Source organism: Sorex fumeus, unplaced genomic scaffold (genome assembly GCF_029834395.1).
Source record: "Sorex fumeus unplaced genomic scaffold, SorFum_2.1 ptg000024l, whole genome shotgun sequence".
In the NCBI taxonomy this organism is placed as follows: Eukaryota; Metazoa; Chordata; class Mammalia; order Eulipotyphla; family Soricidae; genus Sorex; species Sorex fumeus.
In genome coordinates, this window is record NW_026606081.1 from 21027287 (window position 1) to 21168095 (window position 140809).

At 57.4% G+C, this 140809-nt stretch overlaps 1 protein-coding gene across 11 annotated transcripts; it reads left to right on the top strand.

Moving 5' to 3' along the window:
• The first annotated feature begins 18794 nt into the window (after nt 1–18794).
• Nucleotides 18795–80478, top strand: MBNL1 (muscleblind like splicing regulator 1). 11 transcript variants are annotated; one of them, XM_056113872.1, is made up of 10 exons: nt 18795–19307; nt 57482–57664; nt 63984–64184; nt 67698–67955; nt 68445–68498; nt 69253–69406; nt 72888–72923; nt 73580–73674; nt 76122–76196; nt 77116–80478. In XM_056113872.1, the coding sequence occupies exons 1-9, from the start codon at nt 19134–19136 to the stop codon at nt 76176–76178; spliced, it is 1212 nt and encodes a 403-aa protein (XP_055969847.1). In that variant the 5' UTR covers nt 18795–19133; the 3' UTR covers nt 76179–76196; nt 77116–80478. The 11 variants fall into 11 exon arrangements, with proteins under 11 accessions (XP_055969847.1, XP_055969848.1, XP_055969849.1 ...); XM_056113873.1 differs by having other exon boundaries at nt 57482–57652; XM_056113874.1 differs by lacking the exon at nt 72888–72923.
• The last annotated feature ends 60331 nt before the right edge of the window (nt 80479–140809 follow it).

The following is a 140809-nucleotide window of genomic DNA, read 5'->3' on the forward strand; positions in this document are numbered from 1 at the left end:
CCAGACACAGCAGTCCAACATCATGAGGCCTCAGTGAGGAGCAACTCCTAGGAAAAACAGCCGGCTCGGAATGCACAATCCAATTAATGTTGACCCAGTCTGTATGACACCTGAGGGGTGATACTGTTTATAAAATATCCTCACATTTGTGTGATTTACATATTAAGTGGTAGATGTGGATGCAGTGCATTGTATATTGAGTCACTTAACACACACACACTACATCATAGAAGTACGCGACTCACACATTCCAGATCCAATCTTGAAGACTACTTGGCTTGATAAACATGCATGTCCTTGAGGGCAAACCTCAATAATCCTCTCTGAGTGTTTATTCGGAATCTTGAATGCAGTCTCAGAAGTTCCTGTTCTGGACAGGGTGCAAATACACACACTCAGGCCGCTTCTGTTGAGGGATTCTCCACCCAAGAATATTCCCATCGACTGTAGTAAAATGGGCTGATGGGCAAGGGTGTGGGTCTGCCTTGGACACTCCCTTGGATCAGCTGGTGTTTCATCTTGGGAGAAAGAGAAGCGACCTAGCGGCCGTTGAGGCGGTTTCATTGCCACTCTGAAAGAAGCCACTCTCCCGGGGTGTTTCCTCTGGGGTGATTTTTGATCAGAGAAGGTAGTTGCACTTGTGATGACTGACTGTGCTCTGAAGTGCAAGCCGGAGATGCCATGTATTCACACATGCACACACACATGTATGCTTACACACCTGCAAGCATAGACACGCACACATGGTACAGGCACACACACACACAAACACACACAGAGCTGCCTTATGCTTCCGGGGGACAGGTCCATGTCACCACCTCCTTTATCTGTGCCACCAGCAGGTCAGGCGGTTGACGGCTAGCGTCTCTGACAATCTCCTGAAGTCCCTTCTGGAACTCCCTGGTGAGACTTGAAGGGCCTCAAGCATCTCAGGAATCTGCCATGGACAGTCTCTCTTTATCACACCTGGGGATGTTCTGGCTTGTGGTGCTCTGAGGTGGGGTGTAGGATGCTCTCTTGGTACCCAGAGGCAACAGACGGGGACTCACTAGCTGGCTACAGGCTGACGGGGACCTCCCTGATTACTCCTCCTGTGAGTTTGGAAACCATCTGTGTGGGAATGTGATGGTGAAGCTCCTGGTTCATCGTCTCCAGCCCGAGTTATGTCCTGGTGCTGCCAGGCCTCAAGGCTGTCCGGCTGCCCCAGGCCACACTCGAGTTTCATGCCACTCTGAATTGCAACTCACTTTTGAATCCTGGATAGATCATGGGCCCCACGAACTTCCGGAACCTCCCCATCTTAGTTGCTCTCAGGAAAACAGCATTTTCCTTTCTGGGCCTCTTGCTGGCTGGTTGCCTCCATGGCCCACTTCACTATCTGGGGCTCAGGAACGAGGTCCCAGAACCTCCCTGCGTGGTGCCCCTGGTGCTGGGCACTGCAGGGCACTCACAGCCCCCTGCAGCCCCGGGCTGTGACCTAAGCTGGACAGAAAGCTCCCCCCCTGAGTGAGCACTGCCCGGCTCCGCCTCTGCCCACGTTGTCATGGAGAAGCGCAGGCCAGAGCCGGCGGGCAGGGCAGAGCAAACAAGCCGCTGTGGGCCCAGCTCCGCCCTTCCTCATTCCCGTGAGTCATCAGCCGGGCCCAGACCCGGCACCCTGTGCACAGGCTCCAACACGCAGGCCCGGGACGCCTGCCCCCGGCCGCCCTCCCGCCAGGAAAGTTGGGAGTGCAGGACAGGCCTCCTCTCCTGCCCTTCCCGCCCGGGGCTCCCGCCGGGACAGACACACACACACAGACACGCTGCCCAGGCCTCCCTCCCCATGGGTCGGCCGCCAGCTCTTAAGTCTGAGGGTGTAGGACCTACACCCCTTCATGGCACTTGCCCAGGCTCCGCAGGCCGTCCAGATAGGGCTGCCGGACTGACTGGTTTATGTCTTTCTGTCCCCTCTCTGCTTGCCCCCCCCCCCACCCTCACAACGGGTTGGGGGACCGTCCTGCGCCCTGCCCTGGCAGCTGTGCCACCCTGCCACCGCCGCAGGCCCTCCTAGTGGCCAAGTCCTTTGAGAAGGGCTCCCTGGGGCAGTCTACTGCCCCGCCCGAGAGAGAGAGAGAGAGAGAGAGAGAGAGAGAGAGAGAGAGAGAGAGAGAGAGGGAGGGGGGGGGGCACAGGCAGCTGCGGGACCGCGCTGGGCAGCCTGGGGCTGGGCGTGGGGGTCCGCCGGCCTGACCTTCGAACTCCCCCACCCTAGACAACCCCAGCCCCAGCCCCGAGTGTATGCGCCCTGGAGAGGGGCGCGCGGAGCCCCGCCTGGACCCGGGGCCCCGTTCCCAGGGCCTCTCGGAGCCGGGCCCTGTCCGCTCCCGGGGCCGGGGCCGTGACCGGGCGCTCGGGCGACCGTCCCGGTGCGCGGGTGCCGCCGGCGGTGCCCGGGCGCGCGCGGGGCCGGGGCGCGGGGGGCGCGGTGGGGCGCGCGGGGCGGCGCGCGCGGGGCCGGGGCGCGGGGGCGCGGTGGGGCGCGCGGGGCGGCGCGCGCGGGGACCCGCGCGGGAGCGGCCGGCGCCGAGTCCGCCCCGGGCTTCCTGGAGGGGCCGGGCGCGGGGAGGGGCCGCGGAAACCCGAGCCGCGATAAGAGGCTGCGGCGCGGCCGGGCCGGGCTTGGCACTGCAGCTGCCCGCGTGCAGGCGCGACCATGCGCCCGTGACCCGCGCCGCGGCCGGCCCCGCCGGACCCCCACGCCCGGGCCCCGCCGAGGACATGGGCGAGGTGAGTGGCCGGCCGGCCGCGGCCTCCTGCGGCCGGGCGCGCGGGGCGGGAGGCGCGCGGGCGCGGGGCCTGCGTGCGTCACGCGCAAACTAGGAAAGAAAGTGGACGCGGCGCGGGCCGCAGTGCGGGGTGGCGCGGGGACGGCCCGGCCCGGCCCGTCCTGCCCGGCCCCGGCCCCGCCGGCTCCAGCCTGCCCCGGCCTCGCCGGCCCTGGCCCCGGCCCCCGCCGCGCCGGCCCTGCCAGCGCCGCGGACGGCGCGCCTGGCCGGACGCCGTGCCTGTTTACGCCGAAGGGCAGCGCGTCCTCGCGGCCACTCCCGCCGGCCGGCCGGCCGCGGCGTCCCCGGGAGGCGGAGGCCGGGCCCGCGGCGCCCCGAGGTGCCTTTGTGCCGGGGGCCCCGGCCCACGTGCGCGCGCCCGAACCCCCACGGCTCCCGGGCCGGACGGGACGCAGCACAGCGGCGTGACCGTGGCGGAGAGTGACCGGGCCCCGGGGCCCCCGCCCGGGCAGCGGCGCGGCCCGCAGTGCGCCGCGGCCTGGTGGAAACACGCGGCCGGGAAGGCCCGGGCGCCCGGGCGGCGGCAGCAGGAAGCGGCCTGGACCCCTCCCGGGAGGGGCGGGGGGGGGGCGGGACCCGGGGCGGGCAGTGGGCCCGGGGGCTGCCGGCCGCGGGATCGGCCGTGCCATGTGGGACGCTGCGTCCCGGCGCGGGCACCACGTGGCCAGCGCAGGAGGGTCCGCCCCGAATGAGGGGCTGTGGGTCTCTCCAGGGGACCCCCACGGCCCCGGCCGGGCCCCGTGCGAAGCCTTGACCCCTGTCCAGTCTCTCCTTCCTCTCCTGCGCTTCTGGGGTCACTAGCAGAAAGTTTAAAAGAAGCCCGCTTCCTTCTGAAGCGAGGGGCAGCCTGGGGGTGCGGGCCTCTGCGGGGGAGTGGACCTTTATTTTCGCAGTCCCGGCCTCTGGCTTGCTCGCAGAAGTGCCTGTCTTTCTTAGCCGTTGTAACCCAAATTTGCAAAAACACGCCACCTAACATCTATTTTTATTTCCTCAAAACTGCTCTTTAGTTTGGAGATTTAATGGCAAGGTAGTAATAACAGAGAAAAGGGTTGTAATTAGGGATGAGTCTTAACACCTCTCAAAGGCCAGAATAGAGATGATTGCTACTTGGGGACTTGGTGGAGACGCCCTGGTTATCACTGTCCTGAAGTTACCAGCACTGACATTTATTTTAAAATAGAGTTTTCAGTAAACAGCAATTATCTTCAAATGCTTAATGCGTGTTTTCCTTCACAAGGACTTTCCTTCCTTAGAAAACAAAAACACTGAGTGAATCCACTCGCACTGGGGCCTGGCTCGTGGGCAGTGCCGGGCTGGTGTGGCCGTGGGCCCCTCTGCTGAGCGGGGCTCTGCTTTCCTTGTGGCCTTGTGGGGCGCGGTGCTGGCCCCAGCTTCCTCCTGCTCTGGAGGAGCCTTCTGGAGAGGCCCAGGGCGTGGCTCCCTGAGCGCGTGTGGGGCCAGGGTGGCGGGATCCCCACTAACTGACCTGGTGGTTTTGATGAGTCACGCCTGGTCTGTAACGGCTGGCTGGTCGGTCGGCGGGTTAGCAGGGCCCTGAGCCACAAGGCGGAGAACTTTCCACGTGGGGGCGGTAGGCCCTGCCTGTGTGTCCCTGGGCGCGAGGCTTGCTGATGGGAGCGGGTGTTGGACCCCGAGACCAGCACCCCAGACGTGTGAGTCTGGGGCTGCACGCTGACCCGTCCTTTAAGAGAGCGAGTGTCCCCAGAGGCATTTGGGCAGGAGCCGTCGCGGCTGGGTCCTGACATCTCTGGAGGGTGGGTGTCTCACACGGGACCTCCCGCACCCTCTCGGTGCCCGGTCTAGCCTTGGTGACCACCTTTGGCCACACCGCTCTGGACACTGCATGGGAGGGAGTGTCAGGCTATAAAAACGAGGGGCTGGAGCAGTCGCACAGCAGGGAGGGCCTTTGCCTCACACGTGGCCAGCCTGAGTTTGATCCCCGGCACTGCATATGGTCCCCTGAGTGCTACCAGAAGTGATCCCTGAGCACTGAGCCAGGAGTGAGTGCTGAGCAACTTGCTAGGTGTGACCCCAAACCAGGACAACAGAACCCCAAGCCAGCAAGATCGTGGAGAGTGTCAGGGGCAGATAATTCCCAGTCCACACGTCTGCCGGGATGCTGGGAGGGAGGGACGGGATGCCGGGATGCTGGGAGGGAGGGACGGGGCCTCAGCTTTCCGTGGGCTCTCTCTCGGCGGGGGGTTGGGGGGCGGGGGTGAGTCCAGAAGGCCTGGCAGAGCACCCCTCCCCCAAAACCTCCCCCTTCTGGGCCTTTGGAGGCGAATCTCCCACGTATAGGGAGAACCATGGGAGGTGCAGTGTGATGTTCTGGTAGAGAGCAGCCTCCAGGGTGATAGCGGCCTCCCATGCTGAGGACAAGCCCGCCTCCCCCCCACCTCCACCTCACTGTCCTGGGCGTCTTCCTCCAGCCAGAGACTGGGGAAGCCCACAGTTGGCAGACAGCACACGCCCCCGACTCTTTTGTCAGGGAGCCCCTGACTCGGGAAGCTGTTTATACAACCTGCTGGGTTCTTGGGGGCCAGGGCCCACCACGGCGTGGCCATGGGACCTCACAGAGGTAAGACTGCTGTGCCGTGGCACAGCTGGCGGGGGTTGTGCAGGAGCAGCTGAGGGTCTGAAGCTGCAGTTCGGGTCCCCGTTGGGGATTGAGTGTCCTGGGGACGCTGGTCTCCTCACCTGAGAGGACGGACAGCAGCGGTCACTAGCTGTCCTGTGTTTCCTGTGGCATCTCGGCTTTTGAGCCCCCAGCTCCTTTCTGTTAGGACAGAGGAACGTTCTTTCAAACAGAAAATCTGTGAGGGAAAAGCACTTAAAATTAGGAATCGGGGCCGGAGAGGTCGTTCAGCAGGGCAGCGCTTGCCCGGTACGCAGGTGACCCAGGTGGGATCCCCGGTACCTCATGTGGTCCCCTGAGCCCCACCAGGAGTGATCCCAAGTGCAGAGCCAGGAGTAACTCCCAAGCACCACCAGGAGTGACTCCTGAGTTCAGAGCCAGGAGTAAACCTCAAGCACCAAAACAGACCAAGAAAAATGTAGGTCTTGTCGGGTCTGCACTGCCGTTTCAGACACTCGTTAAATTCTTCAGCTGATCCATCCCTGTGCCAAGCTCATTCCGACTCAGGATGTAACGGCTAAATTCTTTACCCCAACTTGGAAATTCTGAGTCAGCAGTGTTTCTCCCATGAGGATGTGGCGTAGCCTGCGGGGTCCTCTCCTGGTGCCAGCTCCGTGGCAGCGCGTGGTGAGGACGTGGCGTGGTCCTTCGGGGTGCTGTCCCCGTCGGCCCGGGGGCAGTGCATGGGGAGGACGTGGCCTGTCTGCCCGGTGCTGTCCCAGTCGGCCCTGAGGCAGCGAGGTGGTGCCCAAGTGTCAGGATGCTGAGGGGGCACTCTCCTCGACCTGCTGCTTTAGGGCAGCACCCGTACTGCCCAGGATTCTCTTCCTGGAAACAAAACATCGTCATGGTCCTGGTGCAAACGAGCCTCATCACGGGCTGCAGGTGAGCGGCGAGGAAGCGTTCACCAAAGCCCTCACAGACCTCCTGAGGGTCTTCTGTGCTTTGACAAGTTGAAGTGTAGCTCAGCAGAGGTAGAAGACACCAGAGCAAGGGTCAGGCTGACCGTGGTGATCATACACAGACAGATTCCCATGAAAGCAGCGCGATTTCAACAGAAAGTCTCAGAAATATTTGTCACCAGTTTATTGAGATGTCCTCTATCCACACACAGAGCACTGTGGATGTGTCCACACTGGACAGTGAGGCACGCTGAGAGAATAACGCCCTGAAGTGCTTTATCTCACTTTCTGTCTGTGTGATACATTCTGTTTTCAGTCATTTCCCCCCCCCCCCCCCCCCATGTTTTATATTTGCCTTGTGCTGGTGGAGTCTCTTGTTGTATCAGGTAAGGTAAAGGTAAAGTTCGTCGATTTGCTCGAGCGGGCCCAGTAACGTCTCCATTGGAGATTTTGTTGTTACTGTGTTTGGCATATCGAATACATCACGGGTGACTTGCCAGGCTCTGCCGGGTGGGCGAGATACTCTCGGTAGCTTGCAGGCTCTCCGAGAGGGGCGGAGGAATCGAACTCGGGTCGGCCATATTGGCTGCGTGCAAGGCAAACGCCCTACCGCTGTGCTATCGCTCCAGCCCTTAGAAAAGACGTTTTAAGTAACGAAGATCTGGAAGTGTTAGTTGGAGGGATTCTCTGTTGCTCACTCACTGGGCTCATGATAACTGGACAACTTTACTTCTGACTCTGAAATCTCACTGCTGGGTGCTTCAGGCTCAGCCCTACCTTCAGCGTGGTGGGGCTCAGTTAGGGGTTTGGAGTAAGGCCCCACTAAGGGAGTGTGAGCGTGTGAGCTGGGAGGAGACCACGTTGCTGGCTTGGCTAGAAAGCAGCCTCACCTCAGAGGGGGCTGGACCCACCCACGGTCATCAGAAACATCCACAGCCACCCTCAGAGATGATCCACACACACAGTCCCACTCATCCACTCACACACGGTCACACACACTCACATTCACACATTTACGCACATATTCACACACATACTCACACACACTCACACCCCTTAACATTCACTGACGCACACATACACTTATACACTCATACATTCACTCACACACATTCACACACATCCATATACTCACACAGATTCACTTAGCTGTCACTCACAACACACACATTTACACTCAACATTGCACCCTTCCACACACTCACATTCACTCACTCATATCATACTCACACACACACACACACACACAGACACACACCATGCCGATGTAACACCTGGTGTTGGTTGGGGGGCTGTTTGTTGGAGATGTCACATGGGGAATGATGGTCAGGGGAACGGCTCTGAGGGTCCGAAGACTCGGGGTTACCCGGGGCCGGCTCAGAGGGCGACGTGCACAGCGTGGGGGCTGCCGGGGTTGTCGGGAGGTCTGTGGACACCAGCCATAGACAGAGGCACAGGCCGTGCCCCTCTGCATGACTGTCTGGTGCGGGTCCCACTGAGCTTTGGCTTTGGGGGACAGCGGCACAGACTTTGACAAAGGCCCGTCGCCTTAGTTCATGGACTAACCCAAACTGAGCACGCTGGCTTCCACTCCTATGTGTGCTGCTTTTAGCTGTGCGTGTTTGCATGTGCACATACATGTATGCTTGTGAGTACAAGTGTGCATGTGTGTCTGAGTGCCTGTGAGAGCATGAGCGTGTATGTAGTATGTGTGTAGCTTAGTAGGTGCCGAGAAGTTGAAGTCCTAGGACTCTGAAGCCTTCTGCGGTCTGGTGTGAGAGGTCGAAAGTGGACAGTGAACTAGGGTCTGTGGAGAAGGCACTGCATGAAGCCACACTGTGTGCACTGCATGAGGTCACGTACTGTGTGAAACCAGGCACTGCATAAAGTCATGCACTGCATGAGGTCACGTACTGTGCGGAACCAGGCACTGCATGAAGTCACACTGCGTGCACTGCATGAGGTTACGTACCATGTGGAACCGGGCACTGCATAAAGTCATGCACTGCATGAGGTCACGTACTGTGTGAAACCAGGCACTGCATAAAGTCATGCACTGCATGAGGTCACGTACTGTGCGGAACCAGGCACTGCATGAAGTCACACTGCGTCACTGCATGAGGTCATTGTACTATGTGGAACCGGGCACTGCATGAAGACACGTTGCATGGAGACATACTGCGTGGAGGGACACACACACACACACACACACACACACACACACACACACACTGCAGGAGATATGGGCCTTGACACAGGCAGAGCTGACCTCTGATGCTCCCTGCCACAGGACCATGAACAGGGGCGGGGTAGCCGCAGACCTCAGACTCCTGCGCTGTTTTGCTCGGCAGGGAGCGGTGGTCCCGACTTGGAGCACCTCCGTCAGAGACACAGACTTTGTGTCCAGCTGTGGACGGCCACCCTTCACCTTTCATGGCTGCTTTAGCGCCACAGGCTGCTTGGTATGATTCGGACGAAGGTTTCCAGGAGAAACTCAGGACAGAACTTGGCTTTCCTTCAGTTTGGGTGTGAAGGAAAAGTTGTGCGCCTCTGTGACACCATGAAAACGCTCTAATGCTGCACGGGTGTAGCCGCTTGTACCGGGCAGGGGCTGTGCTTGTGTGGGCAGTGGCTGTGCCCCTACTGGGCAGGCCGGGGAGCAGGGATGTATCAAATGCCCTAATCTGCCTGGGTGCTTTGCCAGGTATTAGTTCTACCACACCTAATACCCTCTGTCCCAGCACTCGTCAAGATCAGCAAAATCTACTTTTAGACACAAAATCTCCCCACCTGTGTGGTGTCTGGTGTCCCGGCTGATGACACAGCACTGGGTCCTGGGATCGGCTTCAGCAGTGCTCTCAGAACCGGCTGGGCCCACAGCCTCGCGGCTGTGTCGAGGGCACAGTGTTTCTGTCATTTCTCTGAGCGTCACTGGAAAATACTTGTCGAGGTAGCCCGGCAGGCTAGGGACTGACAGTTCTGCACACTGACCTCAGTTTCCCCAACTCTGCATGGGAGAAGCCGAGTGTGGGTCTGTGTGTGTGCTATAACCAGGACCCTGCGCTCGGGCCACGGTCACGGCGGCTTTGCCCTGACTGACTCTGTCCCCCATGGCTGTCACCTCGTCCAGGCGCCTACCCCAAGTGGGAGGTAGAGGAGCCTTTTCGGGGTCGCCGCGTGGCTCACAGCGGGATGGCGCTTGCTTGACTCGGGTCTGAAGGCCCGATTCCTGCTGCTCTTCTGCTCAGCGTTTACCTGCTGACCCTCAAGAGTGTGCGGTTTGCTAGTGACCGGATGTTAATGCCCCTGAGTGGGACAGGAATTCTCATTCCTTTCATACTTTCCCCAGAGATGTGCTCCTTGGAACGTGCTCCTTTTTTGGGCAAGAAAATGAAGCAGCTATTTTTCAGTTTAGTAGATCTGTGATCAATATAATATTAAATATGCATCCCTGTCCAACTCGCCCCTGCCCCTTTCACCCCTGCCTGACCCTCCCCGACCCTCTCCTTGCAGTCCTGCCCAACCCGTCCCTCTGCCTCTTTCTCTGCAGCCGTGCCCATCCCTGACCCCATCCCTCCCCCTGAACTCCTGCCCGACCCGTCCCTGACTCTCTCCCCACACCCCTGCCCATCCCTGACTTTGTTCCTCTCCCCACAGCCCTGCCCGAACCATTCCTGACCCTCTCCCCGCATCTCTGCCCATCCCTGACCTCATTTCTCTCCCTGCACCCCCTGCCCGGCCCGTTGCCCCCTGCAGCCCGGCCCTCACTCCCTTCACATCTGCCACGGCCTTGGAGTCGCTGCATTCTCCCTCGCCACGCTGCTCATGTGCTCCCCGTCAGCCCTCTGTGTGGGGGGGGGGTCCTCCAGCCGTGGTGACCTTCAGAGCCGGGCTCAAGGCCGGTCTCTGGCCGGGCCCGGGGTGTCCTCCCGCACCACTGCCTTGCTTGGCGCTTCCTGTCCTGTCTGCTCCGCTCGCTGCTGACCCGTTTCTAGGACACGGTGTGTGGGAGCCCCCAAGCCCCTTGCGGGAACCGTTTCCCTCCTGTCCAGGGGCCGGGGTGGGGGAGGACGCGTTTGGCTCCCAGAAAGTATGTCTGGGCATGACAGATGTCCCAGGCCGGATTCTGGTGCACTGGAGCCGGATGGTGGTTTTTCTTGGCTATTTTGACTTTGTAATACGAAAGCAAAGACGAGTAATTAGCTTCTCGGCTGCCGGAAGGTGCCCGGTCGGCTGGAGAACAGTGAGTGCTCGGGCAGAAGGAAGGAGGCTGGTTCCGCGAGGCTCGTCCCGGCTTCTTCATCCTGCAACCTCTGTCCCCTCTCCTACTGGCCACACTAGCCAGGCGCTGCTGGGCTTTCCCGGGGAACTGTGGACGCCTCCAGAGCAGAGGGCGCTCAGAGCTGGTCCTCCGTCAGAGCGGACGGCTCAGGGGCAGGGCTGGCTGCAGTCTGTGCTGCCCTGCCTGTCCCCAGCAGTGTCTTGTGTCCTCCCCCCTTCCATGCCTCCTCTGCACCCCGTTCCTGCCCTGGTGCACAGCGGCTTCTCCTGCAGGCTGTGTATCAGCAGCACGAGTTGGGAGTGAAACCCAGCTCTGGCACCAGGAGTCTCAAACCCGGGTCTTCCTTAGGGAATGGGGGCCTTGTCTTGTGTGTGTCTCTGGATGCCGCCGTTTCTGTGGCAGGGCTGGAAGGACGGTGTGTCCACGTAGGCCGGCTGGTGGGATGCGTGCGCGCCACCAGAGGCTCCTTGTTCTGCCTATCTCCCTGGTGGAGCTCGCGGTGCAGAGAAGGTTCTGTGCAGACAGCAGGGGAGCTGCTGTGTAGGTGGGGCTGGGGTAGATGGGCTGGGGTGGATGGGGGAGGGGGGTGGTGGACAGGATCGGGGTGGACGGGCCGGGGTGGATGGGGGTGTGTGGACGGGCCGGGGTGGGTGGTGGATGGGGGGGTGTGGACAGGCCAGGGATGGACAGGGTGGGTGGGTGATACGGGGGTGGATCGGCCGGGGAGGACGGTGGACCAGGTGGGGTGGACGGGCCGGGGTGGACGGGCCGGGGTAGACAAGCCCAGGGTGGTTTCTCAGAGTCAGTCACTCTTCCGGGCGGCAGCATTTGGAGTTTTCGCAAAAACAAATGGGCCTGGCTGGAGCGATGGTGCAGTGGGCAGGGCTGACCCGGGCTCGGCACCTGGCACCCCACGGGACCCTTCCCCCCTTTTCCCCCTAGTCCTGCCGGGAGTGGTCCCTGAGTACCACAGACTACGGCCACTCGGAGAACATCCACCACACTATGGATGGTAATTTCCACCACCATGCATCAGAGAAAGGAGGGACAGGTGCAGAAGGTGTCAAAGCGGGTCCTGATTGCCACGACACCTTCGGCTCCCAGAAGTGGGTGCCTGTGTTGCCCGTACTGTTATTCGTCGATTGCCTTGAGCAGGCCCCAGTAACGTCTCCTTCGTCTTAGCCCTGAGATTTTTTTTAAAAAGTGCCATTTTCAAGGCTCTTTCAGAGTTAGGAGAATGAGACCCTTCATTGTTACTGGTATTTGGCATATTGGGTACGCCAGGGGGAGTTTGCCAGACTCTGCCGTGTGGGCAGGTTACATTCGGTAGCCTGCCAGTTTGTCCACAGTAGGAATGAGATGATAAGATGTTGCACGGCCACGAATGAGATCTCCAAGCCTACTTGGATCGGGGCTAAGCCTGTACTGAGACTCCTGAAATCCAGACGTTGGTTCAGATTTAGGACTCCTGTTCTTTGGCAAAGGATTATGAAGGACCAGTACTGTAATTGTTCCAGGGAGGGGAATCCACTTTTCCCTACAACAGAAGTGAAAACAGATTTTACAAAATTACCTGCATTTATTGACTAATGGTAGAAAATATCTAGCACAATACAAATACAAGGGTTGAAGTTCTGTTTGTAGAGAAAAAAGTCACATCTATACAATAGAAATGTACAGTCTAGACTCACAGATACTGTGTTTCAGGGTAGGCTTAGTTAACTTGCATGGCCTAAAGCACATTATACATCTTTGTGGACGTGTATATTGTTTAACATTTCCTCGAGAGAAGCTTGTTCTAGCTCAGTGACTATCTACACGCTCTCATGTTAAGAATTTGCATTATCAAAGCCTCCCATTTAAGGACGCTTTGTACATACAATTCCAGCTTAGTGAAGCCTTTAGCTCTGGGATCCACAGGAGGGTACCACTTGTGAGGAACCCGAGTGTGTGATCCTGAGACACCTCAGCAGGTGACCCAGAGACCAGGACCAGGCCTCCAGGGCCCTTTCTCAGTCCTCACCCTGCGTCGGAGATTCCAGAGAGCCAAGACCCAGATGGCCCACATCAGGATGCCCCTCAGTCCTCGTGAGCCCTCTAAGTGCACCTGCCTGTCTCCATGAAGGAGCCCACCCATGCGGAGCTGAGCTTGGTACAGAGAGCTCAGTTGCTCTTCCATGGAGCATTAGACAGTCATTCGGCAGTCACTGCAGTGATGTCAGCTCTGGAGCTAAGACAGTCACTGCCATGATGTCAGCTCTGGGGCTTTCGACAGTCACTGCAGTGATGTCAGTTCTGGAGCATTCGGTAGTCACTGCAGTGGTGTCAGTTTTGGAGCATTCCACAGTCACTGCAGTGTTGTCAGTTTTGGAGCATTCCACAGTTACTGCAGTGATGTCAGTTTTGGAGCATTCCACCGTCACTGCAGTGATGTCAGCTCTGGAGCTAAGACAGTCACTGCAGTGATGGCAGTTCTGGAGCATTCCACAGTCACTGCAGTGATGTCAGTTCTGGAGCATTCGGTAGTCACTGCAGTGATGTCAGTTTTGGAGCATTCCACAGTCACTGCAGTGATGTCAGCTCTGGAGCCTTCGACAGTCACTGCAGTGATGTCAGCTCTGGAGCCTTCCACAGTCACTGCAGTGATGTCAGCTCTGGAGCATTCGGTAGTCACTGCAGTGATGTCAGTTTTGGAGCATTCCACAGTCACTGCAGTGATGTCAGCTCTGGAGCCTTCCACAGTCACTGCAGTGATGTCAGCTCTGGAGCCTTCCACAGTCGCTGCAGTGATGTCAGCTCTGGAACCTTCCACAGTCACTGCAGTGATGTCTGTACTTGGGGCTCTGTGTCCCAGACCTGGTTCTCTAACTGAGTCAATGGAATCATGCCCAGGTACTCGGGATCTGGGGGTGGTAAATAATGAATTTGAAACTCTATCTTTTCCCTTTGAATCAGGAAGAGGCATCTGTATCCTGACCCTCTCCTTGGATATCCACTTTTTATTCCCACTAAGCATATGTGAATTTGTGATTCATATTTTCAAGAGAGCAAATTGCTGTGAAGAAATTTTAGTGGTTTTTTTTTTTTTTGGTCACAAGAATAGGCTCTGTTGATGTGGGACTTCTGTCAAGAGAGTGTTTGAAAGAGATGCTTAAAGTCAACGCTGTAAGTCAGTGGAAGTTTGGTGGCAGCTAGGTGTCACTTTGGTGGCTGAATGTCACTCTTGTCTGTGGTACCACACTTTGGGGACATACAGGAACTTTTGCAGATTGAACAGAGGGAGGGAATGTGTGTGTTTGTGTATTTCACGAGTTTGTGATATGTGGCCAGGGTGAATTTTAGCACTGCAGACCTCTGCATGATTCGCAATGGATTCCACATCCTTTTCTCATCATGACGGGCGAGGATTTGGCCTTATATTGACTCATCTTGAATAGAAATAAATAAGATTAGATTTTTTGGCATCGAGGTGACTATTATGATGTGTTTCATTTGTTTTGACTTTTTGGCTATTCACAGTGGTGCTTGGGGCTGACTCTTGGCTCTGTGCTCAGGGATCACTCCTGGTGCTGCTGAGGGACCCGCTTGTGGCTCAGAGATTGAACCTGGGCGGGCGAGTGCACGTGGGTGTGTCACTGCCGGTGCTATACTTCGGCTTTCTGTTGACTTTCACTTCCTTCCTTGTTTGTGGGCTATACAGTGCTCAGTACTCCTGACTCTGTGCTCAGGGGTCACTCCTGGTGGGGCTCGGGGATCACAGGTGGTGTCCCTGGTGGCTTCTTGCTGGACGGACGGGTGATCCAGGGAGCACCCCCATACGACCTCCCCAGCCCTCTTATGTTGGGTTCTAAATCAGATGTTTGGAAATTCAAGATTTACCTGTTAAGATTGAGCTTTTGGACTCAAATGCCCCTAAATTTCTGGAAGTTCTGTAAAATGAGATGACCAAGGCCTGGTCCCACCAGAAGCATGCTTTGGGATTGGGCCAGTTCTGAAAAGTGTCTGAGTGGTCTGGCCCCTCTGATGGAGCCTGGAGGCTGGACAGATGCAGGTGCTGTGGAGACTGGTATGAGGACTCCAGGGTGGTGGTGTGGAGGTACCCCTGGGAGGGCAGCTGGAGGGTGACCATGGGCATCCACGGCCCGAGGTCTCAGAGCCGTGCCACTGGGCCTATGGCCACGTCAAGGGGAGCTCAGAGGTGGGGCTGCTGCCCCCAGAATTCCCGGCCTTCCCTGCAGGCCCCGCAGGGAGCCGGCACATGGGGACACCACCTCCTGGCTGGGGCTGAGTTTGGCCAGGAAGTCCTAGAGCACGTGCCCGCACTGCGGACTCTGCTGTGAAGTAAGGGGGAGCTGGCCGGGCAGAGCTGGGCCACTGTGGCCTGAGGGGTGAGCGGCCAGGGCCCCCGGCTCCTGCAGAACAGAGGACTGTGTGGTCATGCCTTCCTGTGTGTGCTCAGAGCATGCAGGATGCTGTGCTGGGATGGGCTCAGCAGGTGGGTCCGGGCTTCATGCCCGCACACGGCCCTCCACAAGGCCCTCCTCCTCATAGGGCTGATGGGCCCCGGACGGACAGTCCCCAGCTGGCAAGGAGGAGTGGCCTGTGACCCGATGGATAGTCCCCAGGGCAGGGGAAGGGGACTCGTGTGCTGGGACTGCAGGTGGCTGCCTGGGTGGTGGCCCCTGGGGTGGCCTGGAGGCCGAGGCTCCCAGGGCCATGTGCTGCTCCTGCGGTGGCCACCTCAGTCCTCCTGTCGGCCTCCTGGCCTGTGGCGGAGGCTGGTCATGGTGTCTGGTGCCGGCCTGACCTGCCTGGGGGCTGGAAACGGGTGCAAGGCAGGTCCGGGCACCCGCAGAGCACAGCATCCCCTGAAGCTGCCTCTCCTCACTGCCCCTGGGGTCTGGGGCCCCGAGCTTGCTGGCACGGCCCGCCTGGCCACCCTCCTGCTTCTTTTCCTTCTGCTTTCCTCTGACTTTGCATTTTTGCCTTTTCTTTTCTCTTCTCCCCAGTATTTCTTTGGGGCCTCCAAAGCCATGCATGGAGTCCAGGCCATGCCCAGAGATACTCGGTCATCAGGGCTGCTGGTCAGTGTGTGGCTCTGAGGGACCGTGGTGCTGACTGGGGCCCACTGGGCGGCCTTGTCTGTCCCCTAGCCCCTCCACCAAGCAGCAGACAGGTGGGTTCTGAGGCTAAGTCTCCAGTGGTGGCCGAGGGCACCGTGCTCGGCTGAGATTTGGCCTGAAGAGAAAAGGGCCTCGTGGTTGCAGTTTTAAAGTTTGGTTCTTGCTATAGAATTCTTGCTAGTCCTTCTGTGCTTTTCAGAAGTTTATTATAATTATATATATATATATATATATATATATACATATATATATATAATTTGTCACAATGCCTGAGAGACAGCAGACCTGCTCAGGACAGCCTATCAGGTACAGGTAATCCCCTTCCACACTTACTTACAAACCTACAGATCTGAACAAGAATTTTCACTGTGGGATGTCACCTCACAGATTTTTGTTGGTCCCTAAGCACAGAAATTTGCCTGTTGGGAGTCTTACTTTGGGAATCAATATCCATCCAAGTCCTATAAAAGCTCTTTTCTTTATTTTGTTATTTTGGGGGCTAGTTTGGGGTCACACCGGCAGTGCCCAGAGGAGACTCTCTGGGAGGGAGCCTGGGTTGGCCACACATGAGGCAATGTCTTAGCCCTAGCACTGTTGCTCAGGCCCTGCCCAGACCCTCGTTCCTTGCAGTGGTACCTGGTGGGTGGGACACAGGACTGGCTGGGGGGGGGGGGGCGGGCACTTGCCGCCCATCAGTCTGTCTAGCACGGGGCTCCTGGTACCACCTGACTGACCCTACCTGTGTGCTGTGTGTTCCTCATACCCCCTAGACACTTGTCTCCCCCTGTGCGCATGTTTAAAGAAAATGAGTTTCTCTGACAGAATGGGGCCAGCCAGGACCGCGGGCCGCTAGTGAGCACCTTCCGTGGCCTCCTTCCTGGCTGCAGCCACCTCTCATGGTCTCCTTCCTGGGCTGCAGCCCCCTTCCGTGGCCTCCTTCCCGGGCTGCAGCCCCCTTTCGTGGCCTCCTTCCCGGGCTACAGCCCCCTTTCGTGGCCTCCTTCCTGGGCTGCAGCCCCCTTCCGTGGCCTCCTTCCTGGGCTGCAGCCCCCTTCTGTGACCTCCTTCCCAGGCTGCAGCCACCTTTCGTGGCCTCCTTCCTGGGCAGCAGTCACCTTCTGTGGTCTCCTTCCCGGACTCCAGCCATGGCTGTGGAATGTTTCCCCGGGGGACCAGGAACCAGGTTTCTCTGTGTCCTGCCTTTGGGGGGTGTCCAGCCCAGAGGGGCCTGGGCGAGGATTTGCCGGGGGTCTGTCCAGGCGACACTGCACGTGCAGATTCTGGAGGGGTGTCGGGGAGGGCCGGGGAGGGCCACGTGGGGCGCTGAGTCCCAAGCTTTGGGACGAGCTACTTCGGAGTCTGTGTCACAAGTCGTGGTCTTCCTAGAGAACGTGCCGAGCCTGTGGCTGGCGTGGGAGAGATCAGGAGGGCCGTGAGGCCTGTGAGCGCGACGTGTCCTGGCCACCGTGTGCTGGTGTCCTGCAGCCCCCCGGGAGGGAGGCTGGGGTGTTTTCAGGCGATAGATCGGGAGCTGCCTCTCCTTTGTTAGCAGCATTCCCGGGCGAGCCAGGTCAGGAGCCAGCGGGCCCGGCGGGTCTGGGTGCTGTGCTCGGCCGGCCCCGGGAGGCGGCTCTGGGCCCGGCCCGGCCAATCAGGCGCTCGGAACGCTCCACGTTGCTGCCCTGAGCCGGCTCCAGATCCGCGGCCGGCCACACTGAGCTCCTTCTTCGCAGCGTCTGCGCTCCGGGAGGGAGGGAGAAAGGGCGCTTTTGTCCCGGGCCGGCGGCTGCCACTATTGACAGCGTCTGCGGGTGGGACGGGAGGCCCGGCCGGCCGGCCGGCCCGAGGGAGGCCAGAGGAAGTGAATCGGCTAGGTCAGGAGAACGTACCATTCGTCTACACCCCTTCCTCTGCTCACGTGTCTGCGCGGGGCGGGAGGGGGTGGCCGCGGCGGGGCCCTGCCCGGAAGGCAGCTGCAGTTTCCAGCCCGGCCTGGGGGGGCCGGCCAGCAGCGGGGCGGCTGGGCCGCCGGGGCTCGGAGCCGGCCATGGTTCAGTCCACACGCTGCATGTCGGGTAAATTCAAAACCCACATGCTCGGCCCCCCGCGGCGGGGTCCGGCCCATCCGATGGACGTTTTCTGTGCCCTGGGCATAGTAATGAAGGTCTGACAGGCGCGACCTTTCATAAGACGGCCCCCTCGATTGGCTGGCTGCCCAGAATGTTGCTGCAACGCTCCTGGTGATTGGCTCCCTCTGCCATGCCTCGCTCCGCCACGGGAAGCGGCCCCTTTTTAATAAACCTACGATGGCTGGCAGCAATATGCCAGACCGTGAGTATTGTGTGTGTGTGTGTGTGTGTGTGTGTGTGTGTGTGTGTGTGTGTGTGCGTGTGTGCATGTGCGTGCGTGTGCGCCTGTGCGGTGCTGTTGCCATGAAGTGCTGCGTAGTAAACCGTGACCTATCTCTTCTCTCTACAGGTTGGTACTGAGAAGTGCCTTTTCCTGACGTCTCTGCTGCTTGGAACCGCTTCTAGAGCAGTCTCTGCTTTTGCCTTGCTTGCTGCCAGCTAGACCAAGGACAAGCCCAGCCGCCCGCCGGCATAGCCAGGCACCCGTTCCTACTTGCAATCAGGAGAGGCTGAGTCGCTGGCATTGCCTAGGCTGCTTTAGTTCTCAAAGAAAAGTTTGCTGAAAAGTAAGACACCTTCTGCCAGGAAATCAAGGAGGAAAAAAAATCATTTTCTTGATTTTGCTCTAAACTGCTGCATCTGTCTATGCCAAACTAATCAATACCGATTGCACCACCAAACTCCATTGCAAACTCTGCCGCCCGGAGCTTCCCTGTCAGGCACTTGCTGAGAGCAGCTTGGAAGCCTGGTGTCCGTCCTGCCACGTTTTCATGCTTGCGTTCTGGGCTGCGAACTGGCAGTGGGCAGGGGCTCTGCAGGGCCCCAGGCGCGTGCCAGCCCCGACTCTCAGACGTTCCCCTGCTTCCGACCTGCGCGCCTGTTTCTCTCCGAACCAAACCCCCCCTCGAGCGAGCGCCTGGACGCTGTGAATGTCTGGTGGGGACTATCCCTGCATGCTGCTGACGCAGCGCCTTCCCGGGGACTTTTGAGGCAGGGAGGGGACGTGTGTGTGGGCACCGAGCACCCCCTTTCACACTTGGATCAGTTCCGCTTTTTTCCTTTTTCTTTTTTTTTTTTTTCCTTTTCCCCCTGGTGGTGGTTGCTGTGTTTTTGTTTTTTCTGTTTTTGTTTTTGTTTTGGATTTTTTGTTTTTGTTTTGGAAGGGGCTGGGTTTGTTGGTTTCACGGAGACGTTTAACTACCTGTAACCTGTAAACATGGCCGTCAGCGTCACCCCGATCCGGGACACCAAGTGGCTGACTCTGGAGGTCTGTAGGGAGTTCCAGAGGGGGACCTGCTCACGGCCAGACACGGAATGTAAATTTGCGCACCCTGCCAAGAGCTGCCAAGTGGAGAACGGACGCGTGATCGCCTGCTTTGACTCGCTGAAAGTGAGTAACGACTTTGCTCCTCTACGACCGTGCTGGCGGAGGGTGGGCATCGGACTGAGTGTGGGAGGCCAGCCGGGGCGCCTGGCCCTGGTGCCAGGGCATCCCATGCTCCTTCCCCGACGGCGGGCGACAGCCCGTGGTCAGCCTGTGGTTCGCCCGTGGTCTGCTGTGCTTCTGTTGTGGGCACCAGCCAGCAAGCTTCTTGTTCGGGGCAGCTGTCTGCTGTGGCGGCCTGAGCCGCGTCCTTTGCCGTCCTGGGATGTGACAGGATTCCGAGTCCGGCAGCTGTGCCCAGGGGCAGCTCGGAGCCCTGCGGCACCGTGTGCGGCTCGGGCAAGCTGGGGGGTTGGGAGGCGAACCCCTGGGGTGCTGTTGTCCAGGGATTTTATCGTAGATTTTGAGCGTTTCAGGTTCCGATGTGAAGTGACTTAGCAGAATTTCCCGTTGGGTCCTGGCTGGTTCTGATCGGTGGTGGGGTCGGGGCCAGTGTGGTACTGTTCTGCGTGGCGCCTCCAGGCCCGAGATTTGCCTCGCTCTGGAGGTTCCGGGCGTCCTCTGCGGCTGGTGTGTGGGTGACGGGCGTGCTCGGGCAGGGACGCGGCCCGAGGTGTAGCTGCTGCTTTGCTGGTCAGCCCTCGGTCGCCTCTGGGCTCGAGTCTGTGGCGGTGCCTGTCCTGCTCCTGCCCCATGGGGGTGCTCACTGGGCCAGTGTTAGTCCCAGAACCTGTGGTGGGCGTGAGTGGGGACAGGCCGGAGCCGGAGGCCTGGAGCTGGGCTGGGTGCCGGGAGGCCGGGGTGGAGCCACTGGCTGGTCCCCTCGGGCCGCCCCCGCGGCGCCCGCTGGGTAGGTGACGTGTGGGGAGAGGAGGGCCCGGGCCCTTCGTGTGCTGGCCTCCGGGATGTTGTGCAACTCTGAGTCAGTCGGTCGCGATTTTCCATCTCAGAGTATCTTTGTCGTGGTTCTTGCTGTGTCCCAGCACAGGCCTGCGTAGGGGTGACGCCTGGTGTCCCGGCCGCGTCTGCCACAGGGTCAGGCAGGGCTGGAGGTGGTGCCCATGCTGCCCCCTCTGTCTTTAAAGGAGAACGGAGCTTTAACTCACGGTGTCAGAACTTGGGAAAGGATTCGGTGGCATTGGAACCCAGAACCGTCACACATCCGTCACCGGTAGCAGCCCGCTGGGCAGAATCTCTTCTTCAGGGTTGAGTGTGTTACTTGGCACTCACAGGTGCCACCTGTCCTGTGTGTCAGGACCCCGAGATCAGAAACACATTTGAAGTGGCTCCAATACCTGACTCATGCCTTGAGTTCTGTGTGTGTCCGCGTGCTCGTGTCTGTGTATGTACACAAATGTGTACACATGTGCATGTGTATACGTGTGTATCTGCCTGTGTCTGAAGGCATGTATGTGCATGTGTGTGCACATGCCTGTGCGTGTGCATGAGTGAGCATGTGTTTGAGTATGTGAATGTGTGTTTGTGCATGTGCGCACATGTGTGTGCAAGTGTGCACATGTGCGTGTGCATGAGTATGTCTGCATGTGTGTACATGTTTGTGCATTTGTTTGCAAGTGTTTGCATACATGTGTGTCTGCATGTGTGTGTCCGTGCGTGTGTGTGCATGTGTGTGCATGTGCGTTTGTGTGTGTATGTGTGAGTATATGTGTGTGCATGTTTGTGTGTACATCATGTGAGTAAGAATGGATGCATGTGTGTAAATGTGTGTCTGTACATATGTGTACGTGTTTGTGAATGTGTGCATATGTGTGCATATTTGTGCTTGTGTGTACACATGTGTGAGTACATGTGTGAATATCTGTATGTGTTTTTATGCATGTATATGTGTAATTGTATGTATGTGTGTAATTTTGTGTGTGCGTGTGTGTAGGTGTATTTGTGAGTGTGTCTGTGTACTTGTGCATGTGTGTGCGTTTGTAAGTGTGAATGTGCATTTGTGCATCTGTGCAAGTACGTGTGTGTGCGTGTATATGAATGTGTTCGTGTATGTACACATGTGAGTGTGTGTGGTTTTTGTGCACACATATGTGTATCTGTATGTGTGCATGTACGTGAATATGTATGGATGTGTTTGTGTGCACACATGTCTATGTGCATGTGCACATAAGTATGTGTGAATATGTGTACATGTGCATGTATGTGAATATGTGTATGTGTGTGCATGCATGTGAATATGTGAGTGTACATGTATGTGAATATGTGGGAGTGTGTGAGTGTGTGTGTGAATATGCGTGTGTGTGGTATGTGTGTATGCATGTATGTGAATATGTGGGAGTGTGTATGTGTGTGCGTGTATGAATGTGTGCATGTGTGTGGTGGGTATGTGAGTGTGTGTGCATGTATGTGGATATGTGGGAGTGAGTGTGAGTATGAGTGCGTGTGTGGGTGTGTGTGTGCGTGTGGGTGCTTCAGTGAGGGCAGAGTGAGGAGTTCGGCTGTGTGGGATTCCCTGGAGCAGTGATGCTGTCTGTGGCCACGGGTCCCGGCGCGCTGTCTGGCCGGAGCGTGACATGGAGGCGGCCCTGCCGGCAGCCTATTTTTAGCGAGTGGAGGCAGCGGCTGCTCTGGGCGAGGGCTCTGAAATGGCTGTGCCCTTCAGCTGCGCCTCAGACTCTGGCCCCGTGCCCACTGGCCGCAGGGCTTGCCGCCGACTCCTGCTGGCAGACGGGCCCCGTTTCACTTATCTCTGCTGCAGAAACCCAGCGGCAAGTGACTGAAGTGACCAGCAAGACGCGCTGCTGGTCACTCTTGAGGCGCATGTGGGCGATATTAAGGCTCGCACGGTGAGACTGAATCTGCAGGCTAAGCTGCAAATTTTGCCCCCAAGGTGTTGCTGAGTAAGGTGGAGCAGCTCTGAGGCCAGGTGTATGCTGTGCAGGTGTATGAACAGGGCGAAGTCAGGGGCCGTGAGTGCCAGCTTACACGGCAGCACTGAGCTGGAGACCCCCTGGTTTGCTCTCATGCTCAGAGCCCTCATTTGCTGGAGTCCCAGTGAGTCAGAGGGAGAGTTCTGCTACTCAAACCCAGGCTCGAGCACTGCAGCTACTCTGGGAATCCCCCATCCTTAAGCATCATTCTAAGTGGAAGGTCCTTCGTGGCTGTGAGTTACCAGGCCTGACAAGGAAAAGCTGGCCACCAAGAAGTTCTGCACCTTGGCCACTTTGGTGGTCTGTGTTTCGGAAGCCACGGTAGAGGCAGCACAGAACAACGGGCTTCCTGTGTCCTTGGGCGTTGCCTGGACTCAGCCCTGCTGAGCTCCAGGGTGCATGTGAGTCTGCTGCCGAGTTACCGTCTTGGCCGTTCCTGCGTCAGCATTGGAGTCCCACGTCCACTGCAGCCTCCCAGATGGCCGTGCCTCGTTCTGGGATGGGGATGGGGCATGGCCTTTATACTGACGGGCCCCTGTCCCCCCAAACCCAGGCCTCCCCCGAGCACTGGGAGCCTGTTCGTGCTCATACAGGCAACCCACTGCCTCGCTGGCCATGGGAGACCACGGCGAGCTCAGAGGACAGGGAGGCTGGGGGAGTGTCTCAGAGATAAGCCAGGAGCAGCTCCCTGTAGGGACAGGGGCGGGGGTGAGCACAGACTGCCCCTCACCGCCTCCTTCCTCCCCCTGGCCTCCTCAGTGAAGCCCTTAGAGGAAGCCTCGCTGGGCCGGCAGGATTCTGCAGGTCCCGGGAAAGTGGCTCTGGTGTGGCAGAACCAGCAGCTGGGGCTTCTCCCCTTCTCTCTGAGCCCGCTGGGCGAGCGAGAGGGGCCGCTGCAGCCACCGACCCCAGCCCAGCAGTCCTGCTCCTCTGCCCTCTTGGGCCGTGTGCACACACGCTGACCGTGGGTTTGGGGGGAGCCTCCTGTTCTCCGCAGACTTCTCTCCTCCTCCCCGGTGGGGCCAAGCGGTCTCAGGGCCCTCCCTTGGGCCCTTCCTGCTGGTCAGTGTCTCCCGCACGGAGTCAAGGCCACCTGAGTGGTGAGACGCCTTGGGATTTTTGTCAAGACCACGTGTCATCCTTTTCAGATAGGCAGCTGTTTCCTCTGAACAGCCTGGCAGCAGGGAGTGGATGCCGAGAGTCGGCCTGGAGTGCAGCAGCACAGGTCACTATGGTGTAGGAACATCGGAAGAGCTAGGAGCTGGGAGCAAGTGGGCGCAGGTTAGGCAGCTGCGAGGGCCCCATGCGGGGTGCTTGGTGGGGAGCCTCACCATTGGCGTTGCAGAAACCAGGCTGGTTTTCACCCACGCCCCCGTGGCACTGACCACGTGCTGCTGGCTTCAGGCGGGCGCGTCTCTGCTTGGAAAGCTGGTTGTTATCAGAGATCATCTGAGTCCTGGGAACAGGTGCCCGCTCTGCTGGTGGCTGGGAGTTCCCGGCACCCTGTGGGGGTGCCCTGCTGCCCCTTTCTGGTCCTCCTTCCCCTGGGCCCGGCTTAGCACCAGGCTCCCGGCTCTGCCTGGTGAGACGGCAGGTTGCAGTGACTCAGGTTCCCACCCTGAGCTGAGAGCACTTGGCCTCCAGCCTCAGGAGGGTTTGAGTGACAGGTGCTGTGGATCATCCCAGCCACCTTGCATTCGATCTGGGGAGCCAGGAAGGCTGGACCGAGCAGAGCGTGGTCGGGCCTCGCGTCTCCCAGTGATACCTCTGGGCTCTCTGGTGCTGGCGAGGGTGACTGGGGGTTGGCAGCCGGGGGGAAGCCCGGCAGACTGACACAGACTCTCCCCAGGGTGTGGGGGCCCCTGGCTCTGAGCCCTGCTCAGCCCTCCCCTGCCCCTTGGGGCGCCCCTCCACTGCGGGGCGCATGGCACAGTTCAGTGAAGCCTGGACCCTGCTCACTGCAGCTCTCGCCTCTCCGTGCAGACTGGCATCAGAGCCAGGGGCAGTACGCAGTTGCCCAGTGCCCGTGTTGGACCCCCAGCGCCACACACGAACAGGAGCAATGAGCGAACACCTGTTGCTCTGGAAGGAGAATAAAGGGTTTGAAAATGAATGTGAGTAGACAGTATCGAAGCGAGCTTGCAGCCCTAAAGGGCCTTCTCAGAGGAAGTCACTGTTTAAAGCCAGCTGTGAGTTCAGAGGTGCGCTCAGCGTAGCCGTGTGTGCTATACACAACAAAGTGCGTTTGCGTGCAGCAGGAACGGTTCTCCTGTCAGGTCACTCTGTCGCCTGTGCGGCAGCTCCCAGCGAAGAGGTCGCATTCCCCAGCCTGGTCTGCAGACATGCGGGTCCGTGCTGGCCTCTGGCGCCCTCGGGCTGTGCCTGCCCACAAGACCACCTGCCGCTGTTAGCCCGAAATGCTGGTGCCCGCCTGCCTTGGAGAGTCCTCCTGAGAGCAGGTGAGCATCTGCAGGCCCCGTGGGAGTGTCCTAGGTCCCGGAGCCTGTCAGGTTTCCCAGAGACGCACAGGGAGAGGGTTGCTATCCTGCTCCTGGCTGGTGGACTGCTGTGTCCGTGACTCCGCAGCACTCCAGCTCCCTTTCTGGGGGACCTGGATGCTGAATCTTGGCTCTGTGATACCAAAGACTGGTCTGTCCGATCACAGATCCCCAGAGCATCGGGAGCACGAGTATCAGAGTATTTGGGGTGTCTGCGTATCAGTCCTCAAGAATCAGGAGTATCTGAGTATCCCAACTCTGTAGAGCATTGGGAATATCAGTATCACAGTTCCCATAGCACTAAGAGTATCTTAGTATCAGCCCCAGAGTGTTGAGTATCTTAGTATCAGCCCCAGATTGTTGAGAGTATCTGAGCATCAGTCCCAGAGCATCAAGAGTATCTTAGTATTAGTCCCAGAGCACCGGGAGTATCTGAGTATCAATCCCAGAGCACTGAGAGTATCTGACTGTCAGTTCCAGAGCATTGAGAATACCTTAGTATCAGTCCCAGAGCACTGAGAGTATCGTAGTATCGGCCCCAGAGCATTGGGAGTATCCAAGTATCAATCCCAGAGCATTGAGAGTATCTGAGTGTTGGTTCCAGGACATTGGTAATATCTGAGTATCAGTCCTAGAGCATTAGAGTATTTGAGCACTCCAGCTCTGGGAGCATCAGGAGCACCAGTATCACAGTCTCCAGAGTATTGGTAGTATCTGAACACTAGACCCCACAGCATTGGGAGTATTTGCGTCTCAGTCTTCAGAGCATCAGGAGCATCAGAATATTAGTACCCAGAGCATAAAGAGTATCTGAGCATCCCAGCTCTGTTGAGCATCAGGAGTATGTATCAGTATCACAGCCTCCAAAGTATCAGGAGTATCTGAGCATTAGGAGTATCTGCATATCACCCCCAGAGCATTAGGAGCATCAGTGTCACAGTCCTCAGAGCACTGGGAGTCTGAGTATCAGTCCCCAGAACACCAAGAGCATAAGAGCATCAGGAGCATCAGAGTATCACTCCCCAGAGCATCAGGCGTATCAGTCCCAGAGCATTGGAGTATCTGAGTATCCCAGCTCTGTAGAGCACTGGGAGTACAGGGCTCCACAATGTCTTGAGTATAAGGAGTATCCCAACTCCCAAGAGCATGGGAAGTATCTGAGTACCACAGTAGCCCAGAGCTTCAGGAGTTCCAGAGTACTTACGGTAGAGAGTGCACTTAGGGACCCAGGACTGAGGCTCCCTCAGGGACAGGTATGGGAGCTCTTAGGGCTCCTTAGGGTTGGGGAGCACTTCACGTCCCGGATTAGGCAAGCACATCTCACTCAGCAAGAACGAGAGGTCGGGCGTACGCAGCCGTGGGGAGGAGCTGAGCTGGGTCTGCTGCCTCTCTCCTAGGCGAGCTTGCCTCTCACTTGGACCTGCCCGGGAAGCATCTCCAGGACCGGGGCCCCAGACTGCCCATTGCTCCTGGTCCTCCTGGTCCTCTTGGCGCCACCTGTATCTTCAGCTGTGAATCACAGGCTCAGACCCTGAGATTCCAGGGAAGCCCACAGTTCATTTGGCAGCAATGTTTCCATTCCTTGCTGTGCTGACCCCAGCGTTCCCTGTGCTCTGAGCTCGGTAGGACCTGGTGTCTTGTCAGTGGTACCACCCCCTGATCCAGCCTGCACCTGAGCTTGCGGCCAGCTTACTCACCCCATGGGCGAGACGCATCTGCTTGTTCATAGTTGACAGTGAATTACATAAAGTAAAACATGGAAAATTAAAGTTAGAAAAGCTTGGAAGCTTTTCTATCATTTTCAATTTTCTGCACAAGCCCGGACATAATCACTATTTAGGATCAGCTTGCGAGGGATAAATTACATCTGTAATTCATTCTTCGTGTTACTGCATTCAGACGGTAATTGACTTTCAGTTATTTTGCTCATCTGATATTCTAAAATCGTTCATAGACTGAAAACAAGTCTAGTAACATTTCCCCAATACAGGAAACTGAGAACTGAACAATGTTAATGTACCAAGTGGGCTACATTTAAGAAAGAGGTTTTAGAGAAAAACAAAGCCAAGTTTATTGGCCCCACAGTTAGGTTTCTCTTAGTACATAACTTGGCTCTTCAGAAACAATGTTCTGCTTGAGGGCAGGAAGGAGAGAGGCTGGAGGACAAGAGAGCTGGCGGGAGTGAGCATCGGCCGTGACCCCGACTTCTTGTGGCAGAGGGCCAGGAAGCGGAGCCTTAATCTAGCCATCAGCGTGGTTCTGGTCACTGAATGTCTCCCCACTCTGGCACTGCACGCCACATGTAACTATGGGGTCATTGACCGGAGCCGCATGGTCTGTGTATGAAATACAGTTAACTACAGCAAAGACATATTGCCACAGCAGTCCCACTCTGACTCAGATGTACCAAGCCGTGGCATCCACACTGAGTGAGGGGCAGGCGTCCACGGCGTGTGCCACCTCTGTTTCAGCACCCCAGAGCCTTGGAGCAATAGCAGACATACCTGCTCCACACGGCACATAGTGGGCATGGCCTGGGCCATGCACACAGTGGGTTTGGCTTGGGCCACAGCACACAGTGGGCATTGCCTGCTCCACATGGCACACAGCGGGCATGGCCTGGGCCAGCGTGCCCCACTGTCAGTGTACGGAGAGAGTAACATGGTTCTTCAGTGAGTCTTTATTGCGTGCTCTGGGCTCCTGTGTTTCCCACTAAGATTCGTACTAGAGATATTTTTTCGTCGAAGGTTTAGGAATTTGAGACATTGCAGACCAGAGTCTCTGCCCATGTGTCTCGGTCAGAGGGAATAGCTCGCCCGTCCAGCCCTTCCTGCCCAGAGCCGGGGCTGCCTGGTCACTGCTGTCTTTCTGAGTGATGTCTGCACATTCCCAGCTGCAGAGAAGGGCAGTGCAGGTGAGACAATCAGCAAGATCCCACTCAGCTTTTCCCTTAGTTGATTCCTCCGGACCACACCCAGTGGCGTCAAGGCCGACTCCTGGTTCTGTGCTCAGGGATCACTCCTGGGGATCTTGGCAGATCCCAGTGCCGGGGGTTGAACCAGAGTCAGCTCTGTGACAGCCCAGAAGGGAAGGAGAAAACACTGGGGAATATTTTCGTTTGTGGAGTTGCTCCTGCAACACTTGTTCTTTGAACAGGCCTATCGTGGAATCATGTCCACGAGAAGCCGTTAACGTATTGGAAGCCAAAACTTAAAAACAAATCCTTTAGGTATTTGAGGTGGTGTGCTAGGGTCATGCTGATAGTCACGCGTCCGGCCTTAGAGCTTTTGATTTTCCGCCGATAGAACTCGGAGCTCCCCCAGTCCCAGGCTCCTTCTGCCTGGGCCTTTCGCGAGCTCACCTCCGTGCAGTCCGAGGGGTTGTTTCCGCTGTACACTGGACACTGTCCATTCTCTTGCTCTGCTGCTTTCTGCTCTGGACAGCGTGACACCACTGGCTGGTGGTGCTTGTCTGTCTGGCTGATTCCCTCTGCCAGGCCCCGGGCAGGGGGCCGCTGTGTGCCCATGCCGGACACGGGGGCCGGGCCCAGACTGTGCCGTGGCAGAGGCTGCCGTCAGCAGGGGCGCCATCATCCTTCCAGGTCAGCGTCTGGGCTTCCTGCGTGAGGCCTGAGGCTGGACTGCTGGGCCATGCGGAGGTCTGGCTCACGAGTCTGAGAAGCTCCACAGCGGCCGGACCCTTCTCTGCATGGCCTGGCGGCCAGCTCTGGTCATTTCCAGCCTTTCTGCTGGTGGGAGGGGCAGCTTCCTGTTGTGCTTTGCCTGCCTGCGGCCGAGAGCACGTGTCCACTGGCCTGCCAGCCACCGGTATCTTCTCCTAGGAGGCGTCTGTCCAGTCTCCTCCCAGTTACCGACTTCCTGTGGCGTTGGGTTTGGTGCCTTCTCAGTCTAGGTTGGATGTTAACCCTCGGTCACCTGAGAGGCCGGCAGACTTTCTCCTGCTCAGCCTAGGTTGGATATTAACCCTCGGTCACGTGAGTGTCAGCAAGGCTTCCTCCTGTTCAGGATCTCATTTATAACTAACCTTGTAATAACTTTGCATGAAATACATCATCCCCTTTGTGTTCAAGGGCACAGTAAGGTCGTTCCTCTTTTTGTTTGTTTCTTGGACCACACCTGGTGGTGCTTGGGGTTTACTCCAGGCTCTGCTGGGGGCTCATCCTGCTGGGCTGGGGGTGACAATAATGGGATACAGGTTGGCTGTGTGTGGGGCAGATGCCCTACCTGCTGTGTGTCACTCCAGCCCCAAGAGTCAGAATTTTTAGAGAACTGGGAGATAGTATTTTGTAGGAAGCTGAGATTTCATTCTTGTTTCATGACTGTTACTTGGTTATTTGGAGACAACAAAAACTGTGCTTAATTCGGTGTGGTTTTGACAGTTTGCTGTGTGAAGTTCCAGCTGAATGCTTTGTCTGCCTCAGACAATACACAGGACTTGCCGCTGTGGTCCTGGCAGATCAGACGTAGATATTTACGACTTAATGTTTTATTGTAAAAATCAGCAGGAGATAACATTTGGGTAGTTCATTGGTATTCTTATACTTGCATAATAGTGCATGGGTATTGCTGAAATGGCTATAGCCTGTAAGAAGAAACTTTTTTTATATGAATACCTTAATTTTTGTTGTGCATTTAAAAATAGCTCATTATTCTTATTAGGAATTTTGTATTGTACATCAACAAAATAAGCTTTTTTTTATTTTATGTTTTGCAAATATGGAAGTTACTGATTGCATTTGTTCCTGTGACAAGAATGTTTGCACTCAGAAAAAAATGTGGATTTAAGAATGTGAAATTCCTGGATGTATTGAGTATTGGCAAACACTAGTCGAAAGGGAGTTCTGTGCTGCTCTGGGACCTGACCTGCATATAGTGTATGTGTGGAGAGTGGGGGGCTGGGGGAATGGAGTGGGGCATGGGGAGAAGGTCTCACCCCACAGTTGGGGCCCGGCCACTCAGCTGTGTGAGTCTGAGTCCTCTTGCCATTGGCCCTTTCCTGAGTGTCAGAACAGTGAGTTGGAGAAATCCAAATAAAATCGCCTTTGCCAAGTTTGTTTGAGTCAGACTTGGGTGCGAGTGGGTCTTCTTCGCGCGCAGACCCCTTGGGCTTCCGGTTTGGGTTCCGTGTCTCGGACTTGCTTCTGTTTTTTCTTACTTTTCTGTTGTGTGGTGGTGGCACTTTCGAGCCTCGGGCGTGACCTCTGGTCCTGTCCACGGATGAGGTTCCCAGTGAAATGCCCTTACAGAACGTGGGTGCTGGTGCAGGAGCAATGAGGTCACCATGGGGACCTGACAGGCCCGTGATGGGGGGGGGTGCGGCGGAGGGGGCGGGCAGAACAGAGCCAAGACCACCTCCACACCGTGTTTGCGTTTGCCCCTGCGACATGGGGGCAGGAGCCGGAGTCCAGCCTCGTGGCCTGAGGTGCGTCCCCACAGGGCAAGGCTTGGCTGTCTCGTACTGCGGCCGTGTCTGTCTTGGGAACCGCTGCATCAGAACCACTGATCTATTACATGCATGAAGGACATCTGCCGTCGCTCCTCCATATACTGACCCAGAGAAAAGGGCCAGAGGGCTCTGGAGCACAGCCCCGTCACTCCCCGCTGCCTGAGGTCTGCCTGTCCACCCATCTGCCCATCCATTGATCTATTCACTGGGGTGGGGGTGACCACAACCCTCAGGTCCCACCCTCTCACCTAAAGCGAATGTGTTCTAAATCTCAAATAAATGATTCACCTTTGATGTCCTAAGTGCTACATTGTTTACTTAAGTTTCTGCCCAACACTTTCAACTCAGAGATAAAACATGTTTCTTCAGCCCTTAGCTGCCAGGATGGACACCGCCTCTTAGCCCCAGGCTGCCCAGGGCAGTTCTTGGGGAGCCCCAGGCCTATCCCGTGCACCCCTGAATTTCAGTTCTGAACACGAGGTGTGTGTTGGCTGCTGGTGTGTCGTGGCTGGCCGTGGCTTCTTGTTAGGATATTGATCACGGCCCATTCTGGTCTGCTGGGTATTGATTTCGTTTGTAGCAATGAGTTAATTGTATTGCTGATGTCGGGGGAGGATCTGATATGTGTTCCAAGGAGAGGTCTGGACCCTATTAAACTTGGTGGCTATTTCGGGCCTCTCACAGGCTGTAAAACAATTAGGAGGAAGAACTCAGGCCTGGGGGAGGGGCTAGCGTTTGTTCCCGGCTTTTCCTGCCGGGCCAGCCCTGTGCGAGGGGCCTTCCTGGAATTCAGGGCTGGTGGGGTTAGTTACGGGACGCACTCGGCAGCCCCCAGCCCGAGGAGGGGTTTGCATGTGAATAGAGGGGTGCTCTTGCAGGCACACTTTTGGGCTTTTTGGGTGGAGCTGCTCCTGGTGGTGCTCGGGCCGTGTGGGAAGACGGGGTCCAACCGGGCGGGTCACGTGCCAGCCAGGTGCCCTCCCTGATGTACTGTCACCCAGACCTCGTGGGCACAAGTGTTTGGGGGGTTCCCAGGATGAAGCCGAAGCCCAGTTACTAAGCTTGGAATTCCACGGGCTCTTCTCGCCTTGTGGCCTCTGCCTGAGTTGCATAGTTGATTTCGCTTCCTGCGTGAGGATAGCACGACTTTCTCTCACACGGACTGTTTGGGTTCTGCAGACTGGAGATGACTCAAACTCGGTGTAAAGGCTCAGCCCTCGGGTGAGCTCACGCCGCCCTGCACCCTGCGTGAATGCTGCCTCTTGTTCGGTGGCTCCTTGGCCCGGGCCCATGGAAAAGTTTCACTTCCCCTCAGCTCCGCGGTGGGGCCAGAGCAGTGGGCCGACGTTTTCCAGCAGGCCTGGCTCTCCGCAGACAACACGTATGCACGCCTAGACACGGAACCCACAGCTGATCCCCCAAGAGCTGACACGCGTGGGCACACACACGCACAGACACAGAATCCACCGGTGATCCCCACCCAAGAGCTGAGCTGACATGCACACGTGTGCGTATACACAGGCGCACACACATGCACACACACATGCACACACACTCATGCGGTCGCACGCTTTCTCTGGGATGTCTGTCCCGGGATGGGTAGCACCCTGGCTCCTGGTGGGCCACTGCTCCCAGCCGTAATTGCTGGGCCCACAGGTCTGCCCACAGGGACAAGCCTGTGCCTTGGCGGGTGTGTGTGTGGGGGGGAACGACAGGGCCGTGGCCAAGGCACTGTGTGTGCTGTACATGCCAGGCCCCTCCCTGCCCTCTGACCAGCCCCGTAATCACCCACACATGCTTTGGGGGCTTGGGCCCACCCCCACCCCAGCTCAAACCCCTTCCTGGACTCTCACGGGGCCTGTGGGCAGGCTTATTCTGTTGGGGGAGGTGGCGTCTCGACCTCGGGCACTGGGGAGGGAGAGTCCCTCCTAGCTGTTCCCCTCTGGGGCCCCTGGGCTGGGTTGTGGTTTGAGGAGGTGATCTGCCAAGTGCACTGTGTCTCCTGGGAGCAGTGTCTTCTTTTTGGGGGCTCAGCCAGCAGTGCTCGGGACTGACTCCTGGCTCGGTGCTCAGGGATTGCCCTGGTGGTGCGTGGGGCACCGTATGAGCTGCTGGGGGTTGAGCCTGGTTGGCAGAGAGCAGGGTCAGCCCCTCCCTGACACACTGTCCCTCCTGCTGAGGCAGTCCCTCCTCCTCCGAGGAGGGTGTGTCACCTCACCCACACCTAGCCCCCTGCTGGAGCCCACGGGCTTTTCTGAGGAGCGACAGATAGGGGCTCTGGTCGCTGAAGCTGAGCCCTTCCTTGTTGCTCTCCTCTGCCGTTAGCTAGGGTTGCTCTGGGTAGGAGAACTTGAAGTGCAGAGTCCAGGGAAACCCCAGGACCTGCTTTTCTCTATCTAGGCAAGAGTTTCTGGTGTCCAGGGGTGCCTATCAGCTGAGCCAGACTCGCAGCATGGGACTCTGTTCGCTGGTCTGGGTGGCCGGTGTCTTTGGTTTCTGATGCGCACTGACGGTCCACCGTGGAGTCAGCAGGTGGCCTCTCCTTGCCTTCTTATGCACGCATGATGGCCACTCATTTGTGCACTGGGTGGACATGGACCGGCCCCAGGCTTCCCGGCCTCAGCACCAGCACCGGAGAAATCCTGCTTACTGGGGTTGTTCGGGAAGTGGAGGGTCGGCCAGGCCCTGTGTTCTGATGGCATGAGCAGCCCCAGGACAGCCTCCTGGACTGCTGACCTGCACAAAGAAGGACTTCGAAGAAGTTATGGGTAGGGCCTGGGAGGAGTTTTCTGAGTAATGTGCGGAGAAAAACAGGTCACCGTTAGAAGAAAACACTCTCCGATCACAAGCCCTCCCCAGCGACTGGATCCTCACAGCGTTTCTCCTCTCGGGATGAAACTCCTTACAAGGGTGCGGCCTGGGCACTTCCCGGTATTTGGTCATTGTTGTCTCCAGACTTCAGGAGAAATTACGCAAGGCCGAGGCCTCCCTGCCGCCCTGGAACCGCTCCTTCTCGCCCCAGGGAGCTCGGAGACAGCTGCAGGACTGTAGATTGACTACAGATGTTCCCGCTTCATTGGGCCTGAAAGGTTCTTCCACTGTGAGGTTCTAAACTGCATTTGATCAGAGATCGGATGCAGTCCCTCCTAGCAGATAGTCTCGGGGGTGCCAGAGAGGCCGTCCCGCCCACCGTTTGCCTGTCTGGGGCCGGCCACACCAGCACATACAGACCTTGGGTGGTCTCGCTGCTGTCTGGTGAACTGTGGTGAGCAGTTAGGTCCAGAATAGGAAGAAAATCAATGCAGAGTCCAAGAGGAAAAAGAAACCAAAGTCAGAGATGGGTCATGGGCAGCCCCCAGATACTGAGTTCCTGGGGGGCAGCTGTCTCTGATGGGGGTGGTCTCACTGCTGGGTGATGTGCCACGTCAGGACCATCCCCTGCTGATGGGACAGTCTAGCCTGAAGTGTCCACGTCAGTGCCTCCACTGAAGATAGTGGAGCATCTGCCGAGGCCCACCCTGCGAAGCCCAGAGCGGGGCTAGCCGTCTTCAGCAGCAGGGCCCTGGAGCAGGAGCTGGGGCCGGCCACACCAGCACGTACAGACCTTGGGTGGTCTCGCTGCCATCTGGTGAACTGTGGTGAGCACAAGTGACAAGTCAACAGACTTGTGCAGGAGAACATTGGTCTGGCATTCACACCCCTGGAGACTTTCATTCTTGGCGTTTAGACTGGACTGTCAGTGTGGTGTCTGCAGGCTTTGTGACTTTCAGAGAGAAGTCCTCCCTTCTCACCAGTCAGTAGCAGTGAACTTGGAGAACCCGCAGCACAGAGGTTGATGTTTGAAGCATCTTTAGAATTCGTCCTGCATGTTTGTGTTCCTGTTGCTGACTGGCTCCTGGCTCAGAAATAGTCCCGAGACTCCTGAAGTCGCCAGCACTCTCTGTGACGCTCCCGCGGACCCCAGGATCGCTGCTGGGGGCTCAGAACCAGGCACATGGCTCAGGCGGCGTGGGTGGAGACGCAGGACCAACCCCGGCACTGCATCCTCCCTCTGGGGGGCAGTGGCAGCACCTGGGCGGTCAGTGTGGTGCCGGAACTGTGTTAGCAAGAGAGTGGATTTACCTGTGCTGGTGGGTTCTTGAGATCCATAGGGAAGATTTGCATACAAAACTCGAAAGACTGAAAGTCAGTTCATTGTACAGAGAAGGTAGATGGTGCCTGGCCCATCCCAGATCCGTGAACGCTGACCAGGTCCTGTCCGTGACACTGCCCTTCTGTCCACACTGCCAGCTCGCCCGCCGGGGACGCTGGCCAGACCCTATCCCAGCGCTGCTCTCTCCCGTGGACGCCTTCCTCCATTCTTCCGAGCTGCCCCTGCGGGCAGGATCCCTGTGTCCCGTACAGGCTCCGGGCCTCCGGCTGTACCCCAGCAGCTCCTGTTCTCTCGTCCTGGTTTTCGTAGGTTTCCCCTACTCTACTGTCGGGCTCGGCCATGTGTGTTTGCGTGAGAGTCCTGTGCTTAGCACCTGGTCACTACTCGGTGTTGGAGTCCTCTTGCACCCGAGCTCTCCTGGGCCCTGAGCCCTCCGGTCCCTGAGCTGTCCCGGGACCTGAGCCCTCCTGGGGGCTCTGCCCTACTGATCTGGGGAGAAAGGGGAAGGAAGGGGGGGGTGGGGGAGGGGAGGGGGAGAGGAGAGGGGGCTTCCTCTCATCTGCTGCCATCCCATCCTACATTCTGTTCCGTGGGTGGAGATTTACAGTGCCCTGAGCTCTGCACCTCAGCTTCTGCTGATCTGCGCGAGCGTCTCTCTCCCCTCCCAGGATCCCCGTGACAGGTGCTCAGCCAGTGGGGCGCTATTCGGGTGAGAGTCAGCCTTGAGGCGTGCGGCCTGTGCTGAAGGCGCTTGGTTCTCCCAGTATGCGTGCTGGGGCCGAGCTGCGTGTGGCTGCACGTGTGGACGAGGGTGTGCTGCTCTCTCTGTCTCTGCCCCCTGGGGGAGCCGCACCCCTGCACTCGGCTCTCCTCACCCCTGCCAGAAGCCGGAGCGCCTCTGCCTCCTGAGTGTGGGGGCGGGGGGGGGGGGTCGGCCCAGGCTCCTTCCTGCTCAGCAGCTGCGAGCAGATTGTTTGCACTTTTGAGTTCCACTGCAGGGATCGGATCGTGTCCCCCTTTCCGCTCCCCGCCACACACGGAAGGGGGCTTTGTTGGAAGCTGATGTGCAGTTGTGCACAACCGCCTCTCCACAGAGCCCTGCCCCTCCTGGGGGCGCCTGTGAGAAGCTGCTGTTCCCGGGGCCACGGGCTGGAGTCTGTTCTCGCCGCGGTGCTTGCGTCCGTGCGTGAGGTGGGCTTTTCCTCCCGAGCTGCTCTTGTTCCCACCTGTACGTTAACGGAAAATATGCTAACCAAGAGCTTGGCCTGCTTTGCCTGTTGGTGGAATTGTGGTTCCTTCCAGTGGAACCTACAACTGTACCAAAGATAAATGATGTTGTGGGAAGGTCCGTGAGTCTCCGTACACTGCTGTTCTCCCACGCTGCTTTTAGGAAACAAATGGGGGTAACTAAATTCTGTCGTCCAAGCAAGGAACTGGTCCAGTGTTGCAAATCTTGATCCTGAAGCAGAAGGAGTCCCAGCGTCCAGAGGCACGTTGCCATGTCCAAGCTCACCTGATTTCTGGGGGGAGTGGAGAGTTCTGGGACAGAGATGATGCAGATTTTGACACGACCGCGGGAGGTCCCTGCCGTGCCGTGTGTGCCGGGGACACGCCGCCTACTGTGGAGCCTGGGGGTGTCTGTGCAGACCCAGAGTCTGGCTCAGTACTGGATCAGAGGGTCCCGGGCTCCTGGGAGCCCCGACAGCCCTTGCTGAGCAGGGAGCTCTTCCGGGGTCTCAGTGCCCGCAGGTGCTACCCTGCCATCAGCATGTCACCTGGCAAGGGGGCTGCAGGTGTGAGTATCTGCAGACACCTGTGCAGGTGTGCCTCTCTCAGACACCTGTGCAGGTGTGTGTCTCTCAGACACCCGTGCAGGTGTGTCTCTCTGAAGATACCCGTGCAGGTGTGCCCCTCCCAGAAACCTGTGCAGGTGTGTATCTCTCAGACACCTGTGCAGGTGTGTCTCTCTGAAGATACCTGTGCAGGTGTGCCCCTCTTTCTGCTCTTCCCTCCTCCTGCAGCCGGGCGAGGCAGGAGCTCTTCTCTCCCCTGGCGGCCGCTTACTCCCTCTACCCGGAGCCGAACTGCCTGTTCCTCCCGGGGCTCGTTGAGAATATCACCGTCTGCGGTCGCTGTGGCGGGTTTCAGAGTGGACTCAGGTCTGGTTGTTCCCGGGAGCTGTGGTGGCCAGTTGTCCCCCTACCCCCTTCATGTCACTTCAGAGTTCTTTGTCATCCTGGGTCTTGATGTCTGTCCGTCCACCTCTGGCTTCCAGCCATATTCTCCCCGGGTCAGCTCTGCAGGACACGTGAGAGATGGGTGGGATTGCATCTGGAGATGCTGCACCCCCACGGTCCACAGCCAGGAGACACAGTGCTGGTGCCAAGCGTGGGGCTCACCGTTCAGTCTCGAGGGACGCAGTTGCCTCTTAGTGGCTTCTTCTGTTCCAGGAACTAGAAGCTCTCTCTTTGAGAGAATACGAAAGATCTGACTTGAATTCTCACTTCTCAACCAGTTGTGGTGCCACAAAGATAAAAATATCCATCTGTCTTCTCTTACAGTTGGGATGGAAAATGTTTATTTCGTTAAGAAAAATTGGTGTGTGAGTTTTATTAATGTGCTAGACATTTGTGTTGTTGATTGAGTTTGAAAAGCTTGATCATTTATCCTGTGACTTTTCTCCCGAGCTAGGGGACTTTGGAGTGGCTTCACTTGTAGACTCCCCATGGCTCTGAGTATTCGTGGGACCCAGTGTGCTGAGTGTTTCTGCTCTGCACCTAGGCTGGAGTGAGTCTGCACTCGGAGTCACAGTGAATATACCATGTTTGATCAGACATGGCCGTGGGACATGGGGTGGGACTGTGTGTCACGGGGAAAAGAATAGGGTCACGTAGAAATACGGAGACGTGGCTCCAGGGTCCACATGAGTCACCATCCTTGGGGTCCGCACTGCAGGATGTGGCCCCGACTGCAGGACGTGGCCCCGACTGCAGGATGTGGCCCTACACAGCGGGACGTGACCCCACACTGCAGGATGTGGCCCCGCACAGCAGTATGTGGCCCCGCACAGCAGGACGTGGCCCTGACTGCAGGACATGGCCTCGACTACAGGATGTGGCCCTGACTGCAGAACGTGGCCCCGACTGCAGGATGTGGCCCTACACAGCAGGACGTGACCCCACACTGCAGGATGTGGCCCCGCACAGCAGGACGTGGCCCTGACTGCAGGACATGGCCCCACACTACAGGATGTGGCCCCAACTGCAGGACGTGGCTCCACACTGCAGGACGTGGCCCCACACTGCAGGATGTGGCCTACATCAGTCTACGTCCTTGGGGTCCTCACTGCCTGCACAGGACAGGCTGCATGGGCAGCCCCAGTATAGGGGGCACCCTCGTAGGGGGTGGTTGGTTCTTCTCTCTGCGGGGACACCTGCACCCCCAGGAAGACTGGACCCTCTTGTTTCACGTGGCTCCTCCCTCGAGCCCCGCCAAGAGCTTGGGTGCCCTTCCTTTGTTGCAGCCCAGCCTAGGACATGGGTCAACGTCACAGCCCCTAGCTGCTCTCCAAGATGGTGGCCTGGGGGTGCCTGTGTGTGTAGTGGGAGCTCTGCCCACGTCATGCCATGTGGGCCCCTGGCTCACTCAGCTGTGTCTTCCTTCCCACCATACTGCCTTGTGCAGTGACCGAGCAGAACCCCATTTCCAGAAGCTTCCGGCTGTGCGTATGTACTGTGCTTATTGCTGTGGCCGAGCTTTAGAGGCTGGGCTCTATCATCAGGGACAGGTTTTCGTGTTGTTAATCACTTCTGGAGCCAGACGTTAGCTTCCAGTATAAGATCCAGGGCAGTAATGGATTCACTGTTCAGCTGACATTGTTATGAAGACTCCTTTCCACTTAGTTCATTTGTCGAAAAGGGGCCTTTGTGTAACTGAATCGATACCGGGGAAGTTGGCTTTTTCTCTAGGCATGTGGCCTGGGTGCAAATAGGAGTTTTCCAGGATGGGAGATGTGGGCCTCTTGCCCTGGTGTTAGGTCTCACGTGGATGTGGATGCATCTGCTCACGGTCATCCTGCACATTCTGGGTGCTGGACAGTGGTGTTTCTGCTGACCGTGGAGTCTGCATGTATGAGCGTGTCCCCACTGGCCTCGATGCTTCGTGGAGGGCCACGTGACAGACACATGGTTCTCCCCTCCGCCCCCTGAGAGCACAGGGTCAGCCTCACCTGTCAACTCGGGAGACCGGATGTCGGGTCACCCTCACTCCATCATCTCAGAAAAGCAGATCTAGAGCTGCCCAAGGCTGGAAGTTGCTTGGCTCTTGTCACACAAACACCTCCTTTTCTTTTTGGGGTGCCGGTGCTGTTTGGGGACTTGGATCGTGTGCTGAAGGGTGTCACTGTGGCCCGTCAGACACGGCACCAGCTTCGGAGCCTCCACGAGGCCCTGTGGAAACCGTGTTTTTCACATGGTCTTGTTTAGTCCTGGTCAGGGGAGGCTGTGGTTCTCCGGGGTGAGGCCTGAGACCCTTTGGGGAGGCTCCTGGCCTTGGATATTCTGAGTGTCTCTGCGTGCAGGGTGTGGGCATGTGAACCTGCTATCTCAGCAGTGCCCGGCCAGGGCGTTTCAAGAGCGGCCGGGAGGAGGGATTCCACAGACGTGGCTGTGATTACGTTTCCGGCACTTACCAGGGACTCGGGAGGAGATGATCAGCACCCCTCGCCGAAGAAGAGCTGGTCCTGGCCCTCTGTCCAGCAGACGTGGACACCACGTTGGCCGAGACCGGCTGCTGAGTGGGTGGCTGTGCTGAGCGGTGAGTTCTCAGAGCAGTGGGAAATGAGGTTATGTAACAGGAGAAGAATACCAGGGGAAAAACTGACAGAAGAATAACAGGAAGATTAGTCATTTCTGGAGGGAAAAAAGGTGGGCGTGGGGGATCAGGGAACGGGGTGAGGGCCTGGGGAAGGGCCTGGGCATGGCTGAGTCTGGGGTCTTGCCACATCTCCTTGCGGGAGACCAAGTGTCTGCAGCGATAGGCTGATAGGCCGGAGGGCTCGTGCTGTGTGGGTTTGGGTCTCAGTGAGGGGCCGGAGCAGCCCGCGGTCCTTCTGGGCCAATGTCACAGGGGCTGGAGAACCCCTTGCTCTGTGGGCCTGTGTCTCAGTGTGGGGCTGGAGAACCCTGTGGCCTTGAGGGGCGAAGGGGCCTGGCTGGAGAAGGGAAGTACTGAGCTGCATCTAGAGATGCTTGCAGAGCACCGTGGCCGTTTGCAGGAGCTGGGGAAGACGAAAGCGCGTGTGAGGTGGTGGCTGTGTCCTTGGAAACGGGGATCTCCACCTGCTGTATCTCAGAAAACCTGGTTTCTGCCTCAAACCGAAGGTGGGAGCTTAGGTGATTGGACTGGAGCCCCCAGCCCCGTGTCTGCCGGGGAGGACTGGGAGGCCTGAGGAACTGTGTACTCAGCGGTGCGGTGTGGCCGCCGTGCCGCCCCCCCCCCCCCCCGCCCGAGTACCCATGGGGGGCTGCAGCATGTCCTGGCGCTGGATTCCAGCCCGTGCCTGGAGCTGAAAGTCGCACGCAGGGGCAGAAGCTGCTCCCTGCCTGTCGGGAATGCTAGTGCAATGTCTAACCCAGGCGCGAGGCCCGCGTCCTTTCCCCTGAACGCCGAGGTTCCAGCATGTGGCACTGAATTCACGCAGATGCACTGTGGTCAGGAAAGCGTTTCCTGGGGATTTTCTGATAAACTGTGACAATTTCTTGACTCACGTGGGTGTGACTTGCTGAGATAAGTTCTGACTTGAGCACAAATCGGTTTGTGTGAAACATGAAAAACGACTGAAAAACCCTCCGTGACCCCTTTTCCTCTCCACCCTCCCACACGCACAGGCACACACCTGCACACAGATGCACACGCATGTACACACGTATGCATACCCGCACATGTGTTCGTAGGCACACGCACCCCCACGCTCTCTGCCTTCTTTCTTCCCTCCTTCTCCCAGGCTGAACTGCATCGGAAATGTTTGTTTTCCAATCCCCAGAAAACAAATGTTATCTCAGACGCCGAGATCCTTCCCTTTCCTGAGGTGCGAACAGTCCCTCTGAGTTCCTGCTGCTTTCCCCAGCCAGCGTTCGGGTTTATTTAGGGCCCGAAGTCTCGAGGACAAAGTGACTAAGGAATTCGTGACGTGTGATCAGAGCTTTTCGCTCCTGGGCACCGCTTCACCCCAGCTGACGTGGCCGGCCAAGGGTGGGGTAAGCTGGTGTCCGAGTGCCCGTGTGAGGCCCAGCTTGGCACTGCCGGTGTGTCTCTCTGGTCAAGGCAGACTCGGTGAAGGGGAATGGCTGCAGGAGGGCAGGTGCCAGCACCTCATGGGACCCTCACTGTCCCGGCCCTTGGCGGCGGCCCTCAGGAGGACCCCGCTCTGGCCACGGGGGCGGGTGGCTCTGCGTCTGCCGTCCTTTCCTTCCCATCAGTCAGAGCTGGTGCTGCCACGGCTCACACACACACTGACCCGTCCCACTGGAGACGTTGCTCCCAGACAGTGACCCTTGGTCCTGGGGACACTTTGGGCCGCCACCTGAATGCCCAGCGCTGCTGTTTGTCCTCCCGAGGAGCTCAGCTGCCTACGTCGTGAGCATTCGCTGGGAGGGCTAGACGTCCACCCTGGAGTCAGTCCCCTGCCGCAGGCCTGTCTGGGTCTGAGGAATGTTCTTCCTTCAGGCCGCTCGTAGTGGGCAAGACCTCTTGCCACGTGTTGCCCATCACCCCTGGGCTGCCTCTGGGTGGAAAACCCCCCGCCGCCCCCTACCCGTGCTTTTCTGGCCTTCAGATTCTGCATGTTTGTGTTACTGCGTTAGGTGTGGGTTCACAGTTCCATGGGCTACTGTGCTAGGTGTGCGTCTTCACGGTTCCATGTGCTGACATGGTAGTGCGTGTTAGGCGAGTTCACAGTTCCATGTGCTGACATGTTAGTGCGTGTTAGGTGAGTTCATGATTCCATGTGCTTATGTGGTAGTGCATGGTAGGTGTGTGTTCACGGTTCCATGTGCTGACGTGTTAGTGCATAGCAGGTGTGATTTCATGGTTCCATGTGCTCACCTGTTGGTGTGTGTTAGATGTCAGTTCACAGGACCAGGTCTGATGGGTGTCAGGTTCAGGGTTCCAGGGTAAAGCCGGGGAGAGCTGGTCAGTGGCGGCTCCCAGCTGGGTATGGAGGGCTGGACTTGCTGTCGGTTCAGCAGATGGATGGTGGTTGGGTGCCCACTGGGCCTCTCCACTCCTGGTCAGTGGGTGTGAGCCCGAGAGGTCCAGCGGTTATATCCTCACGGCCCTGCATGCTCCTGGCTCCTGGTCTCAGCCCCTCTGGTTGGAGCTTATTCTGCACCCAGAGCATGCCATCCCATTTCTGGGGGTTGCTGGAGGACAGCATGGCGCTTGTGGGCGACCTAAGGGGGACTGGTGTCCCTGACTATGAGGCGGCCGACCGGACTCTGGGGATTGCAGGGAGGGTCACAGGCAGGGTCTGGGTGCCTGGGTGAGGGGAGGGCTCCGGACTCCACTCCTGAGCAGCAGGGGCTCTGTCAGCTGTCCACCCCATCCCCTCGGCCAGCTGTCCACCCTGTCCCCTCGGCCAGCTGTCCATCCTGTCCACTTGGCCAGCTGTCCACCCTGTCCACTCTGTCTGCTCGGCCAGCTGTCCACTCTGTCCACCCCGTCCACTCAGCCAGCTGTCCACCCTGTCCACTCTGTCTACTCGGCCAGCTGTCCACTCTGTCCACCCCGTCCACTCAGCCAGCTGTCCATCCTGTCCACTCTGTCTACTCGGCCAGCTGTCCACTCTGTCCACCCCGTCCACTCAGCCAGCTGTCCACCCTGTCCACTCTTCCCACTCTGTCCACTTGGCCAGCTGTCCACCCTGTCACTGTTTACTTGGTCAGCTGTCCACTCTGTCCACCCTGTCCATTCAGCCAGCTGTCCACCCTGTCCACTTTCCACCCTGTCCACTCTGTCCACCCTGTCCATTCAGCCAGCTGTCCACCCTGTCCACTTTCCACCCTGTCCACTCTGTCCACCCTGTCCACTCAACCAGCTGTCCCCCAGTCCCCTATGTCTGCCCTGTCCATTGGCAGCTGTCCCCCGCCCCTCTGCTGGCTGTCAGCACACGCCGAGAGGCCTGTGGGTTCGAGGATGTTCTGGCCCCATAGGGAAGTGACATCTCTGTGCTGGGTCCTGGTCCCCCAGGGAACCCAGTGGGCAGTGCACTGTCCTCGTTCGCTCTGCTGGCCTCTGCAATGGGGACTCAGCTCTTCCGCCAACAGGGAAAGCCCCCTCATCCCAGCAACGCTGAAACTGCGTCTTAGGGAGGATGAAATGCTTTCACGTCGCTGCACGGCTGGAAAATAGATTCATCTCCAGTAACGCTCAGTAGCCTGCAGCTCGCAGGACTCCGAGATGCTCAGCCAAGTGTTTTACTTGCACTTAGAAGTATTTAGGTTTTGTTCCCTCTGGACCTGCGAGTGTGCTTCAGAGCTCTGCCCTGAGATCCTCTGAGCTCATTAAGTCGGTCAACTGTCTTCAAGTGGAGAAGTGGGAAAGGGAAGTTTCAGTGCTTGATCCCTGACCTTTATCACGCGTTGACAAATTAATACCCTGTTTGTTATCTCAGCATAGAGCTGGTCTGCTGCCGATGCTAATCTCTCAATTATCTGTAATTTTCAGATCCCTTAGAAAATTCATGAAACCGTATAATTGCCTGAAATTTAAATGATCCAATGTTAAGGTAGACCGACGAGTGGACTTAATGGACTTTAATATAGTGAACTTGAAAGCGGTGGTGCCTGTGATCCCTGCACGCCTGCGCACTCACAGACGAGCACAGACATGTGAGCCCAGTGACTGGTTTGGGTGCAGGCCTCCACGTGGGTGCTCAGCCACGACCACGGAGGCTGGAGGGGGCAGTGCTGCCCGCCCCTTGGTGCCGGTCAGACCCATCACCACACGCGATCCTCCCAGCTCAGCGGTCACTTCTGTGAGTCGTACAGAAGGTTGCCACGAGAATCGTGGCTGCTGGAGCCCTGAGCAGGGTCGATCGAAGAGGTGGCCGTCTCCGCACAGGCACCAGCAGCACCTGTGCTCTGTGCTCTGGGCTCACGCCACGGGCAGGGTCCAAGCCTGAGTTCTGACTCGTGTGGTGTCCAGGAGGGCTGCCCCTGAGGGTCAACTGTGGGCACACGTGCATCTGAAGGCCCCTCAGAGCCCCCCTGCCTCACTCGGTGCCACTTTCCTTACTTGGGGTTCTGCACAGTGCGGCAGAGCCAGTGGCAAAGGCCTTGTTGCCTTTGAACTTCTGATGTGGCATTTGCCTCACCTCATGATTTGTAAACAGGACTATTTTCTGAAAGTTATATGTATCGGCGTTGAGGCCACACTGTGTGCTCCAGCCTACTCCTGACTCTGTGCTCAGGAGCCACTCCCATGTGGCTGGTGGGGCCCTAGGGGGTGCAGGGCTTGAACCCAAGCCAGCTGTGTGCCCAGTGGGCGCATCAGCCCCTGCTCTCTCGCTTTTGACCTGGAGGTTTAAGTTCTCCACCTGGGAACGGTGGGCGTTTGTGCAGGCCGTTTTCTGAGTGCTGCCCTGGCCCATTACTTTGTGCAGCCAGAAGATTCTGTCCTTCTGCAGAGCTCATTCTGGTTCCGACAGGCCGGACTCACCTTGCTTCCCTGACCCATATGGCCTTAGATCCTGTAGGTTGCCCCGCTCGGAACTCTTACTTTAAGCTGTGATGATTACTTTTCACTCCTGGTGGGCTCGCAGGACCCTCTGCGGGGCATCGGCTAGAACCGGGGTCCGCCGCGTGCAGGATCTGTGTCGCACCAGCCCCTGAACGTCAGCCTGATCCCAACCCTCCAGAGTCTCCTGGGCTGACCGCACATCTGGGCCAAAATGACTGTGGGTCATTCCATCAGGTCCAGGCAGACCTAGACCACAGAGGGCCAAGAGGGAGCATGGCCTCCGGTTTCCCTGCCAGGCTCAGTCAGGAATGTCGTCCTTGGGGTCTCGTGTCAGGGAGGACAGGGGATCCTGCCCACTCCCCACGAGCACTGCAGCCCTCGCGGGACCCCCAGTGTCTGCTGCTCACTGGGCCCGGCCCCCCAGAGGGAGGGGGGCCGTCTCAGAGACTGGCCGGGCCCCCCGGAGGGAGAGGGGCCGTCTCAGGGACTGGCCGGGCCTCCTGGCACCCAGAAGCCTTAGCGACCCGATCCTTGAGACACACATCCACCTCGAAGCCCGAGAGAAGCCCCTCTCTGCCCTTTGCTGAGAGGCTGGGGAAGGTCCGACGCGGCTGATGTCTGAGCTTTACTCTGCAGTGGGGTGAGCTTCTGTACTGGACAGATGCTTCCCATCTCCCTTCACCCTGCTCTGGGGAGCGGACGGCGAAGCCAGAGCCGCGGGGAAGCAAGCCTCTGCCCAGGGTTGACCAGCGGCCAGCCCTCCCGAGACTGGTGTCCGTCCCCACAAAAGCACCAAGCAGCTGTGAGCGTTTCTTGTGGCCCTGAGCGCCCGCCCCACCTGGACCCTGTGCCCTCGGAGGCAGCGTCCACCCAGCAGCGGGCAGGCCTTGCGGCCTTGCCCGGCCCTGAGCACCCACCCCACCCGCGGACCCTGTGCCCTCAGAGGCACTGCGTGGGCCGCCCTCAGCGCTGACCTTGGCTGCTCCTGCTCTCTCCCTCTGCTGGTCCTCAGCAAACACAAGTGATGTTAGCTCCTTGTCAGGCTTGCTGCAAGGGTTTAATTAGGTTTGATGAGGTGCATGCAGAGAGAGTCGTGGAGGCGGTCACACGCCCTTCTCAAGGTCACTACCAGCAGGTAGCAGAGGGCCTTCACCTGCTCCGGCCAGCTGAGCCGGGGATCCGGAGTCATCCCCCGGAGCCCACTGACCCCCATGAGCAATTTGGCAGAGGCCGGGCCCCTCCGAACAGGGCTCTGCTGACCAGAGGGGCCACTCAGCCGTAATGCTGTTCCCCTGGCAAGCGTTCAGACCAGAGCTGTCGGGGATGGCTTCTGCGGGGAGGGGGGTGAGTGTGCATGCGGTCCAGCGTGGTCCCAGGACGCAGGCCCCACGGACTGTGGGCATCGCTCCCTGCCGGTCCCACCTGCCAGGCAGCTGGAGGTTCGGGACCCGGCCAAGCCGTCCTCCGTGGGTGTCGCTTTCCCTCGTGCTGCTGGAGGCCACACCAGCCACTGGATTTGGCCTGCAGAGCCCAGGAGGCCCCTGCACAGGGACCCCAGTGAGTGCTGGCCTTGTCTGCCCAAGGACATGACTATTTGCCTCCTGGTTCCCTGCGAGAACACACGTGTGTTCAGGCGTGGGGGCACGGAGTACAGAGCCAGCCACATACGTGTTCTTGCCCGGGGTATGCGGACTACAGGAATAACCACACATGTGTATGCATGGGGGACGCAGAATACAGGGGTAGCCACATGTGTTTATGCGTGGGGGGTTTGGAGTACAGAGGTATAGCTGTGCACGTGTTCATGTGTGGGAGCGTGGAGTACAGGGGTGACCTCACCCCTGCACGGACCCCACCCCACCCTTCTTCTAGTCCTGGTGTCTCAAAACGGGCCCCAGCAGCCCCCAGGGCCGTGGCCAGCTTGGAACACTCCTGCCCCGAGCTGTGCATGTCCCACCTGCCACCTGTGGGTGTCACCTGTGGGTGTCCTGTTCCTGGAACCACACTCACCATGTCATCCCTGAACACCGTGACGTTCCAGAACCCACCGGTGCAGCCCCCTGGGGCAGGGCCCTCGTGGCGGGCGTCGCCGCTGTGCCCACAGGGGCCAGGTCGGACTGCTGCTGCCCACACTCGTGGCCTGGCCCCAGCCGTGGTGCTGGGAGGGGCTGCCCCTCCCATGGGGTCGGGGAACCCCTGGACACGAGGCCTGGCTCAGGGATCAGACTGAGATGAGCTGGGGGAGAGCCCAGGACGGTGGGTCCCCCTAACGTCTCGGTGACGCTCTGTGTTGTCCACGCAGGCCCTGCAGTTGGTCAATCTCAGGACCGCGGGCCGGCTAGGGGCGTGCATAACAACCAGAACTGTCCGTCCTCCCCACAGTTTTGCTTTGTGGCCACGCCCAGCGGTGCTCGGGGCTTGCGCCTGCTCTGTGTTCAGAACTCTTGGTGGGACCCCGGGGCCCGGCCGTGCCAGGGACAGACCCGAGCTAGTCAGGTGCTGCTCTGTGCCAAGTGCTCCCTCCTGACCCTTCCCTTTCCGTGGCCTTTTGCAGGGGCCTGGAGGGGCTGGCACAGCTCTCCTGCTGGATTAGGCCACTCAGGGTGGCGTCAGCTGTGTGTCACCCACTAGCCATGACTTTCTCTGGTGTCCTGAGGGCCAGTGGCATCTGTGCGGCGTAGTGAGGCCACTCAGTCCATGTGCGTGATCTGGGGGCTCGGCCCGTTGGCTGCCCGCCTGGCCCGAGGCCCCTCCAGCCGGCTGCAGGCCTTGGGGACGCTTTGGCATCCTGGGCTTGTAGCAGGTACACCCTCAGGGGGAAGCAGCCCCCACTGCCCTGGGGATCTCCAGCCCTGAGCTTCGAGCACTCGGGGTGAGAGGGACGGGGGCAGTCGGGCACAGGGTGAGGCACAGGCCTTGCATGCGGCCGACCCTGTCCACCCCCTGGGGTGGCCTCTCCCTGACCCTGATCTTCAGAGTACTTTACTGGAGAACTTGACCAGCCCTGCTGCAGTCTTGCTTTCATTCATGGATTTGCTTTGGGGGCCTCCTTGGGCAGTGGTCACTCAGGCCCTGCTTGCATCGCATGCGTCCGCCGCTAAGTGCGCTCTCTCCAGCCCACGTGTCACATCAGGAAGGGATGGCGGCTTCCCGGGCTCTGCCAAAACCCGATGAAGCAGCTGAAGTTGGTGTGTTTGTGCCCCACCCCCTCCTGGAAATTCTCGGCTCATTTCAAGGGATTTCTCTTCTTTTTTCCTTTATTTTTATTTATTTTTTTTTTTTTTGCTTTTTGGGTCACACCCAGCAATGCACAGGGGTTCCTCCTGGCTCTGCGCTCAGGAATTACCCCTGGATGTGCTCAGGGGACCATATGGGATGCTGGGAATCGAACCCAGGTCAGCGCGTGCAAGGCAAATGCCCTACCCGCTGTGCTATTGCTCCAGCCCCGAAGGGATTGCTCTTCTGAGATAATTCTGTTAACCTGAAGAGGAGATGCACCTAAGTTGATTGCCACCCTCTCTGCTCCACCCTCCCATCCCCCATCACCATCCCCCCACCCCCCCACCCGTCTCTCCACCCACGTCCATCTGTTCCCTCCATCCCTCCATCCCTCCATCTGTCCCTCCCCCAGCAGCAGTGGGGGACTTTGCTTCATCAGAGGGTGGGGAGAGGGTGAACAGCCATAACATAGGGCAAGTATCACTCCTCACCTTCACTCCTACAACACCAGGAGCGTGGCCTGGGCTCCTCCCGACTTCTGTTCCAGCTCTGAGACTCCACAGTTTATTCACAACAGAATAAGATAATAAAGACCCCCTGCCGGCCGCCAGCAGCGCTGAGCGAGCACCCTGAGCGAGCCCGCTGGCGAGACTGCAGCCCTGTCCGGGCTGGCAGGGTGGTCCGTTTGGCTATTGAGCAAGAGCTTTGCAACCATGAATTTAGTTCTATGAGATGATCGCATCCCTGATTTCAAGTTGTAATTCCCCCAGAAAACACACATCTTCCATCACGTGTAATTTTCGCCCGTTGGTTTTTGTGGCACTTGATTTATTTCATCTCAGCTGCCTTTCCTCTTGTTTTCTGGGGTGTCCTGGGCTGAGCTCTGCAGAGGATAAAGCGCATCCGCAGCACGTTAAAAGCCTGTAGATCCCTTCCAGGTGAGTGTTGCCCGTGCACAGTCCAGAGGCTGTGACTCAGGTCCTCCGCCTCTCAGCAGTGCCTGGGGGAAGGTTGATGAAGGATTATCTGGCCTTATTATTAGATTTGGACGGCTGGAGCAATAGCACAGCGGTCGGGCGTTTGCCTTGTGGCTGACCGGAGTTCGATTCCTCTGCCTGTCTCGGAGAGCCCGGCAAGCTACCGAGAGTATCTCGCCCACACGAGATAAAGCCTGGCAAGCTCCCCGTGATGCCAAACACAGTAACAACAAGTTCGATATGCCAAACACAGTAACAACAAGTCTCACGATGTTACTGGACCCGCTCAAGCAAAATCGATGCACAACGGGAGGACCGTGACAGGACAGTGACAGATTAGATTTGGGGACGGCACATTGGGAAGGCATCCGGAAGAAAAGAGGGATTCCAACTAATTGCTCGCTAATGCCGCGTATTCTGGGCGGGGGTGGAGACGTTCTCTGCCCCCCTCTGTCAGGGGTGAGGGTTTGCTGAGTCAGGCTCACAGTGTTCATCCCCCATGGCTGAGCCTTCTCCTGCGTCCCCAAAGGCCTTTCTGGGGGCTGAATGCACTAAACACGGTTCGTATTGATCCTCATATGCCGGGGAAGTGGTGCAGAGCTCCCTCTGCTGGTGTAGTGTTAGACACTGTCTCCAGTGGAGAATTCCTAGCCACCGGTGGAGGTGGGGGGGCGCCGGGGGGCAGACATTTCTGGGGCTGTTTGCTCAGCCTTCACTCGGGCTTTGCTCTTGGACTTGAAGTGGGAGGCTGGAGCCACCCTCGTCTCCTGAGGTGGCTGCCTGCCTGTGCAGGGACCTTTGGCGTTAAGAATGATCTGAACTGGGTTTGCCGGGTTGTTATCTTCAGAAGCATCGAAACTTCAAGCTAGCTCTAAATTCACACAAGCAGTTCTCGTGTAGAGTCGTCTGTGTGCATTATTTGCTCAGAGCGGCCAAGAATGTGGTGGTGGTTTTCACGTGGGCAGGAGTTGGTTGGGAGAAAGGTACTGGGTCACTTTCTGCCAGAGCCAAGGGCAGCAGAAGGGCCGGGGCGTGGAGGCCTGCGAGCGGGCAGGAAGTGCCAAGAGTGCCCGACCTGGCCCTCAGACTGTCCCCCAGGTGTCCTGTCCAGCCCCAGTGTCCCGCCCACCCCCGGCCTTGACCTTCTTGAGTCCCGGGCAGCGGCTCCATGTGGTCAAACGTAAACACCGGGGAGAGATGTCAGAGAGCTCCTGGTGGGACGGTCTGGGTTGGGCCCGAGAAGACCCCTGTGTGCCCAGCGTGCGGGAACATTGGACAGACGGGGTTAGGGTGCGCTTGCCTCCTGCCGGCCAGGCTGGGAGCTTCTTCTCACTTGGCAGTGGACCCACCGACTGTGGTCTTGACCATAAGGAGTGGCCAGGCTCGAGGCCGCTCACGTGTGTCCCCACCCTTGACAGTTCCTGCTGGACTGGGTGCGCCCTGCGAGTGATGGTTGCAACAGCCAGGCAGGTGGCACACAGTCGCTGGCTAGGGGGATAACCCCTGAGTCTGTGTTGGTGGGACCTCTCAGAGGTCTGGCTTTCGGGCTCCTTTCTCACCCTTTCCTCTGTGGCACCCCGAGGCTCTGCTTTCGGCTCGGTTTCACCAGCCTTCTGCCGAGGGCCTGGTCCTGCTGCTCAGCCTCCTGGCACGGCAGTCATGGCTTTTCCAGAGCTGTGGGAGAATCGGGGATTCTTGCCATGGAGACCGAGCATCCTTGAGTCTGCACACGCTCGTGCTGCTGAGATAAACACACTGATTGCCGGGGAATTAGCATCCAAATATTGACAGATTGCGGTAATGAAGTTACAAGAATAAATAATAATTATAATAGCGCAGGTCTTGTACGCACATCTCCGTGTACATCTCGGGCCCTGAGAGGGGTTCTTTCTGACCGATTCATGTGGCTGCTCCAGAATTCAATAAGGATGGGTGTCTGGGACACGACATTGGCCACATGTACTGCCCCTTAGACTCAGAGAACATACGTCCAGGTGCCAGCCTTTGGTTTCCTGGGGAAGCTGTTTTGAGTTGGAGGCACCTCAGCTCCGACCTGGACTTTTTTCCTCGTGTGGTTCCACTGGTGGGCACATTTATCAGGAATGGTTTTAAACACAAGTTGAAATGGTATTTTGCAAGGGACGCATTCACATTTCAGAAGTAATCTCGGTTTGTCTAGCACCCCGGAAGCAGCATAGGGGCCTGAGCTCTGCCCTGCGTCCCTGAAGGCCAGACACAGCTCCAGCCCTTCACGTTCTGCCCAGCTGGCCCTTGGGAAGTGCTTTTAGAATGAGTGACTAAATGTATAAAAACAAGTCATTTTTTTCTCATGACTCTAGCACAGCGGGTAGGGCGTTTGCCTTACAAGCGGCCAACATGGCTGACCCGAGTTCGATTCCTCCGCCCCTCTCGGAGAGCCCGGCAAGCTACCGAGAGTATTCGATATGCCAGACACAGTAACAACAAAGTCTCCAATGGAGACGTTACTGGGCCCGCTCGAGCAAATCGACGATCAACGGGAGGGCCTTTACCTTTACCAAATCGACTCTTCTTGAAGTTCTGAAGCTACATGCAAGCATGGGCTGAGAGGTCGTAACTTAACTTCTCGTGTGTTGTGGTGAAATCTAAACTGAACCCGAGGGTTTCTCTGCTGGCTGGCCGGCTCTGCCTTTACTATGTGGGCCTTCTGGCAAGGCCGGTCCTCGGGGCTCCTCTGCCTGGAAGCGGGTGTCTGTGGGGTGAGTGCTTGCACCACGCCGTGTCGGGCTGCTGAGAGATGCCGAGACTGAACCCTGGCCCAGCCCCTGTTGCAGGATCTCAGGCAGGTGTCTGCTCTGAGCTCTCTCCCCGCGTGCGTTCCTTGCATTCACCGCCTCACCTGGCACGAGTCTGGACACTGCCGCTCTTGGTTCCTGGTGAGACCCGGCCGTCAGTTTTGTCGTGGTGGTTCTGATAGGTGCTCAGTGCGGCTGTCTCTGAACTCACCTCTGCTGGGTGGAGGAGCCCCTGCCCCTGAGATGCAGAGCTTAGGGCAAAGCCGTTTGGGAATGAGCAGACGTCATTGCTTTTCCCTACGGAAAGTTTCAGGCTTTCGGTAGTCCGGTGGTCTGAGACATTCTATTCATCGTCTTTAGGAGAGTGTGGGTGGGTATCGTCACTGGACGGGTACTCTCCGTCTCCCTGGGAGGACGGTGACGGAGTGTGACACCTGGCTGAGACAGTCAAGTCCAGCAGAAGGAGCATCTGAAGGGCAGGCACTGGACGCCACACACAGCCCTGGCCATCCCAACCGAAGCCGCCGGGTGCAGACGGCTGTTCTTCCATTCTTGTGCACGAGAATATCCTGTCTGTCCACGTCCCTGAGACTATCCATGGGGCAGTGCCCTCTGTCCAGGAGGCCGTCCTGGGCTGTCCATGAGACTGCCCTGTCAGCCCATGAGCTGTCCTGTTCGTGTGTGTCTGTGAGACTCCATGTCCGTGGGTCCATGTCCCTCTGTCCATGCAGCTGCTGTGTAGATGGTCCCTTATGGCAGACCCTGGTGTGGTCCTCGGCCACCTGCTGGTCACTGACTTCGGGACGCTCTTTCTTTCCCAGCGTTTCCTCAGCAGTTGAGGCCCTGGGTGGGTGACGGCATCTCTGCATGGGGGCTGTAGGCGGAGACCGGCTCACTATGTTTTCAGGTCGTTTGGATCACACATTACATGTTCATGGCGAGAGGGGGGTCTCCATCCTGGGGATCGTCCAGATCACTCCAAGGGGTCGTCCAGGCTCACAGGATGGACTGTCCATGATGTTTCCACACAGCTCACAGGACTATGGGGCTCTCTGTGCTCTGGCCGTGTGTTTGGGCTTTTATCTATGACCGAGGAGCGCCAAGGTTTTAGCTTGAGGTTCGGGGTGGGGATGTTACTTACGGGGTCGGAGGCTCCTTCCCCTCCCTGGGACTCAGTCTTCCCTGGGGAGCCCCCAAGCCAGTGGCTTTGCACGCTGGGCGGGCCCAGGAGACCCGAACGGAACCATCTAAAGTGCCCAGAGCCACATCTGCCCTTGCAGCCTGCAGGAACGTCACTCCTGGTGGGCCCTGGGTGTGGGGGGCTTCTGGCCATCTCACACCACACAGCCTGGCAGAGGCGCCTTCCCTCTCTCTCGTTTGCACTGTCTCTGTCCCCAAGTCTCAGGTTCCAAGTGTCAAGGCTGCGCTGGGCATCGGCAGTTGCCGGGAGCTCATGGATGGGCCCCAGCGCCCGGAGCAGGGGTCTGAGGCTCCTCCCGGCGTCTGCTCGTGCGTCCTGGGTCTGACTAGGGCTGAGGGAGGGGACAGGAGGAAAGGTCCCGCTGGTAGCTGCGTCGCCCCCTGTCCCCGGTGGTGAGGGGCGAGTGTGGCACAGCTCTGAGCACCTCACCCACCCCTTCACCGCCTGCTTCTGTCTGGCATCACAGAGGAGGAGTCTCGGGTCAGATCACCACAGTGCTCCCCGCCTCCTTCTGAGCTAAATTTGAATAGCAAGAAGTCCTGCTCACAGGGTCAGAGACCCTCCTGTGCGGAGCTGGCGTGGAGCTGAAGCTCGGCTCCTCTGCGGTGGACGCCGCCCTGTCTGCCAGCTGCCCACAGTGGGCCTGAGTGGCGTCTGTCTGCGGCACGTCTGAGGGGAGATTGCACACGAGGCTTCCCGGAAGGGGCTCTGAGCTCTGGGGTGTAGGGCCGCCCAAGGCTGGGGCCAGGACTCCCGGGTGCCCGGACCCGCTGTCCCCACTGTCCAGGCTTGCTGTGTCGGAGGGAAATGCACTTGGAACTCTGGTGTCTGGGCGGAACGAGGCCGGGTGTGTGTGCAGGGCTCGGGGCAGAGCCGAACTGGCCATGTGTGTGCAGGGCTAGGGGCAGGGCCAGGGCTGGCCGTGTGTGTGCAGGGCTCAGGTGGATTAATGGGTCTCCTCAGAGCACCCTGCAAAGCCATATCCCAGGGACGCCCGCGGGATGGCTGTGGGGTCTCTGCCAGGATCTTCTTTACAAAGATTCTCATCTAGGCACTCGTTTACGTACATGATTGTAAATGATTTAGTGTTAACAAAGGCCTTTGCTCTTAGGCCCTGGGGGCTGGACTGTAGGGAACACTGTGCCCTGAAGCGGGCTTGAGCCAGGCCAGTGGCCAGTCTGCTCAGTGGCCGTGAGAGCTTCAGGCTGGGGCCTCTCCCTCCGTCCTAAGACTTACTGACTTATTGGAAGGGGCAGATCATCGGCAGTGCTCGGGGAGGGCTCTGGGGTCTGTGCTCAGCTATGTCTCCTCCATGCTCGGGGCCCTCTGCAGGGTGGGGACTGGGGCCCAGGGCGGCCCCCGTGGCCAGCGCCTGCCCCTCTGTGCTCGCTCACTCGCCCCTGAGCATCTCTGGCATCGTTGCTGTGTCTGCAGCCAGGAGGGCAGGTGGGGTGCCCCTGCCATGGTGATGCCGGCGTGGAGACATCCCACCGGGGACCCGGAGAGCGAAGTTTGGTGCCTGGCACCGAGCGACGGCGGTGATTTGTGTTTGCTCCCTTGGGAAAGTCTCCAGGTGTAAGCCTGCTCTTGCCTGAGGTTTAGGGGCGCCACGAGCTCCGGCGGGCCAGAGCCTGTCGTGCTTCTGATTCAGGGTCGTTGCTCAGCCTCCGAGCCGAGAATCGAGCCTCTCCCGCAGGTGTGGGCTCATCCCGCCGGAAGCTGACTGTGGGGGCCTGCAGAGGGGAGATGAGCTGAGGCGAGTGGCAGCAAGACGGGCGGGGCGCTTCTGTGGAGTTGATGGGCAGGGGGAGAGATGTCCCGGGACGAGCCCAGAAGATGCCGAAAGTCATTGATCACAGACCCGGGTCAGAGACTTAGCCTGGCCTTGTGTGGGGGTGGGACTGTCTGAGGGGGAAGTGGCCTGAGCCACATGCCCGCCCCTCAGGGCTCTTGGTGTCCCCAGGGGACGGTTGAGCTGTTCTGGGAGGGGGGAGCTGGAGCCGCCATCTGGCCGTGGCCCTTCCGTGACTCCGGAGCCTGCAGGGGCCCAGGGAAGGGGTGCCAGGGGCCGCCGCCATGCCTGAGAGAGGAGAGGGGAGGGGAGAGGAGCCTCGCTTTGGCCGCCCACCTTGAGCCGCCCCTCCCCTGCCGCCTGGCTTCCTGGAGCCTTGTCGCGGTGTCCTGGGAGGTGCTGGAGAGAACAGGTCTCGGTCCGTCTTAAGATGAGCTGGTGGTCACATTATGGGTGGGCATCCTGTCAGCCCAGCACGGCCAGAGCTGCCTCCATGGCATCCAGGGCTCGTGTCCACTGTGCTGTCCCAGGCTGGCCCGTCCACGGCGCATGTCCACTCTGCTGTCTCGATCTGGCCCGTCCACGGCTTGTGTCCACTCTGCTGACCTGAGCTGGCTCGTCTATGGCTCGTGTCCACTGTGCTATCCCGAGCTGGCCCATCCACGGCTGATGTCTAGGTGTCAGGAAGCAGATGGGTGACTCTGAGGGGGCCCCGTGACCACGCCCACGCGTGTGCACACACATGCACCCACGCATCCTGAGAGGGAGCCTCTGCTCACGGTGGACACCGGGCCTGGTTCTGCGCAGGGGGTGGAGGAGGGGCTGGGCGGTGTGTTGGGGGGGGCTGGCCCCCAGCAGTGTAGGAGGGAAGCTGTGTGGCCTCACCAGCACTCGGCAGTGGACAGGAGGACGTGGTGGAGCAGTGGACAGGAGGATGTGGCGAGGGCATTGGCAGGAGGGCGTGGTGGGGGCAGTGGACAGGAGGACTGGCGCGGGCAGCCTCCCACTGGGATGCAGAGCGACCGGTAGAGGACTGTCCCTTCCGCCTTCTGCTTTCATCTCTTGGGAATGTTCCTGGCCGTGGCCCCGAGATGTCCCTGTCCTGACTTGCTCCCCCGGAGGCTGCTTGTGCCCTTCATCTGTCCATGGGTCATCGGCCAGTTCGAGTCTCTCCCCGAGATTAATCTAAGATGGGCCCTTACGGAATGACCCTTCTCAGTGCTCGGTGCCTTTGAGGAAAGTGTGAGGGGGCGAGTGGTCACTGTTAGTCTGGGGCCAGGCGCTCTCAATCGTGGCATGGACAGGCTCCGGAAGGCTCACGGGGAGACACAGCAACCCTAAGGTCGCTGAGACAGCAGCTCCCCGTCTGACACGGCCCTCCGTGGACGACCTGGACCAGCCTCGGCGAGGTCGGGGTCCGGGTGTTCAGGCAGCCAGCACCTGTCCCTCCAGCCCTCCACCCCAGAGCAGGGTTCCAGGACAGGAGTGCGGGCCCGTCTTCTTGTGAGATCCTCTTTGGATGAGGGTGAAATAGTCGTTCTCGAGTGTTGTAGATGGATCTGTCACACTGGTAGACAGATTAAAGCTGTTGTCTTCGCCCCTGGAGGTGTCAGATGAGACGGACGGGAATCTTGTCTTTTATTCTCTCGTTTTGTGGAATCCGGAAGCACAGCCAGGGGCAGGTCTGATGGGCAGTGTTCCTCGGTCCCAGCCGCCCGGCCTGGCTGTGCTGGGGATCGGGTGACAGTGGGGGATATCCCCTGCTTGTCCTGGTTGTGGGGAGGCCCCGGGTGTCTAGTGATGCGAAACAAGTTCCCGTGGACCGGTAGAGCCAGCTGGGTCCCCTGCAGTCCGTTGGAGGAGGTTCCACCTGTTGCTTGTTCTGGGGCCCCTTTGTCCATCCCTGGGAGGGGACACTCCTGGCAGGGCGGGGCCGTGGCCTGTCCTCCCTCCTGGCGGGGCGGGCCTGTGGCCTGTCCATCTGAGCTCTCCTCCTGCAGGGTAGGGCTGTGGTCCCTACGACTGTCCACCTGGCAGGGCCGTGCCTGGTGACTCAGGCACTTGCTTTCTGGGACGGGTCAGGGAGCCTGTGCGGGACACGGTGTGCTGGGCGTGTGGTGTCAGTTCTGCGGGTATTTTGGGAACCAGTAAATGTCACTGCGTGTTTCCGTGCCCAGGAACCTCCCTCAAGAGACCAGGGTGATCTGTGAGGTGGGACCTGGCCAGGCCCCTCAGCAGGCAGAGGAGGTGACCGCAGTGGACTGTGGTGGGTGCAGGAACACAGTGGCCGGCCAGCGCCCAAGCCCTCTCTGGGCCTGTCAGGGGACACAGTGGCCGGCCAGCGCCCCTACCCTCTCGCCCTCCCTGGGCCTGCGGGGAGACTCAGGCCCTGGCTGCCCCCGGGGGGAGATGAGGAGAGAGGGGTGGCCGTGCCCGGGATACAGGAGGCCCTCGTGCCCCCTGTGGGCAGCTTCTGTCCCGACACTGATGACTCCTTTCAGGCCAGAGCAGTGGGGCAGCCCGAGTGTCACTCCAGGGGCAGCGGCCAGGAGGGCAGAGCCTGACCCCTGTGCAACTCAGCGGGTGGGGGGCAGCGCCTGAGAGCCAAGCCGTGGTCAGCGACGCTCCGTTCAGCTCAAGCCGCCATGAGGAAGTCAGGCAGGGTGTCGTGAGCTCGTGGGGCCCAGCTCTCTTCGAGCTCGCCCTGAGGAATTGGCCGCCCCTCACCCCCTTCTCAGGGTTGCTCCTGGCTCTGAGCTCAGTGATCACTTCTGGTGGGGCGCAGGGGAGACCCGCTGGGGTGCTGGGATGGAACCCGGATCGGCCTGGGCCTCCCTCCCAGAGCTTGGGTGAATCGTAACAGTGGGCAAGAAATTGTTCCCTCCTGGCTCATGTTCCTGCCATGTTCCATCCAGTTTTTCTTGCTTCACAATGTGCATTCCAACATACATCCTGTGTGTGCCCGTGTTCTGCCCGTGGCTTCAGGAGCCGGGCGCGTGCTCGGAGGCTCAGAGGCGTGCCTTCCCTTCGGAGCCTAGTTGGCACCTGCTTCCCAGGTGAGCGGGACAGTCTTGACGTTCCGGCTCCGTTGGTGGAGGATGTGACACGCGTGTCTGTGCCGTGCTCATCTGGCCGGGGCGCCTAAGGTGTGGGCACTCCGGCTTCCCCTCAAAGGCCACTTCTCACAGGAGGGTGGGAGGACGTCCACCTGACTGACGCCTTTCGGGCCTCCGTCCTTCCCACCCCGTCGCGAACCTCGTCCTGGCGGACATGGCGGGCACGGCCTGCAGGGCAGCTCTCGGAACCCAGATTCCTGTGAGGCCGCACGAGAGGCCTCGGGTGGCGCGTGGACGGGTGGTGCCGGCCCTGGCCCATGGATCTGCTCCTCGTCCGCCTGCGGTGACTGGGAGCCTGGCCGTGCCGCGTCCCGCGGGGCCTCTGGAAGCCAACTAAGCCGCTGTCCATCTCTTGCAGGGCCGCTGTTCCCGGGAGAACTGCAAGTACCTGCACCCGCCCCCGCACTTGAAGACACAGCTGGAGATCAACGGCCGGAACAACCTGATCCAGCAGAAGAACATGGCCATGCTGGCCCAGCAGATGCAGCTGGCCAACGCCATGATGCCCGGGGCGCCGCTGCAGCCCGTGGTGAGCCCCCAGGTCTGGGCATGCGGCTCGGGGGGCGGCGGGAAGGGCCTCCTAGCGAGCCAGCGGTGCCCCAGCCCGGGGGCAGAGCCGACCTCCTCCGCTCCAGCCTGTCCAGTGTCCGCCTGTTTCGGGTCTCAGGGAACCTCCTGCCCCCCGCCCCCTGCCCCCTTCCCTCCCTGCGGTCATCCAAAGTCGGACTGACCTGGCTCCCTGCTTCCACGCTGTGTCCACCCCAAGACTCGGGCACCGAGCAGGAGTCCACACTCATGGACGTTGCGGGCGTGGGGGGCAGTGCCATGTTCAGAGCAGGAGTTCCATCCCCTCGGAGCCATCTGGGCCTCGGTGGGTGCGGTGGAGTCAGACGCAGAGGGCCCATGCCGCTCACTGGGAGGGGTCGGCTGCCCCCCGGGGCAGGACCGTGCCATGCGCTGAGATTGCACATGTGTGTCAGGGTTTGTGTCACTGATACACACAGTATGTGTGGGGGGGGGGGGGCCCAAAAAAGGCCATTTTCTGAGAGGCTACGACTGCGTGTGTGTGCAGATGGTTTTCTCAGCATGTCCTAACTCCTGAACTTGCTCTCGTCAGCCCAGAAAGGTTGTGTGTGTGTGCACATGCATGCTTATGTGTACGTTTGTGTGCTTGCGCGTGCTTGTGTGCGCATGTCTGTGCAAGTCTATGTGTGCATTGTGTGTGCATGCATGTGCATGTGTGCATGCTCTGCATGTGTGTATATATGTGCTCATGTATGTGTATGCGTGTTTGTGCCTGTGTGTACATGTCAGTATGTGTGTCTACATGTATGCATGTGTGCGTGTGCATGTATATGTGTGTGTGTGTGCACATTTGTACTTGTGCACATGAGTGTGTGCATGTGCATGCTTGTGCATGTGCGTGTGTGCATGCATGCACTTAAGCACGTGTATACGCTTGCACATGTGTGCATGCATGTGTATGTGCGTGTGTACATGCATGCATGTGTATGCATGTGTGTGCGTGTCTGTATGTGTGTGCATCCGTGTTCGTGTATGTGTGCATGTGTGCACGTGTGTGCATGTGTATGTGTTTGTACGTGTTTGCGCGTGTGAGTGTGTGTGTGTGTGTGCGCGCGCATGTGTGTGTGTGTGTGTGTGTGTGTGTGTGTGTGTGTGTGTGCACGTGGGGGGTGTCCCTGTTTCCTCTGCCGCTGTGACAGGTGTCTGAGCCCTTGGCCCAGGGAGGACATCACAAATCTCTGCCTTTCTACCCTGGTCTGTTTCTCCCCGCCTGGGTACTGGGTTAGATACACGTCTGTGTGTGGCCCGTGCTCGCTGCTGCTTTCCCTGTCAGGTGGCGGGAAGCTGGTTCAGGTCACTCTGTGGTTCTCTGAAGCACAGGACTTGGGGCCCTCTCCCGCCTACAACCGGGCCCCTGTGCTTCCGGACGCGCCATCTGCAAACCCACCGCGTGCCTTGGGCTTTTACCGGGAAATCTTCTGTTTCCATGCGGGGCGCTTCTGGGTGGGGGCTTGGTGCTGCATGCCCCTCCCCACCCAGCCTCAGTGTGAGCGAGTCTGAGGACACGGCTCGAGGAGAGGATGGGAGATAGACGCAATCTCTTGACTACCGGGGGCTCCAGTGACCTGAGGACCTCCAGAGCTAGCCGCCCACTCCAAACAGCCGCTGCCCGGACCCAGCTGAGGGTACTTGCTGGATGAGGGGGCAAGGGAAGGACAGGGGCTGCCGGAGCCCAAGGACACCGGCTGGTGGGTGTCGGGGGTCTGACCTGTGACCTGGGTGTCTGACCTGCGACCTGGGGGTCTAACCTATTACCTGGAGGGTCTGACCTTATGACCTGTGACCTGGGGTCTGACCTATCACCTGTCACCTGGTGTACGACCTGTAACCCAGGGGTCTGACCTCTGAATTGGGAGGCTGCTGCAGGGTCCGTGAGGACCCCAAGGGCATCCCATTGGGGTCCTTGTTTGCTCTGAAGTTTTGAGAGACGGGGGTGGACGTGCCGTGAGCCGGGCTGGTCAGGGCTCCCCCAGGCACCCCCCGCCTGTGGACTGTGCCCAGCAGGAAGCAGGAGGGACTCAGCACGCAGGAGCAGTCTCCCCAAGACTCGGGCTCCACCTGGGGACCTCGGAGAGTGACCTCAGCTCCAGGGCTGAGGCGTGGGGGGACAAGGCCCACATCAGGCGAGCGAGAGGGAGTGGGGGGCAGTACCAGGCCACGGGATCCCGGCTATAGCAGAGAGCCACCCCAGCCCCTCCCGAAACTCGCCGATCCTCCCAGCTGCTGTCCCTGAGGACGGCTTAGGGCAGCTTTGCTTCAGTGCAGGGACAGTTCCCCGAATGGACACACCCGCCCCAGGCAGCAGAGACCAGCTGGACACCAGCAGCCTCAGCGGCTCCTGGGGGATCTTCCTCTTGCTCTTGCTGAAGGGGCAGACGGCCACGCGGTCCCCGGTCCCCGGGGTGAGTCCCTGGGTCTCTGTGTCTTGGTCACTCGTGGATGGTGCAGTGACCGAGTCTGGTCTCTGGAAGGTTCTTTCTCTTCCATCTCCGTCCTCTGAGGAGAAGCCTTGGGGGAGGAGCCGTGCTTGCCCACTCCAGGATTCTCCGATAGTGGCGGGGACACACAGGCAGCTTGTAAGTCTGTCCTGGAAGGGTCTGGGCACTGGCGCACAGGCTCCTGGGCCCCGTGGGCAAATGGGCTGTGGGCTCCCAGTGGCTAAGCTGACCTCCACTCACAGCCCAGCGTGCGGGCGCCACCTGGTGGCCGCAGATGAGACATGCCCGGGTGACCCCGAGGGACATTGCCAGTGACCTGAGCAGCGCGAGTCTTGTGCCCCCCTCACTGGCGACCTCGGACGATGCCAACATTTCCTTTAGTCACCTTCCGAGGGCACAGAATCTCGCCGGCTCCTTTTTGTGTGTGCCTGGTTCCCAGCTTGTGCCCCCGTGGCAGGGCAGGGCTGTGTGGGCCCTGTCACCTGTGAGCCCTCCTGGGCGGTGCTCAGGGTCACTCCTGGCCCTGTGCAGGACCTCAGGGACCGTGAGGTCTTGGGAATTACAGCCCGTCAGCTGCGGTGAGGCCGATGCTGCCTGCCTGTGCTGTCACTCTGGCCCTCGGCTCGGGCGCCAGGTTACTCAGACCCTGGTGGCAAGGTCGCAGCCTTTACCTGAACTCAGAAAGTGGCATCACAAACAAAAGAAATGGTACTTTCCGCCGTACCAGAGAAGTGGATGAAATCTGGAGGTCACGAAAGGAAATGGCATCGAATCTGTTTAGCTTCCTGACGGCTATTTTTAGAAAATATGTAATGCGTTTGCTGGTTTCGGTGGCAAAGAAAAACAGTTTGCAAAGCCATTAATGTGTGAGTTCAGCAGTTGTGTAGGGCAAGTGCTGGCCAGCGCCGGCTGCAGGAAGCAGGAAGGGTTCCGAGCACAGACTTGGACCCCAGCCGGCCAGAGGAAGCGCCCCCGGCCACGGCAGGGCCTGTTGGGAAGAGAGGACAAAAAGCCCCTTGCAGGAGAGGGCGAGCCCCGGAAACGAGCCCAGATCAGCCCTGAGGCTTCTCCCGGTCAGTGGATCACAAGCGTTGACATTTATTGATCACGAGAAGTAAACTTTTACCCTAAAAATTATTCCCATCCAAAGTTAAAAATTAATCTTCTAGACGCGATTAAACCTTAATGATGCTTCCTCTCCCTTTCCGTGGTGTAAAGTGCTTCGCATGTCTTCCGTCGGACCTGCTGGGAGCATCCTGGCTCCCGCTTGTCCGGGGGCAGCAGAGGTTGTGGGTAGGGGTCTGGAGGGGCTGCCACGCGAGGACAACAGCCAGAGCAGAGTCCTTGGGGGAAGCGCTGCCCCTCCTGTGCCTGCTCTCGAGCCAGGAAGAGGAGCCTCTTCCCGCTAAGTCACGGGGCGAGGAGTGGCAGCGTCGACAGCGTCACCCCCAGGGTCCAGACCCACCCACCGCCAGACCCACCGCGTAGAGGGTGTCAGAGCAGCTCTGCCTCTGCCCTGGCACTTATTGCCCCCCACCTTCCAGATTGCCGGTTCTCGGAATGTGTCCTGAGCGCAGCAGCTGACCTGCGCTTTCTAAAGGGAGGTGGCGACCTCCCCGTGGCCCCCTCTCCAGGAGGGTCTTGGGGGTCAAACCGGGATAGTGTGGGAGCAGGGGCCTGGAAGGCCAGCCGCCTCCTGACAGGGCTGAATCGTGTCATCAGTGAGAGGCCGGTGGTACCCTTGCTGGGATCAAGACGGCCACGTCCAAGCAACCAGGGTCAGCCCAGGTCATTGCTCGCAGAGGGTTCCCTGCAGCTGCCGTCAGCCTTCTGCACCTTGCGGGAGTGGGGTGTGTAAGTTTCGGGGTGGTGGGGGTCTGTCTGGGGGGTGTGCTGGCATCCACTCTGCAGTGCTGCGGGAGGACAGGCTGCCTGCCGGAGACGAGGCGTGGCTGCAGAGGGAGCGTGGCCACTGCCTAGTGCGGGGGGTGGGGGGGTTGCTTCTGAGTCTAGCAGGTCTATGGGGCCTCCACCAAGCAGATAGCGGCTTCCCCGGACCCCGCGGAGCCCGGGAGAGGGTGCAGCCCTGCCACCTTCTGGCCACGGCGCTCTGAGCCCAGTCTGCACGGCCAGTGTTCTTTATCAGAGAAGTGTGACTTGGAGTAAGCAAGTATGGCATTGCATATGTTCATGGATTGTTACTGCGTCTTGCTCAGGCAGACTTTACGAGGTTGAATCTGATTGGCCCTTGGTCCTATTTGTTAAAATGCTTTCCTTTTCACCAGAAAAATGGTGAGTTTGACCTCAGCTTCCCTACCATTCTAGTAGATTGTGACGCACACGTTTCGACCTTCTGGAATATACCTTCCAGGCGGCCCCTGAAATGCAGTGCCGGGCAACCTTCCCCGTGGCTCGGGTCTCGGCTCAATGGCCCTGCAGTGAGAACCTGCCTGGGTCACGAGTGGGCTTGAAGTGCCTGACGGTCCAACTGTCTGGCCAGTGACTGTCTCTCTCATGTTGTGTCCGGCTGTACCTGACAGACTGGCCTCTGCTCTCAGTGTCTGGCAGTACCTGACAGGCTAGCCTCTCTGCTCAGTGTCCAGCGGTAGGAGTCCAGGTGCAGTCCGGTCTCTGGCGGGACCCTGCTTGCTGGGTTCTTTCTGGTGCTGTCTGGGTCTCCTGCCCCCATGCTGTGGGGTGCCGGGGAGCCCTGGGGTCGGATAGCTCATTGGTGGTCATCGTTCTTAGGGCAGGGGGCGCCAGCAGTGCGGGATGGTTTCTGAGCCAGCAACTCAGAGCGCTCCTGCATGTCCCGCGACCCCCGCTTAAGGTCACTGCGCAGCCTGTCCTTGTCTGTAGCTGAGGGATGGGACCTGCTGGGGCCGGCTCTGCCCAGGGTGCTGTGTGGGGGACTGGACCAGCCTCCCGCCTGTCCCAGCCCTGGGGCCCGGTGTGTCCATCCTCTCCCTGGACCTAGGGTTCAGCAGAGCCCCTGGGGAGCACATCCGGTGACCCCAGAGTCACCCCGTCCCAGCTGCCCTGTGGCTTCCCCTGGACGATGTCTGGGAGGTGGCCTGGCGTCGCCTGAGGCCTGTGCCTGCTCCCGGCTCCCAGCGGGTGGCTGAGTGTCTCCCCACAGGAGGCCGCCTGGGGCTTCTGCTCTGGGTAGTGGGTTCCAGCCAGCAGGCGGCTTCTCCTGGGTGCTGTGGGCCGAGGAATGGCCCCTCTCCTGCGCCATGGCAGTGAGGGGAGTGCCGCCTTGCACATGGCCGGCCCGGGTCCCTTCCCCGCACTGCATAGGGTCTTCTGAGGACCTCCAGTGGTCCCCAGCACCGAAGAATAAAAGCTGTGCCCCGTGGAGACGCAGGACTTGATGTGTGAACGGCTACTGGCCCGCCCGCCCGGGGCCTGGCGGGCGGGGACGAGGAGGGCAGTGTCACCCAGACAGGACGCTGGTGCCCGCTGGCTACCCTGTGATGTTGCAGAGGGCTTTCTCGTGGGTGGGCAGCGTTGGGTGGACGTGGCCTTCCTACAGGAGCATCTGCCTCCCATGGTCCACGTGGGGCGCGTCTAGGCTGCGTTCCCGATCCTGGGTTGAGCCCGCGAGCAGAGGGCCTGCCCCTGGCGCCCGGTGTCAGAGTGACCACTGAGTGAGCGCGCTGGCAGTTCCTCTCCCCAGAGTCACGAGGCAGTGACCGTGTGCACAGCACTCCAGCCGAGTGCATGGAAGTGACCGCTCAGTGGCAGGCGGGGTGAGCGGAGGAGGAGAGGCAGCAGGGAGCAGGCACTGCCCAGGCCCGGCCGGCAGTGCTCATTGCGTCTTGCTCTCTGTTCCAGCCGATGTTTTCTGTCGCACCGAGCTTGGGCACCAACGCGTCCGCCGCCTTCAACCCTTACCTGGGCCCTGTGTCGCCGAGCCTCGTCCCCGCGGAGATCTTGCCGACGGCCCCCATGCTGGTGACTGGGAACCCCGGGGTGCCCGTGCCTGCTGCAGCCGCCGCTGCCGCGCAGAAGCTGATGCGGACGGACAGACTGGAGGTAGGAGGGTGACTCCTGGCCGTGGTGGGTGCGCAGGGGCCACTGCTTCCTTCGAGGCCAGCGCGAAGGGTGGGCCAGTCCAGCAGGGTCCGGGGCCAGGCAGGGGCTCACCATGGTGCCCGCATGTCCCCTGAATCCGGATGCGCCGCCTCTGGCCCAGGGGCAGCGATGAGGATGTGTGCCCGGGGGCCCCCCTGCCCTTCCCGTGGAGGTCGCAATGACCCTCGCCTCCCGTGCTCAGGGAGGGTGTGGTCCGCCAGGTGCCCCTGCTGCTGGCTCGCGCCCCTGGACGCAGCAAGAGAGTGATGGCTCTCAGCCATCTCAGCTTTCATGGGGGATTGGAAACGTCACCGTCCTCGGTGTCAGCCCCGCTGTGAGACTCGTACAGTCGGGTGTGGTGCCGACCTCCTATGGGGGCGTGGTGTGAGTTGGGCGGTGGCCCCTTGGGCGCCCAGCTGTGGCACAGCCCCTACAGTCCCCTGACCAGCAGGAGGCCCGACCCAGCGCCGAGTGGTTCTGTGAGGATGTGTGCCCGGGGCCCCCCTGCCATGGAAGATCCGGAGGCAGGATCCGGCCATAGCGTGAACTGAATCGTGCTGGATTTTCACAAAGCCCAGCGTGCCCCTGTTGCGTCCAGGGCTTTGCTTGCAGGGGAAGACACCGTCCGGGGCAGCGGCCGAGCCCTTCATGTGGGTCTCACTGCCTGTGGACAGACCCGGCACCTGGCCTTGCCCGCTCACCTGACCCTGGGGCCTGGCTCTGGAGGATGCCAGGGTCACTGCACATCTGGGGGCATCACGCAGAAGCCTGTTAAGGTCACGTCAAGGGCCGAGGGAGCAGAACTGACGTGCAGCCTCACCCAGCTGCGTGCTCAGGCTCCCAGTGAGCCCGGGCTGAGACACCCACCTGTCAGGAAGGTCAGGGGAAGCTGGGTGCCCTCAGGTGCCCTGGGGTGTGTGAGTCGCCCTCGGCCAAGAGGCCGAGGGACGCGTCGAGGTCAGCCAAGAGGAACGGCCCCCCCATGTGCAGAGGTAAGAGGACACTCAGCAGATACCTGGGGGAGTTTCAGACGTCCAGCTGTCGGCCCTGCAGCTGGCCCGGGCAGCTGGAGCCCGGCCCTCCGCTTACAGCCCCTGTGCCTGGGGCCGGCCACAGCAGCCCCCCGGAGGCGGGGAGTGGCCCCAGGAGCCCTCCTTCCGTGACTGCTGAGATGGGGTCCAGGCCTAGGACACAGCCCGCGCTGCCCCAGGCCCAGCCCGACTCGGCCTCTCCTCCCCCTGCTGCCCGGCGTGGCAGAGTCCGGCCACACGTGGCCTCTCTCGGCGGCCGATGGCCACGCTCTGGGTTCCGATGGTCAGGTGCAGCATCGGTACCAGGCGATGAGCCAGCGGTCCCCCAGGGCAGCTGATGGTCCACACACGTGTCCCTGCCCGTGGTGGCTATCAGGACCCGCTGGATGGTGTCTCCCGGCACTCGGTCCCCATCCATGCAGCAGTAGGAGTTTTGCCTGCTCAGGGGCTCGGCTGGGGTGCTGGACGCCTGGGGCAGCTGAGGGTGCTTACACGAAAGGCCTGGACGTGGGAAGCGTGACGCAAGCGTGACGGCGAAGTGGCCTGAACAGCGTCTCCTCGGGGCCGACAGGCCGAGGGACGCATCGAGGTCAGCCAAGGAGCTGAAGTATTGAAGCCACAGACGGTTGTGGAAAGGGCTGACCCACATCTGCTGACCACAGCTGCGAATTCTGCACATTTGAGTTTAGAAATGATCAGAAAAAATCAGACACAAAAGAAGATGCTTTTGGCAGTAGTTCCTGGGTGCAGGGAATGCCAGAGAGAGCCGCCCAGCTACCCAGGGAGAGGGCAGCCCTGGGCACCGCTTCCCTGGCAGGGGCAGGCAGTGCTGCAGCTGACCCAATTTGCACTGCGTGGGCCTTGGAGCACTGCAGCGTATAGCCAAGACCCTCAAAAAGTAAAAACAAGGGGGCCAAAGAGAGTACAGGGAGAAGGCACTTGCCTTGCAAGCAACCGACCTCTGTTGGCTGCCTGGCACCACATGGGTCCCTGAGCCCTGCTAAGAGTGACCCTGAGCACAGAGTCAGGAGTCAGCCCTGAGCACAGAGCCAGGAGTCAGCCCTGAGCACAGAGCCGTGGGGTTCTGTCTACGACCTCGAAACCGGCAGAGCTAAAGCGACATGGCAGCTGAAGATCAGGCCTGACCATGGCCCCCGTGGACACAGGCCTGTAAAACTGCTGCTCTGAGCACTGGGAACTGTCCACCAGGGGCTGTGCTGGCCATGAGGGCCTGTCCGAGAGCACCCGGGCCCTCCAGCCTGCGTCCCCCGGCAGTGTCACTCCAGCCCGGGGCAGCCACTTCCCTGTCCCCTGCACCGGCGAGGCTCCGGGTCACTTCAGTGCTCGGTCGTGTCCGCTGCATCCCAGCGAGGGACGGGAGTGCCTGGCCCTGGGTGTGCTGGTCTGGAGGCAGCGGGGGTCTCACCCACCCCCAAGGCTCTTTCCCGAGACAAACTGGGTGCGCAGATGTGGGTTCCCTGGACTTATCAGGGCCAGTTGCGGGCAGGAAGCCAGCAGGACATGGACTTCTTGGCCCAGCAGATCTCCCGTTCTTCCTGCTGAGTGCAGACCCTCTGCTGGCCACGGAGTCCCAGGGCCGCTGGTGGCTGCTGCATCCCCAGCTGGGCAAGCCAGTGAGGAGGGGCTGTTCCCCGAGGTCAGCATGGACAGTAGCGACCCTGTGTTTGTGCAGGGCAGCTGGGTCAGTGGACAGCAGCGTCCCCGTGTCTGCAGGACAGCTGGAGTCAGTGGACAGTAGCGACCCCGTGTGTGTGCAGGGCAGCTGGGTCAGTGGACAGCAGCGTCCCCGTGTCTGCAGGGCAGCTGGAGTCAGTGGACAGCAGCATCCCGTGTCTGCAGGGCAGCTGGAGTCAATGGACAGTAGCGACCCCGTGTGTGTGCAGGGCAGCTGGGTCAGTGGACAGCAGCGTCCCGTGTCTGCAGGGCAGCTGGGTCAGTGGACAGCAGTGTCCCCATGTCTGCAGGGCGGCAGGGCCAGTGGACAGCAGCGTCCCATGTCTGCAAGGCAGCTGGGTCAGTGCACAGCAGCGTTCCCGTGTCTGTGCAGGGCAGCTGGGGTCAGGGGCCAACAGAATCCCATGTCTGCAGGGCAGCTGGGTCAGGGCCTTGGGGCCGTCTCTCTTCTCTCCCGTCCCGAGTGTTGTGTCTCAGAGGACGCCTGTGCAGTCACACCTGTCCCGTCCACATTTCCTCGTCCTACCCTGGGAGAAGAGTGGCCACTCGGGGTGGGGCCAGTGTAGACTGTGCAGCCTAGTGCCACGTCTGAGAGCCTCTGCTCCAGCAGGTCGGAGAGGACAGGCTCTTGTCCAGGGCCGGGGAACAGAGACGGTGCTGCCCACATTGCACCGTGCCCCGTGCTCCCCACTCTGTGTTCCCCACCCAGTGCTCCCCTCCCCGTGCTCACTGTCCCGCTCCTCCCCAGGTGTGCCGGGAGTACCAGCGTGGCAACTGTAACCGCGGGGAGAGCGACTGCCGCTTCGCGCACCCGGCGGACAGCACCATGATCGACACCAACGACAACACGGTGACCGTGTGCATGGACTACATCAAGGGCAGGTGCTCCCGGGAGAAGTGCAAGTACTTCCACCCGCCCGCACACCTGCAGGCCAAGATCAAGGCCGCCCAGTACCAGGTCAACCAGGCGGCAGCTGCGCAGGCCGCAGCCACCGCGGCCGCCATGGTGAGTGGGCGGGCCCGGCGCCTGTCGGTGCCAGCACCCTCCTCCCGCCCCCCGCCTCCCCCTCGCCCCCGGCCCTGGCACCTCCCTGAGGCTTGCCCTCCCTCCCCAGGCCCGAGTGCGTGTCGCGCGGCCGGGCCGGGCCAGGGCGAGCTGGGCGAGGCCACCCCGTCCTGCGCCGCTCCGCCCCGCCTCCCCGGGGACGCTCCGGCTGGTCTCCCGCCGGCCAGCCCCGCGCCCCCGCGTGCTCCCGGCTTGGTCGCAGTCCCGAGGGGGCGCGGGTGCCGAGCACCCCCGCTCCCACGGGCCGGCCCGCCCGACGCGGCGCGCATGCTCAGTGTCGTTCCCGTGGTCGACGGCGTTCCGATGATCTGTTTCCGTTTTTTCTCTCGCCCGATGCACTGCTGCCCCATGGCGCCTCTGCTTGCTGTTTGTGTTAATGCGCTTCACCCCACTGGCCGTGCAACATGTGCTCGCTGCCCGCTAATTAAGACTCAGTCGGCTGTCAAATCACTGAAGCGACCCCTCGAGGCAACCTTTGACCTGGTACTATGACCTTTCACCTTTTAGCTTGGCATGTAGCTTTACGGTAGAGACGACTCTGGTTTTGGTTTTGGTTTGGTGTCCCCCCCACCCGCCCACTTTTTTTTTTTCTTTTTAACTCGATTTTGAAGTGAGAGATTGCTTTTTCTGCGATGAAGCTGTAACGTAGCAACGGAAGGACCGTTGGGGGCGGCGTCCTGGACAGCCCCAGCCGGCGGCCCGCGCGGCCACCGCCAGCCACTGCACTCTAGAACGTTCTCCCGGCAGCCCTGGGACCGTAGCAGGGGGGTGGGGGTCTCTCTGCGTCCCTCTGCTGCATCTAGAACGTTCTCCGCAGCCTCGGGGACGAGGGCGGGAGCCTTTCTCTGCGTCCCTGTGCTGGTCGCTTGGCTGCAGCCGAGGGACGCGGCTGACCAGAGCCGACCCCTGCATGCCGGGCTCTGCATGGGGGCCGGGGCCGGGCGGGCGAGGCGGGCTGGCCGGTCTCAGTCCCTCGGACACTCCCTGCGCTTGTACGCCCACAGTGCAGGGCCACTGTTCTGGAGGGCCGGCTCGGCCCCGGACGCGGCTCGCGCGTGGGTGGGTCGCCTCCTTCGAAGCTTGGACCTTGCTTGTTTTTGGAGACTTTGGTTGACCCCTGCGCCCTCCCCTAGTGCAGACCTCCGCCGTGCTCACCCCGCACTCCCGGGACAGACTGACCCTGTCTTCTCTTCTCTCCCGTTACTGGCTCTCGTTCTCACCCCCGTTCACCGCGCAGGGCATCCCTCAAGCCGTCCTCCCTCCGTTACCAAAGAGGCCTGCTCTTGAAAAAACCAACGGTGCCACGGCAGTCTTCAACGCGGGCGTCTTCCAGTACCAGCAGGCCCTGGCCAACATGCAGCTGCAGCAGCACACGGCGTTCCTGCCGCCAGGTAGGCCGTGGGCCGTGGCGCTCCCCCTCCCACCCTGCCCGTGACCCCCGCTCTGCCCGCGGAAGCCGGGCGCTCCGGCCTGGCAGCGCGTGTCACCCCCGCTCGGGCCTCTCCGCCCGGCCCCACGGTCTGGCCCGACACCATCCTGCTCTTCGGGCCCTGCGCCCACCCCGGGGGCCACTTGAATCCTACGGAACGGCCCTGGAGGCTTGGCTGGCCCCCTCCCCCGTCGGGTGTCGGGGTCGAGGATGCGAATCCTGCCCTGCCCAGAGCACCCCGGAAGCAGAAGCCCCGGGGCCCTGAGGCCCTCGTCCTCCTGGCAGTGACCTGTCCGCCCTGTGGCTGCACTTGGCCCCGCTCTCCACACAGACACCCCAGGGCTCACTGGCCAGACCAGCCGCTCCTTGGCCTGCCCTCTCCGGGAGGAGCCTGGGTGGGCCCATCAGAACCGCCAGGGGCCCATAGCCCCCGGGCTCCCGAGGGAGGGCCCACAGCCCTCCTGCCCATCTTCGCTCACGTTCTTGTGGCCTGAGGTCTGGTGCGCTGGGGGCTCCCCCCGCGACCCTCAGCCTGGTGATGGGGGTGTCCACGACTCAGTCTCCACAGGCACTGAGTGCTGCCCCCTGCAGAGCATTCCTAGGAAGGCAGGCGAAAGAGCTCTCCACACCTGCACCCACACCTGCATCTGTCCTCACATCTGTTCCCTCACCTGCACCTGTACCCTCACCTACACCCACACTCGCACTTGTACCCACACCCGCACCTGCACCCTCGCCTGCACCTGCACCCTCGCCTACACCTATACCCTCACCTGCACCCACACCAACACCCACACCAGCACCCACACCCACACCTGCACCCACACCCACACCTGCTCCCACACTCACACCTGCACCCACACCCACACGTGCACACACACCTGCACCTGCACCCACACCCACACCTGTGCCCACACCCACACCTGCGCCCGCACTGCAGTTATCTGTCTTACTCCTGCATCTGCATCTGCATCCGCACCTCCACCTGCACTCACACCTGCCCTGCTCCTCGAGTTTCCCCATGTCTTCACTTTTCCTCATACCTGTTCCCCCCCACACCTCCTGCCACACCGGGGCCAGCCCCCACCTGCACCTTCTCCTCCTGCTCCCTCAGTTCCATAGGCTTCAGGCTCTGAAAGCAGTGCTCAGGACCTAGGTTAGGTCTGTGAAGTCTCAACCCAGGCTGCTCTGGGCACCCGCAGACCTGACGGGCTCTCGGGAGCAGGAGGTAGGGGGATTTGTGGGCATGGGGGGTTTACGGAGGGATGGGGATAGGGTAGCTTTCAGAGAGGAGGAAGGTTCCTGGTTTGTCACTTCTATTCCCATGAAACCGATTCAGGTTGGGGTTTTTGTTTTGTTTCCGTAGTTTTGGTTTCAGTTACTGGGCCACACCTGCCGTGCACAGGGCTTGCTCCTGGCTCTGTGCTCAGGCTCGCTCCCATCGGGCAGGGGGACCCTGTGTGGTGCCGGGGGTCCAAGCGCCCTGCCCACTGTCCTATCCTCCGACCCCTGGCCCGTCTCAGCAGGCCCGATTCTCTGTGGTTGTGATCTCTGTCCCTTTGCTCTTCTCCTGGGGAAACGGCAGCTATTTCCCAGGGTTCCGTCCTAAATGGCTTTTAAACTCGGCACATTCTTTTCCAGGCAGGCTTAAGAGCAAAAGGAAGAGTGAGCGCTGAGTAGGGATTTTTGTTTGTTTTAATTGAATCACCATGAAATGCACAATTGCAGAGCTATTCATGGGCTTCAGTCAATGATTTTGTTTTTAAGCTGGGAGCTTCTTTGGATATGAATTTTGACAATGATTTAATTGATAGTGAATGTAATTGATCGTTTCCGTCTGAAAGGATATCAGTTGTTTTTACAATACCTTAAATCAGCTTTATAACTTCTTACCATCATCAACAGGCTTGAGTTATTACATCTAAATTCAAACCAAATCATCCACCAAATCTCCATGATAATTCCTTTCCTCTGTTCCTCTCCTCCTTGAAATCCTTTTAACTGCACACATCCTGCTTAGAAATCACCTTCCCTTTATTCCCTGCATCCTTCACACAGATCAATCAGAAACTGTCCAGTGTGTGATTACAGCATGCTCTCCTCAGAAACACGCCTGTGACCCCCACCACCCCCCGCCTCTGGAGCTGCGCAGGGCGAGGGTCCCCCGCCTCAGTGAGGGGGAGCTTCCCTGCAGGCTCCCTGGTCAGCACCACGGCCGTCCAGAACCCTGTTGTCCTTCGAGTCGAGGCCTCCCTCAGCCTCACGCAGCTGCCCATGCCTCTGTGCCGAGGAAGCCCCCTCAGAGACCCCTCAGGCCCGGCCCAGGCTGAGAGCCGGAAGGATCCGCAGGAGGCGGGAGCAAGCTCAGGCCCGTGCTCGCGCGTCCGAGACCTGAGTTCTGGCGGGTGTCGGGAACGGGGCTCCCTGGGTGCCGTTTCCAGCGGCCCCAGCTGCCCTCTGGCCTCCAGGCCGCTGGCCTCAGACTCGGCCCCACCTGCGTGGCTCAGCGGTGGTAGCCTGGGGCAACCCCAGCCCTGCCTCTGCTTCCCCAGCGGGCTCCGTCCTGCGGCTGCTGAGCTTAAGCAGTGCCAGGTCCGAGAGAAACGGCGCCTGAGACAGTCTTGGAGAAAGACCCCCCAGCTCTGTCCTTGGGGCAGCGCCAGTCCCTGCGTAGAACAGGTTCAGGTTCTGGATCGTACCTGCAGATTCTTCCCGGACGCACTTGCTTTTGCCCAGGCGAGTGTCACGGATGTCCCGTGAAGGGCTTTAGGGTTTTGACTTTTAACTTTTTTGGTTTTTAACTTTTTTTTTAAACTTTTTTTTCCCCCTTTGGGTTTTTAACTTTTTTCTTTTCTCTTTTCCGTATGTTGAATTTTTAGAGCATTTGATTTTCCAAATTATGCTAAGACCTCACCCAGCCATCAGTCAGCCCCTTCTGTTTCCCCAGAGACCGAGGGACCAGCAGGGGTCTCGGGGAAAGTCTGTCCCTCGTTCCCTCCAGCTGAGTTCCAGCGAACTCGGGTGGGAATGAACTGAACCCCAGTGAAGGAGAGTGGAAGTCTGGTCCCCTTCCATGCAGAGGGTCGGTCTTGTGACCCGCCAGGCACACGGGCCAAGTGTAGCTCCACCCGGACAGACCCCGCTCACTGCCCGGCCAGCGCAGCCTCGCGGTTCCTGAGGAGCAGGCAGGCCTGGGCCCCTCCCCGCAGAAGGCCCTCGCCTCGGCGGCCGCTCGGCCCCAGCTGCGGCCCAGGCACTGGCTTTCCCCGGAGACGGGCCCAGGTCCCTGCGGGCGGGGGCGGGGTGCTGTCGGTTCCACGCCGTGTTGCTAGAATAACCATTTTTCTTCTTTGTTCAATGAATCTCCTAATGACACGTGTGATGGGACGTTTTAATTCTCTTCCCTTTCCAAACCCGCCTTCCTGTGTCCATGCATGCTGCAGGCTCGATTGTGTGCATGGCGTCCGCTCCAAGTCTTGGTAGGTCCTCTCTTTCTTGATTTTCTCGACCCCCGGTGCCCCTCACAGCCCCTCAAAATCCACCGCTGATCTCACCTGCCCACCGACACACCCACCCTCGTACTAACACCTGTCAATTAAACGCCACTTCCGATTTAATTGACGCGGACACCTACCAGGGCCCGTCCCGCCCGTTGACCTGCGTGCCCGGGGGTGGATTTTGATCGGACTCTGAGTTCTGCTGTGTAGAAGGAAATCGGTCTCCTAAAGTGATGTGCTGTGTGTTTGTAACGGTGGATAAGAAAGCCTCTCTCCCTCCCACCCCAAAACCACGGCTGAAGTAGGCCCTGACGTTTGACTTAAGATTTTGAATGCCCAGGAGCGCTGGATAAAGTTCTCATTTCTGACATAGCAAAGTAAGCGTGTTTGTGTCGATTTTCTTGATTTGATGGTAACGAGCTTTTTTTTTCCCCCTCTTTTTTCTCCCCCGCCCCCTTCCCGCTCTCTCTGGAATGTCGTCCCGCTTTGCGCTGCGGTTGCATGTCACTCGCTGGGATGTCCCTCCACGTGGCTTCTCGCTGTGGTCGACCCTGTGCCCGCCCGTCTCCTCCGTCTTGCCATGGCCCTTACCGCTCCACTCTTCCGTATGTTTGCTTATATGATTTTCCCTCCGAAAGTTCCCATGGTGCACGGCGCTACGCCAGCTACTGTGTCCGCAGCGACAACATCTGCCTCCAGTGTGCCCTTCGCTGCGGCAGCCACGGCCAACCAGGTTTGCTCCTTTACAGCTTTCTTCTTAAGCCCGATCTCGGGGCCGGCTGCAGGCCTTGCACACGGGGCCCTGGGGAGGCCAGCGGGGGCTGTCCGGGGGCTTCAGCATGGGGGTCTCCAAGGCAGCTCTGTCGGCCTGCACCGCCCACCGTCAGGCCAGGCTCCCTCTGCTGAGACGGGCCCGCACACGCCACGCTCCTCGGCCACACGCTGCAGGGTCCTCTGTGAGAGCCCCTCAGGCCGCCCCTGTCTCCACGTGCGCCGAGCTCGCAGTAGGGACGGGGCATCCGTGACCACTGCCGCAGGCCAGTGTCAGCCTCTGCCCGGCCCTGCCGTGCTCCCCAGGCACTGCTCAGGCTGTTCTGAGAACTCAGCCCATGGCCCAGCGCACCTCGTGCTTGGCCGGGACGGCCCCCGAGGGGGCTGATCCCCCAGGTCTGTCCACAGCCCCACCACGCGAGTGTCCTGGCTCACGGCTGTTCTGGTCTCAGGGGATCTGCAGGAGAGGTGCTGCCTTCTGTTTCGGGAGGTCAGACTCGGGACTCTGAGCATGACAGTTTTAAGATCAGTTTTGATTGTTTTTGGATCATAGATTGTGTAACATGGTCAGACCATGCTGACGCTTGTGGTACTGACACAGAAAGTCACTGCAGACCCTACCAAAGTACCCAGACCTCCCCCTGTCCCCATGTCAGCGTCCAAGGACATGATGGTCGAGGACCTCGGGGTCACAGCAGAGCGAGGTGGAGAGTCCAGCTCGAAGGAACCCCAGGCTGAGGCCCTGGGAGGGGACCTGGATGAGCGCCACCCACATGGGTGCAGGCCCCGCCCATGCAGGAGTAGGCCACGCCCATACATGTGCAGGCCCCGCCCACACGGCCCTCTGGCCTCATCTGAGAAGCAGGTTTTTCCCCCGGAGCACCTGGCCTCCCAAGGCAGTGACCCGTGTGCATTATGGCGTGTGAGTGAGGAGGCTGTGGGCGTGACCCGTGTGGGCACAGGTGAGGCTGGACGCCTCGCTGGCTGCGTGCAGCAGTGGGATGGGGATGGGACGGGATTGCAGGGGCCTTTCCTTCGCATTGTGCTGTGACCATCTCATGCATCATCTGAGCGAGAGCCCAGGAAGGAACCCGTGCACATGCAAACACACACGTGCTGTACACGTGCACAGATGCACACCATGCCTCACATATGCATACACACATGCTGTACATGCGCACACACATACACGTGCTGTACATGTGCAGATGCACACTGTGCTACACATGTGCACACACATGCTATACATGTACACATATGCTGTACGTGTGCACACGTACTATACATGTCCACAGATGCACACCATGCTGTACACGCACACACAGGTACTGTACATGTGACACAGTGCTATACATGCACATGGAGGCACTTACAGGCTTTCCATGCCCACAGATGCACACACAGGCTGTACATGCATGTGGTGCACATGGCTGTTTCTGCACAGAGACACACAAATCATATGTTGATGCACACGTGCTATACATGTGCACACATACACGTGAGACAGTGCTGTATGTGCACCCGGATGCACACATGGACTGCATGCATGTGGTTGCACACACAGGCTGCACATCGGGCTATACATGCACACGGGTGCACACTCGGCTGCACATGCACACGGGTGCACACGTACTGTGACTGCATATGCGCGTGATGCCTCCAGCACTAGTGCTGCGCCTGCATGTCTGCTCCGGGCCCACTGGCCCTGGGCATCGCTGCTGCTCGAGCCCCCAGGTCTGTCCACAGCCCCACCCTTGAGGCTTCCACGTCCTGGCCCGCAGGACAGGTAGGACAAGCTCCCTCACGCCCAGGTGCACGCTGCTGTGAGCTGGTCGAAGTGTGCAGTGATGCCCGGGGGGGGAGGGGCAGGTGGAGGCCGCACAGGTCCCCTCGCTCGGCCATGGCCTGTGGGACGTGGAAGCCTCAATGTGGGGGTGAGGTCTCGAGGGCCCCGGGAGGGGGCAGAGGCCTTGGAGCAGCTCCTCCGGTGCCCCCGCCTGGGCTGGCCGCTTCCCCCTCTCTGGGGACAAGCTCAGCCGTGGTCAGGTTCGCCCTCGGCAGCTCTCCTGGGGTTACTCCCCTCTGGGTATCAGTCCCGCGCGTCTCGTGGCACTCTACTCGGCGCGCCCACGTTCGGGACCCTGTGTGCAGGCGTGTCGGCCCACGTGACCGTCTCCTGCTCCTGCTCCCCGTGGCTGGGTCATTGGGCACTCCAGCACCCAGCACGGTCCAGATGTGGGCAACCTTGCCGACAGCCCCAAGCAGGCCCAGCCACTCTGGCACTCGAGGACAAGAGCCTCTTTGCGGAATTTCACTTTTCCTTAAAAACGTCCAGTATTGAAATGTTCGGCTCTTGATGGTTGGCTTGCTGGCCCGGGTCACTCATTAAGTCATTTTTTTATTTACCAGATACCCATAATATCTGCCGAACATCTGACTAGCCACAAGTATGTAACCCAGATGTAGAACTTTCATCAGTAAACAGTAAGTCCACTTCAAGGGTGTCACACAGCCTCTGTGTGCGGCCTCTGGGCAGTCACAGAACATGGTGGTGGGGGTTGGATTTGGAATTGTCTCCCATGGTTCTGTCATGGCGGGTCATGGGAACACACCGTGGAGAGTTCTGAGCCTTCCACGTTGCTGTCGTCTCGTCTCGCAAGAGACAGTCATGGGGAAATCCTGCTGCTAACCACGCTGGGAGCAGGCATGCAGGAAGGGAAAGTAGGAAGCGTCAGGCCCCAGCGCGGGGCGTGTGCTAAGGCCACTCTGCTCCCCATAGCATCCTCACGGGGCCGCACACGTGTGCCCTATCGCAGTCCCGTCCTCGTGTGTGCGTGTGCCCGTTGGCTGTATCACAGTCCCGCCCCCGTGTGTGCATGTGCACACGTGTGCCCGTCGGCTGTATCACAGTCCCGTCCCCGTGTGTGCGTGTGCCCGTTGGCCCCGCCCCCCCTCCCCATGCGTGCGTTTCCAGAGGCCCAAGACAGCACCCGGCACCACACTTCAGAACCGCAGGCTTCCGGTCTGCAATTATAAAAGTGGCTCTGGTACTTTGCAGTGGCCAGTGGCTGTCCCTCAGCCCTGGAGCCTGTCCCCTCCCCACGCCTGCACACGGCCTGCCCAGGCGTCAGACACAGGCACCCGTTCCTGGCATGGAAAAGAGCCATAGCGCTGGAGCCCCGATCTGGCCAGGCGGGGCTGCACCCCCGCCTGCTGGGCTTGTGACACCCGGGCCCCAGGCGGCAAGGTTGAGCCTGAGCTGCAGGGGACGCTGGCTGAGGGGTGCGGGTGGAGGGTCTGGTTCCCGTGGCCCCAGGGCTGTCGCCCGGCCGCCTTTGCGCTGGCGCGGGTTGGGCACCCGCCCCGCACCGCGGTCTCTGACCTCGCGTGTCTCCCCTCCCAGGTCGTACTGAAGAGGAAGGGACAGTGTGCTTGGATGGAGGAGAGAATGAGAGCGAGCGAGACCATTAGCCATATTGTATATACGTCAAGTGACACCCACCGACACCCTCAACCACAGACATCACCTCTTGCATGAGACCCAGAAGGCCGGGCCGGAGCCGCACACTGTCGCCTGACGCCTCGGACGTGGCTCGGTCCGGGTGCGAGGTGGCGCTCCTGCCCCTCAGACCACCGCCGTCTTAGTTCCTAGCACAGTTTGCTCGCGAGGCGCGCCGGGGTGGGTCCCCTGCCACCCGGCCGCCTCGGAGGGCCGACCGAGGTGACCACGGTTCTGGTAGCATTGGTACGCCTGTAGACCAAGATATAATTTTTTAAAAACTAAGTTTATTTCTTTCAAGGTTTACAAAAACAAAGGTGCACCTTGTATTTGCAATCGCCGTTGCCGCGGAGAGCGCGTGCCGTCGTTTCCGTTTGAGAGAGAGAGTTCTGGTGTGAGATTGTGAGGCGTGGTGGGGGTCTGACCGACGAATGTGCCAAGCAGGGCCGCAGCTGTGTGTCTTCAAAGCACATCATGGCTTAAGGACCATGTTGTCAAGGATTCTCATGAAGTGCCATAGACTGCATCAAATCGAGTATTATTTCTTCAGTGTTACTTTCCGAGCCCGGGACTCAGCAGGCAAAGGGCACCATTCTTTCTTGTTTTGTTTTGTGTTTTGAAACCAAAGCTGTCTCAGAAATGGCCAACTTAATCGCAGCACTCACGGGCAGCACAACACACACACTCTCGAGACAGACAGACTCACACCTACTGGAGATATATAATAGATAGATAGAGAGATATATATAAAGTTATTTTAACACATCGTCGTGGACTATTCATGCCCACTAGACCGTCTAACACGCCACTTCAAAAGGGATGTGCCATTTCTGAGACACGAGGACAAAAGAGATGTTTGAAGACGTTATTTTGCTTCTATTTATAGCTCTGTGAAAAGTCAAAAGACTATAAATGCTTTGCAGAAATGCTTTTTCATTTGCTCACCAGTCACATTTAACGGTAAGAGTGACTCTAAAAGAAGCAAGCAGGTCTGTCATCAGATGCATGAAAAAACCAAAAGAGTTGAAAACGGAAACGTTTGATGAGCCTAGCCACTGGGTGGGTTAAGTACATGGGTGAATTTTATATATTTTTGTTGTTGTTGTGGTTCAGATTAACTGCTTATAGCCTTAGAAAGCCTTTTACAAAATTTTAAGAGAAATAGATGTGCATTCAGTTTTTAAGAATGGATTTATCCAAAGGAAGTCTTTTCTTTGCTTTCTTTCCTTTCTGTCTTTTTCTTTTCCTTGTGGTGTGGATGTCGCAGCTAGGCAAGGGTATTTTTGCTCTGTTCGGCGGTTCTGGTTCTGCAAACAGCCGGGCGGGGGCGTCACTGGTAGTCGGGAGTGGGGAGGGAGAAGTGGGGTTCCCTTGCAGAACCCCCGTACTCCCGCGTTTGCTGCAGGTTTTGATGCTTGGGAAAGAAGCTTTCTAGTTCCAGACTGGTGTCGATTTTACTGATTGTACTGTGCATCTATTATGCCTTAGCTACATTACGGGTTGGAGCCCATACCAATGTGTCCCAATCGTGTTCAGAGAGTGAGGGGTCTCACGTTATTGTAGTTAGTGACATTAGAGAATAGGACTTATTTTTCTTGTTAAAAGGTAGATTTTCATTTCCTACATTTATTAGATTTCATTTTCTATTAACAATTGAATACCATTTCAGTTTATAGACTATTGTTTTATTAGATGTTACCGTTGAATTTTTTCAAAATACAAAAAAAAAACCCTTAAAGGTAGTTTTCCTTCATAACATACTCAGTTTTGAATTACATGTAGTGTCATATGAATATTCGTATTATTGTTAACTAAATGATTTATATTTTACTGATTTAATATTAAAGTGTAAGAATGTCAGTCTTGTTCTTGTCTAGTTTTCATTAAAAAGAACAAAGATCTTTTATATGGATATCTTATAAATATATAATCATTGCTAAGTAAGAAGTTCTGTTGTTGCTATTGCAACAATCCTGGCAGACAATTGAGTAATATTTTGATGATTTATTTTGTTTGTAATTAGTTATTATAAGAAGATCTAGATCCTAGATATTAGAATAAAATTTATTTTCTACTGTATCCATTTCAAATGTTAAAGTATTGTTTAATATTTTTGAAATCCCTGAATATCAGGCCTTGTTATAAATAAGCTGCATAATCAATAAATAGAACAAGGGACTTTTTGTTGATAATCCAAATACTCCAAGTTTACGGAAGGAGAATGGTAGCGTGTGTGCAACTCCCGAAGGCCAGCTATGCTGCCTGCAGTGGGAAGCGTGTTGGAGCGACGCGAGAAGCCGACTTTTTGCACTTCTGTATATAGTCAAAGAGAGAACCTGTATAATAGTAAGATCTTATTTTGAATAAAATGTCTATAATTCCCCGGAGTTTTGTTAAGGCTAGCAGACAGCAGACCGAGCAGGATCCCTCGCGAAGGTGTCCGCGCCCCAGTGTGCCCTCGCTTTTGTGCACAGCTTGTAGTTCGCCAGGATATTCTCCGCGGGAAAGAAACGCCGCCCGCCCGGGTCTCAGACCGACAGACTCCACGGGGCGAATCCGCCCGAAGACCATCACCAAAACAGCAGGAACTTCAACCATTGAGGCGCAGCCATGGATCAGAAACTCCTGACATTTTTCAGAACTACTGCATGTTTAAAACTTCAACAACAACTACAACAAAACAGAGAAAAAGGACGATACTTAGGACACACTCAAACCTGTTTCTGCCAACCCCGGTGGTTTCTTGCTCACACACACACACACACACACACACACACACACACACACACACAGAATCTTCAGGACAATATTGCCTTTCACAAGATCTCGACCATCTGCAGGCAAAGCGAACAGCTCACCGTAGCTCTAGTCGTTATGTGATTGGTTTTTAATTGCTATAGGATCCTGTTCTTCCAGCAGGGGAGGGGATAGAACACAGTTCAGATTGCACGGTTTGACTTCCCTCTGAGAAGCACTAGACATGGCAGAGTGGCCAGGCAGGCACTTGAATCTGCCTCCAGCCTCCCCCGGCTGGTGGCCGAGTGGCACTTACCAGCACCCCTGCACACCTGCTGAAAGAACAGACGCTTGGTTTTACTATTATGTAATCAAAACTTACTTTCTGCTTGTAGTTGCCTATAAATTACGTATTTTGTCTTGGGCTGCATTTTGTTTTATGCTTATTTTATTATCACTGCAGTAGTTGGCTTTGCTGTATGGAAAAATAAAGTGGAATTGCCCTAATAAAACTTCTCTTTCTTAAGTATATTTGAGTAGCTGAGGTTGAAGTGTACGTTCTTTCCTGCGCCTCCCGAGCATGTGTGCGTGTTTGTGCCTTTGACCCGTGTTGACATGGAGTGATGTGCCATGGAACATGGTTTTCATGGCATGGAGACCCCCCCCACCTGTGGCGGGCTATGGTCACAGCCTCTCTGTTGAACCCTGAGGGCATGTTGGGCTCAGTGTCTCCTGAGTGCCCAGTCCACTTCTGACACTGTCTGGGAGAATTACAAGGCCAGAAAGGGCTTTCATCACTATCCCTAATTGTCCTCCTAAGGACCCACTGTGCTGTGGACTGGGGATGTGGTTTGGACTGGGTGACTGAGGCCTAGCAACAACAAAAAGCAAAAAAAAGGGGAAAACAATAATCATGTGTGTCCTGGTGCCCCAGGAGACCAGCCTCACACATGCGCAACCTGATGAGACAGACACTTGGTGATGGAATGACACACCCCTTCGATTCACAGTCAGGGCCAGGCCCCAAACACACTTCTCCAGGACACGATGGGAGCTGATAGTGTGGGTCTGCAGGCAGTGTGCATGTGTGTGAGCTCCACGTGTGTATGAGCCTCCACGTGAGCCTACATGTGTGTATGTGTGAGCCTACATGTGTGTGGGCCCACATATGCTTGTGTGAGCCTTGGTGGATGGGTACCTATGTTTGTGTGGGGATGCTAATATGTGCATGTATGTGAGCCTGTGTGGATGGCTGCCAGTATGCGTGTGTAAACTTGCGTGTATGGGTGCCTGCATGTGTGTATATGAGCCTGTCATGGGTGCCTGCACGTGCTTGTGAGCCTATGCGCATACATACGTGTGAGCTGGTGTGTATGTGAGAACATGTGTACATGTGTGGGTCTGCATGCCTACTGTGTGAGCCTACATGCCTGTGTGGTGTGTCTGCATGCCTGTGTGGTGCCTTGGTGTGCCTGTAAGTGAATGTGTTTGAGGGACACATTTCCAGTAGCCACGGGCCACCTTCTAAGCCAGCGGCAGGTGGTCCCACTGAAGGGCTGTTCCACTCTGCTCTTGTTGCTCCCGCTCGCTGGATGAAGGTTCCCGCCGTTGGACGACCCTTCGAGCCCCTCGGGGCTACCTGTTCTAGGCTCCCTGCCCAGCTCTGTTTTTCCCATCTCTTGGGGCCCCTGTTCCGAGACCACTTCTGCTGCCAACGTGCTCTCTCCAGGTGTTTGCAAGGCTGCTCCGGAGAAGGGGCCCCCCAGCAGCTCTCGGCCAGGTGGCTACTTCTCAGAGCTGGAGCTGCTCCCAGGGGCCTGCCATGTGGGGATTTGCTGGGCCACCGAGGTGGGGCTCCAGGGCCCACACATGCCGAGGAGTCTAACCCTGTCTGGGTTGGGTTTGTCCGTCTCACCAAATGGACATGATTCTCTCCTGACTGCATGAGTTCACACCTCTTCGAGTCCCTCACTGACACGTGATTCCACCCTCCCTGAGCAGAGACGCAGGAGTCAGCCCTGAACACTGCCGCGTGTGGCCCCAAAACAAACCAACCAAAACCAACATCTTGAAATATGTCAGATGTGTGCTAGTAAACTGTTAATTTTATAGAAAATACCGACATTCAGATTTTTGTTTGGGGTGACATCAGGTCATGTTCAGGGCCAACTCCTGGCTCTGCTCTGGAATTTCTCCAGGCGAGCTTGGGAGATCATGTGGGTGCCGGGGACTGAACCCCAGCTGGCCACATGCAAGGCAAAGGCCCTCCCTACTGCACCATCTTTCCACCACCCCCTCAATAGTTGTACCTGATGAGAGTCTAAATGGATCTACAAGCCCATTATGGATGTACGTTCTTATTTGACCATTCCTGGTGGCTGACACCATGTGAGCACTGTTTGATGCGAGTTCTCATGACCTGAGAAAGGACTACACACCCCAGGGATGGTTCTGTGGCAAGGGTGTCTCCACCCAGACAGCAGGTAGTGCTGTGGAGGTTGGTGAATCTTGCGCCACCACCAGGTGGCGCTGTGGAGGCAGGTGGGTCCTTCACCACCAGCAGGTGGCGCTGTGGAGGCGGGTGGGTCCTTCACCCCCAGCAGGTGGCACTGTGGAGGCGGGTGGGTCCCTCAACCCCAGCAGGTGGCTCTGTGGAGGCGGGTGAGTCCCCCAGCAGGCGGCACTGTGGAGGCGGGTGGATCCGCATCCCCCATCAGGTGGTGCTGTGGAGGCAGGTGGGACCCTCACCCCCAGCAGGCAGCGCTGTAGAGGTGGGTGGGTCTGGCGCTGTGGAGGCAGGTGGATCTTGCACCACCACCAGGTGGTGCTGTGGAGGCAGGTGGATCTTGCACCACCACCAAGTGGTGCTGTGGAGGCGGGTGGATCTGCATTCCCCAGCAGGCGGAGCTGTGGAGGCGGGTGGGTCCCTCACCCCAGCAGGTGGCGCTGTGAAGGCGGATGAATCCGCATCCCCCCACCAGGTAGCGCTGTGGAGGCAGGTGGATCCCGCATTCCCCAGCATGCAGCTCCATGGAAGCGGGTGGGTCCCTCCCCCCCTCCCCCCCTCCCCTCCGACCAGCAGGTGGTGCTGTGGAGGCAGGTGGCTCTGCACCGAGAGTGCGGCTTCCCCGGTTTCCCAGGACTGGTGTGAGGGTGTGGAAGACCACCTGCAGGGTCCCTCATGCCAGCGAGAGGCGGGAGACACCCTCCTCCAGGTGCAGGGCTGAGTGTGGCCAGCAGGCGGCAGTGCTGCTCCAGCCAGGAGCCTACCGAGCCCCTGGCGCTTCTGCAGCCGCCCTCACCGGCCTCTGCTGGGCTCCTGTGGACCCGCGTGGCCCCCACGGACACTCCCTCCACACCCATTTCTCAGGAAATAGCCACCTGAGGCCCAGCACTCTGGACCTGAGAAGTGCGTTGGCCAGAGAGCAGGGAAGGACTTGCTGCCAGGGGCCAATCCTGCTTGGGCCACCCGAGCCCAGCACCACAGAGCCTGCCCCGAGCACCACCAGGAGTGACCCCGAGTACAGAGCCAGGAGTGACCAGGAGTGACCCTAAGCACAGAGGTGGGAGTCATCCCTGAGCACACAATCAGGAATCAGCCCTGAGCACAGAACCAGGAGTCATCCCTGAGCACACAATCAGGAGTCAGCCCGAGCACAGAACTGGGAGTCAGCCCTGAAGCAGGTGTGCCCCTCGCAATAAAAATCATGTTGCATTTGGGGTGCATCTGCAGCCCCAGTGAGGGGCAGGTGCTGAGAAATTCTCCCGTGGAGCAGCAGAGGCTTCCTGAGGCCCGGGGTTTTGAAGAGTCTGAGTGTCACAGAGAAGGTCCTGGGATCCCCCTCTGGCCACATGTACCTGCCCCTGTGTGAGGCTGGGGGGCAGCGGTGGGGTGTGGGGGTCCCCGGGGCCCCAGTCGTACAGCTGAGACTCAGGCCCGAGAGGAGCAAGTCATGGATCCGAGTCAGGTGCCGGCCTGCCCCAGTCAGGTCCACCTGCCCCAGGGAAGCGACTCGGCCATTGACCAGGGGCCCCCATGGAGCAGGGAGCGGGGCCAGGGACCAGTCCTCAGCCTGCTTCCCGGGCCCTGGTGAGGGATGGTGGCCCGAGTGAGTCACCATGGAAGGGGCAGGGGTGCCTGCTGAGCCCACAGAAGCACCTGCAGGGATCGTGATTGGCTCCCCGGGAGCTTGGGGTGGTGGTGGGGGGTGCGGTTGCAGGACTCACTGTGTCTCCACACCTATTCCTCCTCCTCTGGGAAGTGGCATTTGCCTCACTCATGGTTCATTGATTTGGGTTCTGGAGCCTCTAGCAAGAAATTGCTCCTGACCGTTGGAGTTGCATCAGTTAAGATCATTCACAGGGAACAATGGATGAGACGTGCGTCTCCTCGAGGCTCGCTCCTGGCCAGTCAGGACATGGGGGCACCCGGGAAGATGCCTGGCTCAGCCACAGGAAGGGGGTCTTGTCGCAGGGAGGGGGCAGGCAGCCACAGGCCGGGGTGCAGGAGGTGGAAGCCACAGCATTGTGTCTCCAAGGGGAGAGAAGAGGGGAGCTTCCTGCTCTGTCCTAGGAGACAGAGGGACCGTCCCCAGTGTTCTCAGGCCGGGCTCCTGGGCACTACTGCTGGCTTCAGCCCCCGGGGCATGTGGGCAGCTTCTCCAGGCAGCCCTGCATGTCACCTGGAATTCTGTGGGTGACACGTGAGTCCTGCCTGGCAGCCCCGCCCCTCTGCCCTTGGCCCCTCTGTGCAAGCTGGGAAGAACGGGAGACCCCTCCCCTCAACTCCAGCCCCTTCTCAGTTCACGCCTGCGTCTTTGCCCCCGGGAGCTTATTCCTAGGACGACTCGCGGAAAACTAGACAGCGGATGGAGAAAGAAGGAAGCCCATGGTTAGCACACCTCCCCCAAGATGCACTTGGTTCCGTCACGGCCGTCCCCACACAGGGGCTGCATGTGGGTGCTGGGAGGGGGGTTCTGTAGGTGGAGGGGGGGCGGGTCCAGAGGGCAATTAAGCTCAATTGTCCATCGTTCATAAAATACTAAGGAATTTTTTTTTTTTTTTGCATTTTGGGTCTCACCCGGAGATGCTCAGGGGTTACTCCTGGCTCTGCACTCAGGAATGACTCCTGGCAGTGCTCGGGGGACCATATGCAATGCCGGGGATCGAACCTGGGTCAGCTGCATGCAAGGCAAATGCCCTACCCGCTGTGCTATCGCTCCACCCCCAAATACTAAGGATTTTTAAACACAAACTCCATTTCTGAAAAGTCTCACTAAGAACGATGTCAAAATCTCAACTTGAGTCCAAATGTTTGGGTGCTACTTAAGTGAGTTAGAGCTGTGGCTAGCCCACACCACCTCGCGGGACAGTCTGGGCAGGACGGTGAGTGAGTGACAGGTGCTATGTGGGGGGGAACAACCAAGGCTGAGTGACACACGGAGGTCATGCCAGCTCTTCCCAGAGAACAGAGTGCCTGTGGCTCAGAGCGTGGAACCTGGGACCCCCTGCGCCTTACTAAGTCGTGGTCCTTCCATCTCTGGTCCTGGACGGAGAAGGCCCTGGACTGCGGGGCGGCTCCAGTGGTCCCCGTGAGTGCCTGAGCTCCAAGCCTGGCCAGGGCCGTGGGGCTTTATCACGTCTGCTCCCAAGCCTGACCCCACATACTAAGTTTTCACATGAATCACAATCACGATCATTCTGTTGTTTGTCGATTTCCTCGAGCAGACACCAGTAACGTCTCCTTCCTAGCCCTGAGATTTTAAAAGAGCCATTTCAATGCTCTTTTAGGATTAGGAGAATGAGACCCATCACTGTTACTGGTATTTGGCATATTGGGTACGACACGGGAAGTTTGCCAGACTCTGCCATGCGGGCAGGATACTTTTGGTAGCCTGCCAGGTTCTCCAAAGGAAAAATAAGATAATAAGATGTCACGCGGCTGCAAATGTGGCCGCATGCTTCCGGGAGCTGGGTTTTATAGTCTCTGCGTCTTGGCCGTTGATGGGACCAACCCGGTGCTGGCGGCAGCTGGTGGGTGTGACGCCTACCTACTGGAAGATGTGGGGTCTGAGTGGAGAAGACCCAGTCCCAATCCAAGTAGGCTTGGAGACCTCAGCCCCGGGACCCGCATGCCTGGGTTCCTCTGCCAGTTCTTTCATGCATGAGGCCCGTCCGGACGTGTGGAGTGTGGTCCCAGCATGGCCGTGGCTGGCTCCAGAGGTCCTTGGCTGCTGGGGCTATGCTCGGGGCAGGGAAGGGAGAGAAATTCAACCCTCCCCCCTCCAAGGGGCCCCGGTGAGGACAGCCAGGCGTGGGGGCAGACTATATATATATATATATATATATATATATATATATATACATACATATATATATATGTGTGTGTGTGTGTATATATTTCTCTATGATTTGTTGCCTACTGTCTGAACCCCATCAAGCACGGTGTGGGGTAATTAAGGAAAATGGGTAGGGAGTGTCTTGTGATGTGTCCGGAAAGCGACCTGGAGTGAGCAAGGCAGTTGGGTAGTGGAGGGGCTGGGTCCCTTGGGGCAGTGAGGGCTCTCACACGCCCCCCTCAGGATGCCTGGAGTGGAAACAGCCTGGTTCGGAGTCCGTGAGAACATATATTTTCATTCTATTGTGGTTCTTTGGTCTCTTACAGGCCAGAAGCATCCCTTAGAAGCAGAAAGAACCAGCGACATTCTTTCGGCAGTCTTTTTGTTTGAAGCGTGTATGTGGTGGGGTGCCGGGGGGTAGATTTACTTGCGTCTAATTTATCTGAGAATATCTATATTTCTATTGTTTTCTTTTTCTCTAAGGATATTCTTCAGTATTTCATATTTTCTTCTGGTTTCTTTTATTATGATAAAAAGTCAGCCTCTAGTCACCATTTCTTGCGACATACTATTTTTTTCTGCTTTCAGGCTTTGTTGTTTATTTCTAATTTTCAGCATTTTGATCTCTGACGTGGCTGTCTTTATTCTCGCTCTCCTTTCCTCTCTCTCTCTCTCTCTCTCTCGTGTGTGTGTGTGTGTGTTTCAGGATCTAAAGTTAGTACTTCCTGCCAACCTGGGACGTGTCTATTCACGTTTTCCTCGTCCCATCTCCTCCGAGTGAGCTACCAGGCCCTTCAGGACTTGCTCGCAGGTGGGATTTTGTTGCAGGGCACAGTGAGCCATTGGCCCCAGTGTCGCTCGCCTTGAGTGACACGGGCGTGAGGCAGGAGGGAAATGCAGAGGCAGCACCAGACGCTTCCTGGGCAGGGCCCTGTGGTCTGTGGCCTCCCTGCCCAGCCTTCCCTAGCCTTCCCTTCCCTAGCCTTCCCTTCCCTTGCCTTCCCTTCCCTTGCCTTCCCTTCCCTTGCCTTCCCTTCCCTAGCCTTCCCTTCCCTTGCCTTCCCTTCCCTTGCCTTCCCTTCCCTAGCCTTCCCTTCCCTAGCCTTCCCTTCCCTAACCTTCCCTTCCCTAGCCTTCCCTTCCCTAGCCTTCCCTTCCCTAGCCTTCCCTTCCCTTGCCTTCCCTTCCCTTGCCTTCCCTTCCCTTGCCTTCCCTTCCCTTGCCTTCCCTTCCCTTGCCTTCCCTTCCCTTGCCTTCCCTTCCCTAGCCTTCCCTTCCCTAGCCTTCCCTTCCCTTGCCTTCCCTTCCCTTGCCTTCCCTTCCCTTGCCTTCCCTTCCCTTGCCTTCCCTTCCCTTGCCTTCCCTTCCCTTGCCTTCCCTTCCCTTGCCTTCCCTTCCCTTGCCTTCCCTTCCCTAGCCTTCCCTTCCCTAGCCTTCCCTTCCCTTGCCTTCCCTTCCCTTGCCTTCCCTTCCCTTGCCTTCCCTTCCCTTGCCTTCCCTTCCCTTGCCTTCCCTTCCCTTGCCTTCCCTTCCCTTGCCTTCCCTTCCCTTGCCTTCCCTTCCCTTGCCTTCCCTTCCCTTGCCTTCCCTTCCCTTGCCTTCCCTTCCCTAGCCTTCCCTTCCCTAGCCTTCCCTTCCCTTGCCTTCCCTTCCCTTGCCTTCCCTTCCCTTGCCTTCCCTTCCCTTGCCTTCCCTTCCCTTGCCTTCCCTTCCCTTGCCTTCCCTTCCCTTGCCTTCCCTTCCCTTGCCTTCCCTTCCCTTGCCTTCCCTTCCCTTGCCTTCCCTTCCCTTGCCTTCCCTTCCCTTGCCTTCCCTTGCCTTGCCTTCCCTTGCCTTGCCTTCCCTTGCCTTGCCTTCCCTTCCCTTCCCTTGCCTTCCCTTGCCTTGCCTTCCCTTGCCTTCCCTTCCCTTGCCTTCCCTTCCCTTGCCTTCCCTTCCCTTGCCTTCCCTTCCCTTGCCTTCCCTTCCCTTGCCTTCCCTTGCCTTGCCTTCCCTTGCCTTGCCTTCCCTTGCCTTGCCTTCCCTTCCCTTGCCTTCCCTTCCCTTGCCTTCCCTTCCCTTGCCTTCCCTTCCCTTGCCTTCCCTTCCCTAGCCTTCCCTTCCCTTCCCTTCCCTAGCCTTCCCTTCCCTTCCCTTCCCTTCCCTTCCCTTCCCTTCTCTTCCCCTCCCCCACCCAGCACCTGGTCAGCAGAGCGTGAGGGTGATTGGGGTGTGCTGCAGTGAGTCTGGTACCTCAACTCTTGTGAGGGGCCCGTGCTGGGGTTCAGCGGTGGAGAAGAAAACTCTCGGGGATGTGGAAATCGCTTGCTGGTCTGCGTAGCACAGGATTAATTCAGAACAGACACGAGAATCTGAGCATTTTAACCAACTCATTCCCGGCAATCCATGGAAAGACTCAAGGCTCTCTCTTCCCGTCTTGCCAATCATTTGGACTTTTTCTCTTAATTGGCTGATATTTTCAACCAAGTAACATTGCTCTAGAGTAGAGTAGAGGCAGCCTGCCCTGATTACAGCTGCCCTTAATGATTAACGAGCAGGTCTGCTGCGCACACTTGGCCTCTCCAGAACAGGAGACCATCATTAAGTAATGAGCTTTCAAGAGAACGTTTATTTCCTGCTTCCACATTCCTCATCAAGTGCTCATCTGCATAATGACAGCTCCTGGGAAATCTGCTCTCCTGCACCCCAGAAGGTCGGCACAGGGCAGGTGGGGAGCGGGCTGAGAGGTGGCCCCCACAGAGCAGACTCAGGTCAAAGCGTGCCACCGGCCCTTGGACAGGGGCTCCGAGGGTCACCTGAGGAGAGAGGCCACAGTTCTGAGGCCTGAGGTCCAGTCAACGAACACTGCCCACGGGAGATTCCAGAGCACCCCAGAGATAGCCACCTGTTTGGCAGCGTCTGTGGGTGCACGGGTGGCCAGAACATCCTTCCACTCTTTCAGCAGCATTTTTATCCACTCTCTCCTTCCTGTGTGGGCTGTCTCTGTCCCATCTGTGCCACACATGGTAACAGTCCCATGAGAACTGGAGACACGGGACAGACTACGGGACAGAGACCACAGAACAGAGACCATGGGACAGAGCCCACGGGACAGACACTACGGGACAGAGGCCACAGGACAGAGACCACGGGAGAGAGACCACAGGATGGAGACCATGGGGCAGAGACCACGGGACAGAGACCACAGGACAGACCATGGGACAGAGACCACAGGACAGACACTATGCAAAAGAGACCAGGGGACAGAGACCACGGGACAGACACCATGGGACAGACACCATGGGACAGGGGCCATGGGACAGAGACCACGGGACAGACACTATGGGACAGAGGCCACAGGACGGAAACCATGGGACAGAGACCACAGGATGGAGACCATGGGACAGAGACCACAGGACCAAGACCACGGGACAGAGACCACAGGACAAACCATGGGACAGAGACCACGGGATAGACACTACGGGACAGAGGCCATGGGACAGACACCACGAGACAGAGATCACAGGACAGACCACGGGACAGAGACCACAGGACAGACACTATGCAACGGAGCCCATGGGACAGACCAGGGGACAGAGACCACGGGACAGAGACCATGGGACAGACACCAATGGGACAGGGGCCACAGGACAGAGGCCATGGGACAGACACTATGGGACAGAGGCCACGAGATGGAGACCACGGAACAGAGATCACAGGACCGAGACCACGGGACAGAGACCACGGGACAGATACTGTGGGACAGAGCCCATGGGACCGACCAGGGGACAGAGACCATGGGACAGAGACCCCAGGACAGATCAGGGACAGAGACCACAAGTCAGAGCCCACGGGACAGACCATGGGATGGAGACCACAGGATGGAGACTACGGGACAGAGAACATGTGATAGAGACCACGGGGCGGAGACCACAGGACAGACACCACAAGACAGACCACGGGACAGAGACCATGGGACAAACACTATGGGACAGAGTCCATGGGACAGACCACGGAACAGAGACCATGGGACAGACCACAGGACAGAGCCACTAGACAGAGCCCATGGGACCAAGGGACAGAGTTCACAGATACAGACTATGGGACAGGGGCTTCTGCCAGTAGGGGCAGGACTGCCTCCTGGGAGCAGGAGAGGACAGGAGAGAGGACGCTGTGTCTAGACGCCTCGCTCTGCCAATACCAGGGCAGAGAAAGGTGGCAGTGGGTAGGCTCTGGGCAGGCCGTGCCCTGGGCTGTAGGGAGGGTTGGGACAGCAGTGCCCGTCTGGCAGCGTAGAGCAGGGGCAGGTCAGGAGAGAGAGGCCGTGGCAGGTTTGACTGGGACAGTGAGGACCCACTGCCCGAGCTTCTGAGGAGGCAGCAGTGAGTATAGAGGCCAGCAGAGCACGTGGGCCCGTGGACCCATGGCCTGAACTGGTGCGGTCTCCTGGGGAGACAGTGACACTCAGGCAAGTGTGAGGAGGCGCAGGGCCGGGCAGTGGTCAGTTGCCATCATTCCTCTCCCCAGGAGCAGGAGCTGGGAGCCTGGTCACTCGGGGCCAGCGCTCGGCCCTGCGTGCTCTGAACAGTGCAGTGTTGGGAGTGGCTGATGGCCTCAGCCAGGGCATCGGGAGCAGGGGCTGGGCAGAAGCCGGGGCCCCACGGGAACCAGGGCAGAGGGCGAGGGCGCCCCAGCATCCGTCCACTCCCTGCAGAGCTGCTGCCCCCGGACCACGTCACCCTGCCTCCCTCAGCTGACACCCAGCCGCCTCTGGCGCCCTGACCCAGCTCTGCATCTGGCTCTTCCTGGACCTGCTTGGAGCTTCGTCTCCGTCCTCTAGATAGCCGGGCAGGGCTCGTGTGTCAGGTAGGACACTGCCCGGGGTCTCCCCTCCCTGCTCAGCCCAGGGAGCTGCGTAGTGAAGGTCAGGCACCTGAGGGCACAGCTGAGCCCCTCATGTAAGCTGCTGTCCACCGCCCACCTGCCCAGACCCAGCCGTTCTCCACTTCCTGAAGGTTCTCTGTTCCCTGAGCAAGCTTGCAGGCAGAAGCGTGTAGATTCTCGCTGTGCATCAGAGAACAAGGAAGAAACCAGTGGCAGGTGTCCCCAGGCCACTGCGCCTGCCCACCCGGCCCTCAGGGCGCTCCTCAGCACTGAGGACACTGCCCCCAGAAGTGGACAGGGAGGCAGGCCCCACACACTCGGATGCAAAGGGCCGCAGCAGACAGCTCATCTGCTCAGAGCAGGAGGCAGTTCCCAGCATGGGCCTCCTGGTCCCAGGGTCCAGGACACCAGCTCCTCGGAGCCCTTGCAGGGAAAGACAGGAGTTTGGAAAATCCCAAGGCCAGCATCTGGGGCCAGGATGCAATTTTGAAGTGGAAAATCAGCGCGGCCAGGCTTAGAGGTGACTGGCAGCCCTTCTTGGGTGCCAGAGGCGGTGCCCATTAGACCCAAACAAGTTTCCTCTCTGCACCTGCAAACATAAGCCTCTGGGGACGGGGTCACAGCAGGTCACAGCAAGGACAGATGATGCCAGGCCCCTGCCCACTGCTGGCCACTGCCCGGCCTGTCTCTGCTGAGTGACAGCCACTAAAAAGGAGAGGTCATGGGGAGCGTCCCCAGCAGGCTCTTCCACGAACCCTCCACAAAGTGAAGCAGCCAGCAGCCATTGCCCAGGCACGGGGCGGACAGGCCAGTCACACCTGGTGCCACTGGTGACCGCAGGCGAGGTTGCAAGGGACGCGAGTGGGGAAGAAGCCGCGGGCCTGTCTCCACTCGCTGCGCTGCAGCCGAGAGGCCACTGCGACCACCCAGGCTCTCTTTCCTGCTCTGCTCCCCGCTGGTCGCTGGTGTGGCCCTCCGTGGTGAGAGCCCACGGGACCACCCTTGTCCGGCAGCCTCGGGTCCCCCCACCCATCCACGGCCCCACCGGGTGAGGGGCCTCCAGCCTGCAGCCCCTGTCCGAGCCCAGCACAGACCCCCGGACTGTCTGCTGCTGAGATTTCAGCCCTCAGAGTGTGAACATGGCCTTGAATTTGCACCCAAAAAGGTGCCCAGTGTCGGAGAGACAGAAGGCCTGGGAGGTCCCAACACACGGGCACCACTCTCATCTCAGGACGGTCACGCCCAGCTCATGGGCACCACACACTCGCCTCATCTCAACCTGAGATGACCATTGCCACTGATGGCCTCTCCAACCTGAGACCACGGTTCCTCTAAGATCTGCTGGGCTTAGGGCTCCATGCTGACCCACGGGGAGGGCCGGCCCAGCCATACTTGTTCTCACACCCCGGGCTGAAGGGGTCCATTTCCTTGTCTAGTTAATTCTCTTCCTGGAACTTGGCCTCCAGCGCTCCTCGACCCCCTGGCTGGTCACTGCCTTAGATGTTTTCTGCTCCCTGTTCCTTGGGGGCGTGCAGAGAGACTGAGGCTCTCCTGCGTCTGCCCCCAGCGCCTGAGTGTCCCCACCCCATCTGGGAAGAGATGCCCCTGGTGCTCAGTGCCTGGGGAGCTGGCCCGGCCGTGTCCCTGCCCCCCAGGCCTTCTCTGCATGTGTCCACGGGTGGGACTGAGTGGGACCCGCAGGGCCCTCCTGCCCGTCCCCGGCCCTCCCCGCAGACCCCAGCAGGGGAGAGGCAGCACTGGACAGACAGAATGAAACGGGGAAAGAAGGAGAATCCATCACCCAGCCACCAGCCCCAGCAAGTGCGGCCTGTCTCCTCCTGGCCACCCGAGCCCCGCCCAGGTGCAGGCCTGTCTCGGCCACCCCCGCCCTACGGGGCCATCATCCCCTCTCCTTCCCTACATGGGGACGCTCGGGCTTGTCCCCATGAGCTGAGCTGCCTCTGGCCCCTGAGCGCCCTCTCTGAGCCCCTGAAGCCTCCACGTGGCTGCTGGGCTGTGGTGCTGCTTCAGGGTCTGAGAGGGACCCGGGTCCTGCCCCTCTCGGGATGAGCCAGGCTCTGAGCACAGCAGCAGGGGGACAGTGGTGACCAGGAACCACGGTGGACACAAGGTGTGGTGGACAGTGCCGGGGCTGGGGCTCGGGGCTCACCCTCTGGCCACTCCGGGCCACCTTTGCGCACTGTGGGGGATGGATTTGAGCCCAGAGGCCCCCTGCTGTCCTAGTGCTCTGGGTCAGCTGAGGACACAGGCAGACCCTCCTGACCGGTCCCTGCTCCTCCCTGCGACATGCATTCGTGCCCTTTGTTTGGAGGGCCCCTCCCACCTTCCTGCGAGTTCTCACTCCCTCAGGGGTCTCTCTGGTGCAGCCCAAGAGCAAGCAGGCCTGCCTGGCTCAGCCCTGGGGAGGCGACGGTCCCCCAGCCCAGTCCTGCTGCCCTGGACGCAGGGGCTGGTCTCCTGCTGGTTGTCCATAGCCGGAAGTGCCAGGAGAACGGAGACCCGGGTTGGGTTTGCCCGGACGTGGGCTGATAAGAAGCCAGCCACTTCCTCTTCAGGAGCCCGAGGAGCCCAGGCCCGTGGAGGGCAAGTTCCGGGACCCTTCGAGAGGGAAGGGCTATGGAACCTGGGCCTGGGTCTGACTCTGCCCACTTCTCTCCGAGGGGCCCTGCACCTGCTTCTGCTCAGGCCCTCGACAGCTCTCGGGAGCGCCTTGTCCGCATGCTGGGAGCCACCCTGGGCCCACACAGCCCGGGGTCCTGGTGCCGACAAGCTTGGTGGGTCAAAGCTCACCCCTCGGATCTGACCCAGGGGCTTGCGGGCTGGCGCTTCCCTACGGAGCAAGGAGCAAGGCTCGCAGGGAGAGGAGAGGAAAGTGACGGGCCCCGGCAGCCCTGCAGGGCACTAAGTACTCGGGAAATTGTGCTGTTTCATCGGTTTCTTTGTGAAGCCAGAAATATGCGCTGCCACTACAGCCGCTCTTATCCATGTCTGGCGCGGTCGTGGACGAGATAAGCCATGTTCTCCCTCCTTTTCTATTTTTATCGTGCTGAACGGAGGGAATTTAATCTTCTTTTATAGAAAGAGAGTTCGCGTTTTTCAGTACTAGATTAGGTTGTTTTTAACCCTGGAAGGCCACAGTATGTTCTCCCATCTAATATTTTTGTGCATACGTAGACCCTTAATCTGTTTCCCCATGAAACTGCATGTCTGGTGTTCCTGGTGCACGCTCCGTGGTCCTGGACGTGTTATATGACCTTAAGTCTAGAGTTGTCAGAGAGTTCTCTGAGGAATGGCCCATCGCCGTAACCTCTCCCAGGGCTCAGCTAATGCCAGCTACGTGCCCACGAATGTCCGTGACTCAGTGTCCGCCACGCCCAGCCTGCTCCCCAGCGGGGATGCATCTGGACACCCGATGGAGAAGGGCGTATTTCCATAGTGACCCTTTGGCAGAAGAGCAGCTAAGGGCACGGCTGTCCGTGGTTCTCGGGAAGTGCGGGCGCCCCGGGAGGGCTGTAATTGAGTTCTGAGCGGGAGCAGAGCGTGGGTGGCGGGTCTGCTCGCCTGCCTCACACTTCAGGCCTCGAAGCCGTGTCCAGAGGAGAAGCTGCATTCTTCGGATTTCTCAGAACTGGGTGTATGGATAAATCTGTGACCACTTTGTTTCCAAATACATTTTTTTCTTGCTTGATTTGTTATCACTGTGAGGAAATGATTTATCTTCATGACAAAGTACCAGTCAGGGTCATGTCCCTCGGGCCCTCTGTGGTTTCATCAGGGGCTCAGGGCTGGAACCTCTGAACCCAGGGTGACGTTGGCTGGTGTCGCCGGGACTTTTTGTTGGGGAGGAACCTCTGGGCCGCCTTCAACCCCGGGGGTGCTGGCGCTGGGCAGGAGGGAGGCTGTCCCCGAGCACAGAGGCCTGAGCGAGGCCCTGCAGTGCCCACCCCGAGGCTGCCCTCTCCACCCCGAGGCAGGACCCGCAGAGCCGTTACCGGGAGCTGGGGGGCGGGGGGGGCGGGGGGAATGGCTTCTCCTCTCTGAGGATTCCCAGGCTGGAAAGCGGCAGGCCAAGGCCAAAAGCAAGACCTGTGGGTCTTCATTGTTGGGGGAAGGCTCGGGGCCATGCCCGGCAGCCCTGGGGGACCCAGAGCCTGTTGTGTTCCAGGGGTGGAGCCAGGGTGGGCTGTACGCAAGGCCAGTGCCTGGACTCTCGTACTTTCTCTCGAGGCCCAGAGTTGGCCTGGCCATGGGGTAGTGACCATGCAGAGTCCTGGGTGTCTCACGCATGCTTGCAAATCATGGGGGTGGAAAACTGGATAACTAGGAAGAAAAGTCCAGGAAATGGTCTCTGAGAGGCAGGTGCTGCAGAGTGGAGCCGTCTCCCGCCCGCAGGAAGGGAGGACATGAGAGGGGCCGTCCAGGCCCACCCGAGAAGGTGAGACAGGGCAGGGCTCGGCACATCCAGGGATAGGGGACAAGACCACTGTCAGATCTGAGGGTCCTTCTTGGGCTGGGCAGGTGGAAATATCTACACAAACACAAGCACGCACAGACACACGCACATGTGGATACACAGAGGTGTGCACACACACATGCACAACCACACGTATGCAAACACAGATATACAGCGTGTGAACACACGTGCACAGCCACACAAATGCACACACACAGATACACAGACATGTACACACATGCACACACGGGTACACAGATATGTGAACACACCTGCACAGCCACACAAATGCACACGTGGATACACAGACGTGCACACACACGCACACAAGGATACACAGATGTATGAACATACATGCACAGCCGGCTACACAAGTGCACACACGGATACAGAGACGTGCACACACACATGTAGACTCTCATGTGTGCACCTCTCGGGGGCAAAAAAATGAAGCAGAGAGGAAGCGAGTACGTAGGCGGGTGGGGGCAGCCCTTCTCTGTGCTGGGGGGGGTGGCTGCCGAGGGCCCCAATGGGCAGATGGGGGGGTGGCCGCCAAGGGCCTGGACAGAGCAGCGTTTTCTGGCTCGGGAGAGCTGAGGCCAGACCGTGCTCTAACCGCAGTCTGGGAGCCCAAGGAGCCGGGTGGACATGACCCCTCAGCAGAGACCCAGCCGGGGACGAGGACGCGGTCAGGTGGCGCCCGGGATTCCAGCCAACTTCATGACAGAGGAAACCACAGACACTCCAATGTCCTGAGGCTGGTGTCTAAGCCCCCGTGCTGTAGCCCGGCGGGTAGTGAATGAGGTTTGTGCTTTTGAGTTGGGTCCCGGGGGTCGCGCGCCTGGGCTGGGTACAGGCAGGGCAGGAGTACGTGCTGCAGTGCCCTTCTGGCCTGCATCTCACTGCAACCGTGGACGGGGACGAGGAGCAAGGCCAAGGGCCAAAGACCAAGCGTAGGAGCCTGGTCTGCGTGGGTGAGAGTTCCTACAGACCTGAGAACCAGGTTGTCTTTCCTGGAGACAGAGGCTTTCCCACTTGTCCTGTTAAACAAAAAGCAAGACTCTGGAGCCTTGGGCACAGGGAGAGCAGGAGGTGCCTGATGCTGGCCTGCAGCCAACACTCCCTCGGGGCAAGGCATAAAGGCGAAGGGGGGGGGTGTCCTGACCAAGAGGCCCCATCACCTCACAGGCATCCAGAAGGTGGGGGACGCTCAGGGAATGAGGAAGGAGGAGGGAGGCATCGAGCATATGCCTGAGATACCTAAACCTGAGTCATGTGGGGCCGAAGAGAAAGCCCAGTGGTTAGGGCACTGCCTTGCTGAACCCAAGGGCCTTGGATGTCCTTGAGCATCATCGCCTGAAGGGCCCTGGTGTCTGCCCACATGGACACCCAGCACGGTGCTGGCACAAAGAGGCCCTGGCAGAGTCTGCACACGGAGGGGCAGAGGGGGAGGGGCGGGGAGGGATGAGCGAAGAGAGTGAGACAGGCAGGGGTGAGGGGCAGGGGAGGACGTCAGGCCCAGGGCACTGGGAAACCTGTGTTTGCAGTGAAGAGGGTGTGGCCAGGCCTGTGCTGGGCCAGGAGGGGCCTCCAGGCCCATCAGAGTGGCGGTGGGGGGTGGCAGGAGGGGGGGGCGGGGGCGGGTGGTGGTGGCAGGATGCAGAATCGTGACGAGCGGGAGGCCTGGTGTGCGTCCGTCTCTGCGGACTCGCTGGCACGCGTTGGCGCCGCAGCTGTTTGGGAGCAAATTTGATTTCTCGTGTCTGCTCCGAGGTCACGGCTCTGCAGCTCTGGGTTCATGACTTGCTGCTCTCAGTGTAGCAGCGCGTCAGCCCGAGTCAGACACCCGCCGGCGTCTGCTGCAGGCCAGCCTGGCCCGGCCAGCGGGCGCCTCCTGCCCTGCCCCCAGGGGTAGAGGGGAAGGCAGGTCCTACCAGGGCATCACCAGGCTCTTCTCAACGCCCAGGGTCCCCCGCAGACAGGAGGGTACAGGCATGCGCACACTCACACACTGCCCCTGCTGCCCCTGCCTGGGGCTCCAGCCTGGGTCCAGACCAGGCTCAGAATGACCCCCACGCTCCCCTGGGCTGCTTCCTGGCAGGGCATGGCTGTGTCTGTGCTCAGGTGGGCTCGGGCTTCCTGGGGAGACTGGCCGGTGCCGACCGGGAGGGCTCGGGGCAGACACAGCCGTGTAGGGCACGGCCTCCTGTGTCTCCTCTGCTGACCCCGGTTCTGAGGGGACAGCAGGGGGATGAGCTCCAGCACCACGCTGGAGAGCAGTGAGCCGGACACGGGGGTTTGTGCACGCCCGTGTACATGCGTGCATGCATGCCACATGAGTGCAGGCATGTTCATCTGCGCATATCTGTGGGCATGTCCTGTGAGTTCCTGTGCATTGTGCGATCACACGTGCACACAATTTACATACATGTGTGGTTAGGTATGTTTGCATGTGTGGCATATCTTGCATGCATGCATGCTATGGTGTATCTACAGGCATGTACGTGTATGCGTGTATACTGCATTTGTGCACCCCGTGCAGTTACGTACGTGTTCTATCCATAGATATACATGTGTGTCTGTGCATGTATTCATTGTGCATGTCTACGTGAAAGTGGTATGTGTTGTATGTCGCAGCACATAGATGTGTGTGTGCACCTGTGCACATGTGTCCGCTGTGCAGTGGGGAAGAAGAGACTCTGCCATTAGCTAGATGCCATCCCCTGCCCATTCTTTCCCGGGTGACAGATGTCACAGCCCAGTTTGGTTAGCAGAGGCTGGGGGTTTCCTGACACACTGTGTGTGCAGGACACGGGTCCCCAGAGCCCACAGAGGCAGCCAGAGCAGAGCCGCCCTCACCACCCGACAGCCTGACAGGACCCAGTGAGAGCACGGGAGAGGCTCCCAGCCTCCACACTGCACACACATGCACACGTGTCACACACGTGCACACAGCCACATATATGCACACATACCACACACACGCACACATGTCACAGATGTGCACACACCACACATGTGCACACATGCCACACACAGGCACACATACTACACAGGTGTACAACCTTATACATGCACACATGCCACATATGTGCACACACCTCACACATGCACACACCGCATATGTGCATACACTACATGTATGCACACACACCACACATGTACATGCATACCACACATGTGCACACAACACCACACATGTGCACGACCTTATACATGCACACACACCACATATGTGCACACACCACACATGTGCACATGCCAATACATGCACACATGCTTGCACACACACACAAACACACGTCTGGGCCTGGCGCTGCGGGTGGAGGCCCTTCTCCTTCCATCCTTCCATTGGTTTCTCAGGATTCTCCCTGACCGCACCTCCAGGAATTGCCGAATGGTGGACTTGGGGGCCAGTGGCCAGTGCAGAGCCCTGCGAGGAACGTGTGCCGAGGCTCCCGGCCCTTCCACACTCCCCCTAGCTCCAACTCTGCATTCCTCACACACGAGACATGTTCTGATCACTGTGGCTTCTTTGTCCCACCCCTGCTCTGGCCGGTGCTCAGGACGGAGGGCCCGAGGGGTCCCAAGGCAGGTCACGGGCATGCGCCCAGGGCCTGCCAGAGGCGGGTCTGGAAGCAGCCCCGGAAACATCAACCTTGTGGGGGTCCAAATCAGCCTCCACAGGAGGAAGAGGCTTACTGGATGCCGCGGAGCTCCGGGCCTGATTCTTCCACCTAAGAGGATCTTAGAAGCTTAGAGTCTGCACTAGACACCCCCAGAGCAGAGACCAATGTAAAACCCCGTTTCTCTACAGCGTGTTTATTTGACTTTAAAGTCAGGAATGTTCCCGAATCACAGCTCCCATCCTCTAGGCAAGCGCAGTTACACCCTAAGAGGCAAAGACACAAGCTGCGTTTGCTCACTGAACTGGGGCACGAAGAGCAGAGACAAGAAGACGCAGGGTCCAGAGACGGCCCAGGGCTGGCGGGTGGGCACGGTGCCCAGCTAAGTGCAGATGTTGGCCAATAAGCTACTGGACTGCTGACTGTAGCATGTTTGAAAATAAAATAATAAACACACAAAAGAGTGTTTAGTCTTAGTAATAGCCAAATGCAAATTCAGAAAAATCAGCAATTAGGGTCCAGGAATGTGTGTGAAGCAGAAGAGCAGATGCCTGGCTTGTGTGCAGCCCCGGGCTCCATCTTCTGCCCTAGGCCAGGTGGAGCCCTACAAAAAGTCCAGGGGCTGGGGCATCCTGCCCCAGGATCTTTGCACACCCATGTCAGTGACAGGGTTTCTTCTGGGCCCTCAGGTCCAGACAGGGAGTTAATAAAAAGAAGAAAGCCCTAGAATGTTCCCAGGTACCTTTGCTCTACTCAGGAAACCTTCCCAGATGCCTTTCCTCACAGAAATTTTCCATGGGACTTAATATACTCCCGGCACGTTCCAGGCCTTTGCCCCCTCACTGTGGCCGAACTCCACAGATGAAGCTTCTGTGACTTGCGACTGTCCCCTCCAATAACGTCCCACGCTCCCAGGGCCTGATGGACAGACACTGAGTGCAGCTGTGTCTGGCCAGGCCAGCCGGGCAGCTGGACTTGTGTGTGGCAGCCAAGCCCTCCCAGTCCCCTCCGCTTGCCCACAGGAGGGACACAGCTCTGAAGGCAGGCAGACAGAGCCTCAGTCTCCACGGGGTGGAGAGAGGGGGGAGCCCTGGGCAGCACCCGCAGGGACAGGAGGGAGACACTCGCCCCAGAGCCAAGCTGAGAGGCCGAGACTTCACTCCCGAGGGATGAGGACTTTGAAAGCAACCCCCGGGCATTGGAAAACCATCGATTCAATCAGAGGGTTATTGGGACCTCAGTTGGCTCTGAGCGCTCAGCAGTTTAGACGCCAACAGGACAGAGGGACAAAGGGATGAGAGGAGGAGGGATGGGGAGGAGGGGGTCGGGGCTGCTCCCTCTGGGGGAGGGGACAGGCCTGGGTCCTCCCTCTCTGCCCCACCTCCCCCAGCTCTACCTCAGGCAGATTCCTATAGCGTTTCCCACCTGGAGCAGGGCACGGAGCCCCCACCCCACCCCATCATGGTCCCGAGTGGAGGACACCTAGGAGAACAGGAGCACTCCAATGAGAGAAATGAGAACCCCAGCCCCTGAGCCCCCAAGGTGGCACCCGAGGCGGCCGGGCTGGCCCACGGGGGTCGCAGGCCTCCTGAGTCCCAGGGGTGGGGGTCCCAGGAGGGCGTGAAACACGGGCTCAGGAGCACGAGTCGGGCAGGCCCTGGCCTGGCAGCAGCAGAGCTGAGTCTTGAGGAACTCACTCTACTGGGGGGAGGGATTGGTTACTCAGCCCAGAGAGTTTCGGGTTCCCAGACGAGACTCCTCAGGAGACTGTTCTCATGTTCCTGGCTCCTGAGTCACCCGGTCCCCTCGGTACCCTCACTGTTGTGGCGCTGGAGGCCCTTCAGTCTTGGCCCCCCGTATCTGATGTGCAGCATGCAAATGTCTCTCCATTCAGGCCGGTGCTTTTGTTCCAGCCCTGCAAACCCTTTCAGCTGAATGTGGTCCCACTAGTTTGTCTCTGGCTCTGTCTGGGCGCTGGAGAGGGATCGTTGGCGGCACACCTGAGGCCCATAACCCGCAGAGCTCGCAGGCTCTTCCTCAGGGGACTCGCGGGTTCCAGGCCTTTCATCCACTTGAGCTGAAGTTAGTGGGTGGCGTGAGACAGGAGCGTTCTCTCTGCGGGTAGCTAACCACTTTCCTCACCATTGTTGAAGGAGCTTTCCTTGGTCCCCTCCACAAACCCAGAATCTTTGTCAAAAGCTAAGAATGGACCTGAAGGTTCACTCTAATTTCAGCTCTGTCCCTGGTCTCAGGGTGTGTCACAGTTTTGTTTGTTTTAAGTGAAGCTGGGGAAGGTGGGAATTCCCTCATTTCTCCTCAGAATTGCTTCGCCCTCTCGGGAAGCTCTGCAGTGGTCTTCGTGATTTGAGAAAAGCACCAGAATCTTGAGAGCCCCGCTGAGCCATGACCTGGTGTGGCAGACCATGACCATGGAACATCTTCAGTTTCTTGGTGTCTTCTTCTGTTTCTTTCATCACACACTGTATCACACTGTCATCCCATTGTTCATCAGTTTATTCGAGCAGGCGCCAGTAACACCTCTATTCATCCCAGCCCTGAGATTTTAGCAGCCTCTCCTTACTCATCTTTCCCAACGTATTGGAGGCACTTTCAGGGTCAGGGGAATGAGACCCATTATTATTACTGTTTTTGGCATATTGATACACCAAAGCTGGCTTGCCAGGCTCTGTTGTGCAGGCAGGATACTCTCAGTAGCTTGCCGGGCTCTCCAAGATATATATATATATATATATATATATATATATATATATATATATATCACTGTCACTGTCCTCCCATTGTTCATCGATTTGCTCGAGCGGGCCCAGTAACATCTCCATCGTGAGACTTGTTGTGACTGTGTTTGGTATATTGAATACATCACGGGTAGCTTGCCAGGCTTTGCTTTGCGGGCAAGATACTCTTTGGTAGCTTGCTGGGCTCTCCTAGAGGGGCGGAGGAATTGAACCCGACTTGGCCAGGCTGGCTACGCACAAGGCAAATGCCCTAGTGCTGTGCTATTGCTCCAGCCTATATATATATATATATATATATATATATATATATATATATATATATATTTCTTGCTGGGCTCTCCAAGAGATCTTTTGCCTACTGTCTGAACCCCATCAAACATGGTGTGGTAATTATCGACAATGGGTAGGAAGTGTCTTATGATGTGTGGCACAGTCTGGAAAGTGGCCTGGAGCGTGGAAGCGGTTGGGTAGTGGAGGTCAGCTGCCGGCGCTGGGTCCCTTGGGGCGGGGAGGGCTCTCACCCACCCCCTTCCGGGGCGCCCCAAGTGGAAACAGCCTGGCGCGGAGTCAACCCCCCCCCCAATTGATCACCAGGGGTTTCTTTCATAAGTGGCTTATAGTTTTCAAGGTATATATGCCTCTAACCTCCTCTGTTAAGTTGATTCCTAAGTATTTGATGTTCGGGGACGCTGTTTTAAATGAGGATGTCTTTTTACTTTTCTTTTAGCTCATTATTTGCATATAGACATGCTACCAATTCTTGCGTTCACTTTGTAACCTGCTACTTTGCTGTATTCGCTTATTCTGTGAATTTTTAGTGGTCTTTACGTATATAAGCGTGTCAGCTGCAGATAGTGGCAGTTGAACTTATTTTCTGCTTTGACTTCCTTTTTCTGTTTGATTTCCATGAACTTCCAAAACTACGTTGAACAATCATGGAGAAATAGAGATTCTGGCCGTGTGCTTGGTCCTGAAGGTGCTTTTGGATGCCCCCAGGAGCAGGGTGTGGGCTGTGGGTTTGTTGTGTCTTCTTACCTACTCTGCTGAGGGCTTTTATTTTATTTTTTAAATCATGGATGCATGTTGAATCTCATCAACAGCGTTCTCTCCTTCTGAACCCGAGCCTTCATGCTGCTGGCCTGCCGTATTGTGCTGGTTGGTTTCTGAGCTTTGGACTCTCCTTGCTCCCCGGAATGAATCTCGTTTGGTCATGAGATAGGATAGTACAGCGGTAGGGCATTTGCCTTGCGCGAAGCCAGCCTGGCTGAGCCAGGTTCGATTCCTCCACCCCTCTCAGAGAACCCGGCAAGGTACCGAGAGTATTTTTTTTTTAATTAGTGAGACATCATGAGGTACAGCTGTAGACTTACAAATTTTTGTGCTTGGGTTTCAATTATACAATGATCAAATACTCATCCCTCCACCAGTGCCCATTTCCCACCACCACGGATCCCAGAATCCCTCCCACCCCCATCCCCCCCATCCCACCCTGCCTCTGTGGCAGGGCATTCCCTTTTGTTCTCTCTCTCTTATTGGGTGTTGTGGTTTGCAAAAGTGGCAATGGGTGACAATCATGTTTAGTCTATAGTCTACTTTCAGCATGCTTCTCCCATCCTGGGAGGATCCTCCCAATACCCTTTATTTGGTGCTCCCTTCTCTGTCTGAGCTCCCTTTTCCCCTAGCATGTGTGGTTGGCCTCCAAGCCATGGAGTAAAATTCCTGGTACTAATCCTGGCCATTCTTGGGCGTTGGTCTCCTATTTTGTTACTTTATGTTCCCCAGATGAATGCAATCTTTCTATGTCTATCCCTTTCTTTCTGAGTCATTTCGCTTGACATGATACTTTCCATGTAGTACCACTTGTATGTAAATTTCATGACTTTACCGAGAGTATCTTGCCCACACGGCAAAGCCTGGCAAACTACCTGTGATGTATTCAATGTACCAAACACAGTAACAATAAGTCTCAAAATGGAGACGTTACTGGGCCCACTCAAGCAAATCAATGAACAACGGGAGGACAGTGACAGTGACAGTGACAATGAAATTAAAAAAGAATTCACCCCGGTGAATCTCATTACTCATGATTGGGTCTCAGCAGTACAGTATTCCAGCCTCAGTCCCTCCTCTCGTGCCCACTTCCCCTGCCATGTCCCAGTGTACCCCCTCCCCTCATGCCTGCCTCTGTGCCTCTGCCTCTCTCTGCCCTGTGGTTCACTCTGCCGTCTCTGAGAGGGCTTCATGCATGTCCCTTTTGCCTCCTTTCGGCACCATCCTTCGCCAGAGTGACCACTTGTCTTTATTGTGGTCATAGTGGCCCTTGCCCTGACCTACACCTCCATCCCTGTAGAGGCCAGACTCCTGATAAGGCGGAGTTCTCCTGCTCTGTGTGCCCATGCCTTTGGCAGTGTGTTATTTCCTTCTGTGTTTCTTTGTATCCTGCATATGCGTGAGGTCACTCTGTTCCTCTTTCTCCCTCTGGCTCAGTTCACCTAGCTCAGTATTCTCCAGACCCACCAGGCATCAGCAAACGCATCATTTTACTTTTTATTACTGCCAAGGACAGTTCCGTTGTGTAGATGTACCATAGCTTCTTTATCCAGTCGTCTGTTCTTGGGCACTTGGGTTGTTTCCAGATTTTGGCTACTGTGAACTCTGCTGCAGTGAACATAGGGACACAGGTATCTTTACTGGACCCTTGGGGTAAATTCCCAGGAGTAGAATTGTTGTATTATATGGAAGTCCAATTCCTAGTTTTTTGAGGAATGTCCATATTGTCTTCCAAAAAGACTAGACCAAACAGCATTCCCACCAGCAGTAAATAAGCGTCCCTTTCCTATGAGGTGTGATTTTTTTGGTTATGTTGTTGGATACAGTTTGCTAAAATTTTGTTGGGAGGTCTTTCAATTAATGTTCATGAAAAATACTGTCCTGAAAGTTCCTTTATCAACATCATATGACTTAGCTATTTCCAGGTGGATAACGAGGTCTATGTTATTTAACTTTGGTTCTTAATGATCCTTTTTCTGCCCCAGAGCTCTGGGGAATTACTCAACTACTCACTCGGCATCTCTGTGAAGACCATTGGCTGGCCCTGTGGAGCTCCTGACACACAATGTTCTGTACAGAGAACTGAAAGTGCTTTTCCTGAATATGCACTCAGGAAGTGCCCCTAACCCAGGCTATTCTTTTAAGCAGTTTTGGGCTCTATTTTTCAGCTTGGCTCTTGGAGACGAGAAGATCCCTTCTCGTCTTATGCTGATATCAATGGAGAGGACAATTCGAGCTCATACCAAAACCACTAGTGTGTCATGTGAGTCATTTCTGGGGCACTTTGTTCAGGGGTGACAGGTTTCTCCCCACACGTCCCAGCTGCAAATTAAACTCAGGCTTCACTCAGGACAACACTTTGCTCAAAGTGAAATATGGACTTTAGAGTTGTAAGTGTATTTTGTAGGAAGAAAGAACAGAAAGAAAATTAAGAAATAATTCTCGTGGCCAAGTCTTCGTCACTGGAATCCATCCAAACACATTTCCTTCAGAAGCTCGTGTTCCGTGCTGGCTTCCGATGAGATCCACATGGAAACACGAGGTCGCTGGAACTTGGGAGGGGGGTAGGTTCTCCTGGGACCTGTGTCCGTCACCGGCTGATGCCACACTGCAGAAACAGGGCAGACTCTGGAGCATGACTTAGAAGTAGGCTCTGGAGTGTGGGCAGGAGGTACACTGCCGCGGGCAGGTGAAAGGCTCGGTGTAGAGTGCAGATGGGGCTGGATTCCGTGTCCACTCCGCACCCTCAGCCCTCTCCCAAGGTTGCTTGTGGGGAGGATGGAGACCCCAGGGTGACCCACACCCACAGGCTGGAGGCTCCTCTGCCTGGCCATGTCCACAGTGGGGTAGGGGCTGGGGTCTCTCTCTGCCTGGCCATATCCACAGAGGGGTAGGGGCTGGGGTCTCTCTTGGACCTTCATCTGTCTCTGCCATCTCAGCCATCGCAGAGTGGCCTGACAAGTCTTCACGTCTCCACAACCTCATTTTCCCAGAGAATTTTTTGACACTGGGCCAGCCAAACCTCCTGTGTCAGGCCTTCCCAGTGAGCTCCACTCTTGGGCCCCATGGGGTCAATCAGACTCCCAGGACGGGAGAGCATCAGCCTGGGGACCCTCAGAGGGACCCTCTCAGAGGGTCAAGGGCTTCACCCTCCCAATGGAGAACAAGCAGATGTTTTTCTCCCATTTTTTTTTTTAATGGTAAACGAGACCAGCTGAGTGAGTCCAGCTCGGTGAGAAGCTCAGAGCACACAGCCTGATTCAAGTATCAGCTTCACAAACTGGCTGCAAAATCAGGTGACTCACCAAGTCCCGTCTCATTTGTAGTATACAAATATAAAGGGGACTGGGGACATTGGTGGTGGGAAACGTGCACTGGTAGAGGGATGGGTGTTGGAATGTATGACTGAACCCGACCATGAAAGCTCTGTAGCCCTGTATCTCAGTTCATATATATGTATATATTATGTAGATATATTTATATCTATATCTATATGTCAGTTCTTACCTCAGAAGGCTACTGGGAAGAGTCAGTATGTTACCAATGTCCATGGCACTGAATAGATGCAGAGTCTTGTCAATGCTTTCAAATGTCATTGTCGTGCAGTCTCTCTTTTCTTGCAGGTGAGACTTTTCTGAGGGCACATGTGATGACTTCCACATCCTTTGTCTCTTCTTTCAGGTCAGAAAAAATCCAAGTTTCAGCAGCTCAAACCGGGTTGAATTCTGTGACTAATTTTTTCTCGTTGAGTAGAAAATTTGAGGACTTTCCCCCAAACACAATTGCTCTTCTTTCAATATCATCTGCACTATTTTTCAAAACCATCTCAAACTTGAAGATAGAATTCTTCATTTGATCACCGACATGAAAAGGAATAAGAACCAGGTAGCCAGTGGTAACACACAGAGAACCATTCCCACAAAACCTAGCTGCACGGTGAGGCTCTAGGAGGCAGAGGGTTTTTATTTGTCCTCAGAGAAGCACCTGAACTTGTACAAGCCGTCAAGTGAGGAGGAGATAATGCTTTCTGAACCAAATCCTCTGCTGGATACTGAGAAGTTGAAGAGAAAGACCCTTGTCCTGAAGAGCTGAGAGGCAAGGCATTAGAAAGGTAAACATGCATGCATTTCTGAGAGCTCCAAGCCAGTCCTCTGAGGGGAGCCATCCCCTCCCAACACCCCCCCCCCCCTCCCCGCTCTCCTCTGGCTGGGCTGGGCGCAGGTCTAGGCTGACTCAATAGAACAACAATAAAGAGGTTGGGAGGTTTCATTTCCTTTAGCCTGGGGAAACCGAGGCTGCAGGGACTCGCCCTGTTTGTCTCTCCAGCATTTCCTTCCCGACTCTCCCAGAGGCCAGTGGCTTAAGCGGGTGTGGGGGGACGGTTAGGACCTTGGGACGCTCAAGCCAGGGGAACGCAGAGAGAGCAGGCAGAGGGAGCTGTGGACGGCAGCTCTGGGGGCCGTGTCTGCGCTGGAGCCTGTGGAGAGCTGGGACCACCCTGGGGACATGGGCTGCCGTCCACTGCCATGGCGGGTAAGATGCACAGCAAGGTGGGCAGCAAGGCATGGACACTGTGCTCGGGGCCCATGATGGGTGAGGTGGACAGTCAGGTGGGCAGCACGGCGTGGACACCTGAGCTCGGGCATGGGTCTGGAGGGCCATTCTTTTGCTCTCTGCGGGTTGTGGCTCTCTCAGGGTTTTGACGTTCACAGCTGGGACATCTTGCGGCCACCCTGGCCGCTGTGTTCTGCACTGGCCCTGGCTGTCCCAATGGGGCATCTCCCTGCCTGCTCCTCTCCAGGCACTCGCTCTGCCCCTGGGCCCTGAGCCCTCACCGACATGCACTCAGGACGTTTTCTGCAGAATTGTCCATCTGGCTCTTCTCGGTGCAGTCACGAGTGGCTGTAGCTGCATTTTCTCTCCCTCCGAGTCACTCACATCACTTTATCTCCACCTCATCCAGATTTACAAAGAGGCCTGCCCCCTCCATCACCAAGCAAAGATACGCCTAGGGATTTGTCCTCCTAGTCTTGGGCTAGTCGCCATTCAGTAATAGCATTAAACCCAACAGCAAAAAGAGGAAAATGAACAGATGCCCCGATTACTTCCGATCAAGCCAAATTAACAACTCAAAATCTCATCCTCCCCTCACCCCCAAAAATGGTCAAGAAAGAAGAGAGCCCAGGAAATTGGAGGAGAATATCCAACGTTTTGTATTTCAAGGGACTATTTTTTTAAAGAAAAATATAAAGAACACTCACAACTGAATAATGAACTCACATACTGGACAACCGATTTAATTGGGCATTTCCCTGAGGAATATACGGACAAAGCCCATTAGAGGAAAGATGGCCAACCTGTGTTACTAGAGAAATTCAAATGAAATCCACAGAGAGTGACCGCTCCATGCCCACTCTGGTGACGGTGACTCAAAAGGACACCTGTGACGCAGAGCTGGGAGGGTCGAGGGTCAGGCTAGACTCGCCCAGAGGGAGAGCTGGGAGGGATGAGGGTTGGGCTAGACTCGCCCGTGAGGGAGACCCTCGCACACAGAGCAGGCCACGCTCTCTGCCCCGTGCAGGTAGCTGTTCAAGTGATGTTGATGCTGTGGAGGAGAGACAAAGGAGCCTCACACAGAGCTAGGGGGGGGTGCAAGCTGGGAGCTTCCTCAGAAGGCCGAGCGCACAATTGTACAACCTGTTCTGGGACTCTCCCGACCCAAACCCCAACCACGGGCATGAGAATGGTGTTTGCAGGTGCTCACTGCAGTAAGAACACAGAGAGGCTGCGGCAAGGAGGGCGTCGAGCCCTCCTGGAGGCCTGACTGTTTGGGTGCTGAAGGGTGGGGCCACACCACTCACAACAAACAGGAGGACTTGGGGAGATTACGTGGAAGAAGTGAGTCTGAAGGAACAGTTAAGTGTTGGACTATTTGACGCAGGCATGTGTTCAAGGAGAGAGAGTTAGTGAGCAGACCAATTAAAAAACAAAACAAACCCCGCCCACGCCAGCAGATATTGATAATAAAGAGTCAAGAGTGTTAATATCTGTGGAGTCTGCCCGTTTTCCTGCTGGAGTGTGTGTCGGCCATCTCCCGTGGATGCACATTCTCAGGTCTGCTGTGCTGGGATCCTAATGGGCCACTCGCCTCTGTGCCAGAGAGTCCTTAACCTTGCTTAAAGGTCTGTTCTGTTGGAAGCATAACCGAACACTTCTGATTAAGAGTGACACACCAGATTGCTATTTTCCTATGGCTGGTGGCATGATTTGTTCTGAAATTATAGACATTTCGATTAATGCTTCCTTTCCTTCCATGTTCTAAAAAGAAGTAGGTCACAGTGTGCATAGGATTTGCTTCTGTTTCCCATCTCAAAAAGCCCATGGGATGAGGAGAGTTTTACTGCTAATTCTCCGACTTGTGTGCAGGCTGGCTTCGCCCGCCTCCCCCATCCTATCCGACTTGTGCACCCTAAAATTCCACATATTAAAGTTCTATAACCAAGTTTTGTACATTTTCTCCAACCCTTCTTTCCATAAAATTCCATCAATTAATGCAAGTCTCCTGTCATGGCTGGGGAGGAAGGGTAGAGCTCCGGGTGAATTCATTCTTCAAACTGGTCACTGTAAATCGTGTCCACACAAAGGTCTGCAGTCAAAACAGGTATTGGGGAGGCTAGGGTGGGAGACAGAAGCAGGTAGCAAGAAGCCCCCAGCCTGCATCTCTCTCCGTGCCCAGGACCGGGGTTCTTACCCTTGGCGCAAGGTTATGGCCAGAGACTAAGGAAAGCTGAGTGAGGAGAGCTCTGAGCATTGTCCATGAGAGGCTCAGTGGCTGGTCCCTGAGCAGAGGGCCCAGTAAGGACACAGGTGACAGACAGTGCTCCAGCTGCAAATCTAGGCCAGGGACATGGATCTGATTTCAGGGATCAGGTCAGGGATGTGAGCAGGCGGAGAGGAACAGGACAGAGACTTCAAAATCTGGACCAGGGATCAAGGAGTCGGGTGTGACTGGCCCAGTAACTGTGGGGCAGGACGGGTGATGCTGCCACGGAGTGAAGGGGAGCTGGATGTGGCGGCTGGCAGGGGCAGCCCCTCTGCTTGAACTGTGTGATGAGCCCCAACTTCTTGGACGTTTGAGTTTTCGCAAGTCTTCTGTGCAGCTCCCCGGGACCCACAGGGTCAGGAGTGAACTCACCTGAGCACTGACCTGCTGTGAGTGTGAGTGGGCTAGTGCAGCCATGCCTTTGCAAGGGTTGGGGAGAGATTCTCTCAGATGCGTCACATGGTCCACACCGCTCCCCATCGGCTCCGAGGGCAGGTCCGGAACCATGGTGTCCTGGTGTGCTGCTGTGTGCAGAGGAAGAGTGAAAAAAAAAAAAACTATCACAGGAGGGAGCTCTGGAGGGGCTCAGGGACCCAGGGGTGCTGAGAACCAACCAGGCTCAGCTGCATGCAGGACAAGTGCCCACCCGCTGGACTCTCTCACCCAACTTCCATGGGGTTGTTTGTGGTCACTGACAGGGCTCAGAGTACAAATCAGGGCTGGGGATGTGGTACTGGACCAGAGGCCAGCACTCTGCCCGTGGACAGTTGCAGGGGCCAGCACTCTGCCCCGTGGACAGTCGCAGGAGTCAGCACTCTGCCTCATGGACAGTCATAGGGGACAGCACTCTGCCCCGTGGGCAGTCTTAGGGATCAGCACTCTGCCCTGTGGACAGTCTCAGGGATCAGCACTCTGCCCCATGGACAGTCACAGGGGCCAGCACTCTTCCCCATGGACAGTTGCAGGGATCAGCACTCTGCCCCGTGGACAGTCACAGGGGCCAGCACTATGCCCATGGACGGTCATATGGGCGATGACCCTGGGAATCTGCCCCTGCACCCCAGACTCCCTGTTCTTCATGGCCAGGTGCCCCATCTGAGGGTCGCACAACAGAGGCCTCTGCTCCCCACCCTCGAAGGTCCCCAGGGCCTGCAACTAGGACCCGGGCTCCCTCACCTCCAACACCTATGGCCTCCTCTGGGTCACGCTGGGCAGGGGCTCCAGCCAGCTGGACCCCAGCACACCCCTCCTGAGTGGAATCCCCAGGGCCGTTACTCAGCAGAGCTGACTGTGCGTTGAGCCTTGGGGAGCCCACAGGGCCAATATAGACTTTGGTAGGGGGACGGCGAAGAGGCAGGAGGCCAGTGTCTGCTCAGAGCATGTAGGGACTGCATCTCCTCCCCTGCTCAGAGATGGGGACCATTCCTCCTGAGGGAGCTCGTCGGCTGGGCATCTATTCTAGACGGTTCAGTGTGACCCTTCCTCACCCTGGCTGTCCTCACGCCATTCAGAGCCACCAACTCCTGCAGCCGGCCCGCGGGACCCGGTTCTGGGGTGCTGGCTGTTTGAGACCCACTTCTAGGTTCCCAGTGAATGTGCAATGGGAGCGGCTTGAAGTTGGTTCTGAACGTTTGTTGTGGTAATTTACATCCGGACTCTTTGCAGAAGGGGATCAATGATTTTTATTTTAATTATTTAAGCTTCCAGCCTGACTCGTCTGCGATTCTGTTCCAGCTTCTCCTCCAAGGATGCACTTGGCGTGCTGGTAAAACCTGCCTGTTTCCTGCCGCTCCTCGGTGCCCCCCTCGCCCTTGCCCTCCCCCCGCCCACCTGTGAGGACGGCCCACACTGTTAGGTAATGGGCCACCTAATGGGCCTGCGGGGGCTGGTGTCCGGCCTCAGCCCAGCATTAGCGGCGTGGACGCTGCCTTTGGATTGAGAGAGGCACTCGGCAGTAATGACCATAATTATTTTAAAAGTGCCTATTTTTATTCTACCAAAGATGTTGATGAAAAACTGACTAAATTCTGTCAGGTGAAGTTTGAGTGTGCATGAAAGGGAGCTGTGGGGTCCAGTCTGACCTGTGAGCACAGAGCAGTGAGCACTCACTGCTCCTCCTTCTAACTCCTCCTCCTTAGCCCCTGCCGTGTTCCTCCCCTGCCTCCTCCCCCTCCTCCACCCCCCCCCCCCTCCTCCTCACTTAACCCCTGCTGTACTCACCTTCACACAGCAAGAGAAGAATAGCGCAGCGGTAGGGTGCTTGCCTGGCACATAAGCCAACCTGGGTCTGCTCCCCAGCACCCAAATAGCCCCTCAAACCCCCTACCCCACCTCCAAGCCCACCAGGGATGACTCGTGGGTACAGAGCCAGGAGTTGGCCCTGAGCATCACTGGGCGTGACTCTCCGGCCCCCCACATGAATTTGGCTCCTGGAACTGGCTCTGAAGGTCCAGCTGCTAGTTCACCCTCTGAAACCTGCCCCCTCCTGCACTGCGTCCTTCCCTGGTAAGTGTCCTGTCTTGGCCTGGACAGGCGATACCTCGCCCCGGATAATCAGAAGTGGGCACAATCTAGTCTGCTAAGTGCTGTGAGCCTTAAAGCAGACTGTGGAGATTGTTTAAAGCCCATGGGAACCCTGTCACTCTAGGAGCCTGGGCACATACGTGGGGCCTCAGACACACTCTGGATGATGTGCACCTGTACAAGCTGAGAGGTGTCCCATGGGCCCCGCCTGCATCTCCATGGCACCCCCCGTCCTGAGCCGTGACCTCGGCTTGCACACAAGCCGTGTCCTGGCAGCCCTGGTGGCTGAGGTCCTGGTTCGAGAGCACGTGTGTGTGACGCTGGGCGGGGAAGAAATCCTGCCACAGCAGAAGCGCCTTCCAGCCGCCAGCCCTGGGCGCAGAGAGCCAGGGGCAGACGGTGGGCTGTGGCTCCCATCCCTCGCAGGACACCCCCTCCCTCTGTCCTCAGGTGGTGCCGTGGGGTGAGGAGGGGCCGAGGGGCCTCTGGGAAGGGGCAGCCCTGCTCAGGGACCGAGACCCTGATGGGGGCTTGGGTGCTCTGTGACTTCTCTGCCACACAGAGCCATCCCTGCCGTGTCGTGGCCCTCGGACGTTCCCTCTGACCTGCGTGCTGGGAGGGGGTGAGCCCATACCCAGTTCTCAGCAAAGGCCCCTCACGGGGTCTGGGGGCCACACCTGATGTCGGGGCTGAAACTGGGTCAGCTGGTGCAAGGGATGGGCCGTCCCACATGATACTCTCCAACCCTGGCTTTTTTTTTTTTAACTTGGCAGCAATTTTCTTCTTAAATTCAGGCCACACTGCTGTGCCCGGGAGTCGGCAAGCCTGGAAGGCACCCAGGGCCTTCCCTGCTCTCAGAACTCACCCCTGCCTCAGGGGCGAAGATTTTGTAAACATCCTTGGAAACCAAGGCTTGTGTTTGCGGGAAGAGAGAGGCAGGTTTGTGCCTTGGTGCTGCTCTCGGCAACAGGAGGACAAGCCCTAAAACAGTCCTTGAGGGCAGAGGTCTGGAAACCGGCCTCCGGCTGTTTCTGAGACAAGTGAGGATACCAAGGGCATGTGTAACTGCTGTCCAGACACTCATCAAGCACTGCCCAGGAAACCACGGAAGCATCTGAACTGGATCACCACAGACGGGGATGGGTGAGTACTTAGGGGACGGATGGAAAGGTTGCTTGATGAGCTAAGTCATTCCCTTGCTTGAGTATTGTTCAATAAGGACCCAGGACCTGCAGGACACAGGCTTCAGGGCAGGGGAGCAAATGGGGTTGGTCTCGGCTCTCTGACCACCCCGCACCTCATGTCACGGACACAGGCAACTAATGATGAACAAATCACATGCACCGATTCTGTTTCCTTCGTGAACTGTCCGGTTGGTCTGAGGAGAGGTCTGGCCCCGAGCGAGAGCAACCCTGCTTCTCTCCCAGTTGGTTCTCCCTCTCGCCTGCCGTCTGAGCTGGTGATGCAGGCAGGTAGACAGGGAAGGACCCCCACAGGATGGCAATGAAATTCTTAGGAAGGAAAGTTCTAGGGCTGACCCATCTGTGGATACAGAAAGCAAGACCCGAGATAAGACCCTGAGCAGCGGACCCGGAAGAGATTGGACCCCTCCCCATGAAGCAAATTCCTCAAATACCCTAGGACTTCTCCCTCAATCCGATTAATTTTAGTGATTCAGCCCAGAGAAGACTTCAGAGCATTCCAGACCAAGGCATCCCGAGAAGATACCCTACAAAAGCCACCTTGAACAAAGGAATTTAACATATGCTGCCCGAGCCCATGTGCTGCTTGTGACCACATGGCCGAGCACATGTGTCACCGCATCTCCCTTCTTGAGATGGGGACTTTCATGCTTTCCTGTCTAGTGCTGGGGTGTGTGTAGGGGCTCTCTCCGCCCTTGGAGAAGCCGAATTCTCTCTCTCTCTCTCTCTCTCTCTCTCTCTCTCTCTCTCTCTCTCTCTCTCTCTCTCTTTATGTAGGATTACTGCTATTTATTCAGCCACTGATTAGCTGATTGAATTGGGCATGAACTCCATCTTACTTTATTTTCATAATTTTATTTATTTATTATTTTTTCTTCTTATATTTATTTATTGAATCACTATGTGAAAAGTTGCTAAGCATTCAGGTTTAAGTCTCGGGCACACAATGATCAAACACCTCTCCCTTCACCAGTACTCATTTTTCACCACCAAGAACCCCAATATACCCCCCTCCCACCCCTCCCAATGCCTGTGAGGCAGATGATTTCCACTTAACTATTCTCTACATTGATTATATTCATTATTTCGACAAAAGATGCACCATTATTGTTTAGAATTTCCCCCCCAACAATCGGAATTGCTGAAAAGGCATTGTGAAATGCTTTGTTTTCTATAGCTGGTTGTGAGAATCATTTAATCTCTGGGATGGGGAGGAAAGGACTGGTTCCACCCCCATCTGGTGAGGCCCCGCGTGTATCGTCACTGCAGGCCCAAACCTGACTGTCCAGTGGCCTCTGGAGGATGGTGGTCACAGGGCCGCGAAGGGGAACAGGTCAAGGCACGAAACCTATTCCCACCTGGAGTGGCCCAGCATCAGTAATCTACTGCAGGAACAGGATGCATCTCTGCCAAAAGCTTTTGGGTTCCGAGGTTCGTTTCTGAGTCTCTGGGATCATGGCCGTTAAGCAGTCCGATCAGGAACCAGAGAGGCCATGCCTCCAATTATATAGCTGAGCCGGAGGTGGTTTGTGGGTGTGTCTCCCACATACCTAACTTTTGGCTGTTTACTTTCTTGGTAAACTTTGCCCCAAGTTTTTGGGGTCTGGCCAAAGGCACAGCAGCAATTTGGAGGTATCTAAAAGCCTGACGGTGCCATCAGGCTGCTGATACACTTGCCTCACAGGTACAAATTGGTCTGCTGGTGGCACCATACCCCCACCGAATTCTCTCTTGAACATGTTACTCTCCACTCTCTCCCACTTTCTCTTCCTACTTTCCTTCAAAACCTCCTTTACTTCACAGCTTTTCTGCTTCTGAAATTCTTTTCTTCGAGGCGAGACAAGACCCCAGTAACCCTGGGTCCCGGGTGGCAGAGGAGAAAGTGACCGTCTTTCTCCTCCTGGCTTCACATAAACCACCCATGGGACCCACCGACATTATTGGGAGCAACTTTCCTGATGGAAAACAGCTCCACCCACCTGTGGAGAATCTCAGGGCTTAGTTAAACCTGCGTCTGTTCAGCTCAGACTAGTGCCACAGCCCTTTCTCTGCCCCCAAGGCTAGCCCCTGTGCGTGTGTCGGACCCAGTGGTCAGCAGCATGGGGACAGACAGTCTACAGGAGCCTCTTTTCAAAAGGCCAGGCTTGTCCATTTTCGCTTTTGTCTCTAGTGTTTTGAATCACGACTTTGCTGTGATCCGGGCCTGCTGAGGTCACACCTGCTCTGGTCCAGCTCTGGGCTGGACCTTCTGACCCCTCCGGGCTGCAGTCACAGAGGGCTTTGTAGGACAGCTATGTTTCCCTTCTGCTATCTCTCTCTCATCAAAACAAAACTGAGGGGCTGGAGCAATAGCACAGCAAGTAGTGCGTTTGCCTTGCATGCGGCTGACCCAAGTTCAATTCCCAGCATCCCATATGGTCCCCCGAGCACTGCCAGGAGTAATTCCTGAGTGCAGAGCCAGAAGTAACCCCTGAGCATCACCAGGTATGACCCCAAAAGGCAAAACAAAGAAACAAAAACTGAGGGGGGGGCGTGTTCGTGAGGTTGTCTGCAGGTAGAGAACAGGGCGAAGGCACAGGACATGGGGCAACAGGACCAAAGCCTGTAGGGATGGCCAGTGCTGCTGCCTGGGAGAGGGCCCTGGGCAGTGTTGGTGTTGATGAACCAGCGTTTCCAGCTGGCAAGCTCAGAAGCCCCTGGCAGAAGCCCACGGCTTTATGTGTGAAGCCAAGAGTGAATGTGCCCATCCAGGGCAGGGTCTGGCCATCTCTGAGACTGAATCATCACGCTGTGCCCCTAGGTCATACCCCTCCTGAGAAGAGAGGACAAAGTCCACTCCGGAGAGGAAAGTCCACGGGAGCCCTCAGGGCAGCACCGCCCTCCTTCCTGCCTTCGTCCTGTCCTGTTCTCACTCTGGACATCTTTGCCCAGTGCACTGCGGACGCTCCCGATTGACCCGATGGCGGGTGGAGGAAGTCCCACTCCTCCCAGGGAGAGAGACCCTCACCTGGTCTGAGTGGTTCACCTCAATTCTCCTGATTAAGGGTAAATGCACTCTCCACACGCATGAAGAAACCGGCAGAGAAACACAGGCATGCAGGTCCCGGGACTGAGATCTCCAAGCCTGCTCGGATCGGGGCTGAGCATCCTCTACCCAGATCCTCTATCTTCCAGTACGCAGGGGTCACACCTACCAACTGCCCCCAGCGCTAGGTAATCCCATCAACAGCCAAGAACCAGAGACTATAAAACCCAGCTCCTGGAAGTGCGCAGCTACATTCGTGGCCTCGTGACATCTTACTATCTCGTTCTTACTTTGGACAACCTGGCAGGCTACTGACTGTAATCTGTCCACACAGCAGGGTCTGGCAAACTCCCCATGGCTTACCCAATATGCCAAATACCAATAACAATGATGGGTCTCATTCTCCTAACCCTGAAGGAGCCTTGAATATGGCACTTTTAAAAATCTCAGGGCTAGGACGAAGGAGACGTTACTGGTGCCTGTTCAGGGCAATCGACGAACAACAGGATGATCATGATCGTGATCGTGACGGGTAAATGAGGTCATTTGTGTGGGACACGGGAACCAGGTGGAGTGGCAGTTAGGTGGGCAGTGGCATCGGGAGTCGGGAGGGGGGTGGAGAAGCAGGTCCCTGTGGCCAGGGGGCACTCTTTGTTTCCTCCAGAGGACTGGGGGGTGGCCGCTGCCCCGCTTTCTGAGCTCAGGTTTTTAACTAGGAACCAGCTTGGGTCTGACATGCCCTGAGCTGTGTTTGGTCCGAGAGCACATGGAGGCCGGGACAGCTGGGCCTTGCTTGTTGGCAGGGAGAGTCGGTGGAGGAAAGGCTCATGCAGCCATTTCGCAAGCCAGCAGGACGATGGAACACAGACGTCCTCTTGCACTCAGGCCTGATCCCCCCAGAACCGAAACTTCGTCCATGCAGGAGGCGAGAGTGACCCGGAGAGCAGGGACGGTCACTCTCCAGATGCTCTGCTTCAGCTGCTATTGGCTGGGGAAGAAGGAGCCCAGCCTCCGGGGCCAGATGGTGGAGGATCAGGGTCTCCTGAGCTCACGAATAACAACTCAGGGTGCCGGCTGTAAGCCGAACCTCCACAAATAAGGCGGAACTTTCTCAGTGTGACTCTGTCCTGGGTTTCAGCCCCAGAAGCCCTTTCCTGCAGGGTGATGGAGACACTTTGTCAGCTTAGAAAGAGGAACGGGCTGCTGCAATGCTGCAAATCATTACACAGGCGTGTGTGTGCGTGTGTGTGTGTGTGTGTGAGAGAGAGAGAGAGAGAGAGAGAGAGAGAGAGAGAGAAAGAGAGAGAGAGAAAGAGAGAGAGAGAGAGAGAGAAGATTTTGGAAGATAACTAAGGCACAGCAGCTGCATTTCAGAGGGGAGGTTCTGGCGTCTCTTCCGAGACTCTCTCTGCCACGGGCAAACCATTTCCATTATAAATTCATGACCCTGAGTGCCACCCGCAGTAGATCAACTCAGAAATCTGGGCGGAACCAGAGCCATTCCTCATTAGGCTATTGCCCTGCTCCCTCCTGCCCATGGTGGACATGTGCTAGGTGAGAACATTTGACTGTTGCATTTAAAATGCTTCATACAGAATTCCCAGTGCCACACCTCCATCTGATAGACTCTTGGATTTCCCAATTCCAATACAAGGTACAAACTAAGCTCTATCCAGATCTCAGGCTAGACCCTAAGGCTGACTTCAGTACGACCAAACCAGCACGCAGATGTTTCTATAGACGTCCTCGCTAAAACACTCAGGGCTGTTTTGAAGAGGAGCAGGGAAGCTTCGGATACGTGCCCAGCTGGGATTCTGAGTGGGGACTGGGGAGATGCCTTGGAGTGTGGAAAGGGTCACTGTTCACATTACTGCACCAGAAAGTCACAAGTTCTGAGACAAAACAGAAAGATTTTGTCCTCCAAGGAGGCATTTGCCAATGGGCTTCTAGGAGCGGCTAGATAGAGGTTCTGGGGTCCCAGCCTGGAGGCATGACCGAGACCCAATGAGCAAATGGCATTGCATTATAAATCAGTGCCATCAATATGTATGAGGCCGAACTAAGATAAATAAATTATCGAGTAAATAAATAATGAGGGTAAGAGACCAATATCCCTGACAGATAATCCCAAATAATTTATGGAGACTCTGAGCTCTGAAGCCGGGTGGGGGCCTCCTCTGGGGGTTTCCTGTGACTTAATGCCAGGGGCCTTGGGAGGGCCAGGAGAAGCTCTGCCATGGTGAGGGGCGGGTGGCTGGAATTGTGCCTGGCAGAAGGAACCTGACTGTGACGGAACCCCAGGTTCTAACGAGGACACCCTGCCAGTCCCTGGGGTCGTGGGGGGCAGCGGGCACCGAGGGACACCACAGTCAGAGGACGTGAGGACAGGGGCATGAGGCGGAGACAGCTAGGAGGACGGGACGGGAACACATTAGACCAGGGACAGGCCCGGCCGGCTGCAGGTGACAATGACAAGGGTCTGCGGCCGGGACACTGCCTGTCTGCACAACTAGGTCTCGTCAAAAGACAAAATGCCAACAAATTCCATGTATTTTACACCTGCAGAAACAAGGCAGGTTGGCGTCAGAGTGAAGCCGGGACCCAGAGCAGAGCGGGGAGTCCCCACACCTGCCTCTCTCTTCCCCCTCCCCCCCCCACCCCTGCTGGCTGCTGAGCTCACAGCGAGCTCACAGGAGGAACAGTCCCAGCTGGGAAAACGAGGCCCCACCCTGAAGACACAGAGGACGCAAGCGCCCTCCTGGCCATCCTGCTGCCCTCGTGCCCCCTCTCAGAGGTGGCTGGTCCTCCAGTGCCTAGGCCCAGCCCTGTCGCCAGGGGCTACACAGGCAGAGCCCCCAGTGGCCCCCCAGTGGCCCTCAGTGGTCCTCAGTGGCCCCAGTGGCCCCCAGTGGCCTTCAGTGGCTCCCAGTGGCCCCCAGTGGCCCTCAGTGGTCCTCAGTGGCCCCAGTGGCCCCAGTGGCCCCCAGTGGCCTTCAGTGGCTCCCAGTGGCCCCCAGTGGCCCTCAGTGGTCCTCAGTGGCCCCAGTGGCCCCAGTGGCCCCCAGAGGCCCTCAGTGGCCCTCAGTGGCCCCAGTGGCCTGTGGAATCTGCGTGGCCCCCAGGCCCCTCGGATAAGTCACAACCCCTTGACCTTCCTGCGCCTTTGTCATGGCTGTTTTGCAGCTGGGCCACAGCAGGAGGCAGGTGTCTGCATGAGTCTATACCACATTCACAACTCATGCTCGTCCTGGGACCCGCAGCCTCACTCTCACACTCCCAGGCTTCGCTCCACGAGGCTGTGGCACGACTTGCGGCAGCAAGGACCGAGGCCTCCCGAGGACACTTGGGTCCATCCCAGATGCCCTCAGAGCGAGCCCATTGACGGTGTCTGTGCCGTGGACCCAGCCCTGCCCAGGGTCCAGTGTTCCCGTGGCCCACAGACCCCAGGCTAGCTCCTCCCACGTGGCATCCAGCTCTCTCTGGACACGGGACCGGTCACTCAGACGCCGGGGGATGGGCCTCCCTGGCTGAGGTCCTCCTCCTGTGTGGAGAACTGCTCAGAAACTGTCCACATGGTCCTCATCGAATTTACTCTTTGAAAATGGAGACATGAGGCCTGGAAGTGACCCAGGGGCCTGGCGTCATGGCTCCATGTCGGGGCAGAGTTGGGGGCTGAGTCCACTTAAACAACGAGAGCCAAGGCCCCTGTAAGCGCAGACCCCAGACCACTATAATCCAACTTCAAAATGTGGTGTCAGGGCTGGACAGTACTGTGGGCAGGGCACTGGCCTTCCATGCAGTTGACCCGGGCCCAATTCCTGGCATCCCATTTGGTCTCCTGAGCACCACTGGGTGTGACCTTGAGCACAGACCCAGGAGTCAGCCCTAAGCACCACCCGGTGTGGCCCCAAACCAAAAAACTCCCCAAATATTTTTATTTATTTTATTTTATTTGCTTTTTGGTCACACCCAGTGATGCACAGGGATTACTTCTGGCTCATGCACTCAGGAATTAATCCTGGTGGTGCTGGGGGACCATATGGGATGCTGGGAATCGAACCCAGGTCGGCCGCTTGCAAAGCAAACACCCTCCCTGCTGTGTTATCGTTCCAGCCCCACCCCAAATATTTTTAAAATGTGTTTGTCAAGGAGACAGGTGGTGGGGGTGTTGGGAGGGGGACACTGGTGGGGGGATTGGAGTTGGAACATCGCATGCCTGAAACTGTTCTCAATGATTTTGTAATCCATGTTGTCTAAAAAAATAAAGGTTTTAAAGTTGTATCTGTGTGGTGAGAAAACAACCCCATAGTCTATCCTTTGTAACACTCTGCTCTGATTGAAAAAAAAAATTTTTTTTTTTGGTTCTCTGCACGTACATACAAATCCATGTATTTCCCAGTCTGAACCATCCACACATCCTGCCTTGCATTTTCTCATCTCCTGACATTGTGATTGACCAGCCAGAAGCCCCCTCTCCCATCCTGGCATGGGTGCAAATGCCTCCACCCTCACCCGTGCTCTGCAGCACATGCTCCCCGGCCTGACCTGACCGACCACCCCGGCAGACACCCCTACACCTCGCTCTGCACCCCCTGAGTCTCCGGACTGAGATGCTCGGGAGGGGAGAGAGGAGGACGCAGACAGGGGGCCCGTGTGGCTTCTCTGGGAGTTGGCAGCTAGAATCTCCCCATTCAGCCCATCTCTCCGCTGCACTCTCCCCACTGAGAACAGGCTCTGCAAAGCATCGACATTCCCTAGTTGTCATCGCTGAGCTATCCAGAGGCTCCTTTCTTCTGGGAAGCACACACAGAAGGCTAATAAAAAACCCAGACTCTCCTTTTCCTTTGAACTAGTAAGATCTGAGCACGAACAATATAGATAAGCATCAGCCAGGCTGCAGAGCCCACATTGAGACAGCTTGTCTTGGACTTGTAAAGGCAGAGTCCTAAATACTCACGCTCCAGTTTCATCAGTTTTGGCACTACTGCGACCCAAATCAAGAGACTTCTACCTCTTGGCTTTTAATGACAGTAACTTATTCCTGAAAAATTAGCCTGCTCAATGGTATGTGTTCGTAAATCAATGTGATAGTCAAAGGTTCATTCAGCTGGACATCTACTTAGTATATTCGTTCCTTTGCTTTTGGCTTCATGGTATGAGACACACAATTTTAATAGGACTGTAACAAAGAAAAACGGGCTTAGATAGAAATTATCTTCAAGGAGTAAACAGCAAAAATGCCTTGCGTGAGGAGTAGATTTGCTTCTCGTCTCTGTTCTGGTCTGGCCACTCCCAGAGGGACAAGCGTCTGACTTGAATCCATTCGGCTTGTTACTGCACGTCCCCTGAGACGATTCGTTGCTAAGGTGACTGTATTTTCCAGAAAATATCAAACCAAACAGGAGCCTGAATCATCAGCGTGCAATTTGCTGCCATTACAGCCACTGAAATCTCCTTAGCATTCAAATGAGCACAGAATGCCGGATGATCTGGACCCCTCGCCAGCGCCCGCTCTGCCTGCTCTGCCCGCATGGGCTCAGGGCAACGACAGTCGCACAAAACTGTTGGCAGAGCTCAGCTCTTGGGGGACAGGAAGCACTGGATCTGGTTGGGACGCGTCTTGGCATTCTCTCCCGGCACAGGGACAGAAGTCGGCGCTCAGGCTTGGGAGCCAAGTGCAGGCAACTCCTAGACCCGTGACCTATTTTTGTAAACAAATCCATGTATCAAGGAAAAATGGAGTTTTCCAAGCAGAACTTCAAAATACAGGCGAGGGCTCTGAATCGCGGAGCTACAGAGAAGCAAAACTCTGCGTCCCTCCTTCCCCTGGGCTGCCGCAAGGAACTTCACACTCAGCGACCTTCCCTCTGAAAGATTTTCTTTCTTCTTGATGGGCCTGAAGTCTTTCTGTTTCCCTATGATTCATTCATTTCTGCATTTCCTGATTTGTATTCCGGATTCCCGAGCCTGTTTGCTCACCACTGTTTTTATTCAGTGAGATTGCTTACTAAACTCGCAGGATTGCATTGCTTTGGTGATTCCACGCACGAGGTTGGTGAAGCCACACACCGCTGATTAATTCTGTTCCAAGTAAAGCTAAACATGCCATCTCTCTTTCGTAGCATCCCAATTCCTTGTGGCTGACTTTTAAGACTCCCAACTTCATCTCGCAGCCACGAGGCGTGTTTCCAGAATAGGGTTAGGACCATTTAAGTGGGCAGCAGCAGTGTCTTCTATAATGAAATGTTATTTTTTTTTTTGCTTTTTTTTGGGTCACACCCAGCAATGCTCAGGGGTTACTCCTGGCTCTGCACTCAGGAATTACTCCTGGCGGTGCTCAGGGGACCATATGGGATGCTGGGAATTGAACTCGGGTCAGCCGCGTGCAAGGCAAACACCCTACCCGCTGTGCTATCACTCCAGCCCCATGAAATGTTATTTTTGAAAGCCATCTCCCACCAGGCCCAGGGCAAGGGGCTCGGGAAGGGTCCAAATAGCTTACGGTGAGGCAGGTGAGGAGCGTTTGGGGAGAGGGACCACCGGCTCCAGGGGGTGGGGGACCCCATCCAGGGCGGGAGTGACCGCCACACACCAAGATCTTCTCTCTTCCTGGGGGTGTCTGCCCGTGTCCAGCCCGAGACGTGTGGAACCACTCCTCCTCCAGCCACACGGTTGTCAGAGCGACGTGGGTCCAGGCCCCAATCTTGCCTCAGGACTCTGGGTTTCACAGGCACTTTGGTTCCTTCTTCCTGGGAGAGGTTCCTTCTTCCTGGAAGCAGAGGAGAGGAACTTGAATGGAGAACTCGGGCCAGCGGAAGTGGGCAGGGGGAGGAGGCGGCAGAGGGCGGGAGAGACTCCAGCCCTGCAGTGGCTGCAGGCGGACTAGCCAGCCGTGGAGTGTGAGGTGTGGGCCGGAAAGGGGCAGAGTCCTGACCCTGCTGGACGGCTCAGCAGTGGCCCTTCCCAGCCAGGGTCCTCTCAGACCAGAGGTGGCCGGAAGACCAGTAGTCCGGGGACCCTGTGTCCACCCCTGACGGGGAATCTGACAGGTCCTGAGAAGAAGTTCATGGGCTGGGGACGGAGATGAAGGGGAAGCTGCAGGGAAGTCCAGGAAAGCCGGCGGGGGCAGCACCTCATCCCGAGCCCATGCAGGGCCTGGCACTGTGCTGGCCCCCGAGCTGTGTGGTCCTGTGCGGCACTGTGGCAGCTCCCGAGCACTGTGTCTGAGCGTGACGAGTCCTGGTGTTGGCCGTCCCGAATGTTTTCTCTGGTCTCGGCCCTGCCGGCTCCTTCCCTCCCAGGCCCCCTGCACTGGCTGTGCCCCTCTCCTGCCATCTGGACCCCCGCTGATTGCTGCTGACAGGCTGCTCTTGCTCTGGGATCTTGGCGTTCAGGTAAGAACGGCATCATGTGCTTTGTCATTCACGCTCTGGTTCTCGTTGATGCCATCAGGGGAATTCAAACAAACACATTCGGAAAACAAGCTGCGCACACTACAGGGTGCCACACGAACACTCACTAGAAACAGGCCGAGGGTGGGAAAGTTAACTGTTGCCAGGCCGACTTCACTGAGCCAGCCAGGGCGCAGGAGCAGAGCTGGGCGGTCTGGGCCAGCAGTGACGTCCAGCCGGTCCCCCCGTGTCGCCTGGGGAACTGGACCAGTCACAGAGTCGCTCAGACCAGCTTGGGAGACCACAACAGCATGGCTTCGAGAGCTCCTAAATGCTTCACCTGCGGGTCAAGCACCGCTTCCCTCCTGCCAGCTGCCAGAGCAGTGCAGGGTGGACAGTCCTGAGTCCTGTCCCCATCCAGAAGGTTCCTGGTGGGTGTGAGTTACGGGAATTGACCTGCTCCTCTGCTCGTGCAGGGGCCTTGGGCAACTGGGCAGTGGGCTCCAGCAGGCTCTGGACGCTGTCTGAAGGTCCGAAACACTGGGAACGCTCCCACCTCACATGGGGCAGGCACACCGGCCGCCTGGCCAGAGCTCAGAGCCTGCTCCAGTAACCCTGCAATGTCTGGGTGGGCCCTGGCTGGAACGTTGAGCCATGTTCCCCGTGCTCCCGAGGGCACAGCCCCCGCCCTCACTATCCCACCTCCCCGCTGACCCAGCACTGATAGGGCAGGGAAGTCCCCATCAGGACACCCGTGAAACGATCCCAAGATTTAGACAAAAGCTAAGCCTTGCATGGACTCATAAAAGTGTCAAACAGTCCACACCATTAGGAAAGAAAAGAAGATGGGAGAGCTTGTGTTTCCTGACATTAAATTATACTCTAAAGCTCTCGGAATCTAAACTGTGTGTTGCTGGCGAAAAGGGGTCTGGGAGAGTCAGAAAGACCCTCAGACTCATAGGCAGTGATCTGTGACGGGAGCAGGGAAGCGGAGCAACAAACATGCCCATCACCACACGAAGCATGAAACACGACCCATATTCCACACCATGCACAGAGGGTAAGTTGAAGTATATTTTTAAAACCTAGAAATTGCACCGGGATCCACAAAATCAGTTGAAAAACAACCTAGATAAATCTACCCCAGGATAGGGGCCTCCAGGGGAGACAACAAAACAAATAAAATGACATCAAATTTAAAAGCGTTTGCACAAAAGAAGAAACCCAGACTAAAATAAAAGAGGCACCCAAGTGAATAGGAAAAACAGTGCACATACTACACCAAAGGGCTAACTTTCAAGACAAAATTTGGAAAAATAAAAAAAGGTTCACAGCAAAATACCAATAACCCCATTGAAAACGAGAAGAGGTTAAAGGCACTTCCCGGAAGACGTACAGTTGGCTCGCAGGCATTCACAAGCAGAGATCTTCATTACTGTATCAGGAAAACGCAAACAGAATAGCAATGAGATGTCGTCTCGTACCCACCAGCATGGCACTTATCAGCAGCAGGAACAGAATAGAACAAGCAGTGCTGGCCGAAGTACAGTGAGAAGGGAACCTCACTCCGGCCAGGTGGATGTCCAGCCTCCATGGACAACAGTGTAGAGACTCCTCAAGAAATGAAGAGTAGGATCCCACATGACCCAGCTCTCACATGCCTTGGCCTCTATCCCGAGACCTAAAAGTGTCCTCTTGACAAGAATATGCACGCCAGTGTTCTTGGTAGCGTTTAGTACAATAGCCAGAACACCGAAACCACCCACGGGCCCAGTGACGGATGGAGACAGAAGCTGCTTAATATATATACACAGGAGGATACTGTGAAGCTTCAAAGGAACCAACCAAACAGATGAAATCCTCAGTTATCTGCTCCCTGGATGGAACAAGAGGCATCTCAAGAGGAACAAGTCACAGCGAAAGGACAAATTCTGGCTGAGCTCAGTTACCCATGGACCAAGGCAGAGCAGGGGACAGAGCATCAAACACTGGCAACCCTTGCCCCTGAATTACAAAACCAACCTCTAGGCAGAGGGACGGGGGGTCAGAGGTGGCACAGGACAGGGGGGAGGCGGGGGGGGGGTCAGAGATGGCACAGGACAGGGGGGAGGCGGGGGTGGGCAGAGATGGCACAGGGAGACAGGGGAGGCAGGGAGGGGCAGCGGTGGCACAGGACAGATGGGGACACAGGAGGGGCGGCTGCAGGGGATACCCACCAGTGCCCATAAACTCTGGCTCTATTGCGTGGGAAGCCTGGTTCCGGCAGTGCGTGTGGGACGTGCTCCCTGTGTGTGCGGGCGCAGCTCTCTGCAACATGTTCTAGCTCACGGGCAGGCACACGCCCGGGCACAGCTGTGCAGGGCTCGGGACAGGTCACAGGAAGCGCAGGGAATCCGATGCTACCTCAGACATGCAGGGTGGAGCTTGGGAGAACACAGGCCATCGGAAACACGGGCTCCCGGCCCTCTGTGTGACAGCGTGTCCCAGAACATGGCTCTAGAGCTACATGTGTCTGCGGGCTCCGTCTCCGTGCCCGCCCTGTGCTCCTCGGGGAGAGCTCATCCCACAGCTGCTGCCATGAGCGGAAAGCATCACATCCTCCTGAATCTAACAGAGCGAATCCGCCAGGGCCGCTTCATCCGGTCAGAGAGTCAAGGCCGCGTCCCCTGCAGTGCCATCCAGGGACCACGGAGTGACCCTGTGTGACCAACAGGGACCACATCCCGGAGTTCCGGTCAGCTTTGGCTGAGAAGTCCGTGCTTCACACCCGCTGCGCCAGCACTAGAGCCGGGCGCCACGAGCAGAAACGTGAGCCTTATATGGTCATCTCTCCCGCGGCCACGCACGGCCGTTTGTTAGTGCAGGGATAAACTCATCAGCAACCCGGAGAGTTGGGCTTCGGAGCTTTAAAACAAAAGCAGTTCATTTTTGTAAATATTTAGTCAGGAATTGGCCAATAGATCCACCCGCCTGACCTCCAGCTGCAGAGCAGCTTCTCGCCGCTGTGTGAACCTCCCTGAGCGAAGGCTGGAGGCAGGGCACATGTTCCCACGCCACGACACACGCTGGGCGCCCGCGGGGCAGACGGGCCCGGCCAGCGTTCCCCGGGGACGCCTGTGGCCTGCCCTTCACATAGGAGGAAGGAACCTTCCTCTTCACAGCTCAAGGACCGACAGACAGGTTTACTCTGACCTGGCGTTGCTGGACCAGCCCAGTACAAACCAAACATGTGCCCGTGAGAGTGACTTGCACTGTGGAAAGCATGGAGTCCGGGGTAACAGGGCTCAGTCCTGCCCCGAGACCTGCCAAGGAGGGCAGCCTCTCGGCCAGAACGAGGCCAGCCGAGGAGTGAACCTGTGTGTGGCGCATTTATATTCTGTGTGGAAGTTCAATAATTAAAGTGTCTTTGTTCTCTCCCCTTTCCAAGAACGTCCCTCGTTCTCCAAACAGGAAATGGGATTTTAACTCAGACCAGGCCCGCAGAAAGGAACGCTCTGGCTCAGAGACTCTATTCCCGAGCGCCGTCCCAAGCCCTCGCTCACTGGGAACACAGTGCTGGCCGACTGTCCTTTCACTCGGCTCATTATCAAATAAGCGGAAAGCAGCCGATTGCCACTGGCCCGGGGAAGGGACAGGAAGTTGATGTCCACCCCATCCAGCTGCAGGGAGTAAGTCTCTGCACCGAAGGGTCCACTCACAGCTCCTCCTCCAACACAGAGAAATGGCAGCGACAGGGAGACAGCATGAGCCCATCCTGAACGCTGCATCCCTGCACCCTGTCCTGAATGCTGCACCCCGGCACCCCATCCTGGAAGCTGCACCTCTGCTCCCCTTCCTGAACGCTGCACCCCTGAACCCCATCCTGAATGCTGCACCCCTGTGCCCCGTCCATGAACGCTGCACCCTTGCTCCCATCCTTGAACGCTACACCCCTATGTCATGTCCATGGATGCTACACCCCAAGGCACCGTCCTTGAACCCTGAACCCCTGCATCCCGCTGTGAGCACACACAGCACCCCTGCAGCCATGTGCAGGTTGTGCCAATCCCCTCCGCGAGAGGGAGTGTTAGAGAGGAGACTCTGCTGGGGTGTTGAGGATTTCGGCTGTCGTACAATGACCCCTAGCACTCATGGTGAGCTGCCATGGACTTTGACTGGACTCTAAGAAGTGTCTACAAGGTACATTGATGTGGTAGAAGCAGCCAGAGACCAGGAAGGGGCCCTTGGCGTTCAGAGAAAACCCGTGAATATGGGAAGGGAAAATTGTTGTTTTCAAGTGTTCCGCATTTAGTGATGTTTGTTTCTTATGAAGGATATCACCTGGCACCAAGTGTTGGTCCACACACGTATTCCCACGGTGCAGGGGAAATTTGTCTTAAAGGATGACATGCGAGTCACAGCCAGAGTGTTTCTTTCCTTTCTGAAGCAGCTGAAACCTGGTATGGTTCACTAGCTAGTTGCACGAATAGAAATGAATGAACATCTATTGGTGATCCTTGTGTGAATTCGTACATATGAACGGCACATGTATACGTTTTATGAAACCTGCAGGTACGACACTTTCAGGGCCCTTGTTTCTGTTGGAACACACTGGTGGTCTTCAGGGCTTACTTCTGCTCCTGTGCTCAGGATTCCTGGCCATGTGCTGGGGAGGGAACCCGGGTCCTCAGCTTGCAACCTAAGAGCCTTGACTTAATGATCACTTCTAAGGGAAGTAAAGATCATGCAAAGAACTAAAGTTTTACAAGCTTACCAAGATTCCAGTATCTGTTACATCCATGCTAAATTAAACTAAAATTTTTCCTATCTTTAGCTAAATAACTTTGGAGGAAATAGAACCAGGTTTTATGTCATCTAATTGAAAGGTGGGAGAGAAAACACTTTTAAAAAAATCAGGTACAGAATGTGCTGGATAATTTTCCCTAGAGTAGCTTAATTATTGTCCATCTTTTGTTATAAGTAAATTGACTAATCTCCCTTAAAAATCCTTATTAATCTAAATCCCCTACAAAATCATACTTCTTAAATAAAGCCCTAATGAGTCCACTCAGAACCCATTCTAATCAGCCCTTGTAAGTCATTTTTGACAGCACTATACAAAGATGTTATTTCTTAATTCTACATGGATTTATTTAAAATAATGGTATTTAAAAAAAAACAATTTGGAGGGTGGAGAGAATGCATTGGGAAGGTGCTTGCCTTGCGTGTAGCAAATCAAAGTTCCATTCGCAGCACCACATCTGGTCCAAGCCCTGCCAGAACTGATCCCTGAGCTCAGAGCTAGGGGTGACTCTTGAGCACTGGCAGAAAGTAAAAAGGAAAGAAAGAAAGAAAGTAAGAAAGGAAGGAAGGAAGGAAGGAAGGAAGGAAGGAAAGAGAGAGAGAAAGAAGGAAAGGAGGAAGGGAGGGAGGAAGGGAAGAAGGGAGAGAGGAGAAGGGAGGGAGGGAGAAAGGAAGGGAAGAAGGACAAAGGGAGGGAGGGAGAGAGGAAGGGAGGAAGGCAGCTTAGACATCTATAGCAGTTGCCATTACCTGGCCTATGCTTTCCCAGGTGCCTCATGGCCACACTTTGCTGTGATTTACTCTAACTTCTCTTCCTGATTGCTTCTGATACTCTCTGCACAGCAACATATACTTTTTTGTCATTTGTTTCTGTTTGGGGGCCATACCTGGTGATGTTCAGCACCCAGGAATCACACCTGGGGGTTCCTGCCCCATGTGGGATGTTGGAGTTGTCCAGGTTGTAGGCAGCTCCAGCCGGCTGTGCTGTCTCTTGACTCTAGCAGCACATTCTGAAGCTGCCTACTTACGAAGGCGTCTGATTTCTGTGTAAGTCGCATGATACTTTAATTGAGATCCATCCCATAACCAGGAATTTGACCTTTCGAAAGCATACAACTCAGTGGTATTTATTTTTTATATCCACAGACTTACAGGAAGCAATGACCAGTTATCTGGGGCAGGCCACAAGGGAGGTGCTCAGGGGACCCTCTGTGGTGCCTGGGATTAAACCAGGGTCATTGCTGGCATCGTGAGTAGCACCACCTTTGCCCCGTGTTATCTGCCTGATCCCCAACTTTTAAGTTCCGTGGAGGAAATAGGCAGAACACTCCAGGAGACAGGCCCCAGAAGTGTCTCCAATGAGTCGATTCCAATCACAAAGACAATAAAACAAAAACAATTCAGGATTACACCCAATTAAAATTTTCCACATGGCGAAAGAACTTCAACTACAATAAAAACAGACACCCTACTGAGCAGGAAAAGGTATTTGCACACCATTCACCAGTTGAAGGGCTGATATCCAAGACAGATCCAGTACTCAAAGCTCAACAATAAAAAAAGCAATGACCCCATTAAAAGCTGGGAGAGATCAGCAGATGCCTCCCCAAGAGGCGTCCAGATGGGTGATGAGTTCGTGGAAGGCATCCGTTATCACCGAGTACCAGGAGATGTGAATCAAAATGACAACAAGATGCCAGCTCGTACTGGTGAGCATGGCGTCGGGGACTGCATCCGTGTGGGCGGGGTAATGACCAGCAGGGGAAGGACAAGCTCTGGGTGATTTCGCTTAGCACGGAACAGAAAAACCAAATGAAGGACAGCATGGGATGATGATGATGAGCCCTTGGCCTTGGGTTAGAGATGTGGTGGCAGCAGAATCTGGGGATGAAGAGCCAGACTAGGAATGGGTGACTCAGGGACGTGGTAGTAACCGTGGGCACCATCACAAACAGCAACGTTATCGTAACCAGGTCCTGTGTGCTCCACCAAGACAGATACTACAAACAGAGGAACCTGTCTGCCTGACCCTCCAGGTGGCCAGCACCCACTCCTGGCGTCTGAGAATCGGGGGCTCTTCATAGCCTCACCACAGGGCAAGGACCCTCTCTCGGGCTGCAGCCCCGCTGTGCTCACACCCACCTCTCAGCACACTGTAGATGTGTCTCCCTGGCTCCTTCACTGTTGTCTGTGATTGTGTGTGGAGAAATGTCCATTCAGATCCTCCATTCATTTTCCAGTTGGATCCTTGTTCTCAGATTTTTTCCTTTCCCTTGGAAGCATTTCTAAGATTCTGGCCCACAGGACCAAGTCACACGTGTGACCTTCAACTATTTCCTCAAGCTTGAATCTGATAGGATGAAGACAGAGTTTCGTCTTTGGTGGCATGGGTTCACATATGAAGATACATGTTTCGATGATGTTTGACTTACTTCCATTCCCCGATGAATTGATCTTAGGAGAAGATCAACTGAAGATTGCAATCTTAGGAGAAGATTGCTGAAGATCATGTGAGTTTAGGCCTCTGTACTCATCTGAGGCCTTAGTAATGCTGCATCTTTATTTGTAGTTTGGACTCACTTTTTAGCTAATCTCTGTGGGACTCTGACTTGCGGTTCTGCATACAGAGCCCCAGAGCATTAGAGGGTATTTGCTGAAAGACCACTGTCCACTTGGACCAGTTGGCTTCCTTGTGCAAAGTCCGTTGCACATTTTTGTCTAGTTGATTTCAATCTCAGTTCTATTCCACGGTTCTCAGAGTCTGTCCTGATGCCCCCAACACATTCTTCAAAGCTCTGTGGTAAGTTGTGACACTGAGAACTTGGGGTCCTTTAAATATGTTGTTCTTTTTCAAGGTAGTCTTGTCTAGTCCGCATCGTTGCATATTCAGTGATCTTAAGAATGAGAGGCTCAGCGTTTGCCAAGATGGTGACTGGGATTTTCACGTAATTTGCATTAAATCTCTGTACCAGCGTGTGGGTTATTGCCCTCTGAACAATAATCAGTCTTCCAATCCTTGAGCAGGAGGCAGCTTCCCAGAGTTAAAGCTTCTTTCATTTCTAATTAAGACGTCCTGCTGTTTTCAGTATGGAAGCCTGTCATGTCTTTTGTTGATTATGCTCGTAAGTGATGTAACAGTTTTTACATAATCCATCATGGAACTGTTTCCTTGATTCAGTTTGGGGTTCTTTATTGCTAATGCATAAAAACACTGCTGCCTATGGCGTTCTGAGTCTGTATTCCACCACTGGCCGGGAGCAGGGGTCAGCTCCAATAAGAAGAGAGTCCACTGTGCTGGAGGTTCTGCTCCTGCCTCAGGCTGGATGGCTTTCCCGCCTGTCCCCTGCCTCGCGGTCAAGATCAGGGCATCCAGGACAACGTCATCCGGATGGTGATGCTGATGTCTTCCTGCTGTCCAGCGGCCTGTGGTTATCCCAGGCAGATTGCTGTTCTGGTGAGGTGACAGTCCATGGTTGTCACGGGCAGATGTCTGTCCCGGTGAGGTGACAGTCTGTGGTTCTCACTGCCAATGTCTGTCTCGGTGAGGTGACAGTCTGCATTGCCACCATGCCAGCGATCCACCAACTCCTGGTGCAGGACACTGACCACGGCCTGGCCTTCACCCGAGGCTCGGGGACTCCTGAGGGGTGGGCCGAGTGCTGTCGCCAAGGCTGTGAGCCTGTGTCACAGGGGTGTACGTCTCTGCTGGGGCCACCATCTTTGGACAGACTCCCCATCCCACCCACCAGTGTGGCCGAGTCTGCCACTCCTGGCTTCCCTGTTGGGCGCAGGCCTCTTTGCTGGCACGTGAAGGCATCGTGGTTGGCGGCTAGTGGCCTCCTGCTCCTGCAAGCCCCCCGTGTGCACCCAGAGTCACAGCCGCTGCTTTCCTCCTGGGGCCCCAGATTTCAGCTATCCCCCAGATTTCAGCTGTCCCCCTTCTGTGCACTGAGCCCGAGCCCCAAGTCCAGCGATTCTCGTCCTATAGACCAGGGCCTTCCTGCTGGACGCAAAGCTTTGCTAGTCAGTTGGGAGGAGGCAGAGAGGACATCCGTACTGAAGGAACGTGGGTTTGGGTTTGAATTTGGGCCACATCCGACTGTACTCAGAGCTGACTCCCGGCTCTATGCTCAGAGCTGACTCCCGGCTCTGTGCTCAGAGTCACTCCTGGCTCTGTGATCAGGGTCACTCCTGGCTCTGTGCTCAGAGCTGACTCCCAGCTCTGTGCTCAGGGCTGACTCCCAGCTCTGTGCTCAGGGCTGCCTCCTGGCTCTTTGCTCAGAGCTGACTCCTGGTTCTGTGATCAGGGTCACTCCTGGCTCTGTGCTTAAAGCTGACTCCTGGCTCTTGGTATTGCAGATTGAACTGGGGTCAGCAGCATGCAAGGCCAGCGCCCTGTCTTCTGCCCTCCAGGCCCCAGAAATCATTCTTGCTTCCAATATCAGAACTAGCCTCTGAGCCATGGTCAACGATGTCAGTCACAGCAAAGGCCAATTTATTTCTGTAATTCATCTTTCAAACCACCAACTGCCCATCTCCAGGCAGTTCAGACTTTTGGCATCTGTGGGTGATTTAATGGGCTTTTGGCACACATTCAACCTCAAAATTTGGATATTCGGTCAAAGATCCATCCTAATTTCAATTATTAAAGCACATTTAACAAAGGAACGTTGATGATGATACGTTCATGAGCCACCGTGAGGGGGGAGAGCACAGCCAACTGCTCCAAGGTCCACCCAGTGCAAGTCAGAGACCCGGACCAGCCTCTTCTTCACCCGGCATAGTCCCTGTCTGTCTAAAACCGGAGGGTCCCGTCCCTTTACAAGGGGCAGGAAGCAGCCGAGCCCCATAAGCCCCTGGGCGGGACCACCCAGAGAAGCTGGAATCAGCTTGGGCCAGCGGGGAACAGAGCAGACAAGGGTAGGCCCGCAACTGTCCACTGGCTGAAGCCACTGTGCCGCCAAGTGCCCACAAGCGTCATATCTTCCTGCTGCCAGGGGTCCCTGGGCATCCCCCCTTCCTGCTGCCCAGGAAGCCCACACCATCCCCCCTTCTGCTACCTGGGGCTCACTTGGGGACGAATCAGGGAGGCTTTCGGGAATCTCCAGTGAGGGGAACCTGCGACCTCCACTCAGGCCAGGGAGAGTGTCCAGGAGTTGGGCTCGAGGGGACGGCGGCTGAGCTCACCGGGGGCAGGGCTGCGCGTGCGTGGGGGCTCTGGGGTTGTAGCCCAGAGACCTGATGGTGGCCGAGGCTGTCTGGACTGTGTGGCCGCTACGTGCCGGTTTCTCTCCTCCCAACCCGCTCTCTGGCCTCATCGAATGAGGAGGTGACGGTAGCTGCTCTTCAGAGGAGGGAATGAGGTGGAGAGCAGAGTCCTGTGTGGTCCCATCCTGCACTGAGGGGTCCGGCACACTGCAGGGAGGCAGCTCTGCAGAGGCACGGAGGATTGGGAGGCGTCTCCTCCCGACTCAGGGCAAATGGCTCCTGGCCTCTGCTCCCTGCCTGGCCATCGCCTCCTCAGAGCGGTTGGGGGAGAGGGACTGTTCAAGGAGGGCGTGCCCACTACTCATTGCTCTCCTTCCCCTGGCCGTGACCCTCTGTGTCCCCACAGCCTGGGTGGGGGTCCTCTTGCATGGGACAAAGCTCATGGCCAGTCCTAGATGGAACAGTGGCCCGCATGGATGCCCAGTCCCCCAGGCAGCAGAGAGGAGCAGGGCGGCCCCTGTGCCCCTGCCTGGGTCCCTGTGTCCAGGGACAGGGCAAGGAGTGCCCCATGCCAGCCAGGGTTGCATGCAGCAGTCAGCTGGAGGGAGACAGCCCCGGAGACACTCACCCCCAACACCCTCCTGTTGGTGAACCTGGCCTCTGACCACCTCTGGTCACGACCTCGTGATGGCCCACAGCCTGGCCTCCGTCTGCCAGACACCACAGAACAGTGAGTTGCAGGCAGATGCCTCTGTGCCCCCACAGGGCTTCACCCCTGCTACAGGCTCACTGCGTCCTGCTCCTTACCGAGCTGTCCAGCTTTACCTGCCATGCCCTCTCAGCTCTTCTGCAAGCCATGGCCTCCGCAGTGCCCTGCCCTGCCACCCTCTCCTGCCTCCGCAGTGCCCTGCCTCTCTCTCCTCTCTCCCCCGCCCTGCCCTGCTGTATCCACTGTAACCCATGGCACTCTACTCTATTCCACTTTATTTTTGTTGTTTTATATTCCCTGATTTAAGTTGACTTAATTTTTTTGTACTGTGTTTTATTCTACCTTGCTTGATTTTCTTTCAATCCACTGTACTTTGCTTTATTCTCTTTCCTTTGTGCCTCTGAGCGGGCCTCACTGGTGACCGTCAGCTGGGCCCAAGGCCAGGTGCCACCCAGGCCCTGCAGTGCCGGGGGAGACCCTGTGGTGCAGGCCAGGGGGAGCCTGGCCATGCCCTCGCGATTTCCCCTAACCGCATGTTGGGGTCCATGGTCTAAGGAGCGAGTGCAAGTGCCAAAGTTCATCAGAGCTTTATTCTGCCCGAGCAGAGTCCAGCCACTGATGGGTCATCACAAGGCTATCTTCCCAGGGAGCGAGCGTGCCCCTACGCCTCCAAGCCCCTTTGATGCTCCGAGCCCCCTGTCCACCACCCCTCCCCCAACTGTTGGGCTCGGGCACTGAGGGGCCCTCCCTGGGCTGCCACTTCAGCTGTTTCTCTCTCCCTGTGGTCACCCGACGCTGGGGCTGGCCATCCCTCAGCAAGGTGGGCCCCAGAACCCTTCTGTCCCCTCAGGCAATGGGTCTCTTTTGTTTCCTTCTCTGGGCGCGTCCGCACGCACGCTGGGGGACAGGGGCACAGAGCAGGGGCCAGGGTTGGGCAGGGGCCAGACTCACTCACTTCCCTGACCTTTGCCTCCCTGAGGTCAAGGGGAAATCAGTGAAATGTGATTAGAAACGGAAAATAAATCAAAATAAAGGCCTTTTCCAGATCGTGTCAGTCGCCTGCCACAGGCTCTGAGCTCTTCCCTCTGCGTGAGTTAGTGGACCTGGGGTCAGCCCAGCGCCACAGCCCAGGGACACAACACTCCCAGTCACATGACTGCGCAGGTATCTGAGGCCACGCCCAGGACAAAGTTTCTCTCTCTTCACAGGTCTCTGGGCGCCCCCAGAGGGGTGGGGGCAGGAAGTCCCATCAGGACTTCTCTCTTGCTGAACAATCAAATGAACATTAGACAGAAAACAAAAAACACACTTTCTAGGGCCCAGTGGGACAGCAAAGAATGCCTGGTTGATCCTGAGCACAGAGCCAGGAGTCAGCCCTGAGCACAGTGCCAGGAGTGGCCCTGAGCACAGAGCGAGGAGTCAGCTCTGAGCCCCACCAGGAGTGACCCCAAGAACTGAGCCAGGAGTGACCCTGAGCGCCACAGGAATGACCCTGAGCGAGTCTGGCTGTGCGCCTCCCATGAGCAGCGAGTCTGTGGTGTATGCCCAGAGGCGACTGTGGCATCCCCAGCTGGTCTGTGTCCTGAGCTGAGGCCAGACTGGGGTCAGGGTCAGGCAGGCCCCGTGGCCGTCTGTGGCCAGTGCATGCCCCTCAGAGACGGGCTCTGCCAATGGAATGGCCGCTTCCGCCCGGCTCGGGGGCCCCAGCACTCAAGAATCTGCAGGTCAGCGTGGCCAGTCCTGGGGCTGCTCTGACGTCCGGGGGCTCATTGTGCTCCTGACACCGTCACCCTCTGACGCAGGCGCTCAGTGATGAATGACCCTCCCTCGCTGTAATGAAATCTCCAGGCGATGCGTGTGCCGCTGGGCTCCAGGCGGGGCTGGGATGTGCTCCTGCTCTGTAGGGTCAGGGGGCACTGGGGACTGGTTTCTGCAGACACACACACACACAGACATACATACACACATGCATGAACACACACACAGACAGCCAAGCACACATACAGACACACATGTATGCATACACAGAGATACAGACACACACGTGCATACACACGTACCTACATACATGCACACATGCATGAACACACACAGACAGCCATACACACAGACACACATATATACATACACAGAGATACGGACACATATGTGCGTATACACGTACCTACATACATGCACACAGATCCCCCCCTCTCCCTCCAGGCTTTGATCGCTCCCTGCCCCCACTCACCAGTTCCAGACTGAACGCGTGTGTATGTATGTAATACCATACTTCGTGATTTCATACAGAACCCATGTGTGTATGTATGTATGCACCATACTGCGTGATTTCATACAGAACTCATGTGTGTATATGTATGTACGTGCCATACTGTGCGATTTCATACAGAAGCCACGTGTGTATATGTCTGTACCATACTATGTGATTTGATGCAGAATCCGTGTGTGTGTGTATGTATGTACCATCCTGTGTGTTTGGTTTCCAACAGAACCTGTGTGCATGTGTGTCTGGTGAGCATGTATGCACACACTGTGCATGTGGCTCCATGCAGAGCTCGTGTGGGCCTCCCCAGTGTCCTTCTTCAGTGGGTTCCGCCCAACTCACAGGAAGTGCCCCTGGTCTTCCCCCTCCCCTGGGCCCTGATGGTTCCAGACCTCTGTGCCCTTGGCACGGGGACCATGGGGGACGTGCAGTGCTAAGTCGCCATGGTCTGTCTGTCTTCGGGGTCACACAGACTCGGGACGCGCAGGCTCAGACTCCCACCAGGCTCGGCTCTGGGGCAGCACAGTGTGTGGTGTGGGTGTGACGTCACAGTAGGCCAGACCAGGCCCCTCTGGTGCTGGGCCGTGAGACTCACTGGGAGCCTCCTGCCAAACCTCGGCAGGAGAGGGGCAGCAGGATGGGCAGTGCCACCTGGAGCAAGGAGGGCCCAGGCCCCCAGGCTCAGTCCGAATGCCAGCGTCTGGGGCTTGTGTCCACACCTGGTGACTCTCCCTTTCCCTGGAAGAGAAAGACTTCGCGTGACTCATCACCCACCTGCTGAGCAAGGACGGGGCTGGAGCTACGCGGTGTCTGCAGACAACCGGCACAGCCAGGAGGAGACTCGGGCGGATGCCCTGGGATGCCGGTGACAGCCAAGCAGTGCCACTCTCCCCTGCTAGCTGCAGAAGGACAGGCAAAGTCAAACCAGGCGAGGGCAAGTGATAACATAGCAGATCGCAGCACAGGCAGGAATGTTTGCAGAGGGCAAAGGACAGGGCGCCCATGAGGGTCCCGTGACTGCTGTCCCCAGGCTGGGTGGGGGCACCGCTTCAGCCAAATGTCGGAGGCTGGCGGGAAAGAGCCTGGGTCCGGGCAGAGAACACAACACCTGCCGACCCCAGAGAGCGTAATGGGACAGTCCTGTGGGGCCCCCAGACACCCCCAGACACCACCCCCTGGGCTTCCCTGCCAGCCTCTGGCCACAGCGTTGGCACCGGCAGCTGGACGTGTCCTTTACCCACCTTCACTGCTTCTCTGAAAGAGGCACCTTGATTTTCCCTTTGTGTATAGAATAGTGACTTGAGATCTGGCTGGCACACTCGTAAGGAAACCCAGGCTGAAAGTTGTGACCCAGGGGGTCTCCGTTCCTGTGGCGTTAGAGGCAGAATTGGGGCATTTGTGGGGCTTGTCTGGCTGTCACTGTTCCCACCTGCTGTGCTTCCATCAGTGGTGGGGACTGGCCAGCTAAGCACTGGGGTCTGCTATCACATTTTCTTCCTGATTCCTGCACATGCGGGCAGTGCTGAAGGGGCTCAAAGTCTACGATCATTTTCATGATGATTGATGGAATGAAACTAAAACCTGCCCCAGGCCTGTTCGGACTAAACACTAAAACACAACGTAATCAATATTTTCTAAATATTCTTCTTTCTGGTACGACTGCAGCTCATCACCCGCCCGTGTCTGTGTTATCCGATGCACGCTTCCCAGAAAGCATTCTGTGTCCGATAAGATTAGTGCAGAAGGAGTAAGGTCAGATCAGGAGAAAGGCAACCTGGGACAGAAAGAAACCCCCTTGCTTCCTGCAAGCACCCGCAGATCCCTGCACTTGAAAATAGTCATTGTTAATTGCAAAGGGAGTTTCATTTGCCTGTTTATTTTTCTCCGTCATTCGGTAAATATTTCCTGAACGGCTGCACAAGCCTCTGAGTAGAGCATTCCAAAGGTCACAGATTGTGGATCCCGTCTCTGGAATTCACAGGGAAAGGCTCAGGCCTGAGGAGAAGTAGGAGAAGCAAAGTATCTCAGGCGGAGCTTGTCAGCACCTCAGAGAAACCTGGGACCAGCAGGGGTGCGGACAGTGGTAAGCCAGTCACCCTGTGACGGATGTGGTGGGTGGGTGCTAGGAGGACGCGCTTACACTCACACATACTCGCACACACACACACACCTTCACACACACAATCTCCCATGCACGCACACATCCACACATGCATTCACATGCACACACTCACAACCACCCGTGCATACACACCCACATTCACACACTCACATACAACCACCCCCACACACCCCTACATTCACACGCTCACATGCACACCTTCACACATCACCCATGCACACACACATTCACATGCTCACACCCTCACACACACAAATACCCATGCATGCACACACCTACGCTCACAGGTTCACACCTTCACACACTCACCCACATACAAATGTCTCACACGCACACGCACACAGAACATTCCACGTTTGCAGGTGCTCAAGTCCCTTTTATAAAAGTGTGCAACATTTGTCTAATTTGTGGGTTTCCTCCTGCATGCTTTTGTCTTTTGGGGGGGCTACGCCCATCATGCTCAGGGCTGACTCCCGGCTCTGTGCTCGGGGTCACTCCTGGTGGGTTTGGGGAGCTACACCGGGTGCCAGGGACCCAGCCTGGTCGGTCGCATGCAAGGCAAATGTCCTCCCTGCTGCGCTCTTGCCCTGCCCCCCTCAAGGGCACTCACATGCCAGCCTGGGACTGTCTGTGTGGCCAGGATGCCACAGGCTCAGGCCACCGTTTCTCAGTTATCTTTGACCTTGTGTCCTTCCTGTGCCCTAATGCTGTGGCCTCGGGTGGCGTGGCTCTCCCTTGCTCGCCCCTATGAGTACCAGGAACCAGAGGGAGACACAGTGTGAGTCAGGGTCGTGCTGACTCATTGCAGGACTCTTGCAGACCTGGGGGGCACTAGCTGCTGGGCAGGGTCCACTTGAGCCTGTCGATTGCAGACATGGCCTAGTCACAGACACATCACACGCAGGGGCACCAGATCTTCCTGCCACATGATCCTTCCACACATAACACATCACACACGGGCAAGACTGATGCTGTGAACACACACAGACACACCACACATGTGTGCAGAGGTGTCATGTGTGTGCACACACAGTGCTGTGCATGGTATATCACATATGTGCACCCCACATTGAAATGCTGTCTGTTGCCCAGAGTCAGGAGCCTATTCGGGGTCAGCTGACAGGCTCCTGCCCCTGCTTCCCTTCCTCCCCTTCCTCCTCCACACAGCAGTGCACTCGGGTTCTGTCCTACTGGTCCAGGTGAGCCCATGGTTGGATGGACGCGTGACTCTGCTGTAGGAGTTCAGCCTCATTGGTGTGGCCAGGAGTGAATCCAGGGCCGGCTCGATCCCGTCTCTCCAGAGTGCTTGCTGGGCTGACTGCTGCCCAGTGGTGGACCCGAGTCTGGCCGTGCTCCCCAGCTTCATGCCATCTTACCTCCATGAAGACACCCCCAGGCCACCTCCTCTGTCCCCTCCGCCCACCCGGCCCGAGGACCCGCAGCACCTACGGCATCAGCCCAGTGCCATCTCCACAGCCGCTGCTTGTGCTGGGGGCCGTCATCCCAAGGCCCGTGTCCTGGGTCAGCTCACGGCTGCGAGTGGACGTGTCCCTGTGCTCAGACCCGCCAGCCGCCAGAGCCTGGACCTCCTGGTGCTGCCTCTGTGCTCTCATTCTTGTCACTGACCCTGCAGCCCATGTCAGCCCCCAACTCAGCACTCCAGCCGGCGTCAGGCTCTGTCTCCTCGTCTCCTGATCTGAGCTCACA

Excerpts from the sequence above, each read along its gene's own strand:
- MBNL1 (XM_056113872.1), top strand. The coding sequence starts at position 19,134 with ATGGCCGTCAGCGTCACCCCGATCCGGGACACCAAGTGGCTGACTCTG. Across the intron at positions 67,956-68,444 it reads CAGCCACCGCGGCCGCCATG|ACTCAGTCGGCTGTCAAATC; the intron begins GTGAGTGGGCGG and ends CCGCTAATTAAG. Across the intron at positions 68,499-69,252 it reads TCGAGGCAACCTTTGACCTG|GGCATCCCTCAAGCCGTCCT; the intron begins GTACTATGACCT and ends TTCACCGCGCAG.